The sequence below is a fragment of the Trematomus bernacchii genome, unplaced genomic scaffold (genome assembly GCF_902827165.1).
Source record: "Trematomus bernacchii unplaced genomic scaffold, fTreBer1.1, whole genome shotgun sequence".
NCBI lineage: Eukaryota > Metazoa > Chordata > Actinopteri > Perciformes > Nototheniidae > Trematomus > Trematomus bernacchii.
Window position 1 is genome coordinate 624,563 of NW_022987528.1, and position 144,179 is coordinate 768,741.

The 144,179-nt window shown below is 40.0% G+C and overlaps 7 protein-coding genes and 2 long non-coding RNA genes across 11 annotated transcripts in view; all 9 read right to left on the bottom strand.

Annotated features, from left to right (window-relative positions):
- Positions 1-2,654: 2,654 nt before the first annotated feature.
- Positions 2,655-11,669, bottom strand: LOC117475195. Of its 3 annotated transcripts, none has more exons than XR_004555144.1 (3): positions 11,546-11,669; positions 3,285-3,387; positions 2,655-2,985 (listed from the first exon to the last, which is right to left on the bottom strand). XR_004555144.1 is itself a non-coding variant. In XM_034121363.1 (3 exons), exons 2-3 carry the CDS (start codon positions 8,953-8,955, stop codon positions 7,712-7,714), a joined length of 945 nt encoding a protein of 314 aa, XP_033977254.1. In that variant the 5' UTR covers positions 8,956-8,995; positions 11,550-11,665; the 3' UTR covers positions 7,422-7,711. The 3 variants fall into 3 exon arrangements, 2 of the variants coding, with proteins under 2 accessions (XP_033977254.1, XP_033977245.1); XM_034121363.1 differs by lacking the exons at positions 2,655-2,985; positions 3,285-3,387 and adding exons at positions 7,422-8,596; positions 8,896-8,995 and having other exon boundaries at positions 11,550-11,665; XM_034121354.1 differs by lacking the exons at positions 2,655-2,985; positions 3,285-3,387 and adding exons at positions 7,422-8,596; positions 8,896-8,995 and having other exon boundaries at positions 11,546-11,664.
- Positions 11,670-50,970: 39,301 nt separating this feature from the next.
- On the bottom strand, positions 50,971-54,752 carry LOC117475221. The gene is made up of 3 exons (XM_034121390.1): positions 54,653-54,752; positions 52,411-52,510; positions 50,971-52,111 (listed from the first exon to the last, which is right to left on the bottom strand). Exons 2-3 carry the CDS (start codon positions 52,468-52,470, stop codon positions 51,221-51,223), a joined length of 951 nt encoding a protein of 316 aa, XP_033977281.1. The 5' UTR covers positions 52,471-52,510; positions 54,653-54,752; the 3' UTR covers positions 50,971-51,220.
- A 7,468-nt stretch (positions 54,753-62,220) lies between these two features.
- Positions 62,221-68,538, bottom strand: LOC117475177. Its single transcript, XM_034121331.1, has 9 exons — positions 68,431-68,538; positions 67,863-68,189; positions 67,456-67,728; positions 67,261-67,326; positions 67,012-67,098; positions 66,881-66,909; positions 66,421-66,489; positions 63,642-63,773; positions 62,221-62,712 (listed from the first exon to the last, which is right to left on the bottom strand). The coding sequence occupies exons 1-9, from the start codon at positions 68,489-68,491 to the stop codon at positions 62,572-62,574; spliced, it is 1,185 nt and encodes a 394-aa protein (XP_033977222.1). The 5' UTR covers positions 68,492-68,538; the 3' UTR covers positions 62,221-62,571.
- A 6,440-nt stretch (positions 68,539-74,978) lies between these two features.
- On the bottom strand, positions 74,979-77,647 carry LOC117475038. The gene is made up of 7 exons (XM_034121099.1): positions 77,581-77,647; positions 77,106-77,435; positions 76,712-76,984; positions 76,480-76,569; positions 76,359-76,387; positions 75,899-75,967; positions 74,979-75,344 (listed from the first exon to the last, which is right to left on the bottom strand). Exons 1-7 carry the CDS (start codon positions 77,639-77,641, stop codon positions 75,198-75,200), a joined length of 999 nt encoding a protein of 332 aa, XP_033976990.1. The 5' UTR covers positions 77,642-77,647; the 3' UTR covers positions 74,979-75,197.
- Positions 77,648-81,203: 3,556 nt separating this feature from the next.
- Positions 81,204-89,407, bottom strand: LOC117475046. The gene is made up of 3 exons (XR_004555139.1): positions 89,274-89,407; positions 89,151-89,179; positions 81,204-81,273 (listed from the first exon to the last, which is right to left on the bottom strand). It is a non-coding gene; the product is annotated as an uncharacterized LOC117475046 (long non-coding RNA).
- Positions 89,408-92,154: 2,747 nt separating this feature from the next.
- On the bottom strand, positions 92,155-110,928 carry LOC117475186. Its single transcript, XM_034121343.1, has 8 exons — positions 110,868-110,928; positions 110,393-110,722; positions 109,999-110,271; positions 109,772-109,861; positions 109,641-109,669; positions 96,169-96,237; positions 94,813-94,931; positions 92,155-92,272 (listed from the first exon to the last, which is right to left on the bottom strand). The coding sequence occupies exons 1-8, from the start codon at positions 110,926-110,928 to the stop codon at positions 92,155-92,157; spliced, it is 1,089 nt and encodes a 362-aa protein (XP_033977234.1).
- Positions 110,929-114,261: 3,333 nt separating this feature from the next.
- On the bottom strand, positions 114,262-119,525 carry LOC117475032. Its single transcript, XR_004555136.1, has 3 exons — positions 119,506-119,525; positions 114,397-114,486; positions 114,262-114,291 (listed from the first exon to the last, which is right to left on the bottom strand). It is a non-coding gene; the product is annotated as an uncharacterized LOC117475032 (long non-coding RNA).
- An 11,249-nt stretch (positions 119,526-130,774) lies between these two features.
- On the bottom strand, positions 130,775-131,594 carry uts1 (urotensin 1). Its single transcript, XM_034121079.1, is given in 2 exon segments — positions 130,775-131,424; positions 131,427-131,594. Coding segments are annotated over 2 exon segments (426 nt in total). The 3' UTR covers positions 130,775-131,166.
- Positions 131,595-134,759: 3,165 nt separating this feature from the next.
- The window catches only part of mpv17 (mitochondrial inner membrane protein MPV17), a gene marked incomplete at its 5' end in the record, with an annotated part of 9,769 nt that continues 349 nt past the window's right edge, over positions 134,760-144,179 (bottom strand). Inside the window, 4 exon segments of the mRNA XM_034121068.1 lie at positions 134,760-135,285; positions 135,818-135,870; positions 135,970-136,002; positions 140,536-140,631. Coding sequence (XP_033976959.1) covers positions 135,216-135,285; positions 135,818-135,870; positions 135,970-136,002; positions 140,536-140,631 — 252 coding nt within the window.

Here is a 144,179-nt window from a genome sequence, read left to right on the forward strand (position 1 = left end):
ATGAACAGCAATCTTGCATAGGAGTTGGTTTTTCTCCAGATGTGAGAGGACGGTACGAAGTGTTATGGAAACAGCATCTTCCATGCTCCTATTAGTCCGGTATGCAAATTGATAAGGGGTCCAGTGTCAGATAGGCGGAATTTAAGCTGTGCTGGGACCAACTTCTCGAAGCACTTCATGAGAATGGGTGTAAGTGCAACGGGACGGAAGTCATTCAGGCCTGCTGCAGCAGAGTGTTTGGGCACTGGCACTATGGCGGTGGTTTTAAAGCACTTGGGGACAACAGTTTGGGCCAGGGACAGGTTGAAAATGTCCGTCATGACCTCAGTCAGTTGCCCAGCACAGGCCCTGAGAACGCGGCCTGGGATGCCATCGGGTCCAGCAGCCTTGCGTGCATTAATCCTGCTCAGTGTGGTGAAGACATCAGAAGCAGAGAGTGTGAGGGGCTGGTGGTCTGCAGCGGGAACAGTCTTGGTGGCTGTCTCCTGGTTGTCCCTGTCGAAGCGAGCATACTGTAGAAGTTATTCAGCTCGTTGAGGAAGGAGACGTCGTTTGACGTTTATTCACTAATAAACTGTATTTAATGTAATCTTACTGCACAATATATAATGTTGCATTCTGTTCTTGTATATATCATATTCTATTTAAGTGTATATAGACTTCTTGCACTATTTTTTTTATTGTTATTTTTGTATTTTATTTTTGAATTTATTTCATTGTTTATATCTTATAACTATGTTGAATTGTTGGGGGAGCTCGGGACATAAGATTTTCATTGCCATTTCTACACTGTAGCTTATGTGCATATGACAGTAAAACCTTTCAATCTTGAATATTTTGAATCTTGTTACGATAGCAACAGTATACACAGTAATTCAAAGTAGCTCCACCTTTACCAGCTGTGATGAACACATTAATAATAAATAAAATAATACAGTGATTAAATATCTAAGATAAAAAAATGTGCCATTACACACAATTTTGTACTTTTACTTAGAAAGATTTTAAATGCAGGACTTTTACTTGTAACAGAGTATTTTTACACTGTTGTATTTTTACTTTTACTTGAGTACTTCTTACACCACTGCTTATTAGTAAATGTTAGCACGCTTAACTAAATGGACATTATAAACGTTATATCTGCATCTACCATTGAAAGGGTGTTTCTAGTTTAGGTTTCAACAAACCACAGCACTGAGACTGCTTCAAGTCTTCATCTTATGAGATATCAGTGCTAGAAAAACTGGGGAGGACTTTCTGAAACAGCTCTAAACCGTCCCGGTTTGAATCCTGTTCACAGAACAAGGATTATTCTGCAATTATTTGAGCTACATTAATCTGTTCTAAATCTACATGCGTATGCTAGCTAAATTGATGGAAAACACAACAAAAACGTAACAATTATTTTGCAGATGACAGAGATTTAGGTAACAATAAGGTGACAATGATCCCATACAGGAATTGAAGAGTGAATTATTGAACAAATGTTGCCTTTTATTCAATTCAATTTGAAACTACTCATTATTATAATGTAACTACACCAAGTTATTTTGTGAGTTGTGTTGGTATACATATTTTAGTGTTGGCTCATACATCTCCAAACCAAGGTTAGAATGCTGTGCTTTCAGACGTAAGTTGTCATTTGTTGCTTTTTTAACGATTACTTCTGGATTTGTACCGTATCCTCTTTATAAATCCTGCGGTTGGTCTTAGTCTCTATAAAGCAAAAAATGACACTTTAGGCAAATTGTTGAACATCAGCCCTGATTTGTTGGAATGATAACATTGATGGGAATAAGATTATGAAAACTCATATGCAAAGGTATCTTTATTGAGAGCAGACATGTGCAGAATAAGTGAAACAGTGCCTTAAGATTTAATCATTCGTTCAGATTATATTTGAAAAACAGACATTTGGAATAGTTTGATTTCATTGACAAGGAGATTAACATATAAATGCATGAAATATTCATACTTTCTATTATTACTAGTAGCACTGATTTAAAAAGGAAAAAAAAGTGGCCATCACCGAATGATTTAACAAAATTGTTAGACTATGCGTTCCACTTCAGTGAGTGTTGAGAACTCTCAGCTCTGCCTTCACTGATAGAAACACAGGATCTCAAACATGCCTTGGTTGCCCGTGTTGAGATGTTTCCCGATAACGGTGACACCAGGCCTCCCATCATAATCTGCAAACACATTTTTGTTGAGAAGCAGGGTGATGCCCTTTATTGGATTCTTGGTTCCTTCTTTCTTGTACCACAGGTACACTCGTTGACCTACAGTCCCTTTGTTCAGGTCAACATTTACTGACAGGTAATTTTGCTGACGATATTTTTGATACTGACTATCAGTGATGGAGACTTGCAGATCTTTGAGTGCCTTACTGGGGTCGGTGGTCTGACGGTACCAGATGAATACATAATTTCCTCTTCCATCTCTGTTGGTATCTTCATCCACACGGATGTAACCTGACCTAAAGAGGTCGTGGTCTAACCTAAAGGAATCAGTGGCAGTGACATCACAGATGTAGGTTGGTGCCTCTCTCATCAGCCAGATGTGGATCCAGTCCCCACCAGCCTCGCGGTTCAGATCACAGGCCACTCTCTCCCAACCAAAACCAAACATTAGAGCGTCATTGTCTTCAATGACAGTGATGTCCACTATGGGAGTATCAAACTCTCCGGACCCTTTGAAGAACCAAAGGTAGAGGTAACTACCTCCTGCTCCAGCATTGAGATCTTTGTTGATCTTTGTGTACCCTGCATTTGACAAACCAGCATTCTGCTCACTGTTGAAGGAAACTTGAACCTTGGTGATGGGCACTGATCCACGTTTGTACCAAAGATAGATGTACTTTCCTCTTGCTCCTTTGTTCAGATCAACATTGATTTTGTTGAAGCCTTCTGATTGAAGGTGTCGCTCTTCAGCATTATTAAAGGACACTTGAAGTTCTGTGATGTATGTGGCCGTTGATGGAATCTGCATTAAAGAAAGAGAAATCAATATTAAACAAAATATGACAAGTTGTGGATAACTGCCTTTTCAGGTGATTTCCAATATGATGCTTAAACATTCAAACATCAGTTCTCAGATATAGATCCACATAATGACATCTAAATGAATTCATATTTGAACATGAATGCATATGTTGTGGCAGAAATGATGAGACGAGAGGCAGACCTGAAGAGTGTCGCCCGACGGGTCTAAGTTTTATTGCTAACACAACAACAATACCAAGAGCCTTCACACTATATCATCATATCACACATGAAGCTCACCGTAAGTCCAAGCAGGAAGACTGGGAGGAGTAGGAAGAGGCCTCTAACCCCCATCATCATCATCAGTGGGGAGGATGTGGAGGTGGTGAACAGCTACAAGTCCCTGGGAGTGCACAAACACAAGGGACACTGACAGGGTGAACAAGCTGGTGAGGAAGGCTAGCTCTGTAGTTGGAGTATAACTGGACAATCTGGATGAGGTGGCAGAAGGGAGAACGAGGAGGAAGCTGGACTGTAGAGAACCCCTCCCACCCCCTCCATGCAGAACTAGATGAGGAGCACGTTCAGCCACAGACTCATCCCTCCTCGACACAGCACCAAGCGCCTCGGACAATCCTTTGTGCCTGTAGCCATCAAGCTGCACAACAAGGGGTCAACAATGTGACACAATCACTGGACATAAAATACACACTGTTTTCACACACACATGTAAATAATATGTGTACACATGACCAAATATGTATATATGTTCATTTTAATTAATTTGTTATGTTATAGTTATTTTATGTTATCTATTTTATTTTTATCCTTGATTGTATCCTATGTAAACTCAGGAGAGAGGGATCTCCACTCACAGACTCCTGTTTTTGACAAATACGCCCTCAGTTACACTTTTACGATTGAAATGTCAACAAAATGTAACACACACACACACACACACACACACACACACACACACACACACACACACACACACACACACACACACACACACACACACACACACACACACACACACACATACACACACACACACACACACAAGGTCAGAAGTCCTTCGCAAACCTTAATATTTTTCTAGTTAACTCCATTGAAACTTTCGCCCTCATGACAAATAAGTTGTTATATTTTTGAAACAATTGTTTTATGAAGCCCCTTATAAGAGGTAAATGTTTTAATGTTGTTGAAGTGTTATGGTTTTTAATAATTACATAAGTGAAATGTCATACTTTGATTTGGGATTGAGATTGATTATACTTTTTTACACACAGGAATTTTTAATCAGGTAGGGTTGCTCATGACCTGCTGAATGTCTGTCTGTTCACAATGTTCAATATATAGAAAATCAACATGTCTGGATATTATATAGGTTGGTTGTATGTGAGGCTACAAAAATATGCTTACCGACCAAGATCACATAGAAAAGCATCGGAAATGATCCTAAAGTTGAGCTAAAGTTCAGGTGGACTTTGTATGAAAAAGGGAACGTGTCAAGAGTCTGTGTCTGCCTGCCCTTAATATGTATGCTGAATATTTCTGGGCAGTCAGCTAAACGCCTTCCTCTTCACCAAGACTCTGAAGATAGATGTCAGTTTGTCCACAGGTTAATTGATAGAAAAGGAGGGTGAAACTATCAACCAACAAAAAGCATAATCAGAAATTGCTTACAGTAAATATTGTGTACATACTTTGTAAACCTACTTTTTATTCTAAATTACATAACTCTTTTTATGCCTTTTTAAATCACTCATGTTAATATATGCATTGTGTATTAATCGAATATGTATCACGTAAGTATTGCTTTTACTCTACCAACAAAGTGACCCATAAAAGTTGTTTTTAAACACGTCATCGTTAGTACTATTTTACTGTAAATCCTAGTGACGATAAGCATAGCACATGTTATGAATGCAATCGACAGAAATGAGCTTGGTAGCCATTTAACCTTAAACTGCACAAAATTACTTTTAGCGATACAACAAATAATGAACTGCAATTGAACACAAGAATATAAGACATCATTACATACCTGTGGGGGAAACTTCTGTGTAGCAATGCAGGAGGAGTCACCGACTCAGGAAGGAGACACGGGGAGAGCTGGAGCTTTGATGTCAAAACAAGTCAAGAGTCAGAGGTCTGACTGCACGGTAGAGTTGCCAAGTCAATTCTGAAGAGCCTCTCTCTCGATAGACCTTTTAACTAGTTCCGAGAGAGTACCCTGCTGAAAAAAACAGTTTAGACCAACTTAGCTGGTCAGGCAGGTCAACCAGCCCGACCAGCTAAGTTGACCAGCCTGGCTGGTTTAGAGGGGTTTTGGACACTTTAGCTGGCCAGGATGGCTGGTTTAGCTGGTTTAGCTGGTAGCTAAACCAGCTAAACCAGCCATCCTGGCCAGCTAAAAAAAACAGCATAGACCAGCATAGTATGCTGGTATGCTGGGCTGGTCACCAGCATCCATCTATCACCAGTTTATGTTTAATAATAGTATTAAATATACCATGCTGGAAGCTTACCAGGATTCCAGGTGACCAGCATACATTGTTTAAATACTGGTATGATTATTTAAACTAGAGAATATAAATATATTACAAAGATTCATTGTGTCATGTATTCTGGTATCTACCAAAATAAAGACATTGTATAGTGTTCATAACAGTATTTTAATTTAATAAATAGCAATAAATAGCTAGTTAATATAATAAAATACACATAACAATACAAATAACAACCAACCTGCAAATCAACCTACACATCAAAATAAATATTTTATCTAAAACCGGTGCATTTAATTTAAAATAAAAGTAATAAATACAATTCAATATTTAAATGGTAACAAAAACAGTAACACTATGTATGATAAGAAAAAGGCAACAAAGAAAGTGTTTTGGGTTTTTCCCAAAATATATATGTATATATCATATTCTATTTAAGCGTATATAGACTTCTTGCACTTATATAAATATGTTGAATTGTTGGGGGAGCTCAGGACATAAGATTTTCATTGCCATTTCTACACTGTAGCTTATGTGCATATGACAGTAAAACCTTTCAATCTTGAATCTTTTGAATCTTGTGCCGAGGGCACCGAGCCTTCGCAGCAGCTGGCCCTAGGCTTTGGAACACTCTGCCCCTCCATGTGAGGTCGGCCCAGACCCTAGGGGTTTTTAAATCAACACTAAAAACTCACTTCTTCTCCCTTGCCTTCTAGTCAGAGCGGAGCACGACTCATGACATTTCCCTGTGTTTGATTTTTATATTTGCTGTTGTAATTTATTGTCTTCTGTTTGCGATTGTAGTAATGTGTTATTTATTATTTGCATGTACAGCACTTTGGCTCGACCAAAATTCGTTTTTAAAATGTGCTATACTGTATAAATAAAACCTGATTTGATTTGATTTTTTACGATAGCAACAGTATACACGGTAATTCAAAGTAGCTCCACCTGTACCAGCTGTGATGAACACATTAATAATAAATAAAATAATCCAGTGATTAAATATCTAAGATAAAAAAAATGGGCCATTACACACAATTTTGTACTTTTACTTAGTGAGATTTTAAATGCAGGACTTTTGCTTGTATTTTTACACTGTTGTATTTTTACTTTTACTTGAGTCAAATATTAGAGTACTTCTTACACCACTGCTTATTAGTAAATGTTTGCATGCTAACACGCTAAACTAAATGGAAGAACATTATAAACGTTATATCTTCTGAGTGGCAGCATGTTAGTTTTGGGACATTGGGTGTCAAGTTATTGAAAGGGTGTTTCTAGTTTAGGTTTCAACAAACCACAGCACTGAGACGGCTTCAAGTCTTCATCTTATGAGATATCAGTGCTAGAAAAACTGTTGAGGACTTTCTGAAACAGCTCTAAACCGTCCCGGTTTGAATCCTGTTCACAGAACAAGAATTATTCTGCAATTATTTGAGCTACATTAATCTGTTCTACATCTACATGCGTATGCTAGCTAAGGTTATGGAAAACACAACAAAAACGTAACAATTATTTTGCAGATGACAGAGATTTAGGTAACAATAAGGTGACAATGATCCCATACAGGAATTGAAGAGTGAATTATTGAACAAATGTTGCCTTTTATTCAATTCAATTTGAAACTACTCATTATTATAATGTAACTACACCAAGTTATTTAGTGAGTTGTGTTGGTATACATATTTTAGTGTTGGCTCATACATCTCCAAACCAAGGTTAGAATGCTGTGCTTTCAGACGTAAGTTGTCATTTGTTGCTTTTTTAACGATTACTTCTGGATTTGTATCATATCCTCTTTATACGTCTTGCGGTTGGTCTTAGTCTCTATAAAGCTAAAAATGACACTTTAGGCAAATTGTTGAACATCAGCCCTGATTTGTTGGAATGATAACATTGATGGGAATAAGATTATGAAAACTCATATGCAAAGGTATCTTTATTGAGAGCAGACATGTGCAGAATAAGTGAAACAGTGCCTTAAGATTTAATCATTCGTTCAGATTATATTTGAAAAACAGACATTTGGAATAGTTTGATTTCATTGACAGGGAGATTAACATATAAATGCATGAAATATTCATACTTTCTATTATTACTAGTAGCACTGATTTAAAAAGGAAAAAAAAGTAGCCATCACCGAATGATTTAACAAAATTGTTAGACTATGCGTTCCACTTCAGTGAGTGTTGAGAACTCTCAGCTCTGCCTTCACTGATAGAAACACAGGTTCTCAAATTTGCCGTTGTTGCCCGAGTTGAGATCTTTCTTGATAACGGTGACACCAGCCCACGCATCATAATCTGCAACCGCATTTTTGTTTTGAAGCAGGGTGATGGCCTTTATTGGATTGTTGGTTCCTTCTTTCTTCGACCACAGGTACACTAGGTTACCTCCAGTCCCTTCGTTCAGGTCAACCCTCACTAGCAGGTAACGTTGCTGACGATAACCCTGTAACTGACTATCAGTTTTGGAGACTTGCAGATCTTTGACTGCCTTACTGGGGTCGGTGGTCTGACGGTACCAGATGAAGACATCTGATCCTCCTGCACCTCTGTTGGTATCTTCATCCACACGGATGTAACCTGACCTGAAGAGGGTTTGGTCTGACCCATAGGAATCTGTGACAGTGATATCACAGATGTAGGTTGGTGCCTCTCTCTTCAGCCAGATGTGGATATCGTCCCCACCAGCCTCGCGGTTCAGATCACAGGCCACTCTCTCCCAACCAAGTCTAAACATTGCAGCGTCATTGCCTGCAATGACTTTGATGTCCACTATGGGAGTATTAAACTCTCCGGACCCTTTGTGAGACCAAAGGAAGAGGTCACTACCTCCTGCTCCAGAATTGAGATCTTTGTTGATCTTTGTGTACCCTGCATTTGACAAACCAACATCCTGCTCACTGTTGAAGGAAACTTGAACCTTGGTGATGGCCACTGATCCACGTTTGTACCAAAGAAAGATGTCCTTTCCTCCTGCTCCTTTGTTCAGATCAACATCAATTTTGTTGAAGCCTTGTGATCCAAATTGTCGCTCTTCAGCATTATCAAAGGACACTTGAAGTTCTGTGATGTATGTGGCCGTTGATGGAATCTGCATTAAAGAAAGAGAAATCAATAGTAAACAAAATATGACAAGTTGTGGATAACTGCCTTTTCAGGTGATTTCCAATATGATGCTTAAACATTCAAACATCATTTCTCAGATATAGATCCACATAATGACATCTAAATGAATTAAGATTTGAACATGAATGCATATGTTGTGTCAGAAATGATGAGACGAGAGGCAGACCTGAAGAGTGTCGCCCGACGGGTCTAAGTTTTATTGCTAACACAACAACAATACCAAGAGCCTTCACACTATATCATCATATCACACATGAAGCTCACCGTAAGTCCAAGCAGGAAGACTGGGAGGAGTAGGAAGAGGCCTCTAACCCCCATCATCATCAGTGGGGAGGATGTGGAGGTGGTGAACAGCTACAAGTTCCTGGGAGTGCACAAACACAAGGGACACTGACAGGGTGAACAAGCTGGTGAGGAAGGCTAGCTCTGTAGTTGGAGTACAACTGGACAATCTGGATGAGGTGGCAGAGGGGAGGACGAGGAGGAAGCTGGACTGTATCCTAGAGAACCCCTCCCACCCCCTCCATGCAGAACTAGTGAAGATGTTCAGCCACAGACTCATCCCTCCTCGACCCAGCACCAAGCGCCTCGGACAATCCTTTGTGCCTGTAGCCATCAAGCTGCACAACAGGCGGTCAACAATGTGACTGGACATAAAATACACACTGTTTTCACACACACATGTACATAATATATACACATGACCAAATATGTATATATGTTCATTTTTTATTTTATCTATTTTATTTTTACCCTTGATTTTATCATATATATTAATCTATGTGAATCTGTGCTGTCCATCTTATCTTATTTTATACATTCATTCACTCCGCAGCTGCATATAGTCAGCTGGTCATGGGTGTTCTCTTTTAACCAATTACATTCCAGCACAATCTCGAGAAGCAAATCCTCAAGCTACAGTAACACTTAAAATGGTTCCCCTCTCTTCACCCCATCCACCCCTCGTCATCATATCCAGCACACAGGAGAGCTGATCCAAAGACCACACCTCATCACATATCCTCTCCTTCCCATCTCCTCATCAAATTAGATCTTCAACATCACCACAAGTGTCTAAACCGAGGGGGGGGGGGGGTTCCTATTATACTCACGGCTGCACTTTCCCTTTAAGATATATGATATCAGGATCGGTGTCTGATCGTCAAAGACTAATAACATTTTATTCATATGGTGCATGTGTCAATAAATATTCTTTAAACATTGAAACACGAAAAATGAAGTCTCTCCTGATTGAATTATATAAGCTGAGTCCCACAAGGTGACATGCAAACTCTGCAGGCAAAAAAGGTGCCTTCAAAATGCACGCCTTGTCACACCAGAAACAGCTCAAGCTTACTAAATAAATTACTGAGAGGGAGTGAGAGAGAAAGGACAAAAACAGCAGAGCGACCAAGAGGAGTGGAACAACTCAGGAGAGAGGGATCTCCACTCACTGACAAATACGCCCTCAGTTACACTTTTACAATTAAAAGGTCGACAAAATGTACACACACACACACACACACACACACACACACACACACACACACACACACACACACACACACACACACACACACACACACACACACACACACACACACACACACACACCACACACACACACACACACACACACACACACACACACACACACACACACACACACACACACACACACACACACACACACACACACACTTATATTTTTCTAGTTAACTCCATTGAAACTTTCAAATGTCAAAGTGACACTAAAATCTTTGTGCCCCTTTATATTGACTGTTTGGCTATGTTGATCTCACACACACACACACACACACACACACACACACACACACACACACACACACACACACACACACACACACACACACACACACACACACACACACACACACACACACACACACACACACACACACACACACACACACACACACACACACACACACACACACTTTTTTCTAGTTAAATCCATTGAAACTTTCGCCCTCATGACAAATAAGTTGTTATATTTTTTGAAAAAAGTGTTTTATGAAGCCCCTTATTAAGGTAAATAATATAATGTTGTTGAAGTGTTATGGTTTTTAATAATTACATAAGTGAAATGTCATACTTTGATTTGGGATTGAGATTGATTATACTTTTTTACACACAGGAATTTTTAATCAGGTAGGGTTGCTCATGACCTGCTGAATGTCTGTCTGTTCACAATGTTCAATATATAGAAAATCAACATGTCTGGATATTATATAGGTTGGTTGTATGTGAGGCTACAAAAATATGCTTACCGACCAAGATCACATAGAAAAGCATCGGAAATGATCCTAAAGTTGAGCTAAAGTTCAGGTGGACTTTGTATGAAAAAGGGAACGTGTCAAGAGTCTGTGTCTGCCTGCCCTTAATATGTATGCTGAATATTTTTTGGCAGTCAGCTAAACGCCTTCCTCTTCACCAAGACTCTGAAGATAGATGTCAGTTTGTCCACAGGTTAATTGATAGAAAAGGAGGGTGAAACTATAAACCAACAAAAAGCATAATCAGAAATTGCTTACAGTAAATATTGTGTACATACATTTTAAACCTACTTTTTATTCTAAATTACATTACTCTTTTAATGCCTTTTTAAATCACTCATGTTAATATATGCATTGTGTATTTATCGAATATGTATCACGTAAGTATTGCTTTTACTTTACCAACAAAGTGACCCATAAAAGTTGTTTTTAAACACGTCATCGTTAGTACTATTTACTGTAAATCTAGTGATGATAAGCATAGCATATGTTATGAATGCAATCGACAGAAATGAGCTTGGTAGCCATTTAACCTTAAACTGCACAAAATTACTTTTAGCGAGACAACAAATAATGAACTGCAATTGAACACAAGAATATAAGACATCATTACATACCTACGATGTTACGGATGGCATCAAATGTATGCAGATGTTGGCAGATTGAATCAGAGAGTTGGACGATGGCTCGTTCTTTTTGCTATGTGCTTCCCTAACTTGACTTACTTGTTGACAATTAATGATGTCTCTTATAGGGGTCTCTGCCCTATAGTGGCAGATGCAAAAATGATTTCTCTGTTGTGATTGGTCAGCCGCTTAGAGATGTCCCACCCCTTAGCCCAATGGTTCCCAAACCTTTTCTGCAGGGCCCCCCTTTTGCAACATTGTAATTAATAGAACTGCATCTTCTTATTTAACAAAAGAAAATGAATAATTAAGTTACAAATCACTTTCAAAGTGGAATTATGAAAATGATATCTGTGTAATACTTATGGTTGCATATCGTTTGGATTTCAACGATTCCAGCTCAGATTTCTGTTCTGCTTTTCATTTCCGGTTATAGATTTAGATTCTTTGAGAGGGTAAAAATGAGTCACATGCCAAAGTCACAGAAAAAAAAGGATTTATGAAAACATTTAGAGAAATCTGTATTCATATTTACAAATCACTTCATACAGTTTACTTTGGTTGCCGTTATTGAATGCAATGGTTTAATAATCATCTCTGCATTGTTTTTGCATTCACACGTTAATTCTAAGTGGTCAATTCCCCCAGTCTCCTCTGGTGTTACACTGCAACCTGCCTTAGCAGGGACAACACACTTGAGTTTGAAACCATCTTAGGCTCTCTGTCAAATATGTTCGTGTGAGTCAGAGGGGTGGGTATATGGACGATGGGGGGGGGGGTTTGTTTGTTTGTTTTGCAAATATGAGTGGGGATGCAATATTATTTGATGAAAACCGTTTTTCATCAACTTTGTTGTTCTACCTCAGTAAAAATCTAATTATAAAAAATACGGTATTCATTCTATCTCTTAGTTGTATTTATTCATTTTTCACATGTTGGAGCGCCGAGACCCAGCAGTCAGAGGCGTTATCACCTGACAAAAATATTTGAATGTAATGTGGCTGCTGGAAACACCTGATTGGTCATGACAACTGCTAATCTCCTTAGACTCTTATTGAACCCTTTAATCAAAGTTCATTTGAATCTTAATCCTGAAGCACTGGAGGGAATTTGAATGCAAGAGTAGTTTAGGCTCAGAGTGCTTGGAAGAGTTATTGACATTTACTTTAGAGAAAGTTTCAGGGGTGATTCATCAGTAACCCTCTCTAGAGTCAGAGAGAGAGAGCACAGAGGGAGGTTTAGGATTAAACAAACATTCTTTGAAATGTCAAAGTGACACTAACATCTTTGTGCCCCTTTATATTGACTGTTTGGCTATGTTGATCTCACACACACACACACACACACACACACACACACACACACACACACACACACACACACACACACACACACACACACACACACACACACACACACACACACACACACACACACACACACACACACACTTTTTTCTAGTTAAATCCATTGAAACTTTCGCCCTCATGACAAATAAGTTGTTATATTTTTTGAAAAAAGTGTTTTATGAAGCCCCTTATTAAGGTAAATAATATAATGTTGTTGAAGTGTTATGGTTTTTAATAATTACATAATTGAAATGTCATACTTTGATTTGGGATTGAGATTGATTATACTTTTTTACACACAGGAATTTTTAATCAGGTAGGGTTGCTCATGACCTGCTGAATGTCTGTCTGTTCACAATGTTCAATATATAGAAAATCAACATGTCTGGATATTATATAGGTTGGTTGTATGTGAGGCTACAAAAATATGCTTAGCGACCAAGATCACATAGAAAAGCATCGGAAATGATCCTAAAGTTGAGCTAAAGTTCAGGTGGACTTTGTATGAAAAAGGGAACGTGTCAAGAGTCTGTGTCTGCCTGCCCTTAATATGTATGCTGAATATTTCTTGGCAGTCAGCTAAACGCCTTCCTCTTCACCAAGACTCTGAAGATAGATGTCAGTTTGTCCACAGGTTAATTGATAGAAAAGGAGGGTGAAACTATAAACCAACAAAAAGCATAATCAGAAATTGCTTACAGTAAATATTGTGTACATACTTTGTAAACCTACTTTTTATTCTAAATTACATTACTCTTTTAATGCCTTTTTAAATCACTCATGTTAATATATGCATTGTGTATTTATCGAATATGTATCACGTAAGTATTGCTTTTACTTTACCAACAAAGTGACCCATAAAAGTTGTTTTAAAAAATGTCACTGTTAGTACTATTTTACTGTAAATCTAGTGACGATAAGCATAGCACATGTTATGAATGCAATCGACAGAAATGAGCTTGGTAGCCATTTAACCTTAAACTGCACACAATTACTTTTAGCGAGACAACAAATAATGAACTGCAATTGAACACAAGAATATAAGACATCATTACATACCTACGATGTTACGGATGGCATCAAATGTATGCAGATGTTGGCAGATTGAATCAGAGAGTTGGACGATGGCTCGTTCTTTTTGCTATGTGCTTCCCTAACTTGACTTACTTGTTGACACTTAAACAACATTAAATTATTTACCTTAATAAGGGGCTTCATAAAACAATTATTTCAAAAAATATAACAACTTATTTGTCATGAGGGCGAAAGTTTCAATGGATTTAACTAGAAAAAAGTGTGTGTGTGTGTGTGTGTGTGTGTGTGTGTGTGTGTGTGTGTGTGTGTGTGTGTGTGTGTGTGTGTGTGTGTGTGAGATCAACATAGCCAAACAGTAGAGGTCAATATAAAGGGGCACAAAGATTTTAGTGTCACTTTGACATTTCAAAGATTGTTTGTTTACAACTTATTTGTCATGAGGGCGAAAGTTTCAATGGATTTAACTAGAAAAAAGTGTGTGTGTGTGTGTGTGTGTGTGTATGTGTGTGTATGTGTGTGTGTGTGAGATCAACATAGCCAAACAGTAGAGGTCAATATAAAGGGGCACAAAGATTTTAGTGTCACTTTGACATTTCAAAGATTGATTGTTTAATCCTAAACCTCCCTCTGTGCTCTCTCTCTCTATGATACGTCGCCGTGACGTCTGACGTCTGACAACGTCGTGACGTCGCCTGTATCGTACGTCAACCCATTCAAAATTGATGGGTTTGAATGGGTTGACGTACGATACAGGCGACGTCACGACGTTGTCAGACGTCAGACGTCACGGCGACGTATCACAGGTGCGCTCAAAGTATGCGCTCAAAGTACGCGCTCACGTGGCGGCGGCGTAGCTATGAAAGTGCTATCTTAGATACGCGTGTTGATAACGTACGTGTACATAAGCGTGTACATAAGCGTGTGAATTACGTGCGTGTGGATAAGCGCGTGAATAACGTACGTCTCGCCTCCGTTAGCATTGTATAGCATTATCCTATATTATATTTTTCGAATGATTCCGCTCCGACAGTAGTTTGGAGAGTGTTACAGGTACACTTTCTCATCGGCACAGTATTGGTATCAGAAGAGAGGGGAATAATAATTCATAATCATTAGTATGAGAATATTTGCTGGTGTTGTACTCGAGACCGGTCTCCAGACCACTTTTTAACGGTATTGGTCTCGGAATCAACTGCATTTGGTTTCGTATTGTCTCTGTATCGGACCTATAGGACTCGAGATTTTATGTCAAGACCGGTTAAGACCACGGCTGTGGCTGGGGATGTGATGAGGATCGGGAACCGAAATCCGGTTCCGATTTGGAACAAATAACAATTGTCCGGTACGGGGATTAATAAGAGTTGTGTCTAGCAGCTCTCTCTCTCTCTCTCTCTCTCTCTCTCTCTCTCTCTCTCTCTCTCTCTCTCTCTCTCTCTCTCTCTCTCTCTCTGCTCGGGAACAGCTGATTGCTGCACGGCGATCAGCTGTCCCTCCCTCCCTCAAGGTGTGTGTGGGTGTGTCTGTGTCTGTGTGTGTCTCATTCACTGTCCCTCAGGTTGTAGCATGTTTCGATTGCCAGTTTGTGGCTTGTATGTCTTGTGAACGCAGCGCTGGCATGATGTGATGTGGCCTGCTGACATGGCCTCTAATAAACACACAGGACTAAAATAATATGTGTTTAATTCAGCCCAGATGCGGTGACTGCAGGCCAAATCAATTAATGCGGCATATATTGAAGGTGTTCAAAGTTGCACCGGTATGAAGCGCAGTGAGAACCACGCACCTGTCAGACCAGACCTTTATATATACAGTCTATGTGTCAGACTAGCGAATGGGCACATTTACATTTCAGGAAAATAATGAAGATGTGATTGGTTGTTCCACTCTCCGTTTCTCACGAGACGAGCGCGCTGCTGTTTACATTAGTGTGGACTGGACCGACTGAAACTGACGGCAAGATTAATTATTGTGGAAGGATGGACCCCCATCCTGCAAAAAAAAGGCAGCGAAATGTGCTAAAATCACTGATTTATTCAGAACCCCCCGTATGGTATAGAACAACGAAGCAGAAAGTAAGTGAGCGAACATTTCTAAGTTAGTATAGGCCCTGTGTGACTGGAGACTATAAGGCTACACAAAACCCAAACATGTCCTTAATGTTACTCAAGGCAAATATATGTAATATAACCGTTAGACTGCAGCTAACTGTGGGGCTACAAACCCCTCACTCTGTGAGTGAATAGGTGCGTTCACACCGGAGTACTTTGGTGTACTTTTCCCACAATAGTTAATCAGAACTACGATATATTTGCGTTCACACCAAAAAGCCCCAGGAACTAAAGTAGCTCAACTTAGTTCGCGAGACTCGCTTTTCAGTCCCTGCTACAGAGCAGGGTCTGTGGGAGAAAGTAGTTCATACGTCTGATTGGCTGTGCGGAATGCAAACCACGCCCGTTTGACTCAGAATTTTTTGTTGTAAGCGGCCATTGTATTTCCTCGCTGGACAGCACATCCGAAGAGATTCCTTTTGTGAAAGCAGTTCTATTTCGTATATGGCTTCGCCCTCTAAGGCTATCGCAATTGGGTAATCCCCCTGCGCACCCGCGCAGCACTGAAAACACTTGTAGTCCACGCCCGCCCGCAAGGTGGGCCCCACCCTCGGGCTCCCTTCCGGTATAAATAGGAAGGAGGCCCGACACTCTGCTCCCTCTTTTTCTTCAGCACCCCGTTACTGAAGCACTGAGACACGTAATATATCCGAGAAACATGAGCAACAATTGTGTCAGAGATTGTCCCTCATGTGGATCCGGCTATATCATGAGCTATGATCAGCACATGGAATGCGAATCCTGCCTGGGGTCAGAGCACGCGTACGCGGCTCTCAGCCAGCAGGTCGCATGCCAGCACTGTGCCCGTCTCCCCTCGGACGACAGGAAGCGTAGAGCGCCGGGCAGGAGTCGGACGACTCCTACCCCATCTCCCTCCACGGTTCACCGGATGGTTCTCCCCTCCCTCCTCTCCCCTGGACGGGGGAGACAGAGTCGGAGCAGGGTGTCGACTTGGCCGAGCACGCGGTCCCCTTCTCCGTCACTACGGCGCTAGGTGGCATCTTGCTGGAACTGCCGGGGATCATTTGCAAGGCGGCTGCCTGCAGAGGTCTCCCCGTTCCCCTAGCTCAGGAGAGGCGTGCTCCGGACGACATGGCCGGAGTTTTTTCGCGGGTGCAGACGGTCAGGAGTGACCCGATCTGGCCACGCTTCCCCGCCATCAGGAGGTACCAGGAGGGGGCGGCGGCAAACCCGAGGACTCTGAAGGCCCCGGTGGCCACATTTGTTCCCCTCACCAAGGTGGAGGGGTTTACAGATGTGGGATTCCCAGCCACCCCTTCGCTGGAGCCGGGCCTGACGGTGTTTTTTGGGGTGAGGCAGACCAACATGATCGCCGGACGGCGCCCTACGTTGGCCTCCCCCAGGGACCAGTATGTTGCCCGCCAGGCCGACCGGGTACACCAGTGTGCCTTTCAGGCGTCGGCGGCGGCAAACAACATCGCGCTGCTGTCCAACTCGGTGGTGACGCTGGTGGAGCGGTCCACCACCTTGGCCGCTGACGAAGCGGAGGAGATCGCCAAGGCTGCCAGCACGGCGCTCACACTGTGTGCGTCTGTTGCTGTCTCCCAGGCTAGAATCGCCGCGTGGGTGACGCAAATCCAGCGCCACCTCTGGCTGCAGCAGGCGTCCGTTACAGAAACGGCCAGAAAAGTGCTGCTGGATGCTCCAATCAGCCCGGACGGGCTGTTTGGACCCCAGTTCCACGCCATGGTGGAATCCATGAAGGCGGCTGCGGAACAGGCGGACGACATCCGCCAGCACGTCAGCTGGCTCCAGCCTGCTGGACGGCACCAACGCCCGCAGCAGCCGCAGCAGCCGCAACAGCCGCAGCGTCCAACCCGGCCACAGCGGCAGGCGGAGAGGTCCCAACCGCAGCCGCGGCGTCAGCGCCCGTCGGCGGCGGCAGGGGCTCCGCCCCGCGTCTCCGCTCCCCCGCCACCCCAGAGACGGAGGGGTCTCTCGGCGGTGAGCCAACGGGGAGGGAGGCACTCCCGCTCTGTGTCCGCTCCACGTGAGCCTCCAAGAAAGCAGAGCCGCTTTTGACGTGTTGGGGGGGGATAGTGAGAGCAATAAAATGGGTTCATTGTTCAACTTTTTGTCTGAGTCATCAGTATCATCAAGTGTTTCTCACATATCCTCCACTCTGTGTAAACCAGCTGTCTATAACCTATCGGTTAGTAGCCAGCAGGGTTCGTTGCGAAAACCTGCACTTTTTAATCTATCGGTTAATAAACTGCAGAGTTCGCTAACTAAGCCAGCTGCCACCAATCTGTTGATTAGTAGACAGCAGGGCTCGCTGCAGAAGCCTGCTGGTTTTAACCTATCGGTTAATAAACCGCAGAGCTCGCGGCATTCCTCTGTCTGAGATACGTCTCCTACACACGGTCATAATAAACCCATGAGCGCCGTTATAACGCCTCATGTGGTCAACACTGCATACATCTCCATTCATCCCCTGAGCGTATACACGCCTCATGATGAGAGCCAGAGTGAAACGCAGCGTGTGGAGGCTCCCTCACAGCCCTTTTGCCAGGCCTCACGGGCTGCGGCGGCGAGGGCTCTGACGTGGCTCGTCGCCATGACGACCACAACACATCTCGAGCATGTGCGTCCGATAAACTGCATAGCTCGCGGCATTCCTCTGTCCCAGATATGCCTCCTACAGAGCACGGTCATGACGACCATTACAGCATATCACAGAGAAGCCTCTCCAACGGGGGAGTGAGATCCATCCTTGATCTGTCAGTATTCCCATGCTGACGATCAAACAGGTGCTGGAATGTGTTCACCAGGACGACTGGGTCACTTTCACCTGAAGGAGGATGCATACTTCCATAACCCATCATCCCGAAACACAGGAAATTCCTGCGTTTCTCTTTCAGGGAATATCAGACCAGACAATCGTCTGCTGTTTGGATGTTCCCTGGCTCCTCGCATTTTTGTGTAGAGAAGGCTGGAGCCACTACACAGAGAGGAGGGATGAGAATGAGGTTTTTTCTCTGGACGACCTGCTGTTTGCTTGGCTCGATCCAGCATGAGGAAGTCGCTTTACAGACGTTACATCTCGTATCGCATCTGTCAAAGCCTGGGTTTCATAATGAATTTGGAGAAAAGCTGCCCTCTCCCCTCCCAGACATTCATTTATCTGGGAGTGGAATTAAACTCAGCCACCAGAGCGCGCTCTTGCGGCAACGAGTGGAGGAACTGCAGCGAGATCTCCTCCGGCGTGTCTAAAACCCGCACAGCCCTCTCCGTGACGCAGCTGCTTGGCATTCGCATCAGCTGGTCACGCGGTGATCCCCATGGGTCTCCCCCACAGGAGGAGACTCCAGAGGTGGGTCATTCGCTGCAGAAGCCTGCTGTTTTAACCTATTGGGTTATAAACTGCATAGCTCGCGGCATTCCTCTGTCCCAGATATGCCTCCTACAGAGCACGGTCATGACGACCATTACAGCATATCACAGAGAAGCCTCTCCAACGGGGGAGTGAGACCCATCCTTGATCTATCAGTATTCCCATGCTGACTATCAAACAGGTGCTGGAATTTGTTCACCAGGACGACTGGTTCACTTCCACCTGAAGGATGATGCATATACTTCCATACCCACCATCCCGAAACAGGGAATCCTGCGTTTCTCTTTCAGGGAATATCAGACCAGACAATCGTCTGCTGTTTGGATGTTCCCTGGCTCCTCGCATTTTGTGTAGAGAAGGCTGGAGCCACTACACAGAGAGGAGGGATGAGAATGAGGTTTTTTCTCTGGACGACCTTGCTGTTTGCTAGGTTCGATCCGGCATGAGGAAGTCGCTTTACAGACGTTACATCTCGTATCGCATCTGTCAAAGCTCAAAGATCCCCATGGGTCTCCCCCACAGGAGGAGACTCCAGAGGTGGGTCATTCGCTGCAGAAGCCTGCTGTTTTAACCTATTGGTTTATAAACTGTATAGCTTGCTCGAGTTGTCCTCTTCCCCCCCAGACATTGATTTATCTGCGAGTGGAATAAAACTCAGCAACAGAGTGCGGCTCTCACTGCAGCGAGTGGAGGAACTGACAGCTCCCTATCCAGCGTGTCACATCCCACAGCGTGGTGACAGCCCTCTCCGTGATACAGCTGCTCAGCATGACGTCAGCTGATCACGTGGGGATTCCCCGGGGTCTCCCCCACAGGAGGGGTCTCCAGAGGTGGTTCATTCGCCCACGCACCGACCCCGTGCGTCAGGGGTAAATGTGCTGGAGCTGTTCTCCGGGTTGGGAAGTATTCCAGCACTTCGCCCCGTTGCTGTACAATCAAACATGTGTTGATTCGCCCAGCCAACAGGCCACGGCAGCCTACCTCAATCGCCAGGGAGGACAGCCGTTTATGCTAAACCGGCTTCATGCCTAAGGCTAAGGTCATCACGAACTTTTTTAAGTCAAGAGTGATCACCCTGGCTGGCTTCTTTCCCCCTCCTCAAAGCCAGAGGAATGTTTCCTCCTCCACGGCTTTGCACGGAGGAATGTCAGTGGAAGACATTTGCATTGCTGCATCTGGGTCTTCTCCCTGTTCATTTATTCAATTTTATTGAGGGATGTCTTCCATTCCTCTCTGACACACCCTGTGCCGAGTGTCCTGTCAGAGTGAGTGACGTCAGGGATCCAGCTGTGCGCCTCTCTCCTGCCTCGGCACACGGAGAGTGGCCTGTATTCCCTATTATGAGAGAGACGTCCCCCTTTTTTTCCCCTGACACATTTCGTACGGAATGTCTTGTCAGAGTGTGTGATGTTGGGGACCCAGCTGTGCGCTCTTCTGCCTGTCTGCACACAGAGAGCTGCTATTCCCCCTCCTTCTGTCACTGGGCAAAGTGTGACTTTTTCGTCTCTACTTTCTCACAGCGGACGGGTATGTATTGTTCCCAGCCTTCGTCCTCATGGTAAATATTCATGTTATGATATATTCCAGGGACTGTGATGCGCCATTCGCATGGCGCAATAGGCATGGGTTATTATCTGAGCAGGTGTGGTTGTGCTTCTTGTACCGGGGCGACCCAGTGGGGCGCAGACTACATCTTGCTTCGCCCTTAACCCAATAGCGATAGCCTTAGAGGGCGAAGCCATATACGAAATAGAACTGAAGTTACCTACTGTAACTCCAGCTTCTATGAGTATTGGCGTAGCCCTCTAAGTTCTGGGCCCCACTGGCTCCACGAATAGCTGAAGAAAAGGTTTTTGTGTGGGAGCAGAGTGTCGGGCCTCCTTCCTATTTATACCGGAAGGGAGCCCGAGGGTGGGGCCCACCTTGCGGGCGGGAGTGGACTACAAGTGTTTTGAGTGCTGTGCGGGTGCGCAGGGGGATTACCCAATAGCGATAGCCTTAGAGGACTACGCCAATACTCATAGAAGCTGGAGTTACAGTAGGTAACTTCAGTTATTATAGCAACACTAAATAAATCAATTGGAGTGATGAAGATGTGTCTGCGCTTCTGGCGATTTACTCGGAGGACGCGAAGCGCCACATTCAGAAGCTTCTACTGAATGCAGTTTCTGTGGCTCTGCAAAGTTAGCAGACCTGGCAAAGTCATGTCGGGACGACTACGAAGGTAAAATAAAATACATGCACTGCACTGTTTTAATCTGCACAATACTGGTCTTAGATGTACTTTTATTTGCTCAGTAGATCGAGCTAGCCATGCTAGAACTTGCTAACGTTAGGTCCAAGCTGGCTAATAACATCTAGCTAGCTAGCTATTCTCATCCATGCCCGCTATGACAGGGTTGCCAACTCTCACGCATCTGGCGTGTGACACACGCTTTCACTCTCAATCTCACGCTCTCACGCTGCCCAAACTATTCTCACGCCAAAAACAAGAATACCGAAGACTAGAAACGGTTTTTGGTGAGTTGGCAACCCTGCAAATACACAATAACTCACGCTCTCACGCTGCCCAAACTATTCTCACGCCAAAAACAAAAAAAACGGTTTTGAAAACTTTTGTCACGTAGTGATAGTCTTTCAATAGAACATCTTTGATAATGTCTTCTGGCCAATCAGAATCACGATAACAGCGTGGTGTTGTTGCAGGAAGTCCCGACGGAGAATACTTTTGTGGTAGTACATCTCTATACATCGATACAACATTACGTGTTGATAGAAATCAACACGTAATGAAATAAGACCCCACGGTTTGATGATTGATAGGTGTGTGGGCTGTCTTTCATTTTGACACACAGAACAATGGGGGCTATCCACCCTTATCCACAATGTAAAGTAATTCACACAGCCTCTTCCCTCTTCTCTCTGTGAGGAGCAGCAGGTTCAGCTTTTCAGAACAAAGTCACAAAAAACTAAAATGGCATTCATTTTTTTAAATATGTCGTGTGGTAATAGATTTATTTATTTTTCTTCTCAAGAGAGTACCAGAATGTGTATTTGATGTTAGTATTTAAAAAAATCTCCTGGGGGAGAATCCCCCCAGACCCCCCTGCAGGGGTTGGGTTTTCAGCATGTCAACTCTTTCACTTGTGGGGAAATTGCAGGATTGGCTCCAGGTCGCCCTTTTTATTTTCTACAAGACAAATGTGCCTTTTTATTTCATACAGTTCAATTTGGATTGAGACAGGGAAATAATTGAACCCTCACGCGTGGCGTTTATTAGAAGTATTCGATGTTCTCGCGTCCAGGAGAGGAGCTTAGAATGAAGAGACTAATGGAGTCTCCGAAAAGGTTCAAATTGGTGAGTTTAATTAAATGGCACGATGATACAACAAGCAGAGGGTAAGGGAAAAGACAAAGCCGGTGTTGTCTCTGGTGGCTGCAGCGAAGAAGGAGTCCTGAATTGTCCTCTGTCCTCTGTTTTTATGCACGTCTCGTTGTCCCCCGCTGTGCAGATAGTGGGACCTCCCTTCTCATCTGTGGGTTCGATATCGCGAGAGACCAGATGATTTCGACATTTGGTTTTCTCTGCCTACTTCCTTAAGCATTTTCTCCTCTCATCTCTGTCATGACTTTCTATTTAATACCTTATAAACAGCTGTAATCGTTAGTTTAGAAGTCCTAAAAACACCTCTTATGGCACGTCATAGCTCCTCACGTAATGTGTAAACACTCCATGATCAACTGTTCCTTCATTTAATATTCAGCAGTAATAATATCTTAACGTCTATCGATGTAGTGTTAAAGTCCGTACGATTTGGTGTGTAACACTCCAAGTCATTTTCACTTTACATTCAGAAAACGTAACATTAGTCACATGCTAACCGGATAAAGGATTTTCAGAATAAAAGCTTGGCATTGATTTCCTGAGAACTTCCGGGTTTTTCCACAATAAAACAGCTTTAAACTGACGATATATTTTAGACTGAATTATGCTGTTTAACATTGATTTTAATTTCTAACACGTTTCACTGTCGGGGGGAGCGTGTATGTAATTACATTGCAAATACTGACTTGAGCCCCACCACTGTATGGGTTAGCCCTACCATAGATTACCCAATAAAAATACTCTGGAGCCGCAACTGCCGACCGGTATTGCACATGCGCAGATCTAAGATCCAGTAGAAATGATAAAAAAGTAAAAGTCTGCTGCTTATTGTTCTACTAGGCCAAAATAGAGTCAAAGAGTATATGAGAGTGAGAGTGTGTTAATTAATATATTTGGCAGTTTGGAGTAAGTCTGTAGATTTGTTTGTGTGTGTGTGTTTCATGTACTGTATAGGCCTCTCACGATAATTAATTTTGTTGGATACATTTTCCCGGAAATTATTGCGATAAACGATAATATTGTCGGCACCGTTGTATGACCATTTTAGACCACTGACATAATGATAATATATAATAATAATTCAAGTACATCCTTTCAAACTGCTAGTCACATCCTCATGTAAATGGCAATTTATCGAGGTCAGAAAAGTTATCGAGTTCATTTTTATTTATCGTACGATAAGTCAATTAATTGCTTATCGCGACAGGCACACAATAAAACAGTGGAAACAAACATGTTTGACTTTCATTAGTGAATGAAACTGTGTGCCCTTTATAGTCTGTGTCCATTATTGTGTATTTGTATATATTGTATATATATCCTATATATATGCTAAGGTCTCGCTGCTGACACGATAGCAGTCATTTCGTGCGCATATGTGTAATTAAACCGAATTAAACCCATGATATCAAAATCTCACTCCAGCCAGGTACCCAAAGTTGGCAACCCTGGTATTTGTATATATTGTATATATATATCCTATATATATGCTAAGGTCCCTCTGCTGACACGATAGCAGTCATTTCGTGCGCATATGTGTAATTAAACCAAATTAAACCCATGATATCAAGTACCCAAAGTTGGCAACCCTGCGCTATGAACACGTTTTGACTTGTGAATAAGTGCAATGTTCTGTAATTTGCTTCACTAACTCATGGCACTAATCGTGTGTTTCAGGCGAGATGTACTTTTATTTGCTCAGTAGATCGAGCTAGCCATGCTAGAACTTGCTAACGTTAGGTCCAAGCTGGATAATAACATCTAGCTAGCTAGCTATTCTCATCCATGCCCGCTATGAACACGTTTTGACTTGTGAATAAGTGCAATGTTCTGTAATTTGCTTCACTAACTCATGGCACTAATCGTGTGTTTCAGGCGAGGTGTTTCTCTCAGGATTAGAAACTAGTTTTCCCCTCCGGGATAAAACGATAATATAACGTTAGCAATTAGCATGCTAGCTGGACATAATGCTACCTCTGTGGCTAATGCATAGAGGTAAACAATAGATTGTAGTTGCTATAATTTCAAGTAATTTGCAACATTCATTCTACATGTTAATGGTAAAAGCTTAAACAGTTGATTACCTGCATGCCACAAAGACTGATGTTCTAATATTTTTGCACATTTAAGTAGAAATGTAATTGAAATTCTATTTACTGCCTAAACATTGTTCCTTCTCATAGTATTATCCTAAATAGTTTGACCTTGTTTCCTTAGAAGGCTTCTCAGACTACATGGAGGATCCCTCAGAGAAACACAGTTTCCACGTTCAATTCCCCCCCGCTGAGAGTAGGCAGCTCCACACCCTGCGCCCGGTCAGCGGACACCATCAGGACCACTATCTGATCACAGAGGATCCCATCCTGACCGCTGCTGCCATACTGCAGCAAACAGGAGGGAACGGAGGTGAAAACACACTTTATACATTTAGATATGTGGAGCACAAAGAAAAGTGTTGAGTTTAACTATAAAAATATTACGTTCAACTAACCTAATACCGTTATATGAACTTTGCTGTGTTTTCAGCGTAGCTTTTTAAAGGTAACATTTAGCAGCTAAACTGTGGATAACAAGTAAACCACTTTGGTTTGTTATTCAATATGGCCGCCAAAAGCTTTTTGAATCATTACATGTCACTTGTTAGACGCTTTTATCCAAAGCTTATCTACTCAATACTGTGGGCAATCCCCACAGGAGCACTTTGGGGTGAAGTGTCTCGGGGACACAACGACATGCTACACCCTACCCCTACACACTACCCCTCCGTTTGCGCGTTCGCGCGGAGGGTCCGCCACATTAAGTGCTGTTCCAAACCAACGAGTGTGGAGCGGTGTGGAGGGGGAGTGGGCTATCAAGCCCTCAAACAGCGAGTCTGCATCGGTGCTGACTTGAGACCGGTCTCAGGAAGGAGACACGGGGAGAGCTGGAGCTTTGATGTCAAAACAAGTCAAGAGTCAGAGGTCTGACTGCACGGTAGAGTTGCCAAGTCAATTCTGAAGAGCCTCTCTCTCGATAGACCTTTTAACTAGTTCCTAGAGAGTACCCTGCTGAAAAAAACAGTTTAGACCAACTTAGCTGGTCAGGCAGGTCAACCAGCCCGACCAGCTAAATTGACCAGCCTGGCTGGTTTTGAGGGGTTTTGGACACTTTAGCTGGCCAGGATGGCTGGTTTAGCTGGTTTAGCTGGTAGCTAAACCAGCTAAACCAGCCATCCTGGCCAGCTAAAAAAAACAGCACAGACCAGCATAGTATGCTGGTATGCTGGGCTGGTCACCAGCATCCATCTATCACCAGTTTATGTTTAATAATAGTATTAAATATACCATGCTGGAAACTTACCAGGATTCCAGGTGACCAGCATACATTGTTTAAATACTGGTATGATTATTTAAACTAGAGAATATAAATATATTACAAAGATTCATTGTGTCATGTATTCTGGTATCTACCAAAATAAAGACATTGTATAGTGTTCATAACAGTATTTTAATTTGATAAATAGCAATAAATAGCTAGTTAATATAATAAAATACACAGTAACAATACAAATAACAACCAACCTGCAAATCAACCTACACATCAAAATAAATATATTATCTAAAACCGGTGCATTTGATTTAAAATAAAAGTAATAAATACAATTCAATATTTAAATGGTAACAAAAACAGTAACACTATGTATGATAAGAAAAAGGCAGCAAAGAAAGTGTTTTTGGTTTTTTCTTGTTCATGTCCATAATGTTTCCCGTTGTGTAGCGTCCAGCCTTTCCCAATCTGGCCTGCATTTCTGTCTGTTGAAGCCACTTCTTGAAGCAAACTGAAAAGAAATGTACAGATATAAGTACACTTTAAAAAGAAAACTTGACATTTACGTTAACATTTGGGCTGCTGTGGTTGCCAGAACCGTTAAAGTATGGTAAAATACAGTTCAAATTACAGTTGGTTGCCATAGACGTTACAGTCAACAATTGCTTATGGTGAATTACAATGGCAAAAACAAATAGAGCTAGTGTACACGGTGCAGCTGTATTATCTGGGAAATAGAAGAATCGGATCAGGATTCGGTATTGGCAGACAATCAATATCAAATGAATCGGATCATTATTAGCATCAGCACTTGATCACCTTTGTCGACTTGCAGCCTAAATACAAAGATAACTCCACTCCTCTCCTACCACTCTTACCTCTAATAAGCCTTGGTAGAACTAGCGTGCGAGTCATAATATAGGGTCCAGAACTGACTGAAGCCATGTGGAACAGAGGACAGGCATGGTTCGATGTAAAGGGAACTGGAACTTTGAACAGGCGTTTTCATCTTTTCTGCCTGAAGATTCACAAGTTCTTGATCAGGTGTTTGATGTGGGCTGGCATGATCCTTTCTGCAGCGATAAATAAAGAAAACAAAGAAAACATTAATAATAGTAATGATGGTAACAACAATAATATTAGTATAACTATAGCACGTACACAATTGCAAAGTGATTCTCACAACACAAATAAAGAACAAAACAATACCAACAATAAAAAAACAAATTATTATAGGAATGCTAAGAGACAAAGAAATGCTAAACATTCTGAGAGGCCGACTACAAAAGGTGGCTCTTGATGACATCAATGAGCAGTCCCAATAGATGCTGTTGTATGAAAAGAAATAGGTCCAGATTTCTTCTATTTTGTGTTGGGGGATTTGTTTTATTGATTGCTGATGGATGTTAAGATGTGTTTTACAATTATAACAAAAAGATTATTATAATTGGAATAAAAAAGATTGCAAATCATAGTTTTAATAAAATCACTAGCAATATAGGGTTTATTCAACAGCAGTAAAGCATTAAGTTGCTAAATTAACGTACACTGAACTGTAAAACAACTTACCACTATTTAGGAAAGGATCAGAATCAGAAGGATTGACTACCCTGCTGAAAAAAACAGCTTAGACCAACTAAGCTGGTTAGGCTGGTCAACCAGCCTGACAAGCTAAGTAGACCAGCCTGGCTGGTTTAGAGGGGTTTTGGACACTTTAGCTGGCCAGGATGGCTGGTTTAGCTGGTTTAGCTGGTTTAGCTGGTAGCTAAACCAGCTAAACCAGCCACCCTGGCCAGCTAAAAAAAACAGCATAGACCAGCATAGTATGCTGGTATGCTGGGCTGGTCACCAGCATCCATCTATCACCAGTTTATGTTTAATAATAGTATTAAATATACAATGCTGGAAGCTTACCAGGATTCCAGGTGACCAGCATACATTGTTTAAATACTGGTATGTTTATTTAAACTAGAGAATATAAATATATTACAAAGATTCATTGTGTCATGTATTCTGGTATCTACCAAAATAAAGACATTGTATAGTGTTCATAACAGTATTTTAATTTGATAAATAGCAATAAATAGCTAGTTAATATAATAAAATACACAGTAACAATACAAATAACAACCAACCTGCAAATCAACCTACACATCAAAATAAATATATTATCTAAAACCGGTGCATTTGATTTAAAATAAAAGTAATAAATACAATTCAATATTTAAATGGTAACAAAAACAGTAACACTATGTATGATAAGAAAAAGGCAGCAAAGAAAGTGTTTTGGGTTTTTTCTTGTTCATGTCCATAATGTTTCCCGTTGTGTAGCTTCCAGCCTTTCCCAATCTGGCCTGCATTTCTGTCTGTTGAAGCCACTTCTTGAAGCAAACTGAAAAGAAATGTACAGATATAAGTACACTTTAAAAAGAAAACTTGACATTTACGTTAACATTTGGGCTGCTGTGGTTGCCAGAACCGTTAAAGTATGGTAAAATACATTACAAATTACAGTTGGTTGCCATAGACGTTACAGTCAACAATTGCTTATGGTGAATTACAATGGCAAAAACAAATAGCGCTAGTGTACACGGTGCAGCTGTATTATCTGGGAAATAGAAGAATCGGATCAGGATTCGGTATTGGCAGACAATCAATATCAAATTAATCGGATCATTATTAGCATCAGCACTTGATCACCTTTGTCGACTTGCAGCCTAAATACAAAGATAACTCCACTCCTCTCCTACCACTCTTACCTCTAATAAGCCTTGGTAGAACTAGCGTGCGAGTCATAATATAGGGTCCAGAACTGACTGAAGCCATGTGGAACAGAGGACAGGCATGGTTCGATGTAAAGGGAACTGGAACTTTGAACAGGCGTTTTCATCTTTTCTGCCTGAAGATTCACAAGTTCTTGATCAGGTGTTTGATGTGGGCTGGCATGATCCTTTCTGCAGCGATAAATAAAGAAAACAAAGAAAACATTAATAATAGTAATGATGGTAACAACAATAATATTAGTATAACTATAGCACGTACACAATTGCAAAGTGATTCTCACAACACAAATAAAGAACAAAACAATACCAACAATAAAAAAACAAATTATTATAGGAATGCTAAGAGACAAAGAAATGCTAAACATTCTGAGAGGCCGACTACAAAAGGTGGCTCTTGATGACATCAATGAGCAGTCCCAATAGATGCTGTTGTATGAAAAGAAATAGGTCCAGATTTCTTCTATTTTGTGTTGGGGGATTTGTTTTATTGATTGCTGATGGATGTTAAGATGTGTTTTACAATTATAACAAAAAGATTATTATAATTGGAATAAAAAAGATTGCAAATCATAGTTTTAATAAAATCACTAGCAATATAGGGTTTATTCAACAGCAGTAAAGCATTAAGTTGCTAAATTAACGTACACTGAACTGTAAAACAACTTACCACTATTTAGGAAAGGATCAGAATCAGAAGGATTGACTACCCTGCTGAAAAAAACAGCTTAGACCAACTAAGCTGGTTAGGCTGGTCAACCAGCCTGACAAGCTAAGTAGACCAGCCTGGCTGGTTTAGAGGGGTTTTGGACACTTTAGCTGGCCAGGATGGCTGGTTTAGCTGGTTTAGCTGGTTTAGCTGGTAGCTAAACCAGCTAAACCAGCCATCCTGGCCAGCTAAAAAAAACAGCACAGACCAGCATAGTATGCTGGTATGCTGGGCTGGTCACCAGCATCCATCTATCACCAGTTTATGTTTAATAATAGTATTAAATATACAATGCTGGAAGCTTACCAGGATTCCAGGTGACCAGCATACATTGTTTAAATACTGGTATGATTATTTAAACTAGAGAATATAAATATATTACAAAGATTCATTGTGTCATGTATTCTGGTATCTACCAAAAATAAAGACATTGTATAGTGTTCATAACAGTATTTTAATTGAATAAATAGCAATAAATAGCTAGTTAATATAATAAAATACACAGTAACAATACAAATAACAACCAACCTGCAAATCAACCTACACATCAAAATAAATATATTATCTAAAACCGGTGCATTTGATTTAAAATAAAAGTAATAAATACAATTCAATATTTAAATGGTAACAAAAACAGTAACACTATGTATGATAAGAAAAAGGCAACAAAGAAAGTGTTTTGGGTTTTTTCTTGTTCATGTCCATAATGTTTCCCGTTGTGTAGCTTCCAGCCTTTCCCAATCTGGCCTGCATTTCTGTCTGTTGAAGCCACTTCTTGAAGCAAACTGAAAAGAAATGTACAGATATAAGTACACTTTAAAAAGAAAACTTGACATTTACGTTAACATTTGGGCTGCTGTGGTTGCCAGAACCGTTAAAGTATGGTAAAATACAGTACAAATTACAGTTGGTTGCCATAGACGTTACAGTCAACAATTGCTTATGGTGAATTACAATGGCAAAAACAAATAGAGCTAGTGTACACTGTGCAGCTGTATTATCTGGGAAATAGAAGAATCGGATCAGGATTCGGTATTGGCAGACAATCAATATCAAATGAATCGGATCATTATTAGCATCAGCACTTGATCACCTTTGTCGACTTGCAGCCTAAATACAAAGATAACTCCACTCCTCTCCTACCACTCTTACCTCTAATAAGCCTTGGTAGAACTAGCGTGCGAGTCATAATATAGGGTCCAGAACTGACTGAAGCCATGTGGAACAGAGGACAGGCATGGTTCGATGTAAAGGGAACTGGAACTTTGAACAGGCGTTTTCATCTTTTCTGCCTGAAGATTCACAAGTTCTTGATCAGGTGTTTGATGTGGGCTGGCATGATCCTTTCTGCAGCGATAAATAAAGAAAACAAAGAAAACATTAATAATAGTAATGATGGTAACAACAATAATATTAGTATAACTATAGCACGTACACAATTGCAAAGTGATTCTCACAACACAAATAAAGAACAAAACAATACCAACGATATAAAAACAAATTATTATAGGAATGCTAAGAGACAAAGAAATGCTAAACATTCTGAGAGGCCGACTACAAAAGGTGGCTCTTGATGACATCAATGAGCAGTCCCAATGCTGTTGTATGAAAAGAAATAGGTCCAGATTTCTTCTATTTTGTGTTGGGGGATTTGTTTTATTGATTGCTGATGGATGTTAAGATGTGTTTTACAATTATAACAAAAAGATTATTATAATTGGAATCAAAAAGATTGCAAATCATAGTTTTAATAAAATCACTAGCAATATAGGGTTTATTCAACAGCAGTAAAGCATTAAGTTGCTAAATTAGCGTACACTGAACTGTAAAACAACTTACCACTATTTAGGAAAGGATCAGAATCAGAAGGATTGACTACCCTGCTGAAAAAACCAGCTTAGACCAACTTAGCTGGTCAGGCTGGTCAACCAGCCTGACAGCTAAGTAGACCAGCCTGGCTGGTTTAGAGGGGTTTTGGACACTTTAGCTGGCCAGGATGGCTGGTTTAGCTGGTTTAGCTGGTAGCTAAACCAGCTAAACCAGCTAAACCAGCTAAACCAGCCACCCTGGCCAGCTAAAAAAAACAGCATAGACCAGCATAGTATGCTGGTATGCTGGGCTGGTTACCAGCATCCATCTATCACCAGTTTATGTTTAATAATAGTATTAAATATACAATGCTGGAAGCTTACCAGGATTCCAGGTGACCAGCATACATTGTTTAAATACTGGTATGATTATTTAAACTAGAGAATACAAATATATTACAAAGATTCATTGTGTCATGTATTCTGGTATCTACCAAAATAAAGACATTGTATAGTGTTCATAACAGTATTTTAATTGAATAAATAGCAATAAATAGCTAGTTAATATAATAAAATACACAGTAACAATACAAACTAGAGAATGCAATTCCTGAAGAAATTGCTAGTGGGAATGCTTTATGCTGAAAATCTGATGCTAAACTGCTATGCTGATTTTGATTGAAATGATACATGAACACTGGGGGCTTGAATGTGTGTTTTTTTCAGGGGAAAAACAGAAAACGTTATTTGCTAACTGTTGTTAGCTAAGACAGCTAGCTCTTGTTAAGGGAAGTAACATTAGCCTCCTAGCAAACGTAAGTGACGAAAGGAAAGTTTGGCATCTGACCAGAAGTGCAAAATAGCAGTGCAGGTGTCTACATAATAAGAATAATTATAAATAGGCTATAAACAGATGAATGTGTACAGCAGGCTTGGAATTTCTTCATTTTAGGGGCAAGGCCATTTGGCCTTTGGTGTCACACATTGTTTAGGGCACAAATGCCTGACTGAAGCCATGTGGAACAGAGGACAGGCATGGTTCCATGTACAGGGAACTGGAACTTTGAACAGGCGTTTTCATCTTTTCTGCCTGAAGATTCACAAGTTCTTGATCAGGTGTTTGATGTGGGCTGGCATGATCCTTTCTGCAGCGATAAATAAAGAAAACAAAGAAAACATTAATAATAGTAATGATGGTAACAACAATAATATTAGTATAACTATAGCACGTACACAATTGCAAAGTGATTCTCACAACAAAAATAAAGAACAAAACAATACCAACAATAAAAAAACAAATTATTATAGGAATGCTAAGAGACAAAGAAATGCTAAACATTCTGAGAGGCCGACTACAAAAGGTGGCTCTTGATGACATCAATGAGCAGTCCCAATAGATGCTGTTGTATAAAAAGAAATAGGTCCAGATTTCTTCTATTTTGTGTTGGGGGATTTGTTTTATTGATTGCTGATGGATGTTAAGATGTGTTTTACAATTATAACAAAAAGATTATTATAATTGGTATCAAAAAGATTGCAAATCATAGTTTTAATAAAATCACTAGCAATATAGGGTTTATTCAACAGCAGTAAAGCATTAAGTTGCTAAATTAACATACACTGAACTGTAAAACAACTTACCACTATTTAGGAAAGGATCAGAATCAGAAGGATTGACTACCCTGCTGAAAAAAACAGCTTAGATCAACCAGCCTGACCACTTGTCAAAGCATTAATTCATGGTTTTTACTAACCGTTATCAGTATGTTGTTACTTCGGCATCATTTTGAAACGTGTATTACAATTAAATCACGGTAAAATATATTAATTTTGTTGTAGTTGGTTTCTACCACAGTATTTACATGGATATAAGCCCCGCCCCCTCTGACATGCTGGGGTCTGTTGGTTTGAAAGTCTAGATCCAGTTACAAAGGGGGGCGTCGATGCCCAGGTCACTGAGTTTTGTGATTAGCTTGGAGGGGATGACGGTGTTGAAGGCTGAACTGAAGTCGATGAACAGCAATCTTGCATAGGAGTTGTTTTTCTCCAGATGTGAGAGGACGGTGTGAAGTGTTATGGAAACAGCATCTTCCGTGCTCCTATTAGTCCGGTATGCAAATTGATCGGGGTCCAGTGTCGGTGATAAGTGGGATTTAAGCTGTGCTAGGACCAACTTCTCGAAGCACTTCATTAGAATGTGTTTAAGTGCAACGGGACGGAAGTCATTCAGGCCTGCTGCAGCAGAGTGTTTGGGCACTGGCACTATATATGGCTGTGGTTTTAAAGAACGTGGGGACAACAGTTTGGGCCAGGGACTAGGGTTGCAAAGGGGCGGAAACTTTCCGGTAAATTTCCGGAAACTTTCCGGAAAGTGTCCATGGGAAGTTAAGCTGGGGAATTTTGGAAATATTCGATGCACAATTTAACAAAAAACATGACATTTCAACAGATTGTAGAACAGAACAAGTTTTAATTATTTTATTGAACAATTATTTGTTTCATTGTAGAACGAAAACAGGAATTTTGAGTTAAATATTACTCATCCCCCCCCAACCCCACTCATTAAAAAATGAATAAAAATTCACCCCACATCCAAAAATCCCGACAAAGTCCCATTCAAAATGTTAAATGAAAAGATGTGGCTTCATTTGTCTTGTGCTTTGGGCTCAAAAGTGTGATCCAGTCTTCTCGAAATCATCTGTGCATGTGATGGAGGAATGCACAGTGCCTGTAGGGGATGTGGTCTCAATAGTAAGCAGTGTGCTATGGCATGGATATTCAAGTGTACTTGAATGGCATCTGTTTGGTTTAGTCAAGATTATGCTAAAATATACTTTCCCCAACTGTATTTACCCTTATGAAACAAAAATATATTGTAATATATTTAAGCAATAGCTCACGACAGGCCGTGGTATATGGCCATTATATCACAGTTAAGGAGCGTGGTTCGGCCCGACGCGAAGCGGAGGGTCGACAACCCCCTTAACTGTGATATAATGGCCATATATCACGGCCTGAAGTGAGCTATTGCTTTTATAAAACGGTTACCAAGTGTGGCAATATGAAAGAAAAATACACACTCTAATTTAAATAGTTGTTATTAGTAAATAATGATGTTCAAAATAAAATAGTCCCTCCGTTGCCTTCTGCACGAAACATAGTGCGAGGTGGTTGCTATGCAACAACACTAACAACAGCTAGCGAACATATTAGACGGAGAGCGTTGATCCATTATTTGGCTATTTATTTACATTAATGTGTATGTTGCCGTTTATTGTGCACCCACTGAAAAACTGTCCAGCATCAGTAGCATGGCTTACGTGGTTACTTGTATAGGCTGAGGTTGTTCTAGGCTGTTGCTTGGCGTGGAGAGAATATCGCTCCACTTTCTCCGGTCCCCGAGATTCGGCTTCCAGTAGCTCTGGAGAGAGCTTTCGCACCTGTGGCCACCAACGGTCATAATTTCTCTGCTTTGTTTCAAGACCCGCATCAGAAAGCTTTTGAATGGTGGTACCTTTCCAGTTGGTCTACCTGCTCCTCACGTAGCTCTGCATGTCGTCGTTTAGGTGCTTTTTGTTCTGGAGATAGGCACTCCTCAATCCACTCCTCCATAGTAAGACCCCCCCCCCCCCGGAGGTCGAAGTTCATCTTAAATGTTTTTGCGGACCTTTTTGATTACAGATTTGAAAACATCGTTGCTTGCTTTAAAAGTAGCACAATTAATTATGTCAAACCTTGGAAAGTATCTAAATATCCCTGCCCTAAAGCCAAAGGAACTGCACACTGAATATGTTTTTGCCGTTTGATGTCTATGTCTGGACCGCTGCGTAAAAAGGAGGGTTTCTGCCCCGTTACTTCTCCGCTGCTTTCTTGTTCCAGTTTGAAAAGCAAACTGCAAGCAGTTTGCTTTTCAGCCCAACTGTATATTGTTTTTCTCAGACGCGGAGGGATACTGACTTGTTGTGAAAAGTAACTTACAATTCTACCCGTGGTATACGCTCAGTATATCACGGCTAAGAACCAATCAGATTGCTTGATTTGACGTGTCCGTTTTATAATGGTAAATATAATACAATATACTGGATCATACATTTCCATATATGGGATAGTAGTCCTTATATTTAAGCAATAGCTCACGACAGGCCGTGGTATATGGCCATTATATCACAGTTAAGGGGCGTGGTTCGGCCCGACGCGAAGCGGAGGGTCGACAACCCCCTTAACTGTGATATAATGGCCATATATCACGGCCTGAAGTGAGCTATTGCTTTTATAAAACGGTTACCAAGTGTGGCAATATGAATGAAAAATACACACTCTAATTTAAATAGTTGTTGTTATTAAATAATGATGTTCAAAATAAAATAGTCCGTGCGTTGCCTTCTGCACAAAACATAGTGCGAGGTGGTTGCTATGCAACAACACTAACAACAGCTAGCGAACATATTAGACAGAGAGCGTTGATCCATTATTTGGCTATTTATTTACATTAATTTGTATGTTGCCGTTTATTGTGCACCCACTGAAAAACTGTCCAGCATCAGTAGCATGGCTTACGTGGTTACTTGTATAGGCTGAGGTTGTTCTAGGCTGTTGCTTGGCGTGACGAGAATATTGCTCCACTTTCTCCGGTCCCCGAGATTCGGCTTCCAGTAGCTCTGGAGAGAGCTTTCGCACCTGTGGCCACTAACGGTCATAATTTCTCTGCTTTGTTTCAAGACCCGCATCAGGAAGCTTTTGAATGGTGGTACCTTTCCAGTTGGTCTACCTGCTCCTCACGTAGCTCTGCATGTCGTCGTTTAGGTGCTTTTTGTTCTGGAGATATAGGCACTGCTCAATCCACTCCTCCATAGTAAGACCCCCCCGGAGGTCGAAGTTAATCTTAAATGTTTCCATCTTATGCTCTGTAAGTTTGTTTCGTAACGGAAGAAATGTAAATATATTTATAAAACGGACAAGTCAAATCAAGCAATCTGATTGGTCGATAGCGTTTTTGCGGACCTTTTTGATTACAGATTTGAAAACATCGTTGCTTGCTTTAAAAGTAGCACACTTCATTATGTCAAACCTTGGAAAGTATCTAAATATCCCTGCCCTAATGCCAAAGGAGCTGCACACTGAATATGTTTTTGCCGTTTGATGTCTATGTCTGGACCGCTGCGTAAAAAGGAGGGTTTCTGCCCCGTTACTTCTCCGCTGCTTTCTTGTTCCAGTTTGAAAAGCAAACTGCAGGCAGTTTGCTTTTCAGCCCAACTGTATACAGTTTTTCTCAGACGCGGAGGGATACTGACTTGTTGTGAAAAGTAACTTACAATTCTACCCGTGGTATACGCTCAGTATATCACGGCTAAGAACCAATCAGATTGCTTGATTTGGCTTGTCCGTTTTATAATTTTAAATATATTGCAATATATGCATGGCCATGTATGGCTATATATTGATACATATAAAAAAAAATATTGCAATGAAAACAAAAACTGCACTATACATTTATATGTAATAGTTTTATTGAAACACTCATTTATCTTTCATGAGTTACACAAGTTTACATAAAATTGAACAGATATTCATAAACAGTTATCTCACTTCGTTTTGTATAGTTACCCACTTTATATATGAACATATGTTTGATGGTAGCCTATATATAAAAAAAGTACAAATTGTCCATTGAATGATGGAAAATAATATACAGTTTATAAATATATATAGACACACACATATATGCACGCATATATATATGCATATATGCACGCATATATATATATATATGCACGCATATATATCTATGCATATATTACGGCCGACCGGCTATTTGGAGTGGAACGCACCCATCCACGGCAGATAGCCCAAACAGTATTCGAATGCGCCACTTCCGGCTGATTTTGGGGAGCCCCCCCCCCTCTCCAGCAATAGATTGATCTGATTGGCAGATTCAAATCTGTGTTGCTGCCTCTGTCTGTTGATTCTGTGGCTGAGTGTCAAAGAGAAAGCATTCATCAGGTGCTTCGAAACGGAAAATTAAAAAGAAACGAGAGGAAAATACAGCACCAGAGTCAGGTATGTGTGTGAGCATTTAAAACTATTTTAAATTGAAATAATTCTGCATGTACACTACAAGTAGTCTAGTTGCTTAATCCGTATGTCCCGTCTCTCGGCACTACACCAGCTACATTAGCTAACGTTAGTTAAATTAGCTATGTTAGTTCCCTCGTGTATGAGTGTATAACCGGTCCGCAGCTTTGTGAACATTCAATTTCGAAGATTTTCGATGTTACAGTCAACTGAAGTCGACCCAAAACAGCCAAAAATAGTGGACCTTTAGATCGCTAACATTTTAGCATAAGTCAATGGAGTTTAACATAGCGAAAACTAGCCCCACGGCTAACGGAAATTTTCTGACTGGTGACGATGATGAGCTAGTTAAGTAATGTAACCACAGTTAGTCTATGTGTTGTAAATTCCCCTTGTTCTCCTTGATCTGCATTATATCGTTCGTGTTTTAGTCAGGCACATTTAGGGACAGCTAAAGTAGTTCAGCTACGGGTCTTCGAGCTGGTTACACATGTGCGTTCTGGGTTGCGTTCGAATACTCCAAAACAACAGCTCCTAAGTTCTAACCCTATCGTCTATTCCTTGACCTCGGAGTGAAACGTCATGGGGTTAAGGGATAGTGGATAGGAGAATTCAAAAGGATTTAGGAGAAGAGACTGCGGCACTTTAGAGAATCCGACTGCACTTTCACTATCCGACGTGTTTATGATGCGCCAGCAGAGGTCATAAATGTGCGCCTGCTGCGGTGGGGAAACTATGGAAACTACAGTTTTCTATACAGCGGACTACAACATGGATGTTTAATAAGAACGAGGGACTACTGTAAACTCATCTAGAGACTCTGCACCGTGCTCTGATGCTGTTGTTTTATGCTTTATGAACGGGGACAACAGAGAAACATATTCTTCATGACCAAAGTTGGAATTGAAATAAAAAAGGAAAGTGCAACTTATGCTCACCCTCTCCCTCCGGTCCACATTAATACAAATGATCCCAATACGTATGATTGTATGAAAAGATCTTAAAATCAATACAAATGTATTTATTATAAACGTTAGTCCTTAACATCTATCACTGTGTATATCACCATTCAAACATCTTTTAAAAGTTGAACAAACCCCACACAGCTTAGTAAAGACTGTGAAATGTTGACTTTATTTGATCATTTCAGTAAAAACTAACGTTCATATTTCTCTTTTTGATTATAATACTGATGAACGTTCAAAACAAAGCACTTTGGCAACTTACCACATACGTTTTAAAATGCTTAATAAGCACCGTAACTTTCATGATATCATTTCTCGTTCATAATCGGTTGTTTCCGTGAACGGCTGACTGTTGTGTGACGGTAAATGCTGCGGCTGCAAGGCATTGTGGGGCAGCATTTTCTCCTCTCCTTTCGGTTAGGGAGGTCCAGTGGTTCCTAAGCTAAAGGAGGTTATAAAGGAAGTTTGAAACCTCCTTTCCTTTTAATTTAGAGAATTCGAACGGCACTTATCATGGCTGCCACTGAGGGACTTCCGGGTCATTTCACTCCGTTAGGAAGGTTCCTAAGCTAAATGGACTATTCGAATGCAACCCAGGTGTAGGTACCATATGTGTTCGGCCTACCAGATGTGTTCGGGGTCCGTTACGCTTACCAATGACGTCACGCATTGGCTGTACGGTAACCCAAGAGGACATTTTACACGGTCAAATTCCGAATGTATTGAAACTCCAGACTCAACGTAAGAGCTTGAGCCTCTTCGGGGGGTGCTAACATTTAAACATACACTTCATTCTTTACTTTGTCCGTTATTATATGTAGAAGATATTACTTTTTTCTCCGTCATGTTGTTTCCATAGCAACAACTTCAAAATAAAAGCATCTAAATAGATTTGTGTTCTACACACCAAAATACGTTATTTGAACACCCCTCTCGATCGATTTACAAGAAAAATTAGTATGGCCCGCCCTAATACACCAACGCAGTTTTTAAAGATATACATTTTTCAACACAGAATCATTTGCCAAATTACACCATATCCAATCATTTTACGAGTCAGAAAATGCTATCTGTTCATTGCAGTTATTGTTTATTGAATTAGATTACCATGAGCTCAACATAATTATGTAGAGTACAAGTCCACAGCCAAGAAAATGTTATTTGCATATCATTTTATTTATGAATATGGAATTATGGAATTCTAACACTGGAATTTGTTATTATTTACTATAACTTTATTATATTATTCGGGTACAGCCCTACTGTACCAAAATATCCGAATATTCGTTCGTTGGAGTACTATTCGGGTTTCAATTTCGTTATTCAGATATTCGTTTTTGTTTTTTTTCCCCGTTTTTTTTTTCAAATTGAATTTATTGAAATCTCCAATATCAACGTAAGAGCTTGTGCCTCTTCGGGGGGTGCTAACACGTAACCATAAACGTTATCGTTTACTTTCTCCGTCTTTATATGTAGATATTACTTTTCTCCGTTAATCTCTGTCACGTTGTTTCCAAAGCAACAACAACTTCCTGTCAACTGCGCTAACTCTCCTTCAAAATAAAAGCATGTCCATAAATAGGACATGCCAAATTACACTTAACACATAGCCTATACAACTGCAACGAATGTAACAAACACAATGCGATATCCTTTTCAATTTCAAAGAACACAAATTGGGTTACATTAACAAATAACTATAAAACAATAATACTGTAGAATAACAAAATGAATGCCGTGAATACACTGAAATACACGTGTTGAAGCGGTTCGCTGCTGATTACTACGATTCCGTACAGCCAATCACAATGGGTGACGTCATTGGTAAGCGACGGACCCCGAACCAAGCCCCCAGGAAGTGCGCCGGACTCTGATGAAAATATTCGTGCTGGCCAAACGGCGGTACTACACTTCCTTTTGGTTGCCAGGCCCGGAAACACTTTTTCCCATTGACTTACATGGGGAAAGAGTGGTCTGTAACTCGTTGGATAATTTTTTTTAAACTAAATAAACTACCCAGTATGAACACTTGTATAGCCCTTATTAAAAACATTCGTTCCTCAAGTTGTAAAAATGTGCTAATAACGTTATTCTGAGAGTTATTTCCCTCTGTATTATGAACGCGCATCTAACCCACGGGACCGCGCCGCCCGGCACGTTCATGTGATGTGACGTGTTCAGCACCACATGAGTTTATCTTTACCCATGGATAAGAACGGACCCATATCGCCTTACTGCCAGCCCACGGAGCTGTAATAATGGATATATTGCACATGTTTGCTGTAATTCATCATTTGTAAAATATTATACTACATGGGCTGTATGATGTAAATCTTGTATTAAATAAAGTTAATATTACCGACGTAGATTAACGTCCCTGTAGCTTCTTATTGCACTTGCAATATACCATTAAAGGAGTTGAACGTTGCTGTTTGCTATTACTATAATACCACGCAGGGATAAACCAGAGTTTACAACCTTTGCATGTGGGCACAACACGTTTTGACCCAGATTAATTAGCTATACCATGATATCGCCCGAGGAAGTCGTCATACTTATACATATATAAATAAAGATATATGTGTCAAAGCTCTAATCAAATTAACAGTTGTATTAATTATACTTGTATATGTATATATATATATATATATATATATATATATATATATATATATATATATATATATATATAGCCTGTGTTTTATATTTATACACACAAATGAACAACCTTGTGTGTGTCAAATAACAAGTTGTATTGTAGTGTTTATTTTAGTGTTGTGTTATGCTTATCCACATTTTGATTTCAGAGCACAGGAGAATGCTGGGCACAACATAAAGCTCAAAAGTGAAGCTGGCAATGCTGAACAAAACCATCTAGTTATAATATTTATTCAGCTGAAAAAGTCAAAGCTCTACGAAAATGTAATTAAAAATACATAAGCATTTTCAGGTAGAAAATCAGCATTTTATATAGAAATTCACAAAAATAAGAAATGTATACCTCTTATGGCTGGCATTGTAGAACTAGGTGGAAAAAATAGTGACAACAAATGTAAATACAATTTATATAGATCAAAAGGTAATATATATAATATTGATTGCAATTATTAGATTAAAAGATCCACCAATTATGATCAACAGGAAAGCCCTCTGAAGGCATGTTGTGGTTTGAAAAAAAGTTGAGGATGGGGTCCAGACAGTTAAATCAGGAGAGACTTCATTTTGTTTAAAGAACATTTATTGACACATGTCATATGATAAATGTTAAGTCTTTGGCGATTAGACCCCGATCCTGAAATCTTATATCTAAAGGGGGAAATGCAGCCGTGAGCATATAGGGAACCTCCCCGGGGTCTAGACACTGGTGATGATGATGAAGATCTGGATTTGATGAGGAGATGGGATGAAGAGGAGGTGTGATGAGGTCTTTGGATTAGCTCTCCTGGCTCTGGATATGATGAACGGAGGTGGGTGGAGAAGAGGTGGATGGGGAGGAGGTGGATGGGGAGGAGGCGGGCGGCAGCATGAACACCTGAAATCACAGCTGACTGCAGGAGAGAGGAGAACCATTTTAAAGTTTGGCTGCAGCTCGGTGATTGGCTGCTGGAGAATGAGGTGAATGTAATAGGTTAAAGAGAACGCCTGTGATGAGCTGATTATAAGCAGCTGCGGAGTGAATGTATACATACCCAGTCTTCCTGAAAGAACTTGCGCTGAGCTTCATTTAGTGAGTCAGACTCATGGTCAGAATGCTGGTTGGGAGGCTCAGTTCTTCCTGTTGACAGAAGATGGCACTTTTCTGAGAGGGAGCCAGCCGGCAGACACTGGACAGTGGCACACCAACAGATGAAACAGGAATCCATCTGAGAGGCTATGCGGAAAAGGATAACAAATAATGTCAGCAAGACATGAACATATATAACCACTATCATTCAATTCTGTAATTGCAGGTTTGTTAGCATGATATTTCAAACATAAATGGCCTGTCTTAGTTTAAAGCCCACTCACCACGTCAAGGTGCAGGCCACGAGTGAGGACACAACAACGATCACAAACAGTACATACACACGAGACAAAACTTACATACATATAAATAACTTACATATACAATGAACAATGATAAAGATTTAAATCACAATTGATCATAACTCAAAATACATATATTTTTATATATTACCAAGTGGTTTCATGTAGGCTACAACCCACACAAGTATCATGCTAAATTAAGCTCTGTTGCTTGGATATCACTAGATCCTGTTACATCAGCGTAATATAAAAGTACATAACGACTGATGTGTAAATTAGCATAATTACTAGCTAGCCGCTAGCTGCTAACTGCCGCCTCGTCGTTAATATCAAATCCATCATAACAACCCATTACCATGCTGTCATGAACGCGCGGTGCTGTTACGTGTACGCAAATTGACGTGCTTGATGTGAACGAGCATTTTGGGGGGCATGTTTAAAGTTGCGCATGCGCTATGAGCGCACATACGGGTACTTCTCAGGCATGCCGGGTAATCTGTGACGTTTCGCTCTCTCAAAAGTTGGGCCATTTTGTCATCATGCGCGATTGAGCAACTCTCATAGGAATGAATGAGGCCCCGCCTCCCACGCTGTATCCAGTTCTTATTATACATCCATGCCCCGAACACATATGGTACTGACACAGGACATTATTGCGCATCGTCACCAAGCCCCCAGGAAGTGCGCCGGACTCTGATGAAAATATTCGTGCTGGCCAAACGGCGGTACTACACTTCCTTTTGGTTGCCAGGCCCGGAAACACTTTTTCCCATTGACTTACATGGGGAAAGAGTGGTCTGTAAATCGTTGGATAATTTTTTTTAAACTAAATAAACTACCCAGTATGAACACTTGTAAAGCCCTTATTAAAAACATTCGTTCCTCAAGTTGTAAAATGTGCTAATAACGTTATTCTGAGAGTTATTTCCCTCTGCATTATGAACGCGCATCATGATCTAACCCACGGGACCGCGCCGCCCGGCACGTTCATGTTGCGTGTTCAGCACTACATGCGTTTATCTTTACCCATGGATGCACAATAAGAACGGACCCATATCGCCTTACTGCCAGCCCACGGAGCTGTAATAATGGATATATTGCACATGTTTGCTGTAATTCATCATTTGTAAAATATTATAATACATGGGCTGTATGATTAAATCTTGTACCGTAAATGTTGTATTAAATAAAGTTAATATTACCGACGTAGATTAACGTCCCTGTAGCTTCTTATTGCACTAAGAAGCTTATTGCACTGTATATATATATATATATATATATACACAGTGCAATAATTCTTTCATGCTAAATGAAGCTCTGTTGCTTGGATATCACTAGATCCTGTTACAGCGTAATATAAAAGTACATAACGATTGATGTGTAAATTAGGATAATTACTAGCTAACCGCTAGCTGCTAACTGCCGCCTCGTTAATATCAAATCTATCATAACAAACATTACCATGCTGTCATGAACGTGCGGTGCTGTTACGTGTACGCAAATTGATGTGCTTGATGTGAACGAGCATTTTGGGGGGCATGGTTAAAGTTGCGCATGCGCTATGAGCGCACATACGGGTACTTCTCAGGCATGCCGGGTAATCTGTGACGTTTCGCTCTCTCAAAAGTTGGGCCATTTTATCATCATGCGCGAATGAGCAACTCTCATAGGAATTAATGAGGCCCCGCCTCCCACGCTGTATCCAGTTCTTATTATACATCCATGATCGTCACATGCATAATTACCATCGTCACAGAGAGAATGCGTTCGTGAAGAATGTGAGCATATATGCAGATCTTTAGTGTTGGTAATGTTATAAGATTGTATGCATAGTGTCCTGCTGAGTCAGTGTGTTAATGAGTCTTGATGTCCCGTTTTTAGTTTCTATGTTGTTCAGGAATTGAGCTAATGCTAGCTAGTTAGCTAAGTTAAGCTATTCAGTGATAGTGTGTGGATGAGATGCTAACTTAGCTTTTATTAGCCGTGTGTTTGCAACGTGTCTAATGTGTTTTAGCAACAATTAGTATTGCTGTTGCTTATTATTAATAACCATAGTCTGGTTAGTTATTGTAATTTGAACCTTATTTCTATTTCTGTGTATTTTGCAGAAACCATTCATTCATTCTCTACTCTACGTTAGGCTATGTGTTGTGGACTAATGCATTCAAGTTAGTTCACATTTTAGTTGTTATTGCCCCTGCTGACAATTGTGTGGATAATATGTAGCCTACAGTCAATGGCATTTCACATTTTGCTCTCCAGTGTATGTTATTTTAATGTTGACCCATAATACTATATATCTATATATTTTACAGGAGCATTGTTGAAATTCATAGGTCGAACTAAGCCTGCAGAACCACAAGTCAAAAGGACAGAGGAGCCAGATAGCAGTGGTGACTGAGACAGAATAAATAAGGAGAGAGGGCCCATGCAGAGGCAGACATCAGTAGTGAGGAATCAGACCCAAAACACACGAGGACAGAGGAGCCAGATCGCAGTGGTGAGGAACGCACTGTCATTTAATTTCACTGTAATTTTACTTTTCACATATCACTTTATTCACTGTTCAGCTTAGTTATCCTTGCCATGAAGGAATGAATGATTGAATGGATGAATGTTCTATATTATTTTAATGACAGATTGAACCACAGCAATATTGTTTTAGAGATTGTATATGTTTAACTGCTATGCCTGTCATCTCTGCTCTGTGTCATTGTGTTGTCTCCTGGGTTCTGTAGTGCCCGGAGTCTGTCTTTTTATTTTTTTCCTCCCAAACCCCATCCCCTCAGGACGCCTTTTGCCTCCTGTCAGGTCATCATTGTAATAAGAATTTGTTCTTAATTGATTTTCCTGGCTAAATAAAGGTTCTACTACTATTTATTCAGTTATTTTATTACTGGTACTGCTAATTGCATTATGCGTATTGTTGTATATTGTATATACGTATGTATTTACTACTACTACTTACAAAATCGAGGGTTGTAGCTTTGTGTCAGTACATATTTCAGGGTTTTTCTATGCCTTTGTTAATCTAAATTCTAATACTCATAGGCGACTACCACTCCTGCCGATGCCGAGGCCCAGTTCTCCCTTCCCACCACCCCAGGCTCATTGTGCTAGGTAAAACTCTCATTCAATAAAAGTAGTCTTTTAAAGGTGGGGTAGGTAATTTTGGAGAAACCAACTTGAGTGCGCTAGAATTTGAAAATACACAGCCGGAAAAAATCTGCCACTTCCTTACAGAGCCCCTCCTCCAACACACACGAACGCGCACATGACTAATGAGGGCACAAGATAAGTTTGTGCACAGATGGAAGGCTGACAGGCAGGTAGGCCATCCAGTCATTTCAGCCGGGCCGGCTAAAATGATTGGTTGTGCTTTTTACAGTACCACGGCTTCCACAGATGATATTTTTTTATGGATTTTTTGTCAAAGCACTTCAGATATTCATTGCTATCGGGATGTTAAGAGCATTCCATGGAATATAACAAAAAGTGTATCTCGAGCCGGTTTCTCAAACTTACCTACCCCACCTTTAAAGATGAATGCAATTACATTTTTTAAAGTTTTAAACAGAACTGTTACAGATGCAGATGCTTGGTCCAAATTCCATCAAATATACCAACCAGTAGCGCCACACTCAGACGAAAATGTACAAAGCCTATTCTTCCACTATTTGTATTCCCACATTATTCACCAAGCCAGCCCATGCTTTAATATAGATATTATGGATATTGTTATAATTCCTGCTGTCTTTTGTGAACTTCTAATTATTTGTAATTGTTCTGTTCCACAGATGCTGTAGTAAACCACCATCCAGGGACCAAGACATCAGATATAAGAACATCCATTAACACAAGAATTTGTGAGTAAAGGCACGAAAAAAACAAGATTGATGATCAAATAGGGTACAAGACTGTTTTTTTGGCCCTGTTCCGGACCTTGTTTTAATGAGTGATCAGCTCATGTTTAAAGTTGTCACCAGGTGAAACAAAAAACAAGATTGTTAAATAGGATAACAGACTGCTCTTTTTGGCCCTGTATGAAATAACAATGCATCATTTATTAACTATACCTATACAAAATGTAATACATTTTCCGTTCATTATGTAATAACACCTCCTTTTGTAATAACTTGCCCATTATGTAGTAAACAAGTTCAATGCAAATATGTAATACATGTCGCCACATTTTGAAATATATTATTACATATTGCTGTGGTTATTACAAAATGAGTTGCAAACAATAACATTACAACTGTTTATTTATTTATTCAACCATGAATCATCCTTACTCATAATTTAAAAATATTTCAGTAGAATATCTTTCATTGGCCAAAACTAGATCAAGTGTTACCATATTCATTAGCCAACATGTATATCAACATCAATTTTGGGATATATTTACAGTTTGGTTATGGTTACATAATGAATATTACAGTTTTTTAAAAGGGCAACTCACGCATTTTGTAATAACCATTGCAAAATGTAATAATTTATTACAAAATGCAGGGAAATTTATTTTTTATTGCGTTCAGGCTGTTACAGAATGCAGCAGATTATTACAAAATGTGGGTTTTATTACATAATTACATAAAAATGTTCTTGAGTCATTACATAATGTGTTGTTTATAGGCCTTTTCTTTTATTCTTTCCTTGTCCTTCTTTTAATGAGTATTTTGATAACTGTTACACATTGATAGAAAAAAACAAATTAAGCTTCTCATTATTCAGACACAGCTCTCAGCGCTTAAGCTTCTTTTAAATGTTGATAAAACCAAGGTAATGCTCTTTTCAAAAACTAAAAAAGACACCAGAGCCTGTTTTAGATATTGTAATTACGCAAGGAATAAAACTTGAAGTGGTTGCCTGTTACAAATACCTTGGTATCTGGCTTGATGATTGTCTCACTTTTAAACTTCATGTCAATAACCTGCTTAAAAAAACTGAGGGTTAGGCTAGGTTTCTTTTCCAGGAACAAGTCCTGTTTCTCACTTGAGGCCAGAAAAAGGCTAGTCTCTGTGACCTTTTTACCTGATTTATATGAATGCACCTGCCAATTGCCTGGTCAAGTTAGATGCCGCCTATCACAGTGCACTGAGATTTGTGACAAACTGTAAAGTATTAACCCATCACTGTACCCTGTATGCAAGGGCAGGTTTGCCTTCACTAACTGTACGGAGGCTCAGTCACTGGTACATTTTTATATACAAAGCCATGTTAGGGAAACTTCCTTCCTACATCTGCTCCCTGATCTCACGGCGAATTGTAAGTGGCTACTGCCTGAGATCGAATGTTGTGATTTTATTAAATGTGCCAACTGCTAGGACTGTCTTAGGGGAGATAGCATTTAGATGCGCAGCTCCGCTAACTTGGAACAGTCTGAGCAATTTGGTTCCACTAAATGTTTTTAAAGCAAGGATAGATATTATCCAATCGGAAACTGTTGGAACCTGTAAATGTTACTAGCTATGTAAACTGTAGTCACTGTAAATATGCTGTATGATGTCCTTTTTTGTTTTTCTGTTATGTTTATATGTATTCATGTGGAACCTACTTGCAGCAGGTCACCCATGAAAAAGAGATCAATGATCTCAATGGGATTCACCTGCATAAATAAAGGTTTGAAATGAAATGAAAGATTTTTTTTATCAGAACATGCATTTCTCCTCATTGTGAACATATATTGCACTCATGTTCAGAATATATGGTACGTACATGGTCTTTTATAAATCTGAATATATATAGTGCATACATGTCCCCATATAATTGTGAATATATAGCGCATACATGTCCCCATATAATTGTGAATATATATATATAGTACATGTCCCCATATAATTGTGAATATATTCTACATACATGTCCCCATATAAATCTGAATATATAGCGCATACATGTCCCCATATATTTGTGAATATATATAGTACATGTCCCCATATAATTGTGAATATATTCTACATACATGTCCCCATATAAATCTGAATATATAGTACATACATGTCCCCATATATTTGTGAATATATATAGTACATGTCCCCATATAATTGTGAATATATTCTACATACATGTCCCCATATAAAACTGAATATATAGTACATACATGTCCCCATATATTTGTGAATATATATAGTACATGTCCCCATATAAATGTTAATATATAGTAAATGTATGTTTACATATATACACAACCAATATATTATATATATTTACATATATTACTCAATATATGGAAAGCGGCAATTACTGATGTATTATCACATATATTACAATATATTATCACAATATATTATTCAATATATCAATATATTGACACAATATATTATTCTATATATCTTCAATATATTTTCAATATATTTTGTAGATATGAATAAATATGTTTTTCATGTTGATTATTAATCAGTATCACTTGGTGTAGCCAACAGCAAGATTTCCTTTATTAAATCTTTTCAATTAACCAGTAAATCAGAAAACAAAATAATGCAATATATTGACAGTTAATATATGGGGAAATATATTTTCTTTGCGTAAGGGTAAATTCCCTATGAAGAGCCAACCTTCAATTTTGAAAATTCCCAGTTTATTCCCATAAATTCCCGTTTATTCCCGTTTATTCTCATGGAAAGTTTCCATCTTTGAAAATTCCCAGAATTTTGCAACCCTACCAGGGACAGGTTGAAAATGTCCGTCATAACCTCAGTCAGTTGCCCAGCACAGGCCCTGAGAACGCGGCCTGGGATGCCATCGGGTCCAGCAGCCTTGCGTGCATTAATCCTGCTCAGTGTGGTGAAGACATCAGAAGCTGAGAGTGTGAGGGGCTGGTGGTCTGCAGCGGGAACAGCCTTGGTGGCTGTCTCCTGGTTGTCCCTGTCGAAGCGAGCATAGAAGTTATTCAGCTTGTTGAGGAAGGAGACGTCGTTTGACGTTTATTCACTAATAAACTGTATTTCATTTAATCTTACTGCACAATATATAATGTTGCATTCTGTTCTTGTATATATCATATTCTATTTAAGCGTATATAGACTTCTTGCACTTATATAACTATGTTGTATTGTTGGGGGAGCTCAGGACATAAGATTTTCATTGCCATTTCTACACTGTAGCTTATGTGCATATGACAGTAAAACCTTTCAATCTTTTGAATCTTGTGCCGAGGGCACCGAGCCTTCGCAGCAGCTGGCCCTAGGCTCTGGAACATGCCCCTCCATCTGAGGTCGGCCCAGACCCTAGGGGTTTTTAAATCAACACTAAAAACTCACTTCTTCTCCCTTGCCTTCTAGTCAGAGCGGAGCACGACTCATGACATTTCCCTGCGTTTGATTTTTATATTTGCTGTTGTAATTTATTGTCTTCTGTTTGCGATTGTAGTAATGTGTTATTTATTATTTGCATGTGCAGCACTTTGGCTCGACCAAAATTCGTTTTTAAAATGTGCTATACTGTATAAATAAAACCTGATTTGATTTGATTTTTTACGATAGCAACAGTATACACGGTAATTCAAAGTAGCTCCACCTGTACCAGCTGTGATGAACACATTAATAATAAATAAAATAATCCAGTGATTAAATATCTAAGATAAAAAAAATGGGCCATTACACACAATTTTGTAATTTTACTTAGTAAGATTTTAAATGCAGGACTTTTGCTTGTATTTTTACACTGTTGTATTTTTACTTTTACTTGAGTCAAATATTAGAGTACTTCTTACACCACTGCTTATTAGTAAATGTTTGCATGCTAACACGCTAAACTAAATGGAAGAACATTATAAACGTTATATCTTCTGAGTGGCAGCATGTTAGTTTTGGGACATTGGGTGTCAAGTTATTGAAAGGGTGTTTCTAGTTTAGGTTTCAACAAACCACAGCACTGAGACGGCTTCAAGTCTTCATCTTATGAGATATCAGTGCTAGAAAAACTGTTGAGGACTTTCTGAAACAGCTCTAAACCGTCCCGGTTTGAATCCTGTTCACAGAACAAGAATTATTCTGCAATTATTTGAGCTACATTAATCTGTTCTACATCTACATGCGTATGCTAGCTAAGGTTATGGAAAACACAACAAAAACGTAACAATTATTTTGCAGATGACAGAGATTTAGGTAACAATAAGGTGACAATGATCCCATACAGGAATTGAAGAGTGAATTATTGAACAAATGTTGCCTTTTATTCAATTCAATTTGAAACTACTCATTATTATAATGTAACTACACCAAGTTATTTAGTGAGTTGTGTTGATATACATATTTTAGTGTTGGCTCATACATCTCCAAACCAAGGTTAGCATGCAGTGCCTTCAGACTTCACTTAAGTTGTCATTTGTTGCTTTTTTAACGATTACTTCTGGATTTGTACCGTATCCTCTTTATACGTATTGCGGTTGGTCTTAGTCTCTATAAAGCTAAAAATTACACTTTAGGCAAATTGTTGAACATCAGCCCTGATTTGTTGGAATGATAACATTGATGGGAATAAGATTATGAAAACTCATGTGCAAAGGTATCTTTATTGAGAGCAGACATGTGCAGAATAAGTGAAACAGTGCCTTAAGATTTAATCATTCAAACAGACATTTGGAATAGTTTGATTTCATTGACAGGGAGATTAACATATAAATGCATGAAATATTCATACTTTCTATTATTACTAGTAGCACTGATTTAAAAAGGAAAAAAAAGTGGCCATCACCGAATGATTTAACAAAATTGTTAGACTATGCGTTCCACTTCAGTGAGTGTTGAGAACTCTCAGCTCTGCCTTCACTGATAGAAACACAGGTACTCAAGTCTGCCCCAGTTGCCCTCGTTGAGATCTTTCCTGATAACGGTGACACCAGCCCTCCCATCATAATCTGCAACCACTTTTTTGTTGAGAAGCAGGGTGATGGCCTTTATTGGATTGTTGGATCCTTCTTTTTTGTACCACAGGTACTCTCTGGGACCTCCAGCCCCTTTGTTCAGGTTAACATTCACTAACAGGTGATGTTGCCGCTGATATTCTTGATACTGACTATCAGAGATGGAGACTTGCAGATCTTTGAGTGCCTTCTTGGGGTCGGTGGTCTGACGGTACCAGATGAAGACATAGGCTCCTCTTGCACATCTGTTGGTATCTTCGTCCACACGGATGTAACCTGACCTAAAGAGGTCGTGGTCTAACCAAAAGGAATCAGTGGCAGTGACATCACAGATGTAGGTTGGTGCCTCTCTCTTCAGCCAGATGTGGATCCAGTTCCCACCAGACTCGCGGTTCAGATCACAGGCCACTCTCTCCCAACCAAAACCAAACATTACAGCTTCATTGCCTGCATCTGCAATGACAGTGATGTCCACTATGGGAGTATTAAACTCTCCGGACCCTTTGAAGAACCAAAGGTAGAGGTAACTACCTCCTGCTCCTGCATTGAGATCTTTGTTGATCTTTGTGTACCCTGCATCTAACAAACCAACAGTCATCACATCGTGGAAGGAAACTTGAACCTTGGTGATGGGCACTGATCCACGTTTGTACCAAAGATAGATGTACTTTCCTCTTGCTCCTTTGTTCAGATCAACACTGATTTTCTTGAAGCCTTCTGATTGAAGGTGTCGCTCTTCAGCATTATTAAAGGACACTTGAAGTTCTGCAATGTATTTGGCCATTGATGGAATCTGCATTAAAGAAAGATAAATCAATAGTAAACAAAATATGACAAGTTGTGGATAACTGCCTTTTCAGGTGATTTCCAATATGATGCTTAAACATTCAAACATCAGTTCTCAGATATAGATCCACATAATGACATCTAAATGAATTAATATTTGAACATGAATGCATATGTTGTGTCAGAAATGATGAGACGAGAGGCAGACCTGAAGAGTGTCGCCCGACGGGTCTAAGTTTTATTGCTAACACAACAACAATACCAAGAGCCTTCACACTATATCATCATATCACACATGAAGCTCACCGTAAGTCCAAGCAGGAAGACTGGGAGGAGTAGGAAGAGGCCTCTAACCCCCATCATCATCAGTGGGGAGGATGTGGAGGTGGTGAACAGCTACAAGTTCCTGGGAGTGCACAAACACAAGGGACACTGACAGGCTGAACAAGCTGGTGAGGAAGGCTAGCTCTGTAGTTGGAGTACAACTGGACAATCTGGATGAGGTGGCAGAGGGGAGGACGAGGAGGAAGCTGGACTGTATCCTAGAGAACCCCTCCCACCCCCTCCATGCAGAACTAGTGAAGATGTTCAGCCACAGACTCATCCCTCCTCGACCCAGCACCAAGCGCCTCGGACAATCCTTTGTGCCTGTAGCCATCAAGCTGCACAACAGGCGGTCAACAATGTGACTGGACATAAAATACACACTGTTTTCACACACACATGTACATAATATATACACATGACCAAATATATATATATGTTCTTTTTAATTAATTTGTTATTTTAGAGTTAATTTATTTTATCTATATTATTTTTATCCTTGATTTTATCCTTAAATTGTATTAATCTGTTTGAATCTGTGCTGTCCTGTTTTTAAATCTGACCCTCTTGCTGCTTAACTACTGAATTTCCCCACGGGGATTAATAAAGGTTCATCTGATCTTATACATTCATTCACTCCGCAGCTACATATAGTCAGCTGGTCATGGGTGTTCTCTTTTAACCAATTACATTCCAGCACAATCTCGCAAAGCCATCAAGCTACAGTAAAACTTAAAATGGTTCCCCTCTCTTCACCCCATCCACCCCTCGTCATCATATCCAGCACACAGGAGAGCTAATCCAAAGACCACACCTAATCACATATCCTCTCCTTCCCATCTCCTCATCAAATTAGATCTTCAACATCACCACAAGTGTCTAAACCGAGGGGGGGGGGGTTCAGAATATACTCACGGCTGCACTTTCCCTTTAAGATATATGATATCAGGATCGGTGTCTGATCGCCAAAGACTAATAACATTTTATTCATATGGTGCATGTGTCAATAAATGTTCTTTAAACGAAAAATGAAGTCTCTCCGATTGAATTATATATGCTGACGAACACACACACACACACACACACACACACACACACACACACACACACACACACACACACACACACACACACACACACACACACACACACACACACACACACACACACACACACACACACACACACACACACACACACACACACATCTCTAGAGTTATAACTGTAGTTGATAGTCCACATACACAAGGTCAGAAGTCCTTCGCAAGCCTTAATATTTTTCTAGTTAACTCCATTGAAACTTTCGCCCTCATGACAAATAAGTTGTTATATTTTTTGAAAGAATTGTTTTATGAAGCCCCTTATAAAAGGTAAATGTTTTAAGGTTGTTGAAGTGTTATGGTTTTTAGTAATTACATAATTGAAATGTCATACTTTGATTTGGGATTGAGATTGATTATACTTTTTTACACACAGGAATTTTTAATCAGGTAGGGTTGCTCATGACCTGCTGAATGTCTGTCTGTTCACAATGTTCAATATATAGAAAATCAACATGTCTGGATATTATATAGGTTGGTTTTATGTGAGGCTACAAAAATATGCTTACCGACCAAGATCACATAGAAAAGCATCGGAAATGATCCTAAAGTTCAGGTGGACTTTGTATGAAAAAGGGAACGTGTCAAGAGTCTGTGTCTGCCTGCCCTTAATATGTATGCTGAATATTTCTTGGCAGTCAGCTAAACGCCTTCCTCTTCACCAAGACTCTGAAGATAGATGTCAGTTTGTCCACAGGTTAATTGATAGAAAAGGAGGGTGAAACTATAAACCAACAAAAAGCATAATCAGAAATTGCTTACAGTAAATATTGTGTACATACTTTGTAAACCTACTTTTTATTCTAAATTACATTACTCTTTTAATGCCTTTTTAAATCACTCATGTTAATATATGCATTGTGTATTTATCAAATATGTATCACGTAAGTATTGCTTTTACTTTACCAACAAAGTGACCCATAAAAGTTGTTTTAAAAAATGTCACTGTTAGTACTATTTACTGTAAATCCTAGTGACGACAAGCATAGCACATGTTATGAATGCAATCGACAGAAATTAGCTTGGTAGACATTTAACCTTAAACTGCACACAATTACTTTTTTATCGAGACAACAAATAATGAACTGCAATTGAACACAAGAATATAAGACATCATTACATACCTACGATGTTACGGATGGCATCAAATGTATGCAGATGTTGGCAGATTGAATCAGAGAGTTGGACGATGGCTCGTTCTTTTTGCTATGTGCTTCCCTAACTTGACTTACTTGTTGACAATTAATGATGTCTCTTATAGGGGTCTCTGCCCTATAGTGGCAGATGCAAAAATGATTTCTCTATTGTGATTGGTCAGCCGCTTAGAGATGTCCCACCCCTTAGCCCAATGGTTCCCAAACATTTTCTGCAGGGCCCCCCTTTTGCAACATTGTAATTAATAGAACTGCATCTTCTTATTTAACAAAAGAAAATGAATAATTAAGTTACAAATCACCTTCAAAGTGGAATTATAAAAATGATATCTGTGTAATACTTATTGTTGCATATCGTTTGGATTTCAACGACTCCAGCTCAGATTTGTGTTCTGCTTTTCATTTCCGGTTATAGATTTAGATTCTTTGAGAGGGTAAAAATGAGTCACATGCCAAAGTGTGAGACTGACCTTTGAGCGGCCCGACCAAGCAAGGAGGCAGAGGCAGAGGGTTCAAATATAACCCGGTGTGGGCATTTATTACTCACGGGCACATGACACAGCCTCAATCTCGCTGTTCACGTGAGCACAGTCACCAGCCACAAATCAAATCAAATCCAGTTTTATTTATAAAGCACATTTAAAAGCGATTTTTGGTCGAGCCAAAGTGCTGTACATGTAATAAAAACACATTACTACAATCACAATAAAAGACAATAAATTACAACAGATATATATAAAAAATAAAAATAAAACACACGGAAAAGTCAGGAGTCGTGCTCCGCTCTAACTAGAAAGCCAGAGAGAAGAAGTGTGTTTTTAGTGTAGATTTAAAAAACCCCTAGGGTCTGGGCCGACCTCACATGGAGGGGCAGAGTATTCCAGAGCCTAGGGCCAGCTGCTGCGAAGGCTCGGTGCCCTCGGGTTTTAAGCCTGGTCTTGGGCACTACCAGCAGCAGCTGGTCAGCAGACCTTAAAGGTCTGGCTGGGGTGTAGCGCTGGAGGAGTTCAGCTATATAGGCCGGAGCCAGCCCATTTAGTGCTTTAAAAACAAATAAAAGGAGTTTAAAATCAATTCTGAACCGAACTGGAAGCCAGTGTAGTGAGGCCAGAATAGGGGTGATGTGGTCACGCTTTTTGTGACCAGTCAGCAAACGTGCAGCTGCGTTTTGGACTAGCTGTAGGCGTTTGATTGAGGCCTGGTCCATACCCACATACAGAGCGTTACAATAGTCCAGTCTCGAGGTTACAAAGGCGTTAATAACCCTTTCTAAGTCATTAAAAGATAAATACGACTTGGTTTTGGCCAATAGTCTTATTTAAAAAAAGCAGGATTTGACTACGGTGCTGACCTGCTTGTCGAATTTAAAAGTGCTAGTGAAGGTCACTCCAAGGTTCATGACCGAGGGGAGGATGAACCTCACACACACAAACAGGAAACACAGAGCCTAAATACCCACACTAATTAACCCAACAAGACACAGGTGAGGGGGGAGGAGACAACACAGGGCACCAGGTGAACACAATCAACAATGAAGCTATACAACCCGTAACGGAGGCCGAGATCTATGGGCCCAGAGATCACCTCCGTGACACAAAGTCACAGAAAAAAAAAGGATTTATGAAAACATTTAGAGAAAACTGTATTCATATTTACAAATCACTTCATACAGTTTACTTTGTTTGCCGTTATTGAATGCAATGGTTTAATAATCATCTCTGCATTGTTTTTGCATTCACACGTTAATTCTAAGTGGTCAATTCCCCCAGTCTCCTCTGGTGTTACACTGCAACCTGCCTTAGCAGGGACAACACACTTGAGTTTGAAACCATCTTAGGCTCTCTGTCAAATGTGTGTGTGTGAGTCAGAGGGGTGCGTATATGGACGATGGGGGGGTTTATTTGTTTACTTTGCAAGCATGAGTGGGGATGCAATATTATTTGATGAAAACCGTTTTTCATCAACTTTGTTGTTCTACCTCAGTAAAAATCGGATTATAAAAAATACGGTATTCATTCTATCTCTTAGTTGTATTTATTTATTTTTGACCCAGCAGTCAGAGGCGTTATCACCTGAGTAAAATCTGGGCTTTATTTTATTGACACGTTGATCCTACCAATTAGAGAATACTGTAACATCCTTAAAACACAGACGTTGTTCCCATGAAGAGGCTAGTTCAGTTCTGTCACACCTGCTTCAAGCAAGGTAAACAACAGTTTCCTTCGAAGGACATTGAGAAAGAATTGTGGCGAAAGAAGGAAAAAAAGCAGAAATGTACATCACGCACACACACCACACACACACACGCACGCACGCACACACACACACACACACACACACACACACACACACACACACACACCACACACACACACACACACACACACACACACACACACACACACACACACACACACACAAGAGATACGGAGGACCAAAGGCCCCCTGAGGACAGCGACTCGAACTGAGACAGACAGTTGCCTGCAGCATTTGAAAACCTTTGCACATAGATGTATTTTCTTTTCAACAATCTTTGTTCATGCTTCCACACGGTCTAAAACGTTTTTTGTATCTTCAGGTGGTCAAAATGTCTCGGGAACACCTGAAGTGAATTTTGCTCGATTTGGCACAAACAGGAACTGAAAAACAGAACTAAATGTCTTTATCTTTAATACAATTTCCTTATGTTTAACCTTTGTGTTTCTGGGAAGGTGAACGCTTAAGTTGCAGTAAAGTGTTTTTATCAGCTCTGTGGAATTCACACACCCTGACAGGGGACCGTTTTCTTGGAAGGTCATTGAGAGGGAATTGTGGTGCAAGAAGGAAAAAAGCAGAAATGTATAACACACACAACACACACACACACACACACATAATAGGGGGGTTTCCTATTATACTCACGGCTGCACTTTCCCCTTGTGTCAAACTAAATTTAATCGCGGGCCACATCAGCATTATGACAAAAAGCAGAAATGTATAACACACACACACACACACACACACACACACACACACACACACACACACACACACACACACACACACACACACACACACATGTCTAAAGGGGATTTTTAAGTATAAATAGTACTTTAAGCCAAAATGCATATATTCAACCAGGTTGAAATCATACAGCAACTTTTTTATTCTCTGTAAACGTTTTTTTTGACGTTTACTCAAAACTGCCAGTCATTCCAGAATTTGTGATGTCCTTCCTTTAATTAGTTTTTATTTGGTCCTCCTCCATCATTTTAAAACACTTACAGCAGTCGATTAAGTCAAATCCTTTTCTTGATTTCAAATATATATTTGGTAGACATGTGTGCTGTCAATTTTAAACATGTACAAGGGTGAAGAGGTTGTATGTTGTATCGGTGTAAAATTAACATTCTTCATTTCTTTTAACTTCATTTGTAAACCTTAAACACCATGAATTGTAATGCCAGTGAAGTTAAATGGAACGTAAGAGTGCAGGCAGATCATTAGTCAGATCCAAAAAGGAAAGGGGGAGAGAGTCGGGAGGCTGAGGTGAGGAACATGACATGAATATCTGCACAGCCATAATGGGGGAGAGCAGGCGCTCAGAAGACGGGTGGGGCTGCTCTCTGCTACGCAAAGGGAAACGGCAATCTCTTCCCCCCCTCTCTTAGTGAAAAATACCCATCAACCATCCCCCCACCAGCCTCTCATCACACTGTGCTTAAGGGACTTTTAACATGGAAAATACCCACTGTCAGCTTTCTGTGTAAATATGTTACTTTGCGAGGGTGTATTTTTATTAACTTTTTTAACTCGACATCCTTTTCACAGATCTGAGATGTCTGCGCTCTTACCCTCTTGTGATCCTGTCTTCAGATTCCACACATTGTCTCCAACCTCAAAGGCACTACTATATGACCTCTACTGTCATGTCCTGTGAATATTAGTCAGCAGAGGAAACACTGACACCTGGTGGCAGTCTTGCAGTCTTAGTGGTTTTCACACACAAGCTGTCACAAACACAACATATTAGAGACTCAGAAGTTTGTTAACGACAAGACTAGAGATTCTATAACATGTATGCCATGTAAAGCCATAATCAGACAATTGAAATGTAATAATAAAGCCATCATTACATTACGAATCTTATATATATTATCTTTGATATAATGTTAAATTCTGGATTTTCTTTTTGATATTCTTACTCTCACTGTTTAAATAAAAGTACCATTAAAATGATGGGGGGGGACCTAACATCCTGCAGGAGCGTCCGGGGGCATGCTCCCTCTGTAGGGAAGCAGCTCCTGTGTGAGGATCACAAAGAGGAGAGGATCAACATCTACTGCCTCTCCTGTGAGACGCCCACCTGCTCCATGTGCAAAGTGTTTGGGAAACACAAAGCGTGCGACGTGGCTCCGCTCAGCAGCGTCTACCTGAGGCAGAAGGTAAGCTTTTATCATGACTACATGTTTCAAAAGATTCAAAGCTACTGTGTAGAAATGGCAATTAAATTCTTCTGACCTGAGCTCCTCCAACAATGCAACATATATCATAAAATACAAAAATACAAGATAAAAAGTAGTGGAAAAAGTCCATATACATGTCATTAGAATATGATATGTACAAGAACAGCATATGAAATTAAATAATGTAATTTAAGACTAAATTAAATAGGGTTTATTGCCATGTCATTTTATAACCAGTCACTCACAGCTTCACAATCTTTAATACGCTTCTCTTTGTTCTCCACGTCTCATCGTATCACTCCAAATGACTTCCATTCAGAATTTAAGAATGAAAATAGTGACCTTAACTTTAAACCTTACATTTCGAAGTTGTGTAAACACTGTTAGATGTGTATACAGTAAAACAGATGATAGCCTTCATCTTACAAGCTGTTTCTATTTTTAAAACTTCATTTCCCAGGATGCACTTTGATATACACCCACTGCAAATGCAAGCAGATAAACAGTGGTGGAAGAAGTATCAAATCATTCTAATACATGAATATAAAAAATCCTGCATTGCATATAAAATCTAATTTAAGAAAAAGTCAAGAAGGGTTATCAGCTATATGTTCTTTAACTACCTAAAGTAAAAGTAGAACAAATGTGCCTAATTTTTCTATGAATGATTCTCTATGTTGTAGTATTTTCATATTGTTAATATTTCTGCATCAAACATAATTTTTCTGTTGTAGAAAAACAAAGATTCACTGAATATTCATGTAATCGGATTTTCTTTCTTAACTTTGTGTAATAAAAATACACTTTTTTTCCTCTTAAAATGCTGTGGAGTAGAAGTGGAACATAGCATAACATGGAAAAACCTAAGAAATATACTTTGATTATACTTGAATAAATGAACTATAGGTACTTTGATCCACTGCAAATAAATACTGTCTGTAAACACTGGAAACAGCACACGCCTTAAAGGGCATTCATGGAGATACCAGACGTTTGTTTTAATAACTTATGCATGAAATATACCACATTACTTACTGATTATTGGTCGCACAGAGACAGAGTGCAGCGGTTTAGTGATGCAGCGTCAGCAGCATGTTTGTTATGGAGCAGTCGGCCTCTCGATCTCTCACTCTGTCTCTGATTCACTCATCTGAGATTCACCCTCCATCTTCATGCAAAGGTTAATGTGGAAAATAAAAGTTGCTGCTTTAATTTAATTTGTGGCCTTCAGAGAGGATGTGGATGGAAACTAGCTCAAAGCAAAATCTGGCACTGTTACGCTTGACGCATTTTAATGTTGTAGTGTTCATTACCGTGCATTGTCCCTGCTAAATAAACGATTAAATTAGTACGTCTGTTCCTGACACTTTTAATGACGCTAAAGTTATAACAAAGTATTAAAATGATTCTCCTAACAGATGCATGATGGCGACTCAGGGTATTGTGTTTGAGGGTTACTCTTGAAAGTACTTATGGTGCATTCCTCTGCCCATACGGCACTAAATCTTCTACATTTGTGTGTTCAATAAAATAAAAGACGTCTCAATCTGCATAGAAATACATATAAAGTCAAGCAATGAGTCTGATTGGTCGAAGGATGTCTTGATTTGAGAATAAAACCCCCCCAAAAAGTCCGGTAATAATAGGAATTCTCTTAAGGAGGAAGAATATATTACCATCATTTCTGAAAGAGAAACTGTAGCTGCGACATATCAGGAATCCCGGGTTACCATTTAATTAAGTATATGGGAGTGTTTACAATTACAATTGGTGGGAAAAAGGTTTTGGATAAGGGAAAAGGTTTTATAAATCACAAATCACCAACACGACTCAAAGAAAAAACATATGCAAATGTGAAGACAAAATGCATTCAATGTCATTTATTGATAAAGTCAAAACAACTGCATTACATTTAAGGGAATACTAAGTGACACATTTTTTAAAATTAATTTATTTTCAGAGGAATGTCGGTGATGTTGTGGATGTTTGCAGACGGACCTGAGCGACAGCATCGCCATGTTGGTGGCCAACAACGATCAAATCCAGACTCATCTCTGAGATGGAGGAAATGTGCTGCAGTGTGGAGGTCTCACACACACACACGCGCGCGCACGCATGCACGCACGCACACACGCACGCTTACACACACATCCAGCTGTTTTGATAACATACACTTTTTTGTTAGACTTTTTGTTAATGTGTGAGAAGAATTGTAGGCAAAATCACTGTGAAATACTTGATTGACTTATTCTAAAAATCCTATATTCAACAATTCAACCCCTGAAGATAAATAAAGTATTATCATATTATCTTAAAATAGGGGTGTACAAACCTAAAGTAGGTCTATAAAGGTTATTAAGTATACAGATTGAACCTGATTGTGTATATATTTTTACAATGCACCTTATTGTCTTTTCTTTGTTACATTTTTGTATTTGCAGCCTTACAGCCCGTCCACACGGCAGCGTGCGCTGAAGCTTCAGGAAGTTTAAGGGATGTTTCTTGTTGTCTATCCATCTACATTGATCATTTGTTTGTTGAGAAATCTACTACTTTGAATAAAAAACGTTCAAACCTCAATAACTAACATTTCTGTCGATTTCCACGGCATCTCAGCATCTTCATCATCATTTTCATTTACAGTATGTTGTTGGAGGAAACACACAAATATGTTATTATGTTCTGTATATTATTTCAATAACTAGCACCAACATTGCTTTTTGAAGTGACACACTTTTCAATGAAAATCTATTTTTTGTTATGAAAAGGTCAGAAATGCCTATTCCAAAAACTTCTATAAAAAACAATTTATTGATGCTATTATTAATTTTTTTATTTTACATTTGATCCAAAATCAGTCCTGAACATGACTATCACATTTGTATTAATTATCAGAATTTCAACAATTTAACCACTCCCCCTCTCCTCTCTTTTTATCTTTGATTTGATCTTTAATTGTATTAATCTGTGTGAATCTGTCTTGTTTTTCATTCTGACCCTGTTGCTTATCTTATCTTACTTTAAGAACTTACCTGATGTTTTGAGAATGTCATATTAGTAAAAACCATACAAGGAAATACACATGCACTCTTGAAAGATTAATAGGTGACTTTATTTAGTAAAATACAAAACAATCAAATGTGCAGAAGAGAAAGCAATACTCTTTAAAACAGTAATAAAAAAGCCAGAATCAATTTAATAAAACCTTCATTATGCCCACACTGTAAGTATTAAGAATACAGTAAATCTCCAACATGTCTGCCCCTTTTCACGATCCACCTCTAGAGGGACTCACATGTTTTGCTGTACTCTCACTTAGATGTATTTAAGCCAAACAAAGCAAAAACCTGGTCAATATAATTCTTATTGTAACTCTGCTCGCTTTGCCTTTGTAATATGGTTATAACAATTGTGCCATAGTTTAAAATACAGCATTAAACTGTATTATTCTTTTGGTTTGTTGACGGTCGCGTAGAGGAGGCTGGGATCAGCGGAGGCAGCAGAGGAAGAGGAGGGAGCTCTCACAGTGCTGTAGGTCACTGCTTCATCTTCATCACCATCATCATCATCTTCATCATCATGAGCCTGCAGGCAAAGAAAAGGGATTATACAGAAAGTTCAGGTGTATATCAGTATGTAGTGTCTCTACTTTAAAGAGTCCTCTCCTGCTGATGTTCAGGTGTATATCAGTATGTAGTGTCTCTACTTTAAAGAGTACTCTCCTGCTGATGTTCAGGTGTACATCAGTATGTAGTGTCTCTACTTTAAAGAGTCCTCTCCTGCTGATGTTCAGGTGTATATCAGTATATAGTGTCTCTACTTTAAAGAGTCCTCTCCTGCTGATGTGCAGGTGTATATCAGTATGTAGTGTCTCTACTTTAAAGAGTCCTCTCCTGCTGATGTTCAGGTGTATATCAGTATGTGGTGTCTCTACTTTAAAGAGTCCTCTCCTGCTGATGTTCAGGTGTATATCAGTATGTAGTGTCTCTACTATAAAGAGTCCTCTCCTGCTGATGTTCAGGTGTATATCAGTATGTAGTGTCTCTACTTTAAAGAGTCCTCTCCTGCTGATGTTCAGGTGTATTTCAGTATGTAGTGTCTCTACTTTAAAGAGTCCTCTCCTGCTGATGTTCAGGTGTATATCAGTATGTAGTGTCTCTACTTTAAAGAGTCCTCTCCTGCTGATGTTAAGGTGTATATCAGTATGTAGTGTCTCTACTGTGACATGTCTCCAATCTTTAATGTTCAAAAAGCTCTTTATTTGTCTCATACTGCCTGTGCTGCAGCACCTCTCACCAGAGCCCAGTCTGCTTTGATTGGTTGGCTGGCCGGCTCTGTTGTGATTGGTCTACCGCTTGAAGATGTCCCGCCCCTTAGCCAATAACGATCAATGTGTTGGAGTGCTAGCCAATAGGAGTTTGGGTGTGACATAGTGATGTCATTATGTTCCAGAAGTAAACAAAGGAGTCTAATGGAGGCGTTTCAGGCACAAATGTTAAGTTATACATTCATACATTTTTTGATTTGTTGACGGTGGCGTAGAGGAGGCTGGGATCAGCGGAGGCTGGAGAGGAAGAGGAGGGAGCTCCCACAGTGCTGTAGGTCACTGCATCATCTTCATCATCATCATCTTCATCATCATGAGCCTGCAGGGAAAGAAAAGGGATTCTACAGAAAGTTCAGGTGTATATCAGTATGTAGTGTCTCTACTTGAAAGAGTCCTCTCCTGCTGATGTTCAGGTGTATATCAGTATGTAGTGTCTCTACTTGAAAGAGTCCTCTCCTGCTGATGTTCAGGTGTATATCAGTATGTAGTGTCTCTACTTGAAAGAGTCCTCTCCTGCTGATGTTCAGGTGTATATCAGTATGTAGTGTCTCTACTTTAAAGAGTACTCTCCTGCTGATGTTCAGGTGTACATCAGTATGTAGTGTCTCTACTTTAAAGAGTCCTCTCCTGCTGATGTTCAGGTGTATATCAGTATATAGTGTCTCTACTTTAAAGAGTCCTCTCCTGCTGATGTTCAGGTGTATATCAGTATGTGGTGTCTCTACTTTAAAGTTTCCTCTCCTGCTGATGTTCAGGTGTATATCAGTATGTAGTGTCTCTACTATAAAGAGTCCTCTCCTGCTGATGTTCAGGTGTATATCAGTATGTAGTGTCTCTACTTTAAAGAGTCCTCTCCTGCTGATGTTCAGGTGTATATCAGTATGTAGTGTCTCTACTATAAAGAGTCCTCTCCTGCTGATGTTCAGGTGTATATCAGTATGTAGTGTCTCTACTTTAAAGAGTCCTCTCCTGCTGATGTTCAGGTGTATATCAGTATGTAGTGTCTCTACTTTAAAGAGTCCTCTCCTGCTGATGTTCAGGTGTATATCAGTATGTAGTGTCTCTCTACTTTAATGAGTCCTCTCCTGCTGATGTTCAGGTGTATATCAGTATGTAGTGTCTCTACTTTAAAGAGTCCTCTCCTGCTGATGTTCAGGTGTATATCAGTATGTAGTGTCTCTACTTTAAAGAGTCCTCTCCTGCTGATGTTCAGGTGTATATCAGTATGTAGTGTCTCTACTTTAAAGAGTCCTCTCCTGCTGATGTTCAGGTGTATATCAGTATGTAGTGTCTCTACTGTGACATGTCTCCATGCTTTAATGTTCAAAAAGCTCTTTAATGGTCTCATACTGCCTGTGCTGCAGCACGTCTCTTCACCCTCTGTCTGAAACCAGAACCCAGTCTGCTCTGATTGGTTGGATGGCCGGCTCTGTTGTGATTGGTCTATCGCTTGGAGATGTCCCGCCCCTTAGCCAATAACGATCAATGTGTTGGAGTGCTAGCCAATAGGAGTATGGGTGTTACATAGTGATGTCATGTTCCAGAAGTAAACCAAGGAGTCCAATGGAGGCGTTTCAGGCACAAATATTAATTCAGTGGGAATGCTGACACAGCATTCCCACTATATGTTATGCTACGCACGAAATTCTTTATCATTCCGCCGGGTTATTTTGCGCGACTTCTCCTCCCACATTGAACATCGCAGAAACTCCGTTCAAACATCAAAACGTTCAGCTCAGTCGGCAATCGATGGCTATTACTTTTGTCATTCATAACTTTAATAATTCCAGAGATACATCCCATAATACATCACATTTTTAACATGGAGGTCAATGGAGAAACTCTTCAGACTTCAACAATCTTCATGCAACTTCAACTGCTTACTGTTCCTTCATACTTTCACTCAGAAACCTCATTCCAACTTTAAAATACACATCTTTCTGACATTATTCGTGTAACATAACTTTTAAATCTGATTCGTACTTTTAGAGATATTAAACATTGTTCAGACTTTGGTAAAGAGACCTTCTTCAGATTTTAGAGTGCGTGATGTCACAGCTAGAGTGGAGGACAGATTTAATTTTGCCTTCATATTTTCTTTTAAACCTGCCATAATTCCCAAACCCTACATTCCTGAGACATAATTTTTTATGACAAACGTAGGAAAACATCTCGTAGCTTGAAAGATAAAAACAATTAAGCAAAATAATTAAACAAAATGCCTCTCGAGGGCATGAAGTGACAAAAACTTTCAACATGTCTCCATTAAAGCCCATTGTAAGTTCAGCCTCACCTTTCCCCACCACAGCAGCCGCACACCTTTAGTTCATCTGCCAAAAAGGCCACATTATTAACCCGAAAGTACACAAAAAGTACACTTCAGATGCTCAAGTTCCTTGACATGCTTCACGCTTTGAAATTTCACCGATATCTGTTACGGTTCTTCAACAAAACGTTCACATGTAACAGGTTTATCTCTCATTCAGAACAATGGAAACCTTTGATCTCTGGACGAGACCTCGTTAGCTCAAATATAAACACCTGTGTCATGGAACACAATGATGTCATAACTCCAACTGACATGCTCAGAGCAGCAGACTTCAGATAATGGTTAATGGTCCTGCCCTCAACAGCTCTACGTCAATTATGAGGTGTCATCATATGCCGTTTCCATGGAAACGCATCCCTCGCCATAAAAGACGATGTCGCTATAACTCCTATGAAAATGATCAAAAAATGCTCAAACTTCACATGTGTGCTAACAGTCCAGCCGTGAAGACATCTACGGTCCATGGCAACACAATGCTCACCATGAAACACGGTTTTCTCATAACTTCAGTTAAAGTAGATTGCCAAACTAGTTTGACCATATATCTAACAAGTGAAATCAAAGAGCCAACTAGTGTAGGCAGCTGCCGTGTGATATCAAGGATATGGAATAAATACTCAAATGGCTTGCCATATACCCTGGCTTTCCTGCTGCTCGTCCTGGTGTAGCTGATGGAGGTGTGGGAAACACCATCTTCAGGTTCAGACTTAACAAATAAAATATATTAATATTATTAATTATTATTGTTGCAGTGAAATAAACATACAATCTGCAATGTAACATGCAGCGTTAAAGTGACCTACTTTTATTCCTAATTCAATTCATTCTAGTTGCTGTACAGGTTTCATCGTATTCAACATCCATGCATTGTAACTAATGGCAACAGACCAAATTAATACTGCCATTATTACACCTTTAACCCTGTGTTCATTTTGAGGCTGTTGTGTTGATTTGGTATTTTGTTTCTCATTTTGTTTTTTAAATCACATTTTGATCTTGCTGCCTCAGAAACTCCTACTTTCTGTTTAAAAAAGGTAAGATCAACTTTGATGCTTCAATTCAAAACGAAAAGTGAATAACAAAATGTTTAAACTCACCACGTTGTCATCTGTCTGCGTTTCATTCCCTAAACAGAATTAAAAAGAGAGTTGATTTTATCTTCCACAGTTAAAATCCAGGTTCATCAAAAGCTTGTTGTTTGTAAAGTATAATGTGTGAATTTCCTCACCTTGAGTCCTCTTCCGACTGATGACAGCCACAGTGATTATTGTGAGTGCTGCAACACCCACGATCACAACGATGATCCTCCACCGACCTGGAAGAGAGAAGTTACAAGAGTTACATATACTCAGAGGTTTTCATCTCTCTGTCCTTAAACTCTGAATCAACAACATGTATTTTCACCTGAGGACTGAAGAGAAACAGCTGAGGTTCTGTAACCATCAAACACTTTACAAGTAAATACATTAGACCTTACCTGAGTTTAAGTTGTTTTTAGCTGTTGTGGTTGTTGTTTTTGTTGTTGGCGTTGGTGTTGTTGTTCCTGGTGTTGTGTAAAAATAAACACAACTCAACAAATTATTTAGTCTGCAACTTCTGTAAAACAAACAAATATGTAAGGTGATTATTCATGTCAGATTGAAATAACTTAAACATCTCATCATGTTCTCACCTGAGGACTGAGGGCTGAAGAGAAACAGATGTACTTTTATTGTGTAACCATCTCTTACTTCACAAGTAAACAACTCAGACCTTTCTGTGTTACTAAAAAGAGAAGTCAGAAATGTCACAGAGGCAGAGCAGGAAGACTGTGATGTATTCATCTCTCTGTGATCTTTATCCACATCTTGACCCTGAAGCAGCCACTTCACTGGGTGTATACACCCTCCATATGTCTTCAAAGAGCAGCGTAACGTCACCTCATCATTGTCCTGATGTTCAGTCACTGAAGATGGAGATATTGTGGGAGAAAGACAACAAGAGTAACATTAACTTCATCACTGTAATCATAATTATTATAATGTTTCAGTGTATTGTTTAACCAAGACAGTTTGAACACATTATGATGTAAATACTCACTGTTAACAACAGACAGATAAACAGGAGAGTCTGGACCTTGTGGTTTTCCTGATGTGCTGAACTGTCTGCAGGTGTAACTACTAGCATCCTCCTCTGTGACGTTCTTTATAACCAGAGAACATTTCTCTGTAACTCTCAGTCTGTCTGATTTAGCTTTGGCTTCTTTGAAAATATTTCCGTTTTCAAACAGCGTCACCAATGCTGTTGTTTCACTGAAGAGCCAGGTAGTATTCTCACAATTATCCTGATAGTAATTCACATTGTCACAAGGCAAAGTGACTTCATCTCCAACTCTGACAATGCGGGAGTAATCTTTCCCATCTGCAGCTGTTCGAGAAACAAAGACGGAAAGAAATATGAAAACAACTGTAGTGTTTATAGTCAGAATGATGATCATTATACAGCAAATACAGAAGTTTCTAAATATATCTCTGGTTTCTGAGAGTTCACTAAACTCACCACGTTACAAACAGAACTCATCATTCTCAGTTAAAGGAACAGTACGTAGTAAAGTACCATTAGTGATATTAAATCTGTTTTATTTAAAGTGTGTTCTCTGCATCCTCACCTGGAAAGTGGAGCAGCAGCATCAGGAATGAAGACATTATGATCCTTCTGAATTCAGACATCGTGCTTCTCTCTCGGTCTCTGGCTCTCGACTGTCAGAGTCTCTCACCTGCTGCTTCTTTATTTCTCTTCTGAGAACTGAAGAAGTGTTTCTGTGAGGATGTGGTCAACAGCGGCAGCAGAGCTCTGGAGGTTTTGCCCTCTGATGTTGAGCAGATAAGGTAAGTTCTTAAAGCCAAACCGTGCAGAGAATGTACATATAGCATTATATATTATGTAGTTGTTGGTGTATTATTACTATTATGAACTATTCCTTTTCATAAATACTTGTAGTATTGTTTTTTTTATATCATTTTAATCAGAAAACAGACTTGCTAATGGTGTTTGAATGCACACACAGTGGTCTGAGACCTGGTGGTTTGTCTATGTGAATTGCACCTCTGAGAACTAAGATGGAGGTGTTGCTGTGGCTGTGGTAGCAGCAGCAGCAGAGCTCTGCAGGTCTAAACCAATGATGTTGACCAGATACAAAACAGAGACTTGAGTAATGGAAACAGTAACTATTGACTAAATGAACTCTAATGCAGTATAATTAATTACTTTTGAACATATGTACCTGCATGTTGTTCTGAAATGCTTAATAAAACTAACAAGTTGTATCTGAGTTATTGTCATGCTCTGCACACTGCACTTATGAATCTTTGGTCCTTTAAAAAGACACAAACGTCTTTAGTGAGGCATAACGGTTAAAGTCTTTTAATAAACACGCTGCAGATACACAACTTTCTGAAGATGCAAAATGGATCTGTGCCCTGACGGCTGAAACTGAAGCGGTGCCGATGTGTCAGAGCATATAGATGTTCTTGTGTCTCTGCTGATGAATTGTCATGGTTCTAAATATGCACAGTTTGAAGTCAGCAGCAGATTGTCGTGTGCGTGTGTGTCTTTAGGTGTGGGAGATGATGGAGAAGAAGATCATGGAGAAGGAGAAGAGTGAAAACCTCTGCTCTAGAGTTTCAGAACATTTGTTAAAAAATGATTTGAATCCCCCTGTTGACCTGTTTCTATGAATTATGAAGGAATTTATTGCAATTTTTTTGAGGAGCTTGACGCTCGTGAACTATCAACAGGAGGGCGGGGGGGCCTCACAACTTACATGATACCGAATTTAACAAACACATTTAAATAATTGGTTTAAACGGCATAATAATAAGGACGATCGTCCGTTCTGTGATTCTCCAGAACACACATGTTATGATATTAGGGTCATGCAGAGTGAGATGAGATCGCTGTCCCTTTAAGAGAGAGAGAGAGGGGTGTGGCGTGTGCATGTGTGTGTGTGGATGGTAGAGCGAGAGTGAGCGAGCGTGTGTATGTTTCTGGAAGTGAAACGAGGCAGCAGAAAAACAGAGGTCTGTGATGTATTTTGTGAAACAGAAGAACAGCTAAATAAATGCAACGGCCTCTCAAGAAGAGCTCGCCTCTCTCCAGTCATTTAAGTTAAAGTGGGTTATTGAACCTGAAGCTTGTTGCTTCTGCCCTCCTCGACTACGGTCTGGGAGCCGACAGGAAAGTTCAACACACAGATGGCCAGTCCGCCCCTTTGTAGCATATTATTTCAATGAGAGATGAGCAGATCGCCACTGGGCTTTCAACTAAAGACACAGCCGCGCAAAAACTGCGGTATTTGTAAAGCTCCTTATGGATACTGCTATTTGTGAAGTGCTTTCCTCTGTGGTGAAACGATCAGCCCTGCACCACGGAGGAAAGCGGCAGAAAGTCACCTGGAGTTAAACAGAGCGGGGCTGCGCTGCGTGCATGGCTTCCTTCTGCAGGTAACGGGGAGACGCGCACTGGCGGCGGTCTCGTTCAGGATCCGAAAATACAATTTAAATATTTTGCACACTTATTCCACTTATCCCTAGTGTGCCACTGGTTACGGTGCTGCGTCGTAGGCTATCCCCTGGAAGGCAAAACGCAAATACTTCCTTTTTTGGAGCAATTTCGACATGAAAGTAAGCGTCCTTCAGGTCGATGGTTGTGAACCAATAGCCCAGCTGCATCAGTTCCAGTAACTGTAGGAATCCCAACCACTTCATCCTGTAACAGGCTGTGGTGGATCCCGCTCTTGCTGCCTGGATAGTCTGTATAACTTTGTCAGACAGTCCACCCCTTCTCAGCCTGTCCCTCTCAGGAGCCAAGCCTGAGGAGGTTGGCCCAGAGTGGGTAACGCCCCTATTGCACCTGCTACCTGAGACATCGCCCCCAGAACTGAGGAACGGTCCAGGGCTGGCCCACCATAATTTGTGTCACTTCTGTGTACCACGGCGCCAAGCGGCGACCTGGGGCTACCAGAATGACCGACAACTGTTCTCGTCTCACCCTCTCCAGTAGTGGGGGAATGAGACGCAGCGGTGGAAAGGTGTAGAGCATGTAAATAGGATAGAATAGAGCCCAATGTACCGGACAGAGGCTCTAGACTCCTTTCCTCGCACCAACGTTGGAATCCCAACCACTTCGTCCTGTAACAGGCTGTGGTGGATCCCACTCTTGCTGCCTGGATAGTCTGAATAACATTGTCAGACAGTCCACCCCTTCTCAGCCTGTCCCTCTCAGGAGCCAAGCCTGGAGAGGTTGGCCCAGAGTGGGTAACACCCCTATTGCACCTGATTCCTGAGACAGCGCCCCCCAGAACTGAGGAACGGTCCAGGGCTGGCTCACCATCATTTGTGTCACTTGACTTCTGCGTACCACGGCGCCGAGCGGCGACCTGGGGCTACCAGAATGACCGACAACTGTTCTCGTCTCACCCTCTCCAGGAGTGGGGGAATGAGACGCAGCGGTGGAAAGGCGTAGAGCAGCTTTCTTGGCCATGGCTCGTGTGCAAACGTGTCCACCCCCAAGGGTGGATTGTCCTGCCGAGCCAGGGAGAACCACCATTCGTCTGGCAGGGGCCCGCCTCTTGACATGAAGCCGGCCCCCCTGTTCTCCAGTCCCGGAATGTGGAGGGCCTTTAGAGATAAAAACATTCTCTGAGGCCCATAACCACAGGTTCTCCGCTGCGCTCAACAAGGCGGCGGAGCTGACTCCGCCCTGCCTGTTGATGTAAGCCACTGTGGTGCGGTTGTCGCTCCTCACCAGCACGTTTTCCCTGTAGAAAGGGTTTGAAGTGCTGTTGGACCAGTACTACTGCCTGTAGCTCTAGAAGGTTGATGTGCGGGGTCTCTGTCAGAGGCCAGCCACCAGCTATAGCTCTCTCTAGGCAGGTCCCTCCCCATCCTGTCACGGAGTCCCAGCCAGTCGTGGCGTAATCCCACTGTGGCCAGGGACATCACCCGGCCAGCAGCGGCTGCCACACCATGGATCAGGTTATTAATTTGGCCGATGCTGCGGTCCAAATAATCGCTCTGACCCGGCAGAGGTGGGGGCATCTTGCGGAGGAGCAATCAGCGAGATGCCCAACACACCCGTGTTATTTGCAGCCGCGGCCATCTGTGCTCCAAGCCGTAATATTCTATCAAAATACGTGGTAGCGGGGCAGAGGTTCTCCGCCCAGCCTGCTGGCTGTGGGAGCAGATGTGTTGCCAGGCTCTCATCGAGGGGGGGCACGCCGGGATATGAGGTCTCCTTGCGTCCCGCACCCTCAGAATACCTACCATTCCTGCCACCGGAGCTCTCGTTTTCAGTGGCTGTTGCCAAGATGCCTCCACACACTGCCAGATATCTGGCAACGGGGGCGAGACGAAAGCCGGTTGCGCCAAGCGGGCCGGACCGTAAACGGCTGACCGGCTGACCGGCTTCGGCGGCAGTGGTGGGGAGAGTGGTAGTCCGACACGTTCTGCCGCCATGGCCATCACCAGGGGGAAGTCCTGACGGGCAGACATGTGCGGTGGACTTCCGCGGATTCCGGACCCGGAAGTGCCAGACACCGATGAGGCGAAGTCATCTTCTTCCTCCTCAGCAAACGGAGCCATAACCCGCACGTCTGGGATGGCGCACGTCTGGGATGGCGAACGTTGGTGGCATCGCCTTGGCCATATCCTGGTCTGCCACGTCCACCACCTCGAGCTTGTCTTCGGCGTGGTCTGGTCCCAGACACTCGAAAAAGAGCTGGTGGGGATCGGCGCCCGCTATTAAGCCGGGCATGAGGGACAGGCCCGGGTTTCCTGCAGTGGCGACACCATTTGCCTGCTGGGGTTAAGATATTTCCTTTACTTTTCCTTTTGTTTATCTGGTCAGGTGTTGCTCGCTCGCTGAAGAGAAATGGTTGACAGTCGGGAGGTGTAGCTGCCTTATATACTGTGAGGCCTGCGCTCGCATTCAGGTAGGCTCGCCCTGATTGGCCAGCAACGTTTATGCAAATTCAGTGTGTGAATGCTCGCGTATCATTGATGAAGAGTAGTAGGTGTTGTTGCACCGCCATGCTCCAGGTAGAGCATTGCGATCAGCTCAGCAAAATATGTTGGTTGTTCCTCGGTGCAGGAAAAAAAACCGAGGTGACAGGGCTTTCAGTGTTGCAGCTCCCAGACTGTGGAACAGCCTCCCAGTACATATCCGGACTGCTGAGTCTATTGAACTTTTTAAATCTTAGCTAAAAACTCACCTCTTTGCACTGGCTTTTAATACTAGTTGAACATTATATTTTTACATTTGTATATGTTTTTTTTAATATGTTTTTAGTTATTGTGCTTTTTATCATGTTTAATAAAACTATGAATGTTTTATATCCATGTAACGGGAAGAAACTCATCTAACTGATCATTTTTATTTATTTTTCAAAAGAAAACCCACAATGCTAACACTGAGCCTCTGAATTAGCAACGAGCAAAAAATGCTAACACCTTACTGCACCGAAAATCATTCACAAAACCTTATTATTTCTCTTTTCACCACATCCAACACATTGATTCACATCGTGAGGTGACACAGAATCGATTGACACTGACATTACCACTGAATTATACATATTTGCGACGTTATAAGCAAAAACGGACATCAAAACAGGTGACGCTAGGTAGCTAAAAATGCTAACATTTTTACCTTGGCTCTGTAGTCTCTCCAGTGTGGTCTTCAATGGCATTAAAACGATAAAAACGCTGCTGAAGTTAATCCATAGGTTAATCTAATGTGTCTGTGTCCCTTTGAAATGATTTCTGATAATCCATAAGCATTAAAACTGCTTTTCCGTTTCCAGATGTCAAAGCTAGAGATAGGTCCACTCTGATGCAAAATTACATGCGCGAAGCCCCCACCTTTTCTCTTCACAACGTGTGTGTGGGGGACTCCCCCTTCGATTCTATTGGCTCTAACGGTCAGAAAGAGGTGTCAACCATCAAAATTGAGCAAGGGGGTCCAGAGATATGGAAAATCCACCCAAATGACCCCAGAAGTGGTTTCTTTTTGCTAAATCTCTCTAAAAAGGTCAAATGTCACTTGTTTTGCATCAATCTTGATACAGGGTACTTATTATATGTTGTACTTTGGATTCCTAAAGCTTTTAGTCTACTAACCCATCATCCAAGGGTGGTTTTCACTATAAGTAAAAAATGATTTTTGGACGGACACTATAATTTAGTTTTTTACTATGTAAAATCTGAATTTTCTTTAAAATAAAAAACATCTATATTGATTCTGACTTTTCTACATCCAACTCACAGGTTTATCATTACTTTGAGAAAAAAGATTATTAATTTAACCCTTTTAGAAGGGAAGATATGGTCATTTGTTCTGGGAATGTCATTTTCGAGCCTGAGACCTGAAAAACAGGCTCAGGGCTTAACAGGTTAATATGTATTGCCTGTACAGCACTTTGGTCAACTGAAGGTTGTTTTAAATGTGCTATATAAATAAATAAAGATTGAGATTGAGATACCCATAGAGTCCAGTAGAGGGCAGAGCCTGTGTGAGATAGAACTACTACTTTGAATAAAAAAACGTTCAAACCTCAAACCTTTTCTGTAGATTTACACGGCATCTTAGCATCTTCATTATAGTCTGTATTATTTTCTGTATATTATTTCAATAACTAGCACCAACATTGCTTTTTGAAGTGACACACTTTTAAATGAAAAACATTTTTTTGTAAAAAGAAAAGGTAAAAAATGCCTACTTCTATAAAAAAACGATGTATTGATGCTATTTTTAATTTTTTTATTGTACATTTGTATCCAATATCAGTCCTGATCATGACTATCACATTTGTATTAATTATCAGAATTTTAACAATGTAACCTCTCTCCTCACTTCCCTCTTTTTATCTTTCATTTTATCTTTAATTGTATTAATCTGCGAATTTGTTCTGTCCTGTTTTTCATTCTTAACCTGTTGCTGTTAAACTACTGAATTTCCCCACGGCGATTAATAAAGGTCCATCTTATCTTATCTTATCTTATCTTATCTTACTTTAAGAACTTACCTGATGTTTTGAGAATGTCATATTAGGAAACACCATACAAATAAATACACCTGCACTCTTGTAAGGCTAATAGGTCACTTTATTTAGTAAAATACAAAACAATCAAATGTGCAGAAGGAAAAGCAATACTCCATTGAATTATATATATTTTAAAAACAGTAATAAAAAAGCCAGAATCGACTTTACAAAACCTTCATTATGCCCACGGTGTAATTATTAAGAATACAGTAAATCTCCAACATGTCTGAACCTTTTTTCAAAATCCACCTCAAGAGGGACTCACATGTTTTCATAAAGCTGCTGCCGTACTCTCTATTTGATGCAACTAAGCCATCTTATTATAACAGTGCTAGCTATGCCCTTACAATCCGTTTCTTTCTCTGTTTGTTGACGGTGGCGTAGAGGAGGCTGGGATCGGTGGAGACAGCAGAGGAAGAGGAGGGAGCTCTCACAGTGCTGTAGGTCACTGCATCATCTTCAACATCATCATCATCATGAGCCTGCAGGTAAGGAAAAATACTCATAACTGAGACACCCGTTAAAGGAGTTCTGAAAGTCCTGTTTATTGCAGCCATTTAACAACTTAAAGGGGACATATTTGATCTCATTTTCAGGTTCATATTGGTATTTTGTGACATGTCTCCATGCCTTAATGTTCAAAAAGCTCTTTATTTTTCTCATACTGCCTGTGCTGCAGCATCTCTTTTCACCCTCTGTCTGAAACCAGAGCCCAGTCTGCTCTGATTGGTTAGCTGGCTGGCTCTGTTGTGATTGGTCAACCACTTAGCGATGTCCCGCCCCTTAGCCTATGACAATCAATGTGTTGGAGTGCTAGCCAATAGGAAGTTTGGGTGTTACATAGTGATGTCATTATGTTCCCGAAGTAAACAAATTAGTCCAATGGAGGCGTTTCAGGCACAAATATTAATTTATACATTAAAATGCCTTTACAGACCATTTACATGCACTAAAACTATATAATGCTTAGATTCTAAATCATAACAATAGTTTCTTCCTTTATTAACATCATCAGTATAACCAACATAAATCTTACCCTGGCTTTACTGCTGCTCTTCCTGGTGTAGCTGATGGGGGCGTAGGAAACACCATCTTCAGGATCAGCCTACACAAATAAAATGTATTAATATTATTAATTATTATTGTTGCAGTAAAATAAACATAACATCTGCAATGTAACATGCAGTGCTAAAGTGACCTACTTTAACTCCTATTTCATGTAATACTAGTTGCTGTACAGGTTTCATCGTATTCAACTTCCATGCATTGTAACTAATGGCAACAGACCAAATTAATACTGCCATTATTAGACCTTTAACCCTGTGGTCATTTTGAGACTGTTGTGTTGATTTGGTATTTTGTTTCTCATTTTGTTTTTTAAATCACATTTTGATCTTGCTGCCTCAGAAACTCCTACTTTCTGTTTAAAAAAAGTAAGATCACCTTTGATGGTTAAATTCTAAATGAAAAGTGAATAACAAAATGTTTAAACTCACCACGTTGTCATCCGTCTGCGTTTCATTCCCTAAACAGAGAGTTGATTTTAACTTCCACTGTTAAAATCCAGGTTCATCAAAAGCTTCTTGTTTGTAAAGTATAATGTGTGAATGTCCTCACCTTGAGTCCTCTTCCGTCTGATGACAGCCACAGTGATTATTGTGAGTGCTGCAACACCCACTATCACAACGATGATCCACCACCACCAACCTGGAAGAGAGAAGTTACAAGAGTTACATATACTCAGAGTTACATATACTCAGAGGTTTCTATCTCTTTGTCTTTCAAATCTGAATCTTCTGGCTATTTCACATCAGTATAAAGTAACTTAAACAGCTCAACATGTTCTCACCTGAGGACTGAGGGATGAAAGGAAACTGATGCTCTTCTCCTGCGAGCTTATCTCTTACTACACAAGTAAACATCTTAGATCTTGGTGTGTTACTAAAATGAGAAGTCAGAAATGTCACAGAGGCAGAGCAGGAAGACTGTGATGTCTTAATCTCTCTGTGATCTTTATCCACATCTTGACCCTGAAACAGCCACTTCACTGTGAGTTCACACCATAAGTAAGTCGTCACAGAGCAGTTTAACGTCACCTCATCATTGTCCAGATGTTCAGTCACTGAAGATGGAGATATTGTGAGAGAAAGACAACAAGAGTAACATTAACTTCATCACTGTAATCACAATTATTGTAATGTTTCAATGTTACAGTTTTAAAACATTATGATGTAAATACTCACTGTTAACAACAGTCAGCTCAACCTCAGAGTCTGGACATTCTTGTTCTCCTGATCTGATCTGTCTACATGCGTAATAACCAACATCCTCGTCTGTGACCTTCTTTATAACCAGAGAACATTTCTCTGTAACTCTCAGTCTGTCTGATTGAGCTTTGGCTTCTTTAACAATCTGCCCACGATGAACCAGCTTTACTGCTGTTGAGCTACTTGAATCAACAAAGTACCAGCTAGTACTGTCACATTTATCCTGATCATGTATCACATTGTCACAAGGCAAAGTGACTTCATCTCCAGGTCTGACAGTCAAGAAGAAATATTTCAACTTTGCTGCTGTTGAAAAACAAAGACAGAGGTCACTAAAGTCACCACGTTACAAACACAACTCATCACTCTCAGTTAAAGGAACAGTACGTAGTAAAGTACCATTAGTGATTTTAAAGCTGTTTTATTTAAAGTGTGTTCTCTGCATCCTCACCTGTAAAGTGGAGCAGCAGCATCAGGAATGAAGACATTATGGTCCTTCTGAATTCAGACATCGTGCTTCTCTCTCGGTCTCTGGCTCTCGACTGTCACAGTCTCTCACCTGCTGCTTCTTTATTTCCCTTCTGAGAACTGAAGAAGAAAAAAAGTTGATTTGAGAATGTTGTTAACCAGGTCAACCTGTGGTTTTACCCTCTGATGCTGAACAGATACGTGCTTAAAGCAAAACCGTGCAGAGAATGTACATATAGCATTATATATTACTATTTTGAATTATTCATTTCCATAAATACTTGCAGTATTGTTTTTTTTACATCAATTCTTATCAGAAAACAGACTTGCTAATGGTGTTTGAATGCACACACAGTGGTCTGAGACCTGGTGGTTTTTCTTGCATCTCTGAGAACCAAGATGGAGGTTTTGTTGTGGCTGTGGTAGCAGCAGCAGCAGAGCTCTGCAGGTCTAAACCACTGATGTTGACCAGATACAAAACAGAGACATGACTAATGGAAACAGTAACTATTGTCTAAATGAACTCTAATGAAGTATAATTAATTTCATATTATAACTTTTTACTATTTACTTTTCTTTTACAATTTTCAAATCAGACTTTTTTTTAAATTGGATGAAAAACCATAATATGACATTTTCCGACATAAGAAATAATAATACTATACCGTATACTTTCTCTGACATACTATACTATTACTTTCTTTCATATGTTTGACAAACTGTACTATGACTTTTTTAAAATATTTTCAACACAACTTCTTTGCATATGCGTATGACTTGAATTTACAGCCCGGCTCATAGAAGGGAGACAAGACAAGTCTAAGTGTAACAAAATGTCATATTTATTTAATATAACAAAACCAAAGGTCTGAACAAACCTAAACAGACGTGGAAGTCATTTATCAGTAAGGTGTGTGTATGGGTGTGTGAAAATGTGCAACAGAAGAGTGAGAGATCACATTATGGGATGGTGTTGGCCTTGGAGGGGGTCGTAACACTTGTTTTATAACATTTAAAATGGCATAAACATTACATTTTGTGTGTGTGTGTGTGTGTGTGTGTGTGTGTGTGTGTGTGTGTGTGTGTGTGTGTGTGTGTGTCTTTAGGTGTGGGAGATGATGGAGAAGAAGATCATGAAGAAGGAGCAGAGTGAAAACCTCTGCTCTAGATTTATAGAACATTTGTTTAAAAATGATTTAATATTCTGTGAGGGAATAACAGGAGGGAAACACAAGGTGTGAATCTCCCTGCTGAACTGTTTCTATGAATTATTAAGGAATGTATTTCATCGGGCCATCGTGGTGTTTGATTGACGTTTAGAAAATGTCCGACTCCTTACATCTGTCACCAGCGGGGGAGGAGGTAACTGTTGAATGTTTTATACATAGTTTTATCTGTAGTAACAAACACACATTATACTACATAAACTTATCTATAGGTATAAGTTTAAGGGATGTTTGTTGTTGTCTATCCGTCTACATTGATAATTTGTTTGTTGAGAAATCTACTACTTTGAATAAAAAACGTTCAAACCTCAAACCTTTTCTGTCGATTTACACGGCATCTCAGCATCTTCATCATCTTCAGCATCTTCATCATCATTTACAGTCTGTTGGAGGAAACACACAAATATGTTATTATGTTCTGTATATTATTTCAATAACTAGCACCAACATTGCTTTTTGAAGTGACACACTTTTAAATGAAAAAAAAATGTTGGTAAAAAACAAATGTCAGAAATGCCTATTCCAAAAACTTCTATAAAAAACGATTTATTGATGCTATTTTTAATTTTTTAATTTTACATTTGTATCCAATATCAGTCCTGATCATGACTATCACATTTCTATTAATTATCAGAATTTTAACAATTTAACCTCTCCCTCCTCTCTCTCTCTCTCTCTCTCTCTCTCTCTCTCCTCTCCCCTCTCCCCTCTCCCCTCTCCCCTCTCCCCTCTCTCCCCTCTTTTTATCTTTAATTGTATTAATCTGTGTGAATCTGTTCTGTCCTGTTTTTCATTCTTAACCTGTTGCTGTTAAACTACTGAATTTCCCCACGGGGATTTATAAAGGTCCATCTTATCTCATCTTATCTTATCTTATCTTATCTTACTTTAAGAACTTATCTGATGTTTTGAGAATGTCATATTAGTAAAAACCATACAAGGAAATACACCTGCGCTCTTGAAAGGCTAATAGGTCACTTTATTTAGTAAAATACAAAACAGTCAAATGTGCAGAAGAAAAAGCAATACTCTTTAAAACAGTAATAAAAAAGCCAGAAAAACCTTCATTATGCCCACGCTGTAAGTATTAAGAATACAGTAAATCTCCAACATGTCTGCACCTTTTTCACGATCCACCTCTAGAGGGACTCACATGTTTTGCTGTCCTCTCACTTTGATGCTATTAAGCCAAAAAAAGCAAAAACCTGGTCAATATAATTCTTATTGTAACTCTGCTCGCTTTGCCTTTGTAATATGGTTATAACAATTGTGCCATAGTTTAAAATACAGGATTAAACTGTATTATTTTGTTGGTTTGTTGACGGTGGCGTAGAGGAGGCTAGGATCAAGAGAGGCAGCAGAGGAAGAGGAGGGAGCTCTCACAGTGCTGTAGGTCACTGCTTCATCTTCATCACCATCATCATCATCTTCATCATCATGAGCCTGCAGGCAAAGAAAATGGATTAGACAGGAAGTTCAGGTGTATATCAGTATGTAGTGTCTCTACTTTAAAGAGTCCTCTCCTGCTGATGTTCAGGTGTATATCAGTATGTAGTGTCTCTACTTTAAAGAGTCCTCTCCTGCTGATGTTCAGATGTATATCAGTATGTAGTGTCTCTACTTTAAAGAGTCCTCTCCTGCTGATGTTCAGGTGTATATCAGTATGTAGTGTCTCTACTTTAAAGAGTCCTCTCCTGCTGATGTTCAGGTGTATATCAGTATGTAGTGTCTCTACTTTAAAGAGTCCTCTCCTGCTGATGTTCAGGTGTATATCAGTATGTAGTGTCTCTACTTTAAAGAGTCCTCTCCTGCTGATGTTCAGGTGTATATCAGTATGTAGTTTCTCTACTTTAAAGAGTCCTCTCCTGCTGATGTTCAGGTGTATATCAGTATGTAGTGTCTCTACTTTAAAGAGTCCTCTCCTGCTGATGTTCAGGTGTATATCAGTATGTAGTGTCTCTACTTTAAAGAGCCCTCTCCTGCTGATGTTCAGGTGTATATCAGTATGTAGTGCAGCACCTCTTTTCACCCTCTGTCTGAAACCAGAGCCCAGTCTGCTCTGATTGGTTAGCTGGCCGGCTCTGTTGTGATTGGTCAACCGCTTAGAGATGTCCCGCCCCTTACGATTACGAGCCTATAACGATCAATGTGTTGGAGTGCTAGCCAATAGGAGTTTGGGTGTTACATAGTGATGTCTCTATGTTCCAGAAGTAAACAAAGGAGTCCAATGGAGGCGTTTCAGGCACAAATGTTAATCTATACATTAAAATGCCTTTACAGACCATTTACATGCACTAAAACTATATAATGCTTTGATTCTAAATCATAACAATAGATTCTTCCTTTATTAACATTATCAGTATAACCAACATACATCTTACCCTGGCTTTCCTGCTGCTCTTCCTGGTGTAGCTGATGGAGGCGTAGGAAGCACCATCTTCAGGATCAGCCTACACAAATAAAATGTATTAATATTATTAATGATTATTGTTGCAGTGAAATAAACATAAAATCTGCTCCATAACATGCAGCGTTAATGTGACCTACTTTAACTCCTATTTCATGTAATACTAGTTGCTGTACAGGTTTCATCGTATTCAACATCCATGCATTGTAATCAATGGCAACAGTCCTAATAAAGTACTGCCATTATTAGACCTTTAACCCTGTGGTCATTTTGAGACTGTTTTGTGTGTTGACATTTTTATAATAACAAAATGTTTGAACCCACCACGTTGTCATCCGTCTGCGTATCAGTCCCTAAAAAGAATAACAAATAAATTAGACTTGGGTTAAAATCCAAGTTCATCAAAAGCTTCTTGTTCATAAAGTATAATGTGTGAATGTCCTCACCTTGAGTCCTCTTCCGTCTGATGACAGCCACAGTGATTATTGTGAGTGCTGCAACATCCACTATCACAACGATGATCCACCACCACCAACCTGGAAGAGAGAAGTTACAAGAGTTACATATACTCAGAGGTTTCTATCTCTTTGTCTTTAAACTCTGAATCAACAACATCACCTGAGGACTGAAGAGAAACAGCTGGTGTTCTGTCCTGTAACCATCAAACACTTTACAAGTAAATCACTTTAAACCTTACCTGCTTTTAAGTTGGGTTTAGCTGTTGTTGTTGTTGTTGTTGTTGTTGTTGTTGTTGCTGGTTTTGTGTCCTCACCTAAACAAATAAACACAACTCGACAAACTATTTAGTCAGCAACCTCTGTAAAACAAACAAATATTTAGGGTGATTATTCATGTCAGATTGAAGTAACTTAAACAGCTCATCATGTTCTCACCTGAGGACTGAGGATTGAAGAGAAACAGATGTACTTCTTCAGTGTAATCATCAGTTACATTACAAGTAAACAACTCAAACCTTGGTGTGTTACTAAAATGAGAAGTCAGAAATGTCACAGAAGCAGAGCAGAGAGACTGTGATGTCTTTATGTCTCTGTGATCTTTAACCACATCTTGACCCTGAAGCAGCCACTTCACTGAGTATGTACACCATCTATATCTTGACACAGAGCAGCGTAACGTCACCTCATCATTGTCCTGATGTTCAGTCACTGAAGATGGAGATATTGTGAGAGAAAGACAACAAGAGTAACATTAACATCATCCCTGTAATCATTATTATTGTTATGTTTCAGTGTATTGTTTTAAGAAGACTATTTGGAAACATTATAATGTAAATACTCACTGTTAACAACAGACAGATCAACATCAGAGTCTGGACCTTGTTGTTCTCCTGATCTGATCAGTCTACATAGGTATAGCCCAGCATCGTCCTCTGTGACCTTCTTTATAACCAGAGAACATTTCTCTGTAACTCTCAGTCTGTCTGATTTAGCTTTGGCTTTTTTACCAATCTGCCCAAGATTAATCAGCTCTACTGCTGTTGAGCTACTTAAATCCCTGAAGAGCCAGATAGTACTCTCACACTCAGCCTGATCATGTATCACATTGTCACAAGGCAAAGTGACTTCATCTCCAACTCTGACCGTGAAGGAGGAAGGTTTCCCATTTGCTGCTGTTGAAAAACACAGACAGAGTTCACTAAACTCACCACGTTACAAACACAACTCATCACTCTCAGTTAAAGGAACAGTACGTAGTAAAGTACCGTTAGTGATATTAAAGCTGTTTTATTTAAAGTGTATAATGTGGTTAATAACAGCAGCAGAGGTCTGGAGGTTTTTCTCTCTGTTGCTGACCAGATAAGGTACGTGCTTAAAGCAAAACCGCGCAGAGAATGTATCATTTGTTATCAGCAAACAGACTTGCCAATGGTGTTTGAATGCACACACAGTGGTCTGAGACCTGGTGGTTTTTCTTGCATCTCTGAGAACCAAGATGGAGGTTTTGTTGTGGCTGTGGTAGCAGCAGCAGCAGAGCTCTGCAGGTCTAAACCATTGATGTTGACCAGATACAAAACAGAGACATGAGTAATGGAAACAGTAACTATTGACTAAATGAACTCTAATGAAGTATAATTAATTTCATATGATTACTTTTTACTTTTTTTTTACAATTTTCAAATCAGACTTTTTTAAATTGGATGAAAAACCATAATATGACATTTTTCGACATAATAAAAAATAACAGTATACCGTATACTTTATAATTTATCGATATACTTTCTCCGACATACTATACTTTTACTTTTTTCATATGTTTGACATACTGTATAATGATTTTTTTTCAAAATATTTTCCAATATTGTTTACTATCCCTTTTTTTTGACATACCATTACTTTTTAGAAATATTATCAACACAAGATCAACATGTTCTCACCTGAGGACTGAGGGCTGAAGAGAAACAGATGTACTTCTCTCGTGTAACCATCTCTTACTGCACAAGTAAACAACTTAGACCTTGTTGTGTAACTAAAAAGAGAAGTCAGAAATGTCACAGAGGCAGAGCAGGAAGACTGTGATGTCTTTATCTCTCTGTGATCTTTATCCACATCTCGACCCTGAAACAGCCACTTCACTGTGAGTCTACAGTCTCCACGTCTCGTCACAGAGCAGCGTAACGTCACCTCATTATTGTCCTGATGTTCAGTCACTGAAGATGGAGATATTGTGAGAGAAAGACACCAAGAGTAACATTACCTTCATCACTGTAATCACAATTATTGTAATGCTTCAGTATATTGTTTTAACCAGACAGTTTGAAAACATTATGATGTAAATACTCACTGGTAACAACAGACAGATAAACAGGAGAGCCTGAACCCTGTTGTCCTCCTGATCTGAACTGTCTGCAGGTGTAAAGCCCAGCATCCTCCTCTGTGACCTTCTTTATAACCAGAGAACATTTCTCTGTAACTCTCAGTCTGTCTGATTTAGCTTTGGCTTGTTCTATAATCTCCCCATGTTCAACCAGCTCTACTGCTGCTGAACCTCTTGAACCACTGAAGTACCAGGCAGTACTGTTACACTCATCCTGATTATGTATCACATTGTCACAAGGAAAAGTGGCTTCACCTCCATCTCTGACATTCAAGAAGGAATATTTCCCATTTGCTGCTGTTGAAAAACACAGACAGAGTTCACTAAAGTCACCACGTTACAAACACAACTCATCACTCTCAGTTAAAGGAACAGTACGTAGTAAAGCACCATTAGTGATATTAAAGCTGTTTTATTTAAAGTGTGTTCTCTGCATCCTCACCTGTAAAGTGGAGCAGCAGCATCAGGAATGAAGACATCATGATCCTTCTGAATTCAGACATCGTGCTTCTCTCTCGGTCTCTGGCTCTCGACTGTCAGAGTCTCTGACCGGCTGCTTCTTTATTTCTCTTCTGAGAACTGAAGAAGTGTTTCTGTGAGAATGTGGTTAATAACAGCAGCAGAGGTCTGGAGGTTTTTCCCTCTGATGCTGACCAGATAAGGTACGTGCTTAAAGCAAAACCGTACAGAGAATGTATCATTTGTTATCAGCAAACAGACATGCTAATGGTGTTTGAATGCACACACAGTGGTCTGAGACCTGGTGGTTTTTCTTGCATCTCTGAGAACCAAGATGGAGGTTTTGTTGTGGCTGTGGTAGCAGCAGCAGCAGAGCTCTGCAGGTCTAAACCACTGATGTTGACCAGATACAAAACAGAGACATGAGTAATGGAAACAGTAACTATTGTCTAAATGAACTCTAATGAAGTATAAATAATTTCATATGATTACTTTTTACTTTTTTTTTACAATTTTCAAATCAGTCTTTTTTTTAATTGGATGAAAAACCATAATATGACATTTTTCAACATAAGAAATAATAACACTATACCGTATACTTTATAATTTATCGATATACTTTCTCCGACATACTATGCTTTTATTTTTTTCATGTTTGACATACTGTATAATGATTTTTTTTTCAAAATATTTTCCAATATTGTTTACTATCCCTTTTTTTTGACATACCATTACTTTTTAGAAATATTATCAACACAAATTTTTTTGCATATTATTTTATCACTTTACAGCCCGGCTAATAGGCTGCAACAAGGATGGGTGACAAGAGAAGTTTAAGTGTAACAAAAGGACTGATTTATTTACAATATAACAAAACCAAAGGACTGAACAAACCTAAACAGACGTGGAAGTCATTTATCAGTAAGGTGTGTGTGTGGGTGTGTCAACATGTGCAACAGAAGAGTGAGAGATCACATTATGGGATGTTGTTGGCCTTGGAGGGGGTCGTAACACTTGTTTTATAACATTTCAAATGGCATAAACATTACATTTTGAGTGTGTCAGTTTGTCTTTAGGTGTGGGAGATGATGGAGAAGAAGAAGAGTGAAAACCTCTGCTCTAGATTTATAGAACATTTGTTTAAAAATGATTTAATATTCTGTGAGGGAATAACAGGAGGGAAACACAAGGTGTGAATCTCCCTGTTGACCTGTTTCTATGAATTATTAAGGAATTTATTTCACCGGGGCTTCGTGGTGTTTGATTTACGTTGAGAAAATGTCCGACTCCTCACATCTGTCACCAGCGGGAGAGGAGGTAACTGTTGAATGTTTTATACATAGTTTTATATGTAGTAACAAACACACATTACACTACATAACCTTATCTATAATATGAAGTTTAAGGGATGTTTGTTGTTGTTTACCCGTCTACATTGATCATTTGTTTGTTGAGAAATCTACTACTAATGTTCAAACCTCAAACCTTTTCTGTAGATTGCCACGGCATCTCAGCATCTTCATCATCTTCATCATCTTCATCATCTTTATCATCATTTACAGTCTGTTGTTGGAGGAAACACACAAATATGTTATTATTTTCTGTATGTTATTTCAATAACTAGCACCAACATTGCTTTTTGAAGTGACACACTTTTAAATGGAAAAACAGTTTTTGTTAAAAAAAAAAGGTCAAAAATGTCTATTCCAAAAACTTCTATAAAAAAACGATTTATTGATGCTATTTTAAATTTTAAATTTTTATCCAACATCAGTCCTGATCATGACAATCAAATGTGTATTAATTATCAGAATTTTAACAATTTAACCTCTCCCCCCTCTTTTTATCTTTGATTTTATCTTTAATTGTATTAATCTGTGTGAATCTGTTCTGTCCTGTTTTTCATTCTTAACCTGTTGCTGTTAAACTACTGAATTTCCCCACGGCGATTAATAAAGGTCCATCTTATCTTATCTTACTTTAAGAACTTACCTGATGTTTTGAGAATGTCATATTAGGAAAACCCATACAAGGAAATACACCTGCACTCTTGAAAGGTTAATAGGTGACTTTATTTAGTAAAATACAAAACAGTCAAATGTGCAGAAGAAAAAGCAATACTCTTTAAAACAGTAATAAAAAAGCCAGAATCAATTTAATAAAACCTTCATTATGCCCACATTGTAAGTATTAAGAATACAGTAAATCTCCAACATGTCTGCCCCTTTCTCACGATCCACCTCTAGAGGGACTCACATGTTTTGTTGTACTCTCACTTTGATGTAATTAAGCCAAAAAAAGCAAAAACATGGTCAATATAAATCTTATTATAACTCTGCTCGCTTTGCCTTTGTAATATGGTTATAACAATTGTTCAAATACAGCATTAAACTGTATTATTTTTTTGGTTTGTTGACGGTGGCGTAGAGGAGGCTGGGATCAGTGGAGGCTTCGCCGAACTGCATTGTGGTTCCGTCGCGTCGCTTTGAAAGTTGAGAAAAGTTCAACTTTTCAAACGTCAACGGAAGCGTCAGCCAATCAAATCATATGCCAGTACAAGCGCTAGCCAATCAAACCGCGTGCTTGTGTCTCCGGGGCGGGAGATTTATGTGATTGGTTGTTGGTCGCACGCCAGACACGCCCACCGATAAGCTTCAACGCGACGGAACCATGTGGACGATACGTCACAGTGCTGTAGGTCAGTGCATCATCTTCATCATCATGAGCCTGCAGGGAAAGAAAAGGGATTATACAGAAAGTTCAGGTGTATATCAGTATGTAGTGTCTCTACTTTAAAGAGTCCTCTCCTGCTGATGTTCAGGTGTATATCAGTATGTAGTGTCTCTACTTTAAAGAGTCCTCTCCTGCTGATGTTCAGGTGTATCAGTATGTAGTGTCTCTACTTTAAAGAGTCCTCTCCTGCTGATGTCCAGGTGTATGTCAGTATGTAGTGTCTCTACTTTAAAGAGTCCTCTCCTGCTGATGTTCAGGTGTTTATCAGTATGTAGTGTCTCTACTTTAAAGAGTCCTCTCCTGCTGATGTTCAGGTGTATCAGTATGTATTGTCTCTACTTTAAAGAGTCCTCTCCTGCTGATGTCCAGGTGTATGTCAGTATGTAGTGTCTCTACTTTAAAGAGTTCTCTCCTGCTGATGTTCAGGTGTATATCAGTATGTAGTGTCTCTACTTTAAAGAGTCCTCTCCTGCTGATATTCAGGTGTATATCAGTATGTAGTGTTTCTACTTTAAAGAGTCCTCTCCTGCTGATGTTCAGGTGTATATCAGTATGTAGTGTCTCTACTGTAAAGAGTTCTCTCCTGCTGATGTTCAGGTGTATATCAGTATGTAGTGTCTCTACTTTAAAGAGTCCTCTCCTGCTGATGTCCAGGTGTATATCAGTATGTAGTGTCTCTACTTTAAAGAGTCCTCTCTTGCTGATGTTCAGGTGTATATCAGTATGTAGTGTCTCTACTTTAAAGAGTCCTCTCCTGCTGATGTTCAGTTGTATCAGTATGTAGTGTCTCTACTTTAAAGAGTCCTCTCCTGCTGATTTTCAGGTGTATCAGTATGTAGTGTCTCTACTTTAAAGAGTCCTCTCCTGCTGATGTCCAGGTGTATGTCAGTATGTAGTGTCTCTACTTTAAAGAGTCCTCTCCTGCTGATGTTCAGGTATATATCAGTGTAGTGTCTCTACTTTAAAGAGTCCTCTCCTGCTGAAGTTCAGGTGTATATCAGTATGTAGTGTCTCTACTTTAAATAGTTCTCTCCTGCTGATGTTCAGGTGTATATCAGTATGTAGTGTCTCTACTTTAAAGAGTCCTCTCCTGCTGAAGTTCAGGTGTATATCAGTATGTAGTGTCTCTACTTTAAAGAGTCCTCTCCTGCTGATGTTCAGGTGTATATCAGTATGTAGTGTCTCTACTTTAAAGAGTTCTCTCCTGCTGATGTTCAGGTGTATATCAGTATGTAGTGTCTCTACTTTAAAGAGTCCTCTCCTGCTGAAGTTCAGGTGTATATCAGTATGTAGTGTCTCTACTTTAAATAGTTCTCTCCTGCTGATGTTCAGGTGTATATCAGTATGTAGTGTCTCTACTTTAAAGAGTTCTCTCCTGCTGATGTTCAGGTGTATATCAGTATGTAGTGTCTCTACTTTAAAGAGTTCTCTCCTGCTGATGTTCAGGTGTATATCAGTATGTAGTGTCTCTACTTTAAAGAGTCCTCTCCTGCTGATGGTAAGGTGTATATCAGTATGTAGTGTCTCTACTTTAAAGAGTCCTCTCCTGCTGATGTTCAGGTGTATATCAGTATGTAGTGTCTCTACTTTAAAGAGTCCTCTCCTGCTGATGTTCAGGTGTATATCAGTATGTAGTGTCTCTACTTTAAAGAGTCCTCTCCTGCTGATGTTCAGGTGTATATCAGTATGTAGTGTCTCTACTTTAAAGAGTCCTCTCCTGCTGATGTTCAGGTGTATATCAGTATGTAGTGTCTCTACTTTAAAGAGTCCTCTCCTGCTGATGTTCAGGTGTATATCAGTATGTAGTGTCTCTACTTTAAAGAGTCGTCTCAAAGATCAACTTTGATGGTTAAATTCAAAATGAAAAGTGAATAACAAAATGTTTTATCTCACCACGTTGTCATCCGTCTGCGTTTCATTCCCTTCAAAAGAATACAAAATAAATTAAACTTGGGTTAAAATCCATATTCATCAAAAGCTTGTTGTTTGTAAAGTATAATGTGTGAATGTCCTCACCTTGAGTCCTCTTCCGTCTGATGACAGCCACAGTGATTATTGTGAGTGCTGCAACACCCACTATCACAACGATGATCCACCACCACCAACCTGGAAGAGAGAAGTTACAAGAGTTACATATACTCAGAGGTTTCTATCTCTTTGTCTTTAAACTCTGAATCAACAACATCACCTGAGGACTGAAGAGAAACAGCTGGTGTTCTGTCCTGTAACCATCAAACACTTTACAAGTAAATCACTTTAAACCTTACCTGCTTTTAAGTTGGGTTTAGCTGTTGTTGTTGTTGTTGTTGTTGTTGTTGTTGTTGTTGTTGTTGTTGTTGCTGGTTTTGTGTCCTCACCTAAACAAATAAACACAACTCGACAAACTATTTAGTCAGCAACCTCTGTAAAACAAACAAATATTTAGGGTGATTATTCATGTCAGATTGAAGTAACTTAAACAGCTCATCATGTTCTCACCTGAGGACTGAGGATTGAAGAGAAACAGATGTACTTCTTCAGTGTAATCATCAGTTACATTACAAGTAAACAACTCAAACCGTGATGTGTTACTAAAATGAGAAGTCAGAAATGTCACAGAAGCAGAGCAGGAAGACTGTGATGTCTTTATGTCTCTGTGATCTTTAACCACATCTTGACCCTGAAGCAGCCACTTCACTGAGTATGTACACCATCTATATCTTGACACAGAGCAGCGTAACGTCACCTCATCATTGTCCTGATGTTCAGTCACTGAAGATGGAGATATTGTGAGAGAAAGACAACAAGAGTAACATTAACATCATCCCTGTAATCATTATTATTGTTATGTTTCAGTGTATTGTTTTAAGAAGACTATTTGGAAACATTATAATGTAAATACTCACTGTTAACAACAGACAGATCAACATCAGAGTCTGGACCTTGTTGTTCTCCTGATCTGATCAGTCTACATAGGTATAGCCCAGCATCGTCCTCTGTGACCTTCTTTATAACCAGAGAACATTTCTCTGTAACTCTCAGTCTGTCTGATTTAGCTTTGGCTTTTTTACCAATCTGCCCAAGATTAATCAGCTCTACTGCTGTTGAGCTACTTAAATCCCTGAAGAGCCAGATAGTACTCTCACACTCAGCCTGATCATGTATCACATTGTCACAAGGCAAAGTGACTTCATCTCCAACTCTGACCGTGAAGGAGGAAGGTTTCCCATTTGCTGCTGTTGAAAAACACAGACAGAGTTCACTAAACTCACCACGTTACAAACACAACTCATCACTCTCAGTTAAAGGAACAGTACGTAGTAAAGTACCGTTAGTGATATTAAAGCTGTTTTATTTAAAGTGTATAATGTGGTTAATAACAGCAGCAGAGGTCTGGAGGTTTTTCTCTCTGTTGCTGACCAGATAAGGTACGTGCTTAAAGCAAAACCGCGCAGAGAATGTATCATTTGTTATCAGCAAACAGACTTGCCAATGGTGTTTGAATGCACACACAGTGGTCTGAGACCTGGTGGTTTTTCTTGCATCTCTGAGAACCAAGATGGAGGTTTTGTTGTGGCTGTGGTAGCAGCAGCAGCAGAGCTCTGCAGGTCTAAACCATTGATGTTGACCAGATACAAAACAGAGACATGAGTAATGGAAACAGTAACTATTGACTAAATGAACTCTAATGAAGTATAATTAATTTCATATGATTACTTTTTACTTTTTTTTTACAATTTTCAAATCAGACTTTTTTAAATTGGATGAAAAACCATAATATGACATTTTTCGACATAATAAAAATAACAGTATACCGTATACTTTATAATTTATCGATATACTTTCTCCGACATACTATACTTTTACTTTTTTCATATGTTTGACATACTGTATAATGATTTTTTTTCAAAATATTTTCCAATATTGTTTACTATCCCTTTTTTTTGACATACCATTACTTTTTAGAAATATTATCAACACAAGATCAACATGTTCTCACCTGAGGACTGAGGGCTGAAGAGAAACAGATGTACTTCTCTCGTGTAACCATCTCTTACTGCACAAGTAAACAACTTAGACCTTGTTGTGTAACTAAAAAGAGAAGTCAGAAATGTCACAGAGGCAGAGCAGGAAGACTGTGATGTCTTTATCTCTCTGTGATCTTTATCCACATCTCGACCCTGAAACAGCCACTTCACTGTGAGTCTACAGTCTCCACGTCTCGTCACAGAGCAGCGTAACGTCACCTCATTATTGTCCTGATGTTCAGTCACTGAAGATGGAGATATTGTGAGAGAAAGACACCAAGAGTAACATTAACTTCATCACTGTAATCACAATTATTGTAATGCTTCAGTATATTGTTTTAACCAGACAGTTTGAAAACATTATGATGTAAATACTCACTGGTAACAACAGACAGATAAACAGGAGAGCCTGAACCCTGTTGTCCTCCTGATCTGAACTGTCTGCAGGTGTAAAGCCCAGCATCCTCCTCTGTGACCTTCTTTATAACCAGAGAACATTTCTCTGTAACTCTCAGTCTGTCTGATTTAGCTTTGGCTTGTTCTATAATCTCCCCATGTTCAACCAGCTCTACTGCTGCTGAACCTCTTGAACCACTGAAGTACCAGGCAGTACTGTTACACTCATCCTGATTATGTATCACATTGTCACAAGGAAAAGTGGCTTCACCTCCATCTCTGACATTCAAGAAGGAATATTTCCCATTTGCTGCTGTTGAAAAACACAGACAGAGTTCACTAAAGTCACCACGTTACAAACACAACTCATCACTCTCAGTTAAAGGAACAGTACGTAGTAAAGTACCGTTAGTGATATTAAAGCTGTTTTATTTAAAGTGTGTTCTCTGCATCCTCACCTGTAAAGTGGAGCAGCAGCATCAGGAATGAAGACATCATGATCCTTCTGAATTCAGACATCGTGCTTCTCTCTCGGTCTCTGGCTCTCGACTGTCAGAGTCTCTGACCTGCTGCTTCTTTATTTCTCTTCTGAGAACTGAAGGAGAAGTGTTTCTGTGAGAATGTGGTTAATAACAGCAGCAGAGGGTCTGGAGGTTTTTCCCTCTGATGCTGACCAGATAAGGTACGTGCTTAAAGCAAAACCGCGCAGAGAATGTATCATTTGTTATCAGCAAACAGGCATGCTAATGGTGTTTGAATGCACACACAGTGGTCTGAGACCTGGTGGTTTTTCTTGCACCTCTGAGAACCAAGATGGAGGTTGTGTTGTGGCTGTGGTAGCAGCAGCAGCAGAGCTCTGCAGGTCTAAACCATTGATGTTGACCAGATACAAAACAGAGACATGAGTAATGGAAACAGTAACTATTGACTAAATGAACTCTAATGAAGTATAATTAATTTCATATGATTACTTTTTACTTTTTTTTTACAATTTTCAAATCAGACTTTTTATAAATTGGATGAAAAACCATAATATGACATTTTTCGACATAAGAAATAATAACACTATACCGTATACTTTATAATTTATCGATATACTTTCTCCGACATACTATACTTTTAGTTTTTTCATATGTTTGACATACTGTATAATGATTTTTTTTTCAAAATATTTTCCAATATTGTTTACTATCCCTTTTTTTTGACATACTATTACTTTTTAGAAATATTATCAACACAACATTTTTTGCATATTATTTTATCACTTTACAGCCCGGCTAATAGGCTGCAACAAGGATGGGTGCCAAGACAAGTTTAAGTGTAACAAAAGCACTGATTTATTTCCAATATAACAAAACCAAAGGACTGAACAAACCTAAACAAACGTGGAAGTCATTTATCAGTAATGTGTGTGTGGGTGTGTCAACATGTGCAACAGAAGAGGGAGAGATCACATTATGGGATGGTGTTGGCCTTGGAGGGGGTTGTAACACTTGTTTTATAACATTTCAAATGGCATAAACATTACATTTTGAGTGTGTCAGTTTGTCTTTAGGTGTGGGAGATGATGGAGAAGAAGAAGAGTGAAAACCTCTGCTCTAGATTTATAGAACATTTGTTTAAAAATGATTTAATATTCTGTGAGGGAATAACAGGAGGGAAACACACGATGTGAATCTCCCTGTTGACCTGTTTCTATGAATTACTATGGAATGTATTTCACCGGGCCTTCGTGGTGTTTGATTTACGTTTAGAAAATGTCCGACTCCTCACATCTGTCACCAGCGGGGGAGGAGGTAACTGTTGAATGTTTTATACATAGTTTTATATGTAGTAACAAACACACATTACACTACATAAACTTATCTATAATATGAAGTTTAGGGGATGTTTCTTGTTGTCTATCCGTCTACATTGATCATTTGTTTGTTGAGAAATCTACTACTTTGAATAAAAAACGTTCAAACCTTTTCTGTAGATTTACACGACATCTCAGCATCTTCATCATCTTCATCATCATTTACAGTCTGTTGTTGGAGGAAACACACAAATATGTTATTATGTTCTGTATATTATTTCAATAACTAGCACCAACATTGCTTTTTGAAGTGACACACTTTTAAATGAAAAATTTGTTTTGGTAAAAAGAAAATGTCAGAAATGCCTATTCTAAAAACTTCTATAAAAAACGATTTATTGATGCTATTTTTAATTTTTTAATTTTACATTTGTATCCAATATCAGCCCTGATCATGACTATCACATTTCTATTAATTATCAGAATTTTAACAATTTAACCTCTCCCCACTCTCTTTTTATTTTTTATTTTATCTTTAATTGTATTATTCTGTGTGAATCTGTTCTGTCCTGTTTTTCATTCTTACCCTGTTGCTGATCTTATCTTATCTTATCTTATCTTACTTTAAGAATGTAACTGATGTTTTGAGACTGTCATATTAGGAAAAACCATACAAATAAATACACCTGCTCTCTTGTAAGGCTAATAGGTCACTTTATTTAGTAAAATACAAAACAATCAAATGTGCAGAAGAAAAAGCAATACTCTTTAAAACAGTAATAAAAAAGCCAGAATCAATTGAATAAAACCTTCATTATGCCCACACTGTAAGTATTAAGAATACAGTAAATCTCCAACATGTCTGCCCCTTTCTCACGATCCACCTCTAGAGGGACTCACATGTTTTACTGTCCTCTCACTTTGATGCAATTAAGCCATAAAAAGCAAAAACCTGGTCAATATAAATCTTATTATAACTCTGCTCGCTTTGCCTTTGTAATATGGTTATAACAATTGTGCCATAGTTTAAAATGTTTGTTGACTGTGGCGTAGAGGAGGCTGGGATCAGCGGATGCAGCAGAGGAAGAGGAGGGAGCTCTCACGGTACGTCCACATGGTTCCGTCGCGTGCTTCAACGGAGACGCTTCCCATTCACTTTGAATGGGGTGACGTCAAGCTTTGACAAACTGCATTGTGGTTCCGTCGCTTTGCCTCCATTGCTCACTTCAAAAGTTGAGAAAAGTTCAACTTTTCAAGCGTCGACGGAAGCGCCAGCCAATCAAATCATATGCTAGTACAAGCGCTAGCCAATCAAACTGCGTGCTTGTGTGACCGGGGCGGGAGATTACAGTAATGTGATTGGTTGTTGGTCGCGCACCAGACACGCCCACCGGCAAGCTTCAACGCGACGGAACCGTGCGGACGATACGTCACAGTGCTGTAGGTCAGTGCATCATCTTCATCATCATGAGCCTGCAGGGAAAGAAAAGGGATTAGGTTAGTGTGTGGGAGAGAAAACACAGGGATTGTTGCCTTTACAGACCATTTACATCCACTAAAACTATATAATGCTTAGATTCTAAATCATATCAATAGATTCTTCCTTTATTACAGTTTTTTTCAGTTGCTATCACACTACAATCTCACATAAAGCAAAATGATTTCATCTCACACTCAAAGAGCAAAACCTCAGCTCAAATCTCCAAAACTCTAAACACATTTTCAGCTCTGCACCCTATTTGCAATTCAACTTGACACTTTTTGCAAAACACTCTCTGAGTAAGACACAGAAATCTGAGATATTCACTTGTTTGCCATTTGCAAAACACTGCCCTTCAAAATGATACACACATGAACCAATTAACAAATTCACGTGCCAAATGAACATAAGCACCAAACTGCTTTATTGTCGACTCATCAATCAGGGTGTAAGTACTAGAAAATGGCCTCATGTAAGAACTTTTTTACAACAAACATGGATAAATAGCAGCAACAGGAAGAGGTAGAGGGAGGATGAGAGAGAGAGGGAGGATGAACTGAAGTCAGTTGAAGAGTTATTTGCAGAATAACGGTTGAAGCTTGTTTGACCGTCAGGCTGCAGGTGATGCTTCTTCTGCAGGTTGATGAGGAGCTGAGGCCAGACCCACTGAGGTGGTGAAATGCTGAGTATTTTTCTTTCCTCTGTTTTTTGTAAAGATAGTTTTGTATTTATTTTTCCTGAAAGTGTTCCTTTCCATTTACTGTATTTGACAGAGGCATCATTTTAGTTTACACAACTGTTACTATGTGTTGTGCATGAATGCTGCACCAATTTGTTTTGGAGAAAAACTAAAGTATAACAACAGTATGTGTTTCTGCACATGTTGTTTTAGACTTGAACATTCTTTAAATGCAGAATTCTCTACATAAAGAAAGCCATAAAGAGGAGTGTGCTTGAGATAAAGCACCACAGTGTGTAGTCGGTTGGACAAAGAGTCTTGTACTATGAGTGAAGTGTGTGCCATTTGGTGCAAACGTTTGGTTTTGGTTTATGTAGTTGTGAGTGCAGTGCTTCATTTTGCAGGATACATGAGGTGTTTTGCCCTTTGTGTGTGTGGTTTTGTGAATTGTGTTTAGTGTTTTGACAAAATAATCCCAGCTTTCAAAACATTTGTTTTAGCAATCGAAAAAGACTGTAGCATCACCTTGTGTAATCAATGAGACAGCTTACCCTGGCTTTACTGCTGGTCGTACTGGTGTAGCTGACGGAGGTGTAGGAAGCACCATCTTCAGGATCAGCCTACACATAAAATACATTATGATTATTAATTATTATTGTTGCAGAGAACTAAACATAAAATCTGCAATGTAACATGCAGCGTTAATGTGACCTACTTTTATTCCTAATTAATGTAATTCTAGTTGCTGTACAGGTTTCATCGTATTCAACATCCCTGCATTGTAACTAATGGCAACAGACTAAAGAAAATACTGCCATTATTACACCTTTAACCCTGTGGTCATTTTGAGGCGGTTGTTATTTAAATCACATTTTGATCTTGCTGCCTCAGAAACTCCTACTTTCTGTTTAAAAAAAGTAAGATCAACTTTGATGGTTAAATTCAAAACGAAAAGTGAATAACAAAATGTTTAAACTCACCACGTTGTCATCCGTCTGCGTTTCATTCCCTAAACAGAGTTAAAAATAGAGTTGATTTTAACTTCCATAGTTAAAATCCATGTGCATCAAAAGCTTGTTGTTTGTAAAGTATAATGTGTGAATGTCCTCACCTTGAGTCCTCTTCCGTCTGATGACAGCCACAGTGATTATTGTGAGTGCTGCAACACCCACTATCACAACGATGATCCACCACCACCGACCTGGAAGAGAGAAGTTACAAGAGTTACATATACTCAGAGGTTTCTATCTCTTTGTCTTTAAACTCTGAATCAACAAAATAACACAATGCTGTACAGTTATGAAGAACATTTTAAGCGCTATCATGACAGAATGATGCTAGAAATATTAAAACCTGAGCTTTACAAACATATTTTATGTAATTATTCATTTCAGGATGAATGATTGTAAACAGCTCGTCATATTCTCACCTGAGGACTGAAGAGAAACAGCTGAGGTTCTGTAACCATCAAACACTTTACACGTAAATAACTTTAGACCTTACCTGAGTTTAAGTTGTTTTTAGCTGTTGTTGTTGTTGTTTTTGTTGTTGTTGTTGTTGTTGCTGGTGTTGTGTCCTCACCTAAACAAATAAACACAACTCAACAAACTATTTAGTCTGCAACTTCTGTAAAACAAACACATAATTAAGGTGATTATTCATGTCAGATTGAAGTAACTTAAACAGATCATCATGTTCTCACCTGAGGACTGACGGCTGAAGAGAAACAGAAGTACTCCTTCCGTATAATCATCAGTTACATTACAAGTAAACAACTCAAACCTTGGTGTGTAACTAAAATTAGAAGTCAGAAATGTCACAGAGGCAGAGCAGGAAGACTGTGATGTCTTTATGTCTCTGTGATCTTTAACCAAATCTGGACCCTGAAGCAGCCACTTCACTTTGTGTATACACCCTCCATATGTCGACACAGAGCAGATTAATGTCACCTCATCATTGTCCTGATGTTCAGTCACTGAAGATGGAGATATTGTGAGAGAAAGACAACAAGAGTAACATTAACTTCATCACTGTAATCACAATTATTATAATGCGTCAGTGTATTGTTTTAACCAGACAGTTTGAAAACATTATGATGTAAATACTCACTGGTAACAACAGACAGATCAACATCAAAGTCTGGACCTTGTTGTTGTCCTGATCTGAACTGTCTGCAGATGTAAAGACCACCATCCTCCTCTGTGACCTTCTTTATAACCAGAGAACATTTCTCTGTAACTCTCAGTCTGTCTGATTTAGCTTTGGCTTCTTCTTTAATCTCCCCATGTTCAACCAGCTCTACTGCTGCTGAATCTCTTGAACCACTGAAGAGCCAGGTAGTACTGTTACACTCATCCTGATCATGTATCACATTGTCACAAAGCAAAGTGACTTCACCTCCATCTCTGACAGTGAAGGAGAGATATTTCCCATTTGCTGCTGTTGAAAAACACAGACAGAGTTCACTAAAGTCACCACGTTACAAACACAACTCATCATTCTCAGTTAAAGGAACAGTACGTAGTAAAGTACCGTTAGTGATATTAAAGCTGTTTTATTTAAAGTGTGTTCTCTGCATCCTCACCTGGAAAGTGGAGCAGCAGCATCAGGAAGGAAGACATTATGATCCTTCTGAATTCAGACATCGTGCTTCTCTCTCGGTCTCTGGCTCTCGACTGTCAGAGTCTCTGACCTGCTGCTTCTTTATTTCTCTTCTGAGAACTGAAGAAGTGTTTCTGTGAGTTCATGTCTTAAACACTCCACCATCATTCCTGTCCCCAAAAAGACAATCATCACCTGCCCCAACGACTACCGCCCAGTAGCACTCACCTCCATCATAATGAAGTGCTTTGAGCGGTTAGTCAAATTATTCATCACCTCCTCCCTCCCTGAATCTCTGGACCCCCTGCAGTTTGCCTACAGAGCAAACAGGTCCACAGACGACGCCATAGCCCTCACCCTCCACACTGCCCTCTCACACCTGGACCCGAAGAAGAGGAACACATATGTGAGAATGCTGTTCATTGACTACAGTTCAGCATTCAACACCATTGTGCCCTCCAAGCTGGCCATCAAGCTCAGAGACCTCGGACTCAACAGCGCCCTCTGCGACTGGATCCTGAACTTCCTGACGGGCAGACCCCAGGCAGTGCGGGTGGGAAATATCACATCCTCCACCTTGATTCTCACCACCGGTGCCCCTCAAGGCTGCGTGCTCAGCCCTCTCCTCTACTCCCTGTTCACCCACGACTGCGTGGCCACACACAGCTCCAACACCATCGTGAAGTTTGCTGATGACACGACCGTCATCGGCCAGATCACAGACGATGACGAGACGGCGTACAGAGAGGAGGTCGAAAACCTGACATCTTGGTGCCAGGAGAACAACCTCCATCTCAACATCAGCAAAACAAAGGAGCTGATTGTGGACTACAGGAAGCAGCAGGGAGAGGGACACGCCCCCATCGCCATCAATGGGACTACGGTGGAGAGAGTCAAAAGCTTCAGGTTCCTTGGGGTCCACATCACTGAGGACCTGACATGGTCTCTTCACACCACCACCATCACCAAGAAAGCTCGACAGCGGCTCTTCTTCCTCCGCAGGTTGAGGAGGTTCAAAATGGATTCCAGGATACTCTGCAACTTCTACAGGTGCACGATAGAGAGTATCCTCACTGGCAGCATGACGGCCTGGTACGGCAGCTGCACCGACCTCGATCGTAAGGCTTTACAGAGGGTGGTGAAAACTGCACAGCACATCACCAGGACGGAGCTGCCATCCATGGAGGACCTTTACTCCCAGCGGCTCAGGAAGAAATCACTACGGATTATCAAAGACCCCCATCACCCCAGCCACAAACTGTTCTTTCTGTTGCCGTCTGGCAGACGTTACCGCAGCATCCTGGCAAGGACAAGAAGATTCGGAGACAGTTTCTTCCCGCGGGCAGTGAGACTGTTAAAAAATTGAACTGTTGAAACAACTTCAAACATTCAACTGCTACTCAGTAGTATGTATCTAATACCTAATATATATATATATCATTCCAATAACTTGTATATAGACTCATACTGCACTATTCCACATCATAACTTTATTTCATTTTTATAACTATTATTATTTTTGTATTGCTCTTGCTCTTATTGTTATTATGTTATGTTATTATGTTGCATTGTTGGAGAAGCCTGTGACATAAGATTTTCAACTGCATAATTACTCTGTAGCTATGTCAGATTGACAATAAAGAACCTTGAACCTTGAACCTTGAGAATGTGGTTAATAACAGCAGCAGAGCTCTGGAGGTGTTACCCTCTGATGCTGACCAGATAAGGTACGTGCTTAAAGCAAAACCGCGCAGAGAATGTATCATTTGTTATCAGCAAACAGACTTGCTAATGGTGTTTGAATGCACACACAGTGGTCTGAGACCTGGTGGTTTTTGTTGCATCTCTGAGAACCAAGATGGAGGTGTTGTTGTGGCTGTGGTAGCAGCAGAGCTCTGCAGGTCTAAACCACTGATGTTGACCAGATACAAAACAGAGACATGAGTAATGGAAACAGTAACTATTGACTAAATGAACTCTAATGAAGTATAATTAATTTCATATGATTACTTTTTACTTTTTTTTTACAATTTTCAAATCAGACTTTTTTGAAATTGGATGAAAAACCATAATATGACATTTTTCGACATAAGAAATAATAACACTATACCGTATACTTTATAATTTATCGATATACTTTCTCCGACATACTATACTTTTACTTTTTTCATATGTTTGACATACTGTATAATGATTTTTTTTTCAAAATATTTTCCAATATTGTTTACTATCCCTTTTTTTTTTTACATACTATTACTTTTTAGAAATATTATCAACACACATTTTTTTGCATATTATTTTATCACTTTACAGCCCGGCTAATAGGCTGCAACAAGGATGGGTGACAAGACAAGTTTAAGTGTAACAAAAGGACTGATTTATTTCCAATATAACAAAACCAAAGGACTGAACAAACCTAAACAAACGTGGAAGTCATTTATCAGTAAGGTGTGTGTGTGGGTGTGTCAACATATGCAACAGAAGAGTGAGAGATCACATTATGGGATGGTGTTGGCCTTGGAGGGGGTTGTAACACTTGTTTCATAACATTTCAAATGGCATAAACATTACATTTTGAGTATGTCAGTTTGTCTTTAGGTGTGGGAGATGAAGGAGAAGAGTGAAAACCTCTGCTCTAGATTTATAGAACATTTGTTTAAAAATGATTTAATATTCTGTGAGGGAATAACAGGAGGGAAACACAAGGTGTGAATCTCCCTGTTGACCTGTTTCTATGAATTATTAAGGAATGTATTTCACCGGGCCTTCGTGGTGTTTGATTTACGTTTAGAAAATGTCCGACTCCTCACATCTGTCACCAGCGGGGGAGGAGGTAACTGTTGAATGTTTTATACATAGTTTTATATGTAGTAACAAACACACATTACACTACATAACCTTATCTATAATATGAAGTTTAGGGGATGTTTGTTGTTGTTTACCCGTCTACATTGATCATTTGTTTGTTGAGAAATCTACTACTAATGTTCAAACCTCAAACCTTTTCTGTAGATTGCCACGGCATCTCAGCATCTTCATCATCTTCATCTTCATTACAGCCTGTTGTTGGAGGAAACACACAAATATGTTATTATTTTCTGTATGTTATTTCAATAACTAGCACCAACATTGCTTTTTGAAGTGACACACTTTTAAATGAAAAAACAGTTTTTGTTAAAAGAAAAGGTCAAAAATGCCTATTCCAAAAACTTCTATAAAAAAAACGATTTATTGATGCTATTATTAATTTTACATTTTTATCCAACATCAGTCCTGATCATGACTATCAAATGTGTATTAATTATCAGAATTTTAACAATTTAACCTCTCCCCTCTCCCCCCTCTTTTTATCTTTGATTTTATCTTTAATTTTATGAATCTGTGTGAATCTGTTCTGTCCTGTTTTTCATTCTTAACCTGTTGCTGTTAAACTACTGAATTTCCCCACGGGGATTAATAAAGGTCCATCTTATCTTATCTTATCTTATCTTATCTTATCTTATCTTACTCTAAGAACTTATCTGATGTTTTGAGAATGTCATATTAGGAAAACCCATACAAGGAAATACACCTGCACTCTTGAAAGGCTAATAGGTGACTTTATTTAGTAAAATACAAAACAATCAAATGTGCAGAAGAAAAAGCAATACTCTTTAAAACAGTAATAAAAAAGCCAGAATCAATTTAATAAAACCTTCATTATGCCCACACTGTAAGTATTAAGAATACAGTAAATCTCCAACATGTCTGCCCCTTTCTCACGATCCACCTCTAGAGGGACTCACATGTTTTGCTGTTTTCTCACTTAGATGCTATTGAGCCATAAAAAGCAAAAACCTGGTCAATATAAATCTTATTATAACTCTGCTCGCTTTGCCTTTGTAATATGGTTATAACAATTGTGCCATAGTTTAAAATACAGCATTAAACTGTATTATTTTGTTGGTTTGTTGACGGTGGCGTAGAGGAGGCTGGGATCAGCGGACGCAGCAGAGGAAGAGGAGGGAGCTCTCACAGTGCTGTAGGTCACTGCTTCATCTTCATCACCATCATCATCATCTTCATCATCATGAGCCTGCAGGCAAAGAAAAGGGATTATACAGGAAGTTCAGGTGTATATCAGTATGTAGTGTCTCTACTTTAAAGAGTCCTCTCCTGCTGATGTTCAGGTGTATATCAGTATGTAGTGTCTCTACTTTAAAGAGTCCTCTCCTGCTGATGTTCAGATGTATATTAGTATGTAGTGTCTCTACTTTAAAGAGTCCTCTCCTGCTGATGTTCAGGTGTATATCAGTATGTAGTGTCTCTACTTTAAAGAGTCCTCTCCTGCTGATGTTCAGGTGTATATCAGTATTTAGTGTCTCTACTTTAAAGAGTCCTCTCCTGCCGATGTCCAGGTGTATATCAGTATGTAGTGCAGCACCTCTTTTCACCCTCTGTCTGAAACCAGAGCCCAGTCTGCTCTGATTGGTTAGCTGGCCGGCTCTGTTGTGATTGGTCAACCGCTTAGAGATGTCCCGCCCCTTACGATTACGAGCCTATAACGATCAATGTGTTGGAGTGCTAGCCAATAGGAGTTTGGGTGTTACATAGTGATGTCTCTATGTTCCAGAAGTGAACAAAGGAGTCCAATGGAGGCGTTTCAGGCACAAATATTAATCTATACATTAAAATGCCTTTACAGACCATTTACATGCACTACAACTATATAATGCTTAGATTCTAAATCATAACAATAGATTCTTCCTTTATTAACATCATCAGTATAACCAACATAAATCTTACCCTGACTTTCCTGCTGCTCTTCCTGGTGTAGCTGATAGAGGCGTAGGAAGCACCATCTTCAGGATCAGCCTACACAAATAAAATGTATTAATATTATTAATTATTATTGTTGCAGTGAAATAAACATAAAATCTGCTCCATAACATGCAGCGTTAATGTGACCTACTTTAACTCCTATTTCATGTAACTTGCTGTATAGGTTTCATCGTATTCAACATCCATGCATTGTAATCAATGGCAACAGTCCTAATAAAGTACTGCCATTATTAGACCTTTAACCCTGTGGTCATTTTGAGACTGTTGTGTGTGTTGAAAAAAACAAACAAAATGTTTGAACTCACCACGTTGTCATCCGTCTGCGTATCAGTCCCTAAAAAGAATAACAAATAAATGAGACTTGGGTTAAAATCCAAGTTCATCAAAAGCTTGTTGTTTGTAAAGTATAATGTGTGAATGTCCTCACCTTGAGTCCTCTTCCGTCTGATGACAGCCACAGTGATTATTGTGAGAGCCGCAACATCCACTATCACAACGATGATACACCACCACCAACCTGGAAGAGAGAAGTTACAAAAGTTACATATACTCAGAGGTTTCTATCTCTTTGTTTTTAAACTCTGAATCAACAACATGTATTTTCACCTGAGGACTGAAGAGAAACAGCTGTGGTTCTGTCCTGTAACCATCAAACACTTTACAAGTAAATAACTTAATCCTTACCTGCTTTTAAGTTGGGGTTAGCTGTTGTTATTGTTGTTGCTGGTTTTGTGTCCTCACCTAAACAAATAAACACAACTCGACAAACTATTTAGTCTGCAACTTCTGTAAAACAAACACATATTTAAGGTGATTATTCATGTCAGATGAAGTAACTTAAACAGCTGATCATGTTCTCACCTGAGGACTGAGGGCTGAAGAGAAACACCTGTACTTCTTCCGTGTACTTATCAGTTACATTACAAGTAAACAACTCAAACCTTGATGTGTTACTAAAATGAGAAGTCAGAAATGTCACAGAGGCAGAGCAGGAAGACTGTGATGTCTTTATGTCTCTGTGATCTTTAACCACATCTCGACCCTGAAACAGCCACTTCACTGGGTGTATACAGTTTCCATATGTCTTCAAAAAGCAGCGTAACGTCACCTCATCATTGTCCTGATGTTCAGTCACTGAAGATGGAGATATTGTGGGAGAAAGACAACAAGAGTAACATTAACTTCATCACTGTAATCATTATTATTATAATGCGTCATTATATTGTTTTAACCAGACAGTTTGAAAACATTATGATGTAAATACTCACTGTTAACAACAGACAGATCAACATCAGAGTCTGGACCTTGTTGTTCTCCTGATCTGAACTGTCTGCAGGTGTAAAGCCCAGCATCCTCCTCTGTGACCTTCTTTATAACCAGAGAACATTTCTCTGTAACTCTCAGTCTGTCTGATTTAGCTTTGGCTTCTTCTTTAATCTCCCCATGTTCAACCAGCTCTACTGCTGCAGAACCTCTTGAATCACTGAAGAGCCAGGTAGTACTGTTACATTCATCCTGATCATGTATCACATTGTCACAAGGCAAAGTGACTTCACCTCCAGCTCTGACAGTGAAGGAGGAAGGTTTCCCATTTGCTGCTGTTGAAAAACACAGACAGAGTTCACTAAAGTCACCACGTTACAAACACAACTCATCATTCTCAGTTAAAGGAACAGTACGTAGTAAAGTACCGTTAGTGATATTAAAGCTGTTTTATTTAAAGTGTGTTCTCTGCATCCTCACCTGGAAAGTGGAGCAGCAGCATCAGGAATGAAGACATCATGATCCTTCTGAATTTAGACATCGTGCTTCTCTCTCGGTCTCTGGCTCTAGACTGTCAGAGTCTCTGACCTGCTGCTTCTTTATTTCTCTTCTGAGAACTGAAGGAGAAGTGTTTCTGTGAGGATGTGGTTAACAGCAGCAGAGCTCTGGAGGTGTTACCCTCTGATGCTGACCAGATAAGGTACGTGCTTAAAGCAAAACCGCGCAGAGAATGTATATTTTTTTATCAGCAAACAGACATGCTAATGGTGTTTGAATGCACACACAGTGGTCTGAGACCTGGTGGTTTTTCTTGCACCTCTGAGAACCAAGATGGAGGTGTTGTTGTGGCTGTGGTAGCAGCAGCAGCAGAGCTCTGCAGGTCTAAACCACTGATGTTGACCAGATACAAAACAGAGACATGAGTAATGGAAACAGTAACTATTGACTAAATGAACTCTAATGAAGTATAATTAATTTCATATGATTACTTTTTACTTTTTTTGTACAATTTTCAAATCAGACTTTTTTTAAATTGGATGAAAAACCATAATATGACATTTTTCGACATACGAAATAATAACACTATACCGTATACTTTATAATTTATCGATATACTTTCTCCGACATATTATACTTTTACTTTTTTCAAATGTTTGACATACTGTATAATGATTTTTTTTTCAAAATATTTTCCAATATTGTTTACTATCCCTTTTTTTGACATACTATTACTTTTTAGAAATATTATCAACACAACATTTTTTGCATATTATTTTATCACTTTACAGCCCGGCTAATAGGCTGCAACAAGGATGGGTGACAAGACAAGTTTAAGTGTAACAAAAGGACTGATTTATTTACAATATAACAAAACCAAAGGACTGAACAAACCTAAACAAACGTGGAAGTCATTTATCAGTAATGTGTGTGTGGGTGTGTCAACATATGCAACAGAAGAGTGAGAGATCACATTATGGGATGTTGTTGGCCTTGGAGGGGGTTGTAACACTTGTTTTATAACATTTAAAATGGCATAAACATTACATTTTGAGTATGTCAGTTTGTCTTTAGGTGTGGGAGATGATGGAGAAGGAGAAGAGTGAAAACCTCTGCTCTAGATTTATAGAACATTTGTTTAAAAATGATTTAATATTCTGTGAGGGAATAACAGGAGGGAAACACACGGTGTGAATCTCCCTGTTGACCTGTTTCTATGAATTACTAAGGAATTTATTTCACCGGGCCTTCGTGGTGTTTGATTTACGTTTAGAAAATGTCCGACTCCTCAAATCTGTCACCAGCGCAGGGAGGAGGTAACTGTTGAATGTTTTATACATAGTTTTATATGTAGTAACAAACACACATAACACTACATAACCTTATCTATAATATGAAGTTTAAGGGATGTTTCTTGTTGTTTATCCATCTACATTGATCATTTGTTTGTTGAGAAATCTACTACTAATGTTCAAACCTCAAACCTTTTCTGTAGATATACACGGCATCTCAGCATCTTCATCATCTCCATCTTAATTTAGTGGGAATGCTGATACAGCATTCCAACTATATGTTATGCTACGGACGAAAAGTTTATTATTCCGTCCAATTATTTTGTCCGTCTTCTCCTCCCACATTCAACATCGCAGAAACTCCGTTCAAACATCAAAACGTTCAGCTCGTTCGGGAATCGACTGCTATTACTTTTATCATTCATAACTTTCATAATTCCAGAGATACATCCCATAATACATCACATTTTTAACATTTGAACTTTAACATTGCGCAGCTCGTTAAGTTAGAGTGCGTGATGTCACAGCTAGAGGGTAGGAAATCTTGAAATCTCCCTTCATATTTTTTTTTAAAACTGCCATAATTCCCAAACCCTACATTCCTGAGACATAATTTTTCATGAGAAACGTAGGAAAACATCTCGTAGCTTGAAAAATGACAAATAATTAAGCAAAAAATAATTAAACAAAATGCCTCTTGAGCAGAGTTGGGTGTAATGCGTTACTTTTATAATTCAGTAATCACACTACAGTTACTAACATTGCCCCGACACGCGTTACTTCGTTACTTTTATAAAATCAGTCATAATCACACTGACAGACAAGAGGGGTTTCCGCCGCAGGTTTATATGTACGTAATTTGCGCGACTTGCGCGTCCACATCTCCACGTGCAGTGCTGCATAAACATGGCTGAGTCAGCGATAACTTTCGAGGGGTGGAGGTATGCCCATTATTTTGAGTTTGTCCGAAGAATAGGCAGGAATGTGACGGTGAGGTGCAAACGGTGTCCAGGCCAGAAGCTGTTATCCACTGCTGTAAACACCACGTCAAACCTCAACAAACACCTGCAAAGAACACATGCTAAGGTGAAGCTAATAGCTAAGGACCCCCGAACCCAGAGTGAGGATGTTGTGAGTGCGCCGCCGCCGACTCCGAAGCAGCAAAAATTACCGGTAACCAAAGCAGAGATGGACAGGCTTGTAGCATCCTTCATAGTAGAGAAAATGTTGCCCATTTGCACAGTGGAATCACCATCGCATCGTTCAGAGATATGCTGCGCAAAATACAGATAGCAGGAGACAGAGGACAGCCATAGTCAGAGCTATCTGGATCAGTCTTATGCGACAATGGAAACTGAACTAAAGAGAACATTTCAAACTTTAGCAGTCTGCGTGATCTGCTTGTAGGGAGGGGCGGGCCGGCCCTGCGAGTAAAGTAACGAGTAAAGTAACGAGTAAAGTAACGAGTAAAGTAACAAGTTACTTTATGTAGAGAGCAACGAAGTAGTGTAATATATTACTTTTTTTTTTAAAGTAATATGTATTATGTAATATATTACTTTTTTGTAGTAATGACCCCATCTCTGCTCTTGAGGGCATGAAGTGACAAAAACGTTCACCATGTCTCCATTAAAGCCCATTGTAATTTCCGGCTGATATTTCCTCACAGCAGCAGCCGCACACCTTTAGTTAAACTGCCAAAAAGGCCACATTATTAACCCGAAAGTACACAAAAATTACACTTCAGATACTCAACTTCCTTGACATGCTTCACGTTTTGAAATTTCACAGATATCTGTTATCGTTCTTCCACAAAACGTTCACATGTAAGAGGTTTATCTCTCATTCAGAACAATGCAAACCTTTGATCTCTACAGAGCTTGTTAGCTCAACTATAAACACCTGTGTAATGGAACATGATGATGTCATCACTCCAACTGACAGCAGTCAGTTCTAACTGTTCATTCACATGTAAGAGGTTCATCTCTCATTCAGAACAATGCAAACCTTTGATCTCTACAGAGCTCGTTAGCTCAACTATAAACACCTGTGTAATGGAACACGGTGATGTCATCACTCCAACTGTCAGTCAGTTCTAACTGTTCATTTCATACTCACACTCTCTCTCACAAACTCTCTCTCTCTCTGCCACACACAGAGTCTCTCTCTCTCTCTCTCTCACACACACACACACACACACACACACACAAACACACACACACACACACACACACACACACACACACAATGTGTCGGCCCAAAACTTCACAGGTTTGGTAACGATGCAGCCATCAACGCATCTAAGCGTATTATGGGGTGTCATCCAATGCCGTTGCCATGGCGACAGACCACTCGCCATGAAACACGATGTCGCTGTAAGTCCAATGGACACGGTCCAATCGTCCACCAATCTTCACTTGTATATCACCGGTCCATGCCTCAACAGCTCTACGCCAAATTTGAAATCTCACCATATGCCGTTTCCATGGAAACACATCCTCGCCATAAAACACGATGTCCCTTTAACTCCTATGAGAATGTTCAAAAAGTGCTCAAAATTCACATGTGTGCTAACAGTCCAGCCGTGAAGACATCTACGAGACAGTTTTGAGATTTCTTCAAATGCCGTTGACATGGCAACACAATGCTCGCCATGAAACACGGTTTTCTCATAACTTCAGTGAAAATGCTTGAAACGGCCCAAAACTTCACAGGTTTGGTAACGATGCAGCCATTAGCGCATCTAAGCGTATTATGGGGTGTCATCAAATGCCGTTGCCATGGCGACAGACCACTCGCCATGAAGCACAATGTCGCTTTAAGTCCAATGGAAACGGTCCGATCGTCCCCCAAACTTCGCTTGTATATCACCGGTCCAGCCCTCAACAGCTCTACGTCAATTATGAGGTTTCTTCAAATGCCGTTGACATGGCAACACAATGCTCGCCATGAAACACGGTTTTCTCATAACTTCAGTGAAAATGTTCCAAACGGCCCAAAACTTCACAGGTTTGGTAACGATGCAGCCATCAACGCATCTAAGCGTATTATGGGGTGTCATCAAATGCCGTTGCCATGGCGACAGATCACTAACCATCAAGTTAGTTCAAAAGTTTGCAGTTCAAATATTCTGCTGGTTTTCCAAGCCTTTTTACTTTCTTTTCTTCACTCATCACACATTGAAGCCCCCAGTGTTCATGTATCATTTCAATCTAAATTCTTCACTTTCTTCTTACACATTACATTTCAGCATAGCAGTTTAGCGTCAGCTTTTCAGCATAAAGCATTCCCACTAGCAATTTCTTCAGGAATTGCATTCTCAAGTTAATTATTATTGTTGCAGTGAAATAAACATAAAATCTGCAATGTAACATGCAGTGTTAAAGTGACCTACTTTTATTCCTAATTCATTTAATTGTAGTTTGTTTTTTAAATCATATTGTGATCTTGCTGCCTCAGAAACTCCTACTTTCTGTTTAAAAAAAGTGAGATCACCTTTGATGGTTAAATTCAAAATGAAAAGTGAATAACAAAATGTTTAAACTCACCACGTTGTCATCTGTCTGCGTTTCATTCCCTAAACAGAATTTAAAAGAGAGTTGATTTTAACTTCCACAGTTAAAATCCAGGTTCATCAAAAGCTTCTTGTTCATAAAGTATAATGTGTGAATGTCCTCACCTTGAGTCCTCTTCCGTCTGATGACAGCCACAGTGATTATTGTGAGTGCTGCAACACCCACTATCACAACGATGATCCACCACCACCAACCTGGAAGAGAGAAGTTAGAAGAGTTACATATACTCAGAGGTTTTTATCTCCTTATCTTTAACATCTGGATAAACAACATGTCTTCTGGCTATTTCACATCAGTATAAAGTAACTTAAACAGCTCAACATGTTCTCACCTGAGGACTGAGGGCTGAAAGGAAACTGATGTTCTTCTCCTGTGTACTCATCTCTTACTACACAAGTAAACAACTCAAACCTTGGTGTGTTACTAAAATGAAAAGTCAGAAATGTCACAGAGGCAGAGCAGAAAGACTGTGATGTCTTTATCTTTCTGTGATCTTTAACCACATCTCGACCCTGAAGCAGCCACTTCACTGGGTGTTTACACTGTCCATGTGTCTTCACAGAGCAGTTTAACGTCACCTCATCATTGTCATGATGTTCAGTCACTGAAGATGGAGATATTGTTGGAGAAAGACAACAAGAGTAACATTAACTTCATCACTGTAATCATTATTATTGTAATGTTTCAATGTTACAGTTTGAATACATTATGATGTAAATACTCACTGGTAACAACAGACAGATCAAACACAGTGACTGGACCTTCTTGTTGTCCTGAGCTTAACTGTCTGCAGTTGTATTGACCAGCATCCTCCTCTGTGACCTTCTTTATAAACAGAGAACATTTCTCTGTAACTCTCAGTCTGTCTGATTTAGCTTTGTCTTCTTTACCAATCTGCCCACGATGAACCAGCTCTACTGCTGTTGAGCTACTTGAATCAATGAAGTGCCAGCTAGTACTCTCACATTTATCCTGATCATGTATCACATTGTCACAAGGCAAAGTGACTTCATCTCCTGGTCTGACCGTGAAGGAGGAATATTTCAACTTTGCTGCTGTTGAAAAACACAAACAGAGTTCACTAAACTCACCACGTTACAAACACAACTCATCATTCTCAGTTAAAGGAACAGTACGTAGTAAAGTACCATTAGTGATATTAAAGCTGTTTTATTTAAAGTGTGTTTTCTGCATCCTCACCTGTAAAGTGGAGCAGCAGCATCAGGAATGAAGACATTATGATCCTTCTGAATTCAGACATCGTGCTTCTCTCTCGGTCTCTGGCTCTTGACTGTCACAGTCTCTCACCTGCTGCTTCTTTATTTCCCTTCTGAGAACTGAAGAAGTGTTTCTGTGAGGATGTGGTTAACCACAGGTTGACCTGTGGTTTTACCCTCTGATGCTGAACAGATACGTGCTTAAAGCAAAACCGTGCAGAGAATGTACATATAGCATTATATATTACTATTTTGAATTATTCATTTCCATAAATACTTGCAGTATTGTTTTTTTTACTTCATTTTTTATCAGAAAACAGACTTGCTAATGGTGTTTGAATGCACACACAGTGTTCTGAGACCTGGTGGTTTTTCTCATGAATTGCACCTCTGAGAACCAAGATGGAGGTTTTGTTGAGGCTGTGGTAGCAGCAGCAGCAGAGCCCTGCAGGTCTAAACCACTGATGTTGACCAGATAAAAACAGAGACATGAGTAATGGCAACAGTAACTATTGTCTAAATGAACTCTAATGCAGTATAATTAATGACTTTTTAAAACATGTACCCGCATGTTGTTCTGAAATTCTTAATAAAACTAACAAGTTGTATCTGAGTTATTGTCCTGCTCTGCACACTGCACTTATTAATCTTTGGTCCCTTTGAAAAGACACAAACGTCTCTAGTGAGGCATAACGGTTAAAGTCTTTTAATACACAACTTTCTGAAGACGCAAAATGAATCTGTGCCCTGACGGCTGAAACTGAAGCGGTGCCGATGTGTCAGAGCATAGAGATGTTCTTGTGTCTCTGCTGAAGAATTGTCATGGTTGTAAATATGCACAGTTTGAAGTCAGCAGCAGCAGCAGCAGTGTGTGTGTGTGTGTGTGTGTGTGTGTGTGTGTGTGTGTGTGTGTGTGTGTGTGTGTGTGTGTGTGTGTGTGTGCGCGTGTGTGTGTATCTTGTTTAATCTGTGTGAATCTGTTCTGTCCTGTTTTTCATTCTTAACCTGTTGCTGATAAACTACTGAATTTCCCCACAGGGATTAATAAAGGTCCATCTTATCTCATTTTATCTTATCTTATCTTACTTTATGAACTTACCTGATGTTTTGAGAATGTCATATTAGGAAAACCCATACAAGGAAATACACCTGCACTCTTGAAAGATTAATAGGTCACTTTATTTAGTAAAATACAAAACAATCAAATGTGCAGAAGAAAAAGCAATACTCTTTAAAACAGTAATAAAAAAGCCAGAATCCACTTTACAAAACCTTCAATATGCCCACACTGTAAGTACTAAGAATACAGTAAATCTCCAACATGTCTGCACCTTTTTTTACAATCCACCTCTAGAGGGACTCACATGTTTTGCTGTACTCTCACTTTGATGCAATTGAGCCATAAAAAGCAAAGACCTGGTCAATATAAATCTTATTATAACTCTGCTCGCTTTGCCTTTGTAATATGGTTATAACAATTGTGCCATAGTTTAAAATACAGCATTAAACTGTATTATTTTGTTGGTTTGTTGACGGTGGCGTAGAGGAGGCTGGGATCAGCGGAGGCAGCATAGGAAGAGGAGGGAACTCTCACAGTGCTGTAGGTCACTGCTTCATCTTCATCATCATCATCATCTTCATCATCATGAGCCTGCAGGCAAAGAAAAGGGATTATACAGGAAGTTCAGATGTATATCAGTATGTAGTGTCTCTACTTTAAAGAGTCCTCTCCTGCTGATGTTCAGGTGTATATCAGTATGTAGTGTCTCTACTTTAAAGAGTCCTCTCCTGCTGATGTTCAGGTGTATATCAGTATGTAGTGTCTCTACTTTAAAGAGTCCTCTCCTGCTGATGTTCAGGTGTATATCAGTGTGTAGTGCAGCACCTCTTTTCACCCTCTTTCTGAAACCAGAGCCCGGTCTGCTCTGATTGGTTAGCTGGCCGGCTCTGTTGTGATTGGTCAACTGCTTCGAGATGTCCCGCCCCTTAGCCTATAACGATCAATGTGTTGGAGCCAATAGGAGTTTGGGTGTTACATAGTGATGTCACTTTGTTCCAGAAGTAAACAAAGGAGTCCAATGGAGGCGTTTCAGGCACAAAGGTTAATGTATACATTAAAATGCCTTTACAGACCATTTACATGCACTAAAACTATATAATGCTTAGATATAAATCATATCAATAGTTTCTTCCTTTATTAACATCATCAGTATAACCAACATAAATCTTACCCTGGCTTTCCTGCTGCTCTTCCTGGGGTAGCTGATGGAGGCGTAGGAAACACCATCTTCAGGATCAGCCTACACAAATAAAATGTATTAATATTAGGGCTGTCAGTCGATTAAAATATTTAATCGCGATTAATCGCATGATTGTCCATAGTTAATCGCGATTAATCGCAAATTAATCGCACATTTTTTATCTGTTCTAAATGTACCTTAGAGGGATATCTTTCAAGTTTTTAATACTCTTATCAACATATGAGTGGACAAATATGCTTTATATGTTTGTTTATTATCATTTGAACAATGACAAATATTCTCATGAATATTAAACACAACAACCTCTGAACATTACAAATATTCGCCTCAATTCAACCTGGAACCTCTCTCATACAATAATACTGTGTGTGTGTGTGTGTGTGTGTGTGTGTGTGTGTGTGTGTGTGTGTGTGTGTGTGTGTGTGTGTGGGTGTGTGTGTGTGTGTGTGTGTGTGTGTGTGTGTGTGTGTGTGTGTGTGTGTGTGTGTGGAGACACTGTGATGGATCGTTGAGCTATGTGCAGCTCAAGGCATATATGCTCGAATGGGAGCTGCCTGGACGCTGCAATAATGTTGCGCGTACTATCCGTGCTGAGTGTGCTGACTTTTCGTACAATGTCACACTGTCTGGCTACCTGCATAAAGTCAAGTGCTCGGCGCAGTTGTCGGCGAAATGTCATTGAAACAGCTCCTTATATCCGTTAGCGCAGCTAGCTAGCACCAGATGCTAACAACAACAACACGTAAGGTGTGCCTCGCTCGCGCGAGTCGCGCCACACATACACACTCCCTCCCGGTCCTCCCGATGGCCAGTCCGGGCCTGCCAGTGAGCGTGGAAGTGTGGTCTGCCACAAGCGGGCGGCAGGAGCGGGGCTGTCAGCATCAGCTTGTCGATGGTATTTTACACTCGATGCGCTCTGAAACTACGGCGGCCGAGGACAAAAAATACACATGCGTTAATCGCGTTAAAATAATTAGTGGCGTTAATTTTTTTTTGCGTTAACGCGTTATTAACGCGTTAACTTGACAGCCCTAATTAATATTATTAATTATTATTAAGATCAACTTTGATGGTTAAATTCAAAATGAAAAGTGAATAACAAAATGTTTAAACTCACCACGTTGTCGTCCGTCTGCGTTTCATTCCCTAAACAGAATTTAAAAGAGAGTTGATTTTAACTTCCATAGTTAAAAAAACCCAGGTTCATCAAAAGCTTGTTGTTTGTAAAGTATAATGTGTGAATGTCCTCACCTTGAGTCCTCTTCCGTCTGATGACAGCCACAGTGATTATTGTGAGTGCTGCAACACCCACGATCACAACGATGATCCACCACCACCAACCTGGAAGAGAGAAGTTAGAAGAGTTACATATACTCAGAGGTTTTTATCTCTTCGTCTTTAAACTCTGAATCAACAACATGTATTTTCTGACTGTAAATATAAAGATACTGTAGTTACCATCCTTGTATCATCACCTTAATGAAAAAATAACACAGTGCTGTAGAGTTATGAAGCACATTTTAAGCGTTATCTTCACAGAATGATGCAAAAAATATTAAAACCTGAACTTTACAAACATATATATATATTTTTTGGTCAAATGTTTTTATTCACACACATTTAGTAAAATACAATGTACAATCACAACACAAATTACACAAAAATACAGAAAAAACAAACAACAACAATCAGACAAGAGGACAAAAAAATAAATAAACCCTCCCACCTCCAATCCCAGGACCTCTCAGGACCAATGACTGCAAACAACTATATCAGTTAAGATAGCTAGATCCGCTCCTTCAATTTTTCAGCTGTCGACACCCATAAACCGATATTGGACTCCTTAACTCCAATCACGCGTGCAGTGGACAGTTCCATGTAGACTACGTCAAGAAACGTTATTAACCAGCAGGTCACTGAGAGCTTGTCGGGTTGTTTCCACCTCATAGCAACCAATTTCTTGGCAGCTGTAAGGCCAGCATAGAGAGGTCTTTTCTGGTACCCAGTAGCCGTCAGCTGAGATAAGTCATTTAAAAGAAAAACAGACACAGATACAGGTACAGTCAAAGAAAACATGTCGGACAACTTAGAGGAGACCCCGTTCCAAAAGCGAGCAACAGGCGGGCATTCCCAGACCATATGGAGAAATGTACCAGGAGCCCCCATGGAGCACAGGGTACACCGAGCATCTGCCAGAAGACCCATCATATGCAGCCGTCTGGGTGTCAGGTCAGTTCTATGCGCATAGTCCAGGTGGATTTGTTGGTGGTCGGGATTGCGAGACGCCTGACGAATGTTAACCCAGACTGAATCCCAGTTAAAACTAGAGAATGCAATTCCTGAAGAAATTGCTTGTGGGAATGCTTTATGCTGAAAAGCTGACGCTAAACTGCTATGCTGAAATGTAATGCGTAAGAAGAAAGTGAAGAATTTAGATTGAAATGATACATGAACACTGGGGGCTTGAATGTGTGATGAGTGAAGAAAAGAAAGTAAAAAGGCTTGGAAAAGCAGCAGAATATTTGAACTGCAAACTTTTGAACTAACTTGATGGTGAATGATCTGTCGCCATGGCAACGGCATTTGATGACACCCCATAATACGCTTAGATGCGTTGATGGCTGCATCGTTACCAAACCTGTGAAGTTTTGGGCCGTTTGAAGCATTTTCACTGAAGTTATGAGAAAACCGTGTTTCATGGCGAGCATTGTGTTGCCATGGCAACGGCATTTGAAGAAATCTCAAAACTGTCTCGTAGATGTCTTCACGGCTGGACTGTTAGCACACATGTGAATTTTGAGCACTTTTTGAACATTTTCATAGGAGTTAAAGGGACATCGTGTTTTATGGCGAGGGATGCGTTTCCATGGAAACGGCATATGGTGAGATTTCAGATTTGGCGTAGACCGGTGATGTACAAGTGAAGATTGGGGGACGATTGGACCGTGTCCATTGGATTTACAGCGACATCGTGTTTCATGGCGAGTGGTCTGTCGCCATGGCACCTTTTTCCTCCTCAACAAGGCTAGGACACTGGTGCGTTTATGTGGAGCGTTAAGGCCCCCCGTATTCCGAACCAATATGTTTAATTTAGCCATTTATCAAGGTGAGCAGTGTGTACCTACAAGGAATGCAGAGAAATTGTCGAAAGGGCAAAAAGGTAAAACACAAAAAAACATGCACACAAAAAAAAAAGGAGAGGCCATTACTCCCCCAACCGGCCCTCCCACAAAAAGAACCAAACAGTCTGCAACCAGAATAAGAACCAAGGGCTATACAGAATTGAGCCCAACAACATCCCATGTTAACATCACCCCGACAAATATGCTAGTGGGAAGCTATGAAATCTAATTAGCAGGTCTCACAAATGTAACATGGATAGCAAAATCTGCTAAAGATGTGTAATAACATCTAATAATAGTATCATTTCATTATATCAAAATAATGAAATTAAATCTATACATCCTCAAATATACATATCCATACATGCTCATAAAAACTAATGTAAATGTACAGCCAGGGATCTATGAATCATTAAATGATTAATGTGATAACTCACCAGACCGACAGTAACTTAACTTCAAGAACATATCAAAAATAAATGTAGCAGATATAACTGAGATTACGATCAAGTCTACTTATGCAGTAGCTGCCCTTTAACCGGGCGTAACGTTACCGACAGAGCTAATAGAGATAACTGCATTTAACAAGTAAGTGTGCCAAAGCTACAGTCCCAAAAGAAAAGAGAGGGGAAAAAAGGATCCCTTGTATATAGATTAAGCCAGTGGTTCTCAAACTTTTTCTGTCATTCCCCACTTTGAACAGATGGGCCTTTTCAAGCCCCACCTGTTCCTCATCGCTCCAATAAAATGGTAGGCCAAGCTTAAAATTGTCAAATGTATCGTTCTATAACAGGGGTCTCCAACCTTTTTTAGGATGAGAGCTACTTAAAAAAAATAAAACAAGTCGTGAGCTACTTTTACTCCTCTTTTTTTTGTTTTTTGCTGTGTATATATTTAGCACATTTTAACATTATGATATGCTTACCTTTAACCTTCGTTTGCTATTTGGGTCTGTGGGACCCCTTTTCAGTGTTTACTAAAAGAAAATGTATGCAATTAAATTATTTTAACCAGTTTTATTTGGGGGTGGACCTCACCTCCCCTAGGGGGGTCCGGGGGCATGCACCCCCGGGAAGATGTTTTTTTAAATGTTGAAGTGAAATGCATCAATCTGGTGCACTTTGAGCACAGCATGAATTGATGGATACAGCTCTCAACACTCAGATGAAAGGGAGCTGTATACTTTTTAATGATCCAAACATCTTTAGAATATGATCACAACCAATAACAAATCATTGTCAACTGGTTTATTCTTATCTTATGTTACCTAGTTAGCATTCTTTCTTTTTATTTATGCATATTTTACTAATCACTCCCCTTTTAAACTGTTCTTTTTTTTTTTTTTACTGTCCTACAGTCCACATTGGAATGATTTCTTACTTTATTTTTTACAACTAGGCTATATTAAATAGATAAACACATTGCTTTTCTTCCCGACTGCAACGCTGTTGTGTGTGTGTGTGAGAGATTTTTACACATGTCTGTAAATGATTTTGGTTTCAGATGTGTGTGTGTGAGCAGGCTCGGATTGGCCATCGGGAGATTCGGGACTTTTCCCGGTGGCCCGCTGCCGTTGGTGGGCTGCTGCTGTCGGTGGGCTGCTGCCGTTGGCATAGGCGTGGACTTTCACAGCGCCGCTGCGCTGGTACCGCATCCGCCGCCGCAAACACCCGCCGTTGCGAGGCTCCGGCGCTGTGAAAGTCCACCGCCGTTGCGAGTCTCCGGCTGTAACAGTCCACTACCGCCCGCAAGGACCCAGGTTCGATTCCGGCCTGAGGTCCAAAAAATGTATTTAAAAAAAAAAAAAGTAAAAAAAGTAAAAAAAAAATCTCCCGTTCATTGCGTCCATTCGCGACCCACCTATCACATCTCTGCGCCCCACCAGTGGGGCGCGCCCCACACTTTAAGAAACACTGGATTAAGCCGACCTATTAACGGAGCTAACATAGCTAGCCACACATAGTCAACACATGTATTGCTACAGGCCCAGAATAGCCTGCTTCGTGTGTACAGGTTCATTATAAAACACGTGAAGCCGGGTGTGCTAACGGCGCTAATACAGCTAGCCGCATATAGCTTCCATGGATAGTCACAAAACAGTAGTCAGTTTACAGCCACATGGCTTGGGCGATCTTGATATGCAAACCTGTTACTCATTGCCAACATGATGGTCGCTATGATCCGGTGAAATGGTCATCGGTGCAGCTTGCTCCTCTCCCAGCTCCGCCGGAGCAAAGTCAACAAGGCGACCAGGAGAAGGGCGCTTCTCCAAAACCGCTCCGCATCCACGGGTGAAGCGAAGTGAGTGGAGTAACCCATTTTAATCTTGAGAGTGGCAGGGTAAATCAGGAAAGCATCAGTTCCCTTTTCCCGTGCCAAAGCCATAGCCCGTGAGAATGCTCTTCGGCGTTTAGCTGTATAAACGCTGAAGTCAGCAGCGAAACGGAGAGCTCTGTTGCCGATTGAAGGGGGGTGTGAGCTCGCCTCACGGAGGATAGCTTGGCGTGTGGAGAAGTGTAGACAGCAGAAGATAAAAGCCTGGGGTCGTTCACCAATCTCCCTCCGTAGGGGGACCGCCGCGGAAGATTCTGTGGGCACGCTCTATTTCAGGTTTAAGTTGCTTCAGAGCGGGGAACCAAGTGGGTATCATGCGTTCCAGAAACGAATGTTGCTATTACAGTCCTCAAGATCCGCTATCTTCTGTTCGAAACCCAGCATCTTTTCTTGAACGGTGGAAAGGACGGTAGAATCTTTCTTAGTGCTATTTTTCAAAGCATCCAGCTCTCCTTCAGCCGAAGTAATCCTTGTAGTCACAGTTGCTAGCTCTGAGTGCATAGCATCAATCTTGTTAGCTACTCGATCGAGGCTAGCATCTAGCTCCTCACGTAGCAAGGTCCTCACCACTTCGGTGATGGATTTAATATCTTCATCTTTCAACGTTTTAGTCGATTTACCCTTTGCCTCCGGCATTCTTATAACTTTTCAACAGATAATTCGGCGTGAAATGACTTAAATGTGTAATAATAGTGGTATGTTGTCGGGGAGCTCAAGACTCACGCAGCCATTTCGTTCCCGCGGTCAACCGGAAGTCTACAAACATATTTTATGTAATTATTCATTTCAGGGTGAATGATTTTAAACAGCTCATCATATTTGTCACCTGAGGACTGAAGAGAAAAAGCTGAGGTTCTGTCCTGTAACCATCAAACACTTTACAAGTAAATAAAGTTAACCTTACCTGAGTTTATGTTGTTTTTAGTTGTTGTTGTTGTTGTTGTTTTTGTTGTTGGTGTTGTTGTTCCTGGTTTTGTGTCCTCACCTAAACAAATAAACACAACTCAACAAACTATTTAGTCTGAAACTTCTGTAAAACAAACAAATATTTAAGGCAGAGGTTGCGCTAGACTTTTTCGCTGACCGTAATTTTGACGGATCGTAACATTTTCATCAAAATCCATTATCACCCGTTGGTCCGTGAAGTGTCAACGCTCGTGAACTGTTAGCGCCACGTTATGCATGCCCACTGCACCTCGCGGTAGCGCGCACAGCGTAAAGCAAATACTCACAGACATTTCAACATTTCGGGAGTTTACCCAACATGGCTTTACACGTTCATTTATAAAGCCATGTAAACTCCCGTCTTATATCTGCTCTCTGATAACACAGAGAGTTGTAAGCAGCTATTGTCTGAGATCGCATGATGTAGTCTTGTTACATGTGCCAAGTGCAAGGACTGTCTTAGGTAAGACAGCTTTTATGTGCGCAACTCCTCTTGCTTGGAAGTCACAGCGCCGCTGCGCTGGTACCGCATCCGCCGCCGCAAACACCCGCCGTTGCGAGGCTCCGGCGCTGTGAAAGTCCACCGCCGTTGCGAGTCTCCGGCTGTAACAGTCCACTACCGCCCGCAAGGACCCAGGTTCGATTCCGGCCTGAGGTCCAAAAAATGTATTTAAAAAAAAAAAAAGTAAAAAAAGTAAAAAAAAAATCTCCCGTTCATTGCGTCCATTCGCGACCCACCTATCACATCTCTTCAACAAGAATTGAAACTGAGCAATTTCATTCCTCTGGATGTATTTAAAGCTAGGCTAAGTGAAATGCTCTTTGATACTGTGGGTACTTGTAAATGTCGATAGGTGAGTGATTCTACAATTTAGGGTACATTCCATGTCCATTGATGTCCATTGATGATAATTATAATTATTCTAACTATTTTCTTCAAAAATATCATATTTTGCCTATTCAAATCAAATCAAATCAAGGTTTATTTATAAAGCACATTTAAAAGCGATTTTTGGTCGGGCCAAAGTGCTGTACATGTAATAACTACAATCACATAAAAACACATTTCTATAATCACAATAAAAGAAAATAAATTACAACAGATATTTAAAAAGAAAACACAGGGTTAAAGTCAGGAGTCGTGCTCCGCTCTGACTAAAAGGCCAGGGAGAAGAAGTGTGTCTTAAGTGTAGATTTAAAAACCCCTAGGGTCTGGGCCGACCTCACATGGAGGGGCAGAGTGTTCCAGAGCCTAGGGCCAGCTGCTGCGAAGGCTCGGTGCCCTCGGGTTTTGAGCCTGGTCTTGGGCACTATCAGCAACAGCTGGTCAGCAGACCTTAAAGCTCTTGTTGGGGTGTAGCGCTGGAGGAGTTCAGCTATATAGGCCGGAGCCAGCCCATTTAGTGCTTTAAAAACAAATAAAAGGAGTTTAAAATCAATTCTGAACCGAACTGGAAGCCAGTGCAGTGAGGCCAGAATTGGGGTGATGTGGTCACGTTTTTTGTGGCCAGTGAGTAGACGTGCAGCTGCATTCTGGACTAGCTGCAGGCGTTTAATTGACGCCTGGTCCATACCCACGTACAGAGCGTTGCAGTAGTCCAACCTCGAGGTAACAAAGGCATTAATAACCCTTTCCAGGTCCTCAAACGATATAAACGACTTAGTCTTGGCCAATAGTCGTATTTAAAAAAATACTATTATTGGAAAGCATGTTATAATATCACACAAACATTATGTGCATCCTATGCTTTATTTAGCTTGAAATGTGTCATGATGTTCTTGAATTGTCAGTTTTTGCTATGTCCGTTTTTCAGTTGAGGGTGTCTTGGTTTCAAAATAATGAATAAAAACCATTAAAGTAAAAAAAAAAAGTATTCATTTATTTCAAAAGTCTAAATACTAAAGAATAATAACATATTTTTAATTGATTTCCTCCTTTAAATAATTTAAATATCTTAATATATGAATGTCCGCAAAAGTTCTGTCAACTATGTTACTAACAGAACTCCCCCCTTTAACTCAAAAATGGTTTGTCCCAATACCATGTCACCAGCATCACATGATGCCATGTTCCTCTTTGGCAGACATTTTGAACACACTGTGGTGATTGTCCTCAAATTTTTTACAATATTTTATGTATAATAGCACATTGTCAATGAGTATATTAATTGACCATCAACAATGTTACATACATTGTTATGGTTTACAATTGTTTAATGATTTTAATTCAATTATATGTTCAAATGTGATGTTAACCTGTTCAAGAAAATGACATGTGGTCATCCAGGCAAGGCCTACCATTGAAATGATGGGTCAAAATAGGGAAATTGTCAACTAGGTTACCTGTCAACTAAGTTACCCAGTACTGTAATAACTGTAGTAACTTAGTTGACAGGTAACCTAGTTGACAATTTGTATGACATGTAGACGTCATTACACATCATTATCAATGGAATTTTGCACTTCTGCCTTGAAATGAACATAGTGCTGATGGTTAATAATGTGTCCAGTCAACTATGTTATTTGCGTCAAATGTTTGACTTTCATTGTCAACTATGTTGCACCTCATTTTTTCAAATTTAAAATATCTAAAATAGTGCTTCTGATATCCTTTATAGTATAATGTATATCTACACAGGTTGGAGTTTTACATGACATCTCTTAAAACTATCAAAATGACCTGTATGGTAGTTTTATAATACAAAATATCCCTAAACGTAATGACAGTGCTGAACATATCACATGAAAAAACAAAACTTTAATACAATTATTTTTTAAACTTTAAAAAATCTTTGGATATATGGTAGAATAGACTCAAGAGCCTTTCAAATGTGATTTTACTTGAAGTGCAGGACTTAATCAAATGATTGTAATGACATCAAGTTTGTCTGTAACATAGTTGACAAACTGAGTAGTGAAAACATCCTTTCCCTTAAAATAAAATAAAATAAAAAAATGTTTAAGCTTTGCAACTAGTGGATATGTTACACTGAGGAATATACTAACTTGAACCACTGATTGTTCTATTGAGAAAGAACACTTTCTTTGTACTGTTTTGTTGATGTGAAATGCACCCTAAATTATAGAATCAGTCAGGTATGTAAATGTAGCCCTGTAAATATGATGTATGATGTCCTTTATTGTTTTATGTTGTTTTATGTTTCATGTGGAACCTATTTGCTGCAGGTCTCCCTTGAAAAAGAGATCGATGATCTCAATGGGACCTACCTGGTTAAATAAAAGTTTGAAATGAAAATCTGTTCGGCAAAGTTAAGTTTGGAAACTATGACATTTCCTTTTGGGCGGGCATGCATAACATGGCATAATACCGGAGCCCCACTGCGGGGAAACTTTGGCGCTGTTCTGAGTTTGTTCTAATCTGTCAAAATGACGGACGGCTTTCAGATATTTCCGTCATTGTTAGAAAAATTCCGTCATAGACGGAAAATATTCGGTTAACGCAACCTCTGATTTAAGGTAATTATTCATGTCAGATTGAAGTGACATAAACATCTCATCATGTTCTCACCTGAGGACTGAGAGCTGAGGGGAAACTGATGTTCTTCTTCTGCGTACTTATCTCTTACTGCACATGTAAATAACTCAGACCTTGTTGTGTAACTAAAATGAGAAGTCAGAAATGTCACAGAGGCAGAGCAGGAAGACTGTGATGTCTTTATCTCTCTGTGATCTTTAACCACATCTTGACCCTGAAGCAACCACTTCACTGAGTGTATACAGTTTCCATATGTCGACACAGAGCAGTTTAACGTCACCTCATCATTGTCCTGATGTTCAGTCACTGAAGATGGAGATATATTGAGAAAAAGACAACAAGAGTAACAATAACTTCATCACTGTAATCATAATTATTGTAATGTTTCAGTATATTGTTTTAACCAGACAGTTAGAAAACATTATGATGTAAATACTCACCGGTAACAACAAACAGATCAACATGAGAGCCTGGACCTTGTTGTTCTCCTGATCTGAACTGTCTGCAGGAGTAAATACCAGCATCCTCCGCTGTGACCTTCTTTATAACCAGAGAACATTTCTCTGTAACTCTCAGTCTGTCTGATTTAGCTTTGGCTTCTTCTATAATCTCCCCATGTTCAACCAGCTCTACTGTTGCTGAATCTCTTGAACCACTGAAGATCCAGGTAGTACCGTTACACTTATCCTGATCATGAATCACATTGTCACAAAGCAAAGTGACTTCACCTCCAGCTCTGACATTAAAGAAGGAAGATTTCCAATTTGCTGCTGTTGAAAAACACAGACAGAGTTCACTAAAGTCACCACGTTACAAACACAACTCATCATTCTCAGTTAAAGGAACAGTACGTAGTAAAGTACCGTTAGTGATATTAAAGCTGTTTTATTTAAAGTGTGTTCTCTGCATCCTCACCTGTAAAGTGGAGCAGCAGCATCAGGAATGAAGACATCATGATCCTTCTGAATTCAGACATCGTGCTTCTCTCTCGGTCTCTGGCTCTAGACTGTCAGAGTCTCTAACCTGCTGCTTCTTTATTTCTCTTCTGAGAACTGAAGGAGAAGTGTTTCTTTGAGAATGTTGTCAACCAGGTCAACCTGTGGTTTTACCCTCTGATGCTGAGCAGATAAGGTACGTGCTTTAAGCCAAACCGTGCAGAGAATGTACATATAGCATTATATATGATGTAGTTGTTGGTGTATTATTACTATTATGAATTATTCCTTTTCATAAATACTTGTAGTATTGTTTTTTTTATATCATTTTAATCAGAAAACAGACTTGCTAGTGGTGTTTGAATGCACACACAGTGGTCTGAGACCTGGTGGTTTTTCTCATGAATTGCACCTCTGAGAACCAAGATGGAGGTTTTGTTGAGGCTGTGGTAGCAGCAGCAGCAGAGCTCTGCAGGTCTAAACCACTGATGTTGGCCAGATACAAAACAGAGACTTGAGTAATGGCAACAGTAACTATTGTCTAAATCAGGGGTCTCCAACACGTCGATCGCAAGCCCTCAAGCAAATCCAAAATGTAAAAAATACACCAAAAATAAAGGAAATGTAATTAAAAGAATCTACCCTATGCATAAACGAAACCTCAATCATAGCGAACTCTATCTACTTACTACAACTCTTTATCTATCTAACACCCCTCCTCCCCCCACCCCCCACAATGAATATCGACCAATCACGTTCTTGCTTGATTTGCGGGACCAGCGTTGCAGTCTGGAAGAAAAGCAATATGGAGCGGCAGCTCACCGCTTCATAAGGAGTTGAACCTTTCCTTCTGGCAGAATCTACACAACACATCAGCCCCATTGAACAGCCTAGTCATTCCAGCCTATACAACACATGAGGGGCAGAGTTTTACTGTGTGTGTGTTGCAACTTGCATATTTATTGCACTTGACGCACACACACACATGGCGTAATTTCCACTGGGGACAGGGGGGACATGTCCCCCCCACTTTTCAAAATCACGTTTGTGTCCCCCCACTTTACAAATATGTTTATTTATTTATTTTAACGCAAGCCGTCATCGCCACGGAGGAGCACACAGCCTCTGTGAGCGAGCGAGACAGAGAGAGAGTTGTAACAAATAAAGTAAGAAATCATTCCAATGTGTACTATATTGTATTTAAAAGGGGAGTGATTAGTAAGATATGCATACATAGAAAGAAAGAATGCTAACTAGGTAACATAAGATAAGAATAAACAGGTTTAAATTATTTGTTATTGGTTGTGATCATATTCTAAAGATGTTTGGATTATTGAAAAGTATACAGCTCCCTTTCATCTGAGTGTTGAGAGCTGCATCCATCAATTCATGTTGTGCTCAAAGTGCTCCAGATTGATGCATTTCACTTCAACATTTAAACAAACATCTTCCCGGGGGTGCATGCCCCCGGACCCCCCTAGAGTATGTCAGGACCCCCCTAGAGGAGGTGAGGACCCCCCTAGAGTATGTCAGGACCCCCCTAGAGGAGGTGAGGACCCCCCTAGAGGAGGTGAGGACCCCCCTAGAGTATGTCAGGACCCCCCTGGAGGAGGTGAGGACCCCCCTAGAGGAGGTGAGGACCCCCCCTAGAGTATGTCAGGACCCCCCTAGAGGAGGTGAGGACCCCCCTAGAGGAGCTGAGGACCCCCCTAGAGTATGTCAGGACCCCCCTGGAGGAGGTGAGGACCCCCCTAGAGGAGGTGAGGACCCCCCTAGAGTATGTCAGGACCCCCCTGGAGGAGGTGAGGACCCCCCTAGAGTATGTCAGGACCCCCCTAGAGGAGGTGAGGACCCCCCTAGAGGAGGTGAGGACCCCCCTAGAGGAGGTGAGGACCCCCCTAGAGTATGTCAGGACCCCCCCTGGAGGAGGTGAGGACCCCCCTAGAGGAGGTGAGGACCCCCCTAGAGTATGTCAGGACCCCCCTGGAGGAGGTGAGGACCCCCCTAGAGGAGGTGAGGACCCCCCTAGAGTATGTCAGGACCCCCCTGGAGGAGGTGAGGACCCCCCTAGAGGAGGTGAGGACCCCCCTAGAGTATGTCAGGACCCCCCTGGAGGAGGTGAGGACCCCCCTAGAGGAGGTGAGGTCCACCCCCAAATAAAGCAGGTTAAAATAATTAAATTGAATACATTACATTTTCTTTTAGTAAACACTGAAAACAGGTCCCACAGACCCAAACAGCACACAAAGGTTAAAGGTCAGCATATAATAATGTTAAAATGTGCTAATTATATACACTGCAAAAAACAAAAAAAAGAGGAGTAAAAGTAGCTCACGACTTGTTTTATTTTTTGAAAGTAGCCCTCACCCTAAAAAAGGTTGGAGACCCCTGGTCTAAATGAACTCTAATGCAGTATAATTAATGACTTTTTAAAATATGTACCCGCATGTTGTTCTGAAATTCTTAATAAAACTAACAAGTTCTCTCTGAGTTATTGTCCTGCTCTGCACACTGCACTTATTAATCTGTGGTCCTTTAAAAAGACACAAACGTCTTTAGTGAGGCATAACGGTTAAAGTCTTTTAATAAACACGCTGCAGATACACAACTTTCTGAAGATGCAAAATGAATCTGTGCCCTGACGGCAGAAACTGAAGCGGTGCCGATGTGTCAGAGCCTGTTTATAGATGTTCTTGTGTCTCTGCTGAAGAATTGTCATGGTTGTAAATGAACACAGTTTGAAGTCAGCAGCAGAGTGTCGAACAGAGGGGATGTGTGAAGACCACTTACGTAAAAGAGAGCTGCAAGAGGACGAAGGATTCCCCTCATCCTCCGAGGAAGTGTCTTCATGCTGACTCAACAACAACAACAGCATCCTCCTCCTCCTCCTCCTCCTCCTCCTCCTCCTCCTCCTCCTCCTCCTCCTCCTCAGAGCTGAGACTTTAGGCCGAGCAGCTGGAGAGGCACTGTGATTGTTTTTAGCGTGGGACGGTGACACTGATCTCATGATATTTCATCCTTTGTTTCCGTTACTCGAGGTCCTCTCTGCAAGAAAATGTAGAAAAAAAGAGACGGAAATAGCCCATAATCCTCAAGAGGGAATCCAGCAGCCACATGGAACAACACGGAGAAAAAGAAATGTAAATAATTGACAGAAACATACCTTTCCATACATTCTGCATCCGTGTTTCCTCCCTCAGAAGGCGGCATGCCAGCAGATGGACTTGGTCGGATTTTAGTCTCCCACAATGTTGCCTTATGTGCTTTAAAATAAATTAAAGAATCAGTGTATTGTGTTTAAATATATCCCCCTCCGGAAATGTATACGGTGGATTTACGACTGTCAAAAGACGCGTGTTCATGTGTGTCCTTTTCTACAGGATTCAAAGCCCTTATATAACTTTCTGTCACAAAAGGCTTCCGTAAATACCACAGCTTTATGTATGTTTTTAGATGTAACAAAAATAAATGTGGGGATTAAAGCCGATCGTTGAAGAGGTTTCTTTGAGATTAAGCTTTGTCGTTTTTTCTCTGAACTTTTTTGTCAATGAAAAAAACATGGTTCTTTTTGAAAGGCAGTGACGCGGTGCACCTGCCGGCCACTGTGCATAACACAGGAGAAGGAGAATACCAGTAAGCAGGATGTAAAGCTGAATGAGGGGGCAGATAAGCTTTTTATTATTACAAATGATTGTCTTTCTGTGTGTTGGACTGTGGGGGGTTGTTTGAAAACGATCCATGTGTATATTAACAGATTTCCCATCTCTATATTTGAGGTTCTGCAACGTTTTGTCATGACTGCTATGTTAAAGGGGACCTATCATGCAAAATGCACTTTTGTACGTCTTTTATACATGAATATGTGTCCCCGGTGTTCCAGGGAACTCACCAAGTGTCAGAAAACACAACCCTCTCTATTTTCCTCCATACCCAAATCTCTAAAAAAGGGGCTGCAACGGATCTGATCAAAACTGATCTAGATTTGAACACTGTCCTGACGTCAGGACGGTGGCGCTACGGCTATTGGGCCAACTCCACCAATCAGGAGGAGACAGCCACGGCCATTGCCGTTCGAAAGCGCTGGAGACGCTGTAGTACATATGCCAGGCCTGTAGATGGTGCTGTTCTCACAGAATCAGCCCTTGCAAAAACAGATCTAAAAAATGTCAAATTGAGCAACATGAGGCATGGCTAAAATGCATGATCTGTTTGGTATTTTGAAAAAAAAAAGTATAAATATGCCTTATATAGGTATGGCCCTACAATATATTATTCAAATATAGCATGATAGGTCCACTTTAAAGGATGGGGCTGCAGAGATTCTGTCTTTCTCTTATTGAAAACAACACAAATACAAAATAATCCTGTGTATCAAATAAGTGATATATCTTATTCCTCTTCAGTATGACTCCATTGGTGTCTGAAAAACAAAAGAGAGATGCCACCGTAAATACTCAGTAGAGCAACAAATGTAGATTAATCCGCTGCTGAAAATAGTCCCTATAATCTCAGAATGTTGCCCAGTTATAGTAATGTTTCATACAGAGATGTGAAAAATTAATATTTGATGCATTGAGATGAAATTTAGTGCAAAGAAATCAGGATGTAGCCTCCTTTACTGCGAGAAAACACGTTTGCATCCTGGGATTTCGTAAAACATTCAAGAATATAAAAAAAAAACGTGGACATACTGTATTTGTACTTGTCTTCGTGCAACAGCTGTATAACATTGAAGTATTTTATAAGCAAGGGATTACATTACTTGATTTTAAAGACAAACGCTCTGCAGATTCACAGAGTTTACACACACACGCACACACACACACATACCATGTATACATCACTTCAGGGGACATTACATTGACTTACATGCATTTCCTGGAGACTTATCCTAACCTTAACCATAACCAACACATGCCTAACCCTAACCCTTACCCTAACCAAGTCTTTACCCTGAAATTAATGATTCCCCTTATGGGGACCTCCATTATGTCCCCATAAGGGAGGCGAGTCCCCACACGTTACTGTGTAAACAGATTTAGGTCCCCACAAGTATGGTAATGCTAGGCCACACACACACACACACACACACACACACACACACACACACACACACACACACACACACACACACACACACACACACACACACACACACACCACACACACACACACACACACACACACACACACACACACACACACACACACAGGGTGATAAGGCAGAACAATCACCAACACACCCACAGTTTGGACTGAGTCACAGAAACAAAGAACTCAGAGGCCATTATGACATGTGGGTGTTTCTCTCCTCTCTCTTTCTGTATCTGTTTCAACAACTTGGACATTAAAGTTTATCCTGTCTAAGTGTTCAACCTTAGTGCATCCTAAACAATGTTTCAGTTGCCATGATAACGTCACAACAAACAGTGAAAAGGGAAAAGTTTACTTAAATCTGAGCTCTTTGCATTGGTCTTAAATTGGAAATACCTACTAGTAGACATCAAGTTAGCCCTGTGTGGCTTTGGAGGAAAGTCATTCAAATAATTAAATGGTGGATTTATGCAATGTCAACAGTCTGACTTGTGATGTTTAATACATGTCTTCCTCTTGTCTCTCAATCACTGTCCTTCTTTGCACTGAAAAACCTATAAAAGGCAGAACATTTTCTTTGGGAATCATCCTCGTCTTCCAAACCTATATCCGGGGAAATCTGGCAAGCAGGTGTAGAGATTTTAATCTTAATTTTTGAATGAACAAAAGTTGAACCAATGGATGAGCCGGATAAAAATAGCATCTTAAGGTAAATGTTCTGCTTCCAGTGTTTTTTTAGTTTTTAGTATTATATTTACTAAGGATCCTTTTAGAAGTTGAAAAACACTGAATGACACTAAAGCAGTCACAACATCAGTCACTAAATGTGTATTTTGTACTCGGCACAATAACAGAATACAATGATTTTTACTTCAAACTTTTTTATTACAAAATATAAATGGCAAAAAATCTTCTTCTTTTGCTAAAACAATGTTTTCAGTGACGTAAATGATAAATGTAAAATAAAAAAAGCTTTTTTTCTTCTTTTTGTTGTAGGTTAGCATGCTACAGCTCATACAGTACATGTGATCGTGCTCCCGCTCAACGTAAAGGACCGACAAGAGGATTAAAGGAAGGGGAGAAATGACAACTGTAGATTTAAAACCAATAAAATAAAGTGTTTTGTCTTTCCTTACACCTCAGATCCATCATTACACATGCCTTCACATTAAGTGTCATCCAACTCCAACTACCAGAAATATGGATGTGTCTGATTTCCATAGACAGGGGTTTTATGATTTCTCATCCTGCCGAGCTTCTGTTTTGTTTTCTTTACTTTAAAAGTAGATTATTGGGTAATTATGACTTGAATCGTCATTTAAATCATTTGAATATAACCGTATCCATTTGAAGGATCACAATATATAAGATTAACTTGTAATAATTTAGCAATACATTATTTGGGAAATGCATAAAGTAGGTCTGAATTCCTCAGAGTAAAGTTACTTAAGATATCCTTATGTTGGTGTATGAAGATTTTTCTAATATCGTCGAAAGGTTTCTCCAAGGCATCCAATCAATTATGTCTGGTGACAAGCCAACTACCCACAATGCACCTTACATTAGACTTGTTTAGCTGCAGGGGTAAACAACTGGACTAATTACAATGGTCCATGTATTCACACTGAGGTCAACCAATTCAAAACAGAGTCTATTATTAACTATTATTAAATAAATTACATTTATTTTGGTCAGGTGTCATTTTCACTTCAAGCATCAAAACATCGATCAATGATCAAATGTGTTCAAATGTGAAATCCAGTTTCCCTTTCCAAAGTCCAGTGCAAAGAGCAGTGTGTGAGGAGTTTGAGGGTGAGATCAGGGGGATGAAGGGGTGAGGAGGGAGTAAGAGGGTCTGGAAGGTCCGTTTCCATCTTTTCCATCAAAAAGTCTTTAAAGAAAACTAAAGAAAACCCATTTTACGCGCGGATGCTGTGATGCGTAAATTGGCACCATCTGTACGTAAAATGTTGGCGAGGTGGAGAGGAAGGCAGGCACACAAACAACAACTAATGTCAAAAGTCTTGATTATTTAACACAGCGGCTGTTTTGGCTGTTTGGAATGAGGCATTTAGAATAAAAAAATAGAGCGTAATTACTTCCCGACCTCGTCCAGCAGATTGCGGTTCAGCAGCGCCTGCTCCCGCTGGTTCTCCACCTTCGCAATCTGGATCATATTCCTCAGCAGGTGGAAGGTGAGGTCGATGGACAGCGGGGGGTCTTCGCTCCTCTTCAGCAGATGCACCGCCGCCCTCACCTCCCCTTCTTCAGCGGGCAGCAGGTGCAGAGGGTCCGGGTTTCTGCTCTCCAGGAACCGCAGGATGTTCTCGTCCAGTAGATCCGAGGATGCGGTGCTTCCCCGGCTATAGCTGCTCTGAGGAGAGACTCCTCCAGGCGCTGCATCTGGAGGCGGCTGCTGCCATCCAGCCAGCCGGGGAGGACGCGCGGTCTGCCGGCAGCGGGGCGGAGGTGCGAGGAGAGGAGGACCGAGGAGAGGAGCAGGAGCAGGGGCACCGGCTTCATGTCCTGCAGACAGAGGGGGTTATTAACACAACGTACACACACTGTATTACAGAAGCAGGGGAATAATCCACAAACAACATTTTTGTATCGCACTTTTTGCATACAGTTTGAAATGCATGCACAAACGAACTAAACTACAAATGCGAACCCTGTAAAACAAAACATTTACTCTTTTTTGAATTGTAATAGCATTCAGGGTGATTATAACTACTATAGTCCTTTGCAAAACCTTGTAAATTGTACATAAGCACTGTGTAATGACAGCTTATCCATGTTTTTTTAAGTAGCCTATGATGTTATCTTGTGCATTGTCGATAACACAAACGCTTTTCATGCAAGAAACACAAAGAAACAAAATACGATATTGGCAGGAACTTTGACAGGGTTACACTTGACTAAAGAGCATCACAACAACACAAAAAGGCTTCTACATTTAAAAGAGTTCACATAAGAATAAGCAAATGAATAGAGGATTTATAAAAGGACACAAGCTTAGCTGACGATCTGGCTGCACTGTATTGTTCCTGCCATCTTCTCATTTCATCAATAACGTCCAATTCTTCAAACTTTGATTAAAAGCAAAGAGTGAATAGGAGCCGCTGTACTCACTTCAGTGTCTCCAGAAGCTGCAGCTGAACTTTGTGGGTCTCGGGTCGGAGTCTGCAGAGTTCCTGTGAGCTAAGACCGCAGGATGAAGGCTTTATACATCCAGCCTGAAGCTTTTGACGTCAATGAAAGCTCAGACACCACTTTGGAAACATGGACAAATATCGAGAGTCCTGAGGGACAGCAGGGGAAGGAGGGGGGGGGGGGGGGTATCTTTTACAGGTTTAGTTCCCCATATAAGGGAGGATACAGGGGGGCAAGAGGAGGATACAGGCGGGCTTTGAGGAGGGGGGTTCCTTTAGAAAGTTCAACACGTTTTCAGGGATCACCAATACAATGTGTTGGGTGTTAGATATTCCAAATTAGACTTGTGATATTGATTTTTTGAACATTATGTGTTTCCAACCTCATGCATCAGATAATTGCCACATGGAAGATTAATACGTTTTTTTGGAAATTGAATTGAGTCTTTAGTGTAAACTGGAGTCTGATCACCCCTACAGTAAATTAAAGGCGTTTTTTAAGTGTAGTTAAAGTGACAAATTAAGGATTAAAAGCTCGGTCTTTGAAGATCTGTTAAAGCCCTTTTTCCACATAGATATGACACGTGTTAGAACATATGACCTACTGCAAGGTTAGATCTCATAATCTCCAAGCAGCCATGCAAATAGAATGAATCACTGCTGTGTAAAAGACTAACATCCCTTTTAACTGTAAAAGTGAATGAATCTGGGAGCTGTCCATGGTGCTGCTGTTTCTGTGTCACACACTTGGTGATGAGTTATATATTACATGCTGATAAGAACAGTTTATGAAGTGTTTACATATTAGCCCCCAAAATCCAACCTGCCAGAAAGCCACATAAGCAATTCACTTTTAAACTACTCTAGTATAATCAAAGTAATATTACACATTTGTTTCTCAAATTGGGATTAATAAAGTACATCTTATCTTAAAACCCATTCCGTATATTCTCTAATTGATACAACTATTGGTGAATATTATTTATAAGTGATCAAAATCAGAAGTTTTTCTCATTTTACGCAGACTCAGCTACCGTAGGAGTTCAATATCCTAGTTTTTCGCAACGCTTTTGGGAAAAAAAGTGGATGTTATTGTTACTTGTTCTGAAAAAACCCACCAAAAACCACACTTTTTAGTCGGAAATGAAGGCAAAGCTTCTTAGTTGACCCTTCATAAGGGAGGAAAGTGAATATATAGGACTTCCTGATGCATATGTGAACATGCACATTTACAGAAAAAGCCACTAATCTATTTGTTAGGGTACATTCTTAACAAAGAAAATCATGGTGATCAAAAGTCCGTTCAAACCCAACATTGAGTCTCCTGTTATCTGGACTAAAAACACAGATCACCTTTTGAGACTCCTCATATACAAGCAAGAGTGCTGACAAGAATATGTACTGTATTTTCATTTAATCACTCCGGTTTTAATTAGAAAACACAGCGAGGCTTGGTGCTGATTCAAAAACAGATTCCAGATTTCCACAAATAGAGGGACGGCGTGAGGATATTTGGCAGATTTTCTATGAATTCATTCAGAGGATTTGTGCTTGCTTTCCCGACCGATATAGATGTGTTTGTGTGGGGAAACAATGAGAGCGGTTCATTTGGCTGACAGCCGCTCAGCAGCCTCCAAACAAACCAGAGAGTCAGCGAGGTCAAAGTCACCGTCAACAACAAACTTTATTAGCTTCTAGGGCCTTTGTTGTTATAAATGTGCACATTTTCAGTAGAAAAGAGACTTTACATATTAAAATGAAGGAAAAAATGTACATTTCAACAGAGATGGTCTATGCACTGATGGATTCATGGCTCTATTTCGTTTTTTAGACCAAGAGGTACTGACTGACTATTTATGTATTATAGTATATCACTGAGCCCATGGCCGTACCCACCATTGAGGTTACCGAGGTCCGGACCTCTGTAATCTTTTCGAGGTGTTTATAATAAAACTCGTGAAATAACTGCACATAACAGTAACAATAACAGGGTTCTTTGTAGTACTTCCATTTACTGGGCAATGCATAACGAAGTAGCCTACATTAAAGCAAACAGAAGACAACATCAATGTATCAACAAACAGCCGCAGTCCGGACTTGTACCCATGGATCCTGGTTACGGGCCTGACTGAGCCAACACTAGGTAAAGCCACTACACCAGTGACCATCAACTGGCGGCCCGCGGCCCAAATCTGCCAGACATTCTCATCCGGCACGCGCTGTGGCGCTGGTGGAGTGGTTAGTGCGTTAGCCTGCGTACTGCGTAGCCTTCCCTGCCCTGAAGAAGTGATCCTTCGTTAGCATGAAGAGTTTGCTTTATGCGCTCCGCAGTAGCCCCCCCCCCCCCCCCCCCCCCCCCCCCCCGGTCAACCACTTCAACATTCAGGGCTACATGTACGGCTTAAAGTGGTTTCAACTCACAATTATGATCAGCTTTCCTTCAGCATTGATCTGTGAAACAAGAGCATCTTTCCAGAGACAGAGTTCATTTTTTTAAAGCTTTCCCCACAGTCAAGTCAAGAAACCAGAATTGTAAGAAAATTGCAACTTTTATTATATTTACAGTATGTAAACTCAAATAAATCTTCTTCATCCCAACACAAAATGATTAAGCGATTGTTGAATTAGAGGTTAGAAAATTGTTATTTTGTAAGCAGAGGCTGTGAATGTGTGTGTGTGTGTGTGTGTGTGTGTGTGTTATTGTGCGTACGTGTGGCTACACCACTGCCATAAATAACAAACTTTCACAGACATTTATGCAACGTTTGACTTTCAAGTGTGAATGTGTCATTCAGAGTAGACAAGCACTTTCTCCCGACCTTTATAATGAGTTAGTCACAGTTTTACACTTTGGAAATATCAGCAGAACTAAGTTAGACCACGTCACACACACAGACACACAGACACACTACAAATGAGTGTATTATCATCATCATCATCATCATCATCATCATCATCATGTAGACAGCTGGACTTGTGGTTCACATCTTGTTCACATCTTGTTCACCTTCCAGGTCAGATAGGAGTTCCAGGCGACAGCGACTATCTGCACCACAGCCATCCTGAAAGGAAATATGATTTAATTAGAGAAATATCCCACACAAAATCCACAATTTGAAAAAAAAAGTGATTTATCCAATGAAAAAAGTGGGTCTTTTTTATAATAAATCCTATTTTGGACTTTACAACGCTCAAGAATTATTGGAGATGTTTGAGTAAGAAGCAACACAGCCTCCACTTGAATCTAATGCTAATAGTCTAGTCTATATGGGATAGTGGTGGTCTAATGGATAGTGAGGTGGGCTGAAGATCGGAAGGTTGTGAGTTCAAATCCCGCCAGGAACAGCACCACTAGTGAGCCCTTGAGTAAGGCACTTAGCCCTCAGTTACTCCAGGGAGAATGTCCCTGTAAGTCGCTTTGGATAAAAGCGTCAGCTAAATGAAATGTAATGTTATCTTTATCTGTGCAGAAATAACAAGTTAAAACAGAACAAATGAACATGACATGCAAACCACCGAAAAGAAACACCTGAGCAGCTAAACTAAATGCATTGAATAGTCACATTGTATGATCAAATATATATGAACTCTGACCTGTGGTGAAGTGGAATGAAGTAGAAATTGGCAATCTGGACTGCGGGCCAAAGCTGAAAAACAGAAAATATTGAGAAGACAATCTGATGCACAACATGAAGTCGAGGGAACATTTGAGTCAGTCAAATGGTGAATTTACAGGAAACACTTACATAGTAATTTGAGATGAGGGCGTCTGGGTAGTCCTGTGAACAAGGAACACATACTGTATTGTAATGGGCACTGTAATGAGTCACTGTTATATTATGTTAAACCAAAATCCACACTCTAAAAGTAGCTCTTAACAACACAGAATATTTAAGAGAAAGCTGATGTATTTAAGCATTAAAAGCAGTTACAAAGTCACAATCACAAATCTGCAGCAAATCAAATCAAGGTTTATTTATAAAGCACATTTAAAAGCGATTTTTGGTCGGGCCAAAGTGCTGTACATGTAATAACTACAATCACATAAAAACACATTTCTATAATCACAATAAAAGACAATAAATTACAACAGATATTTAAAAAGAAAACACAGGGAGAAGTCAGGAGTCGTGCTCCGCTCTGACTAAAAGGCCAGGGAGAAGAAGTGTGTCTTAAGAGTAGATTTAAAAACAGCAGGTGATTATACTCTTCAAGGTCCATTGTATTTGAAATAGGGAGAACATTGAGTAGGGTTTAATAAACTCTGAACCTCTCAGTTGTCTTTCAATGAATGACGTCTGTTTCACAGCTCTTTGGCAAAACCTGCTCTCAGGTGTCAAGTGAAAAGGCATCATGAGAAAATTAGGAACTAGTCACACCTTTCGAAAAAGTCTCCTGAACAAGTGCGTAAGAGATGTGAAGAAAATATTGTGCTGCTGTCTGAAGATGGAAGAAATCCCAGTATTTTGCACTTTAAATGCAAAAGTTTACCTTCATTTTTAAAGGTTTTCAATGTCCTTATAGCATACATCAGATTTCTCTCTGAATGCTTAACACTTTTGGTGAGAAGTTTCTGAGTTTGGATAGAAAATATCTGCAGATACACATTAGAACTTCCTGCCCCGTGCCGAGTTCAGGTTCAGCCCTCCAACACCTTCCCTCAGAGAACCGTTAACCTGCAGGTGTGTGGAGTGAGAGATGGTGATGTGTTCAAGCTCAAGGTGGTGTGGAGTTTCTTTCCAAAAACAATGACGTTTTAGAGCCAAAAATATCAGCACATGGCCAAATAATGGTTGAGTTATTGGTAGTGATGGACATCTTCATCAGCCCCCTGTAGATACAGTATATAAGAGTCATTGTGGGGTATGGGAAGTCTTTATTTTACTTAATGAAGATGAAAAAAGGGTGCAAAATCTACATTTTCTGCTGGCTGATAAAAAAAACTACTAATTGACAAAGCTTCTGTCTCTGTCCATGGTTCTGAAACATTAAAAAAAAGTGTGTATTTAATGCTTTAAAACCTGCATTATGGTAGATAAATATAACTGTAAAACATAATGCATATACACGGATTTAAGTCATTTAAGCTCACATACTTGACGGGTAAAAACTCTACAATTTCCCTTTGAGTTGCAAAATAAACCCCAACATTAATCACACGCTTATTATCATAATGTTGGTACTTAAATCATGTGAAGGTGACAGGAAGAGATTTAAACTAGAAAAAGTGTTAATGTGGCCCAACAACGCTGAAAAATAAGCAAATATATAAAATGATAAGAATAGAACGTACGTAAATAAATGAGTCTTACTGTAATCTAGTAAAGCTCCTTTAAGTGTAATAATCTATACAAGTTGTTGGCTAATAATGGAACAAAGGGTGTTAGATGCTGACCTTAAACTCCACAGTAAATGCAAAAGGTGTGTGTGAGAGTTGTTTGGGTATAAAAACACACATATACCTTTTATATATTTACACACACGCACACACAAACTTTCCCATGTCCTCTACCTAAAGGTCACATCAACATGACTCGACATATAAAAACAACGAGCCAATGTTCCAGTCTTAATATTTTTTTTGTTTTCTAATTAAGGCCAAACAAGCTGCTGGGCCACCTGAGGTGATCGCTGCGTCACACACACAAACACGTCAAAACGGTTCCTCACACACTCTGCAGAAGACGGGATGTTTCTCAGATCTTCCAGGGGTTTCTACGCAGTATGAATACTTTGCAGTAAACAAGAAGGTATTTCACTTCAGTGTCTTAGATGTCAATCACAAACTGCTGCCAATTAAACTTAATCAAAAAGGAAGTTAAATGCTTTTTTACAGTTATAATGATTTGTTTTTTTGCCATCCTACGTCCTAAATTAGACTAGATTCAAGGATTTCTTGTCTGATGTTTCTTGTCTTATTAGATAAATGCATCTACACTTGAAAAGGGGACAGAGAGGGGACGATAGAATAGAATTAGAATAGAATTGGGAGTGATGAACCCCTCTGTAATGGTCACACATGCAGAGCACACAGCACACACAGTGACATGTGTTCTATGCATTTAGCCCATCCTAGTACCAGGAGTCTAGTAAAAACAGGCTTGGGGCTTAACAGGTTAAGAGGTCGAGACCAAGACAAGACCAAGACTTTAAGAGGTCGAGACCAAGTCAAGATCAAGACTTTAAGAGGTCGAGACCAAGTCAAGACCAAGACTTTAAGAGGTAGAGACCAAGTCAAGACCAAGACTTTAAGAGGTAGAGACCAACTCAAGACCAAGACTTTAAGAGGTCGAGACCAAGTCAAGACCAAGACTTTAAGAGGTAGAGACCAAGTCAAGATCAAGACTTTAAGAGGTAGAGACCAAGTCAAGACCAAGACTTTAAGAGGTAGAGACCAAGTCAAGACCAAGACTTTAAGAGGTAGAGACCAAGTCAAGATCAAGACTTTAAGAGGTAGAGACCAAGTCAAGACCAAGACTTTAAGAGGTAGAGACCAAGTCAAGACCAAGACTTTAAGAGGTAGAGACCAAGTCAAGACCAAGACTTTAAGAGGTAGAGACCAAGTCAAGACCAAGACTTTAAGAGGTCGAGACCAAGTCAAGATCAAGACTTTAAGAGGTAGAGACTAAGTCAAGATCAAGACTTTAAGAGGTCGAGACCAAGTCAAGATCAAGACTTTAAGAGGTAGAGACCAAGTTAAGACCAAGACTTTAAGAGGTCGAGACCAAGTCAAGACCAAGACTTTAAGAGGTAGAGACCAAGTCAAGACCAAGACTTTAAGAGGTAGAGACCAAGTCAAGACCAAGACTTTAAGAGGTCGAGACCAAGTCAAGATCAAGACTTTAAGAGGTCGAGACCAAGTCAAGATCAAGACTTTAAGAGGTAGAGACCAAGTTAAGACCAAGACTTTAAGAGGTCGAGACCAAGTCAAGACCAAGACTTTAAGAGGTAGAGACCAAGTCAAGACCAAGACTTTAAGAGGTCGAGACCAAGTCAAGACCAAGACTTTAAGAGGTTGAGACCAAGCCCGGTTTCGAGTACTACAACACTAGTATGAAGTATAAAACTGTTGGTATCGCGTGTAGGTCTTCGCTTTCTTTAAGGTCAAATCTGAAGACAGCGTTCAGGAAAGTAAGAAGAAAGGCAGAAGTCTTGCTGCACCCTAGTTTAACTTTCTTTTTGAGAGCGTCTCCATTGAGTTTCCACTCACATTTCCCCGGCCAGGTGCTCTGTTTGTAATGAGCGCATTCGTCATTTACTTTCTGTCCTTTCTGACATTTACCAGTTTGGCCTTTCTGGTCCAACACCGCGCCTCCTTTGGTAAATAATTGATGCTGCGCTGGGTAAGCAAGGCGGGACGGACGTTTGAGCAGCTGGCACACAACGACCTGGCATACAAACACACACACACACACACACACACACACACACACGCACACATTTATATATGATGGTATGAGTCACTCCAGCTATTTCCACAGTCTCCTTGTCCTCCATCACAGGAAATGGCTTCTAATAATAATGAGAGGTGAGTGTGTGAGGGCAGATAAAAACAAGCTGTGTGTGTGTGTGTGTGTGTGTGTGTGTGTGTGTGTGTGTGTGTGTACGCTCATCTACCTGGACTCTGATCACACAGGTCAAATGCCAGGATGAAATCCAGCCAGCTTGAGTCGAGTCTCAGGTTTAAATATAGAATACAATCCAGTCAAATCAGAATGAAAGAAGAGCCAATGATATCACCAAGTCTTGAGGTAAGGGAGAAAACATTTCCTACTTAGAAAAGTGTATTTATATAAAAACAATACATTAAAGAAAACGTTCAATCTAAATCTGGTAGCTTAATAAAATAATCTATTGTTTTTTGATTTTATTGTTTAATATTTTAGCATCTTTTCAGTGATATTTTATGTCCAAACCCTTCTTCAAGCAGAGCAAGCATCCTCCTCCTCCTCCTCCTCCTTGTGCCTTTAAATAACAATCATGAATTTGAAATAAGCCGAGGACAGTACCGGGTCAAAAACTGAACTTTTGACCTCTGGTGGAAAGAAAATTTACGTCAACGTTTTTGAGTAAAACTGACCCCAATCCACACACGCACATGCCCCAGATGTTTCAAACAATTCAACCTAGGACACTCATGTGAGGATAACACAAAGCAAGGTTAGAGACTATTTCTGCATCCTGCGTATTCCAGACACTTAGAGTTCTTAATAAAGAGTTGCTGTGGAAACTCACACACGCAGGGTGTGAGGAGTGTTCGCTGTGACGCAGGCGGAGTAACGCTGAAATAAACGTGATGTGAATAACCTCACCCTCTTCAGTCTGGTGACATTGTCCTCCAGCGTCAGGCCGTTCAGAGCACCAGAGATCGAGATAAACGCTCCGAGGAAACACGGGGCAAAACACAACTGCAACACAGAGGACAAGAAGTTCAGAACACAATCAATCACTTCAGTGTGTTACTGGGAATGAGAGAATTAAGATCAGATATACTTTATTAATCCCAAATGGGGACGTTTTTCCGTTGCAGCAGCATGTAAATCAAGCATACAGTAGCACATCATTTGAAATAATAAAAAAAAGGGTAGAAAATAAACAATTATACAATATAAACATCTCAAAATAGCAGATACATGTGGATACTCACTACCAACAATCGAAATCTTGCCAAGTATCTTTGTCTAATATCTAGTCAGAATGTGTCGCTACACCTGATATAAGACATAATAACTTCAGGAGTAACACTGCAGTGAGATATCGGGTCTTGTTTTTAGACAATGCATCATCTTGTTAAGTAAAGAAATCTTATTTTGAGTTGTATCTCAGATGAAACACATGTTTCTTTACATATTTATTAAAGAATCACCAGCTAACATCAGAACACAGAACACCTTTGAGCATTTGCGGATTATATTGTAACACAACATCTCCTGATTCTGGTCAAATATAGTTCAAAATGAGTTCTCCAGCTAATTACAAGATGTGATTTATCTAAATATCTCTTCTCATTTCAAGAAATCTTACCAAGCTAATGTTCACTTGTTCTTTTGGCAGATTTTTGAACTTATTTCAAGTGAAAACAGCTTGTTTTCATTAATGTGTAACTTGTTTTTGGAGCAGCAGATTTTCCAGCGCTACAGTACGTATAAGTCAACAAGCTGTGTGTTTTAAACTAATGTCAACACAGCCTTTACATTTGTAATTAGAGTTATGATAAACTTAATCAAACATTCATTTGATGCAGTTTGGAATAAATGTAAAAACATCAAAATTGTTAAGTTGTTTTATCACAGCAGATGCGTGAACATTTGTTAACGTAATAAGATTTGATAACCCTTCTTAGGTATGAATATGTTCTACATTGGTGCTTCTTTTATGGTTTGATTGAGAGTTAATCTTTTGGGGGGGCTTTGTGAAAACTGAAGATTTTAAATCAGCCAACATTTTAAAATCAAAGTAAAAAGAAAATGAAGCTTCACTTCATTTGCCAGATGGAATAAATGTTGTCAGACCAAAGAGAATAAACCAGCTTGATATGCACCCTCCGTACATTAAGACTACAGGAGAAGATACAGGAAGATTTGATGCATGAACGAGACGTAATATCTGATAAAAACGGACGGATAAATAATTATTTTGATGTATTTTCGTTTAGATTATTATTATTATTATTATAGTATTGTTCAATACCAATAGGGGTATTCGTTTTATTTTGAATAGCGTAGGCTACTTTTTCTGAATGATAAGCGAGCTGTTATTACAAAATATTAATGCCGCTTCCGGTAACACGGCAACAAAAAAGCTCTTGTTCCCAAAGCACGGAGGAGGAGAAGTTGGCGACAGTGGGTGGGTGTTTCTCAATGTCGAGGAAGGCTGCTCCAGAGCCACTATTTCAAGGATGCTACGTCATCGAGTCCCGCCAAAAGGACTGTTCCAATGTCCAGGATCCTTGGAATCTACCGAGGCCGGCGTCCCTTCGTTGCGGGAAATTTCGAGGCTGCACATGTGTATCCTCCGCGGTCTTAAAATCCCCACAATGCTTTGCGCACGGACCAATTTCCAAATCATTGGCGGAAAATGTAGGTGGGGGCCTCTCATTATGACGCACACCTACACACCTGCTAGCCTGTTCCATTCTTCGTTCTCCGAATGCCAGGAAGGATTCTTGCCTCGCCTCTCATGGACCTGACTCGGAAGACATGTGCTACCAAGGAAGCGTCCTCGACATTGAGAAACATCCATTGGTATGTTTCTCCGTTGTGTATTGCGTTTTGCGTTCTTGATCTGTTGCCTTATTGTGTGAGAGTGCTGTTGCGCAATCGACGGCTTTTACGCAGCGTGGTTTGTGTGCGCTCCGTTTAGTTTGGTGTATATTTGTAGACAGCGCAGACGGTGTTCAGTGAGGTTTTCTGGGTTGCTTGGTTTCAAGTAGAGAAAGATACTTCTTATTAATTTATTTAAGTTAATGATGTGTTTGTAAAATAACTCACAATTTATCATTTGAATTATAATACCCTGAAAAGGCAGGAATGTGACAAAATGTTCATAATTGTATTTGCATGTGAACTAACATTTGTTTGTCCTCTTGTGTTTTGAAGGTTTTCAACGTGATGAGAATCTGATGCCAAGTCTGAAACGAATGCAAAGTGTCTTATAAAGAACTACTGAGCAGAACATAGACACAAAATAAAGAATCTGAGTTGTCCAAGCGTCCTCTGTTGCCCTCCAGCCTCTCAAGTTCGGGCAAAACACTGAATACAGGCCAAAACCCGGAAGAACTTGACATGAACAAAGAACTGTGGACTTAATTATACTCTAAGAAGCTCAAAGATAAAGTGAAACCCCTCCCAGGCTAACGTTGGAGCTCCAGTGACGTGCAGCTGATATTTAAGTCTGACGCAGCAGATGCTTCGCTCACATCTCCAACAACACTTGAGTTATTATTGAGGGACGCATCTCTATTCAGGCGGAGCAGCGGACCCTTAGCTCCAGTAAATATTTCAGCATGTTGAACGCTCTGCCCGCTCTTCTTCTGTGGTGTTTCACTTTAAGATGCATTTGTTCTGCTGAATCAAACAGAGGGAGAAACACTACAGCAGGCCTTTGATTGATCTTAGTGTTTCCACCCCGGTGTCTTCATCTATAGAAGACAATCAGAGATGTAGCATTTTAATACGTCTTAAAAGTGTATTTTATATTAAAAAAATAAGGAAATAAATTAAAGAAAAATCAACATTTTTTAAAAGTTCAATGTAAATCTGGAGGCCTGAATAAATATAGTTGTTTTTTTATAAGTGACCAAAAATATGCCCTACATGTAGATACAAAGGTCTAAAGTTTAGGTAAACATAGAACATTTGAAATAATAATACAATTAAAAATATAAATATATGTAAGAGATGAGAAGACATTACATATATTATACATTTACTAAAATACTAGTTTGTATTATTGGAAACCCTCAAAGAAGTGTTTAGAGCTCTTTCTGTTCTGCCATCATTCGCAAGGATTTAAATTATGTTTGTTATTACATATTATCTTTGTAAAAGATAGTCATTTGTCTCAGGTATAAATACAGATTGTATCCTTTCTCATTAAGACTAAAGCTAGGTGTTAGGAGGGGTTTCAGTCCAGTGGGAAGTGTGTGTGTGTGTGTGTGTGTGGTGTGTGTGTGTGTGTGTGTTGTGTGTGTGTGTGTGTGTGTGTGTGTTGTGTGTTGTGTGGTGTGCGTGTCCCCTCTGTGTAAAGAGACTCTGAAAGTTTCAGGAACAAAGATTCTCTCTCTTTTGTCCTGATCCATTTTTATAAAAACCTGTCTGAAAATGAGCTGATCAGATTTTGGCCACTTTGTGATGTCATAACGATGTGTTGGCTTGTGTAACCATTAGCCAATCAGCAACCAAGGTAACCCCCCCCCCCCCCCACCTTATCACCTGAATCTCCTCCTAGAGCACCA

Bases quoted from the DNA above. Each gene is read 5' to 3' on its own strand.
- LOC117475221 (XM_034121390.1), bottom strand. From the start codon at position 52,470: ATGATGATGGGGGTTAGAGGCCTCTTCCTACTCCTCCCAGTCTTCCTG. The intron at 52,112-52,410 runs GTGAGCTTCATG...TCTTTAATGCAG, and splicing joins TCTTCCTGCTTGGACTTACG to ATTCCATCAATGGCCAAATA.
- LOC117475038 (XM_034121099.1), bottom strand. From the start codon at position 77,641: ATGTCTGAATTCAGAAGGACCATAATGTCTTCATTCCTGATGCTGCTG. The intron at 76,388-76,479 runs GTGAGGACATTC...CTCTCTGTTTAG, and splicing joins CAGACGGAAGAGGACTCAAG to GGAATGAAACGCAGACGGAT. The intron at 75,345-75,898 runs GTAAGATTTATG...CCTTACCTGCAG, and splicing joins AGAGCAGCAGTAAAGCCAGG to GCTCATGATGATGATGATGT.
- LOC117475177 (XM_034121331.1), bottom strand. From the start codon at position 68,491: ATGTCTGAATTCAGAAGGATCATAATGTCTTCATTCCTGATGCTGCTG. The intron at 67,099-67,260 runs GTAAGGTCTAAT...TCTCTCTTCCAG, and splicing joins TAAAAACAACTTAAACTCAG to GTCGGTGGAGGATCATCGTT. The intron at 63,774-66,420 runs GTATATGGCAAG...CTTTCCCTGCAG, and splicing joins CGAGCAGCAGGAAAGCCAGG to GCTCATGATGATGAAGATGA.
- LOC117475195 (XM_034121363.1), bottom strand. From the start codon at position 8,955: ATGATGATGGGGGTTAGAGGCCTCTTCCTACTCCTCCCAGTCTTCCTG. The intron at 8,597-8,895 runs GTGAGCTTCATG...TCTTTAATGCAG, and splicing joins TCTTCCTGCTTGGACTTACG to ATTCCATCAACGGCCACATA.
- LOC117475186 (XM_034121343.1), bottom strand. From the start codon at position 110,928: ATGTCTGAATTCAGAAGGATCATAATGTCTTCATTCCTGATGCTGCTG. The intron at 110,723-110,867 runs GTGAGGATGCAG...GTTTTTCAACAG, and splicing joins GCTGCTGCTCCACTTTACAG to CAGCAAAGTTGAAATATTCC. The intron at 110,272-110,392 runs GTGAGTATTTAC...CTCCATCTTCAG, and splicing joins TGATCTGTCTGTTGTTACCA to TGACTGAACATCATGACAAT.